Source organism: Balaenoptera ricei, chromosome 3 (assembly GCF_028023285.1).
Source record: "Balaenoptera ricei isolate mBalRic1 chromosome 3, mBalRic1.hap2, whole genome shotgun sequence".
NCBI classification, from domain to species: domain Eukaryota; kingdom Metazoa; phylum Chordata; class Mammalia; order Artiodactyla; family Balaenopteridae; genus Balaenoptera; species Balaenoptera ricei.
This window is the reverse complement of record NC_082641.1, coordinates 62,428,421-62,541,057: the sequence shown is the minus strand read 5'-3', so window position 1 is coordinate 62,541,057 and position 112,637 is coordinate 62,428,421. Positions and strand designations below refer to the sequence as shown.

General features: G+C 37.0%; 1 protein-coding gene across 4 annotated transcripts; it reads right to left on the bottom strand.

Moving 5' to 3' along the window:
- Window positions 1-2,378: 2,378 nt before the first annotated feature.
- On the bottom strand, window positions 2,379-107,517 carry SCAMP1 (secretory carrier membrane protein 1). 4 transcript variants are annotated; one of them, XM_059916617.1, is made up of 9 exons: window positions 107,316-107,517; window positions 82,763-82,840; window positions 62,753-62,851; window positions 61,106-61,214; window positions 58,786-58,914; window positions 54,368-54,527; window positions 28,182-28,283; window positions 24,707-24,824; window positions 2,384-6,264 (listed from the first exon to the last, which is right to left on the bottom strand). In XM_059916617.1, exons 1-9 carry the CDS (start codon window positions 107,370-107,372, stop codon window positions 6,100-6,102), a joined length of 1,017 nt encoding a protein of 338 aa, XP_059772600.1. In that variant the 5' UTR covers window positions 107,373-107,517; the 3' UTR covers window positions 2,384-6,099. The 4 variants fall into 4 exon arrangements, with proteins under 4 accessions (XP_059772601.1, XP_059772603.1, XP_059772600.1 ...); XM_059916618.1 differs by lacking the exon at window positions 82,763-82,840 and having other exon boundaries at window positions 2,379-6,264; XM_059916620.1 differs by lacking the exons at window positions 82,763-82,840; window positions 107,316-107,517 and adding an exon at window positions 79,596-79,739 and having other exon boundaries at window positions 2,379-6,264.
- Between the last annotated feature and the right edge of the window lie 5,120 nt (window positions 107,518-112,637).

Genomic DNA, 112,637 nt, shown 5'->3' with positions numbered 1-112,637 from the left:
CCATCATCTCTGGGAAACCAGAATGCTCAGAAAACCTCCTGATTATTTGTCAAACCTGTTGACGGCAAAGCCTTTTTAGAAAAGGAACAGCCAATCCTCGTAGAGTGTAAATAAAGAGGCCCTGCTCCTGCAGATGGAGGCACAAATTGGTACAATTTTCTGGAGAGCCATCTGGCAATGCACATCAAAGATCTTAAAATATATACTTACGCTTTGACCCAACAACTTGTCCAAGGAAAGAACAACAGCTTGGGCTCCAAGTTTAGCAACAATATATCCCTTGATAAATTATTTATAATAAAAAACAAATTCAGAACCTAAAGGAATAACAACAGGACTTTGAAAAATAATATATGATACATGTATATAAAGGTCGCTATACAGCTACTAATGTTACAGAAATAATTCATCAATGTGAAAAATTCCACATATTTATATCATCATTGAAAAAAAGATTACAAACCATTGTGTTAGTTAAAATTCTCTAGTAAAAAGTAATAGGAAACCAACTCAAGATAGCTCAAAGAGAAAAGAGTAAGAATTTTACTTGGAGAATGTAATATCCAAATAATGAAATATGGGTGAACAGTCAGTCAGGCCTCATACAGGAAATAGAAAGCTGTTAAGATCTTTTCTATGTCCTTCATCCTACTTGTTTTTGCATGTCTGCTTCATTCTTCACTTTCATTACAGATCAGCTTTCTAGTAACTCTTCTGAAGTCTTAGCAGAATATGGCTATCCACATGTCCCAATTCTGGAACAGTGTAATTCCAGACAAATCTACATTCAGAGTAAAAATGAGCCACGCATGACTCCACTATAGCTAGATGACATCCAGTACCAATGTGGTCTTCAGGGGCCCAAAGAAATGGGGCTTGTGAGAGCTAGATAGCCATCCCCAAAGGATCTATTACAAGGATGTAGAAGGAAATCTTATTTCTTAATATTAGGAAAAAAATTGTCTTTCTAGAAAATTAATAGAAAGATATGAACCAAATTTTAACAGTAGTTATTTATGGGTATAAAATTATAAGCAACTTTAGCTCCTTTTGCTGTAAATATTTTTTATAATTTATATGAAATGTAATTTTAATTTTATAAACTAAAGTTAATTTTAAAAGCTAAACTATCAGGTCATTATAATATAATGCTAAGTGAGGGAAAAACAGGATAAAAGTTCACATTGTTTATATCCCTTAACTGTATAAAATGTATGTATAGAAGAAAATGGAAAAAATGCAATAAACGTTAGCAGTGGTATCTCTAGATGATAAAATTACATAGTCTTTATTTTCTCATTTATCATTTTCCATATTTTTCAATATTTCTACAACAGATATTTTTCATACTGGAAAAAAAAAATTACTTGCAGGGATATGTATGCCCAGTAGGCTCAGTGTTTGTGTAGGAGACCGTAATATTGTAGGAACCACTGTCACCGCCAGATAAAAAAGTTACTCAGGGCATCTCTTTTCCTCACCCCCAAGCACCTGAAGAATACTATAAATTGCCAATAGTAACAACTACACACAACCATGATTTATCTTGAGAATCACTGGCCCACAAAATTTTTAAAGAGTTCTGGAGGAACTCTAGGATTACAGCTAAGTGCTAAAAACAAGAGTTAAAAAATAAAATTTGCAGGCTACGATTCTACAGATTCAACTGTTTAAATGTAGACAGGATAATATTCAGAGTAATCTTACACAAGTATATGAAACTCTACTAGGCACAAGAGGATTAACGACTTTCTGTCCCCAGTAGAGAAAAGATAAAATGGGTTTTAATGGCAGAAGGATTTTAACTACACCATCAGCCATGCCAAGCCCAGAAAGTTATAAGCTGAAAAATAAATCAAGATTTGGATAAACTTAAAATTTAACGCTTGCTGCATTGTTACATGCTGGCTCCCATGTCCCTTGCCATTTGAAAACATGAACAGTGCTAATGAAAATTCTCCAAGTCGAAGGCTTTGTCTTACCAAAACCACAAAGTTAAATTGTAAATATGAAACTTACAGGAAGGGTAAGAACACTAGAGGGGAGCCTTTCCCTATTTTCCTGGAATCTTCAAATTAAAGATATCTATATATCTAGGATAGATTAGTGGCAATGCCTGGCTGGCTTAGAAATTTTCTAGATTCCTGCCTATCTTTCTGTAGACTGTGACAAAACCTTAAAATAAGGTTTAAAAACACCCATCCTTACAAAAAGCATGCTGTTTTGTATAATGTACCCTAAAATTCTAGTAGAAATGCTTCACTTTCCATAATATTTAACCATTGAGATATAATCTTTTAGTTTAATAAATAAGTATTAAAAACAACTCTAGTGTTTTAAAACATATTATTCTACTCTAAATAAATTTATACTATGGTACTTGAAAATCTATCGAAGTGTAGATTTTAACCATCCTCAATTATTTTTACATTAACTGCTTTTATTTCCCCTCTAAAGTTCTTAACCACATGGAATCAACAAATTCCTCTAAACATTTACCTTAAAGATAAAATGGAAGGAGATAACAGTGAAATGGTGTCTGATGGCCACGGTCATTCTAATAAGGGAAAGTTGCACAAAAAAATGTAACAAATTCTGTATATAAACAGTCTAAACGTAGATTTTTACCAATACAGATATAAAATTAGATGCTAATGTCTGTTTTCAGAAAGAGATAAAGTAATAACTGTATAAGCATTATAGTACTACAAATGATTTACAGAAACTAAGAAACTTAAGTAAACATAAACTCCCTCTAAAATGCAAACTATACATTATCTCAACATGATTTATAGAAGGACTGTATCCAATGAAAATCCAAACTCACTTTTAGGTAACACCCAGAAAACTGAAAATGCTGTTCCTATTTTAATTTAACATGTATTTCTCAAATAAGATTCACCATGAACATTATTTTAGACTATATTTTTATATCCTCTTTAGATAGCCAAGTGAAAAATCCAACAATACACAAATTTGTACTTTCATCAGTACATAAAACAACAACAGGTAGTGAGGTTAGAAAACAGAACACAAGTTCAATCAAATCAATACAATACTAGTACAGAGGCATCCATGTTAACCTACATGGAAAAATCTGGGCCACAAAACAGGTTTTCCATTTTGAATCTCACTAACTGCTAGACAGTCTGTGTATATTTTGACCTTAAAGTGGTCAAAATATTTAATGAGTGAACCTCATGTTCTACTACCTACAAAGGTCTAAAGCAACAGAAAAATTGTCATTTTATGTTGCTGAGAGTTTTTAACTAAGTCTTTTATATTACTTATTTTGTTTAGTAGCACGTGATCGAATTATACACAAATTATTTTTTAAAAATTAAATGTGGTTATTTCTATATACATTAGGCCCTCAGCATAATTTCTGCCTCTGAAGTGCTAATACAGTATTTAAAACTATACAAACAAACATCCAGTAAACAGCATTTTATTTTATGACACTCTGTGTTAATACAATAAATATACAAAACTTCCAAACCACTGAAAACATGCAACATTAGAGGGACAGATGGAGGGCATTTATATAGAACCATGACAGTCACCGTAATGGCAGCGCAATATTACTCGTTGACAAAATATACAAACATCCCTAGATAAATAATCCAAGTCCCAAATTAAAAACCACTGAGCAATGATTTTCCAGTGTTCAAACTTTAGTTTGAAATAAAATAGCCAAAACTTAATATTACCAACTGAAAAATGACATGGATCCTTACAATGTGAAGACCATTTCATGATTGCGATATTGGGTAATGCTAATATTAAATATAAAACACTAACAAGTGCCAATCTTTTACTGAGTGCAAATGTGACTATTTACTAATAATTATTGTTAAGAGAATAGAGATTATAAGAATTAAAAACCCCTCTACCTTATTAAACTGTTACGCAGTGCCATCATTTTAATGCACATTTATGTTTTTAAAAAAACATTTTTCTCTTATAAGCTTGTATTAACCCAAATAACTGGAATTTAAAACAACATTTCCCCCATCCAAACAAAAAAAGGTACAGTTGGCTATAATTATTCTTTTGCTATTTAGCAATAGAGGATTTCTACAGAATAGAGAGAAGCATTCCTAATTCTTAAAGGAAAGTATCTCAGTATTTTTTGAAAGTATCTATGATAAAGTTTTCATTTTGCAGTTTAAAGAAAAACAAAAGGAACTTGAGAGATGAATTAATGACAGACATAAGTACTTTTGCTGTATTTTGTGGTTAATGTTTTGAATGTTTGTAAAATCCACACTCAACAAAGCATACTGATGAGACAGATTTTCAGTAAGATTATAGACTCTAAAAAACTTGAACTGGCTTATTTGGTTGAGAAAGTAGGTAGAGATTATCACTGATCAGAAATATTCATAAAAACAGCTTTAAATTCATACTCTGAATCCTACTTTCATCAGAATAAAAGAAATATCTTCCAAGTGTATTACTTCAACGAAGTCCCAAATAAATCAAATGTAAACACCATCTGGATGGATCCGTGCTATATCTAGTATCACACAAAGCTTCTTTCATAAATAGTGAGAACTCACCATCCTACCCCCAGCATGAAACTCATTTTAACTCCAGATTTGGGGCAAAGAATAAAGGTGATTTAACCATTTACACCCAGCCAATTTTTTAGTCTCAAATAATATAATCTAATAGAGTACCCTTACTTTTCAAAATCAAGTTGAATACTTATTATTCTGCAATCTTTTAGGTTAGCTAATGACTTCCAAAACAACAGTATCGTGACTTTACAAATGTCTTTAAGTCATTTAATCAGTTATTAAAAATGACTCAAAGTTTCAACCCAAGTATACTATAAGAATGAAGTCCTGTGCTGCATAGTAATAATTTTAACATGATTATATCCATAATTAATGCATTCAACTGTATATGTATTTTCTTGCTTGATGCAAGTTAAATGTTTTATTTTTTCTGTTGCTACAAATTTTAATGTATTCAGTCTGTCTCAAAAATTCAAAGACTGAGGTGCGTTAGGGATTCAAGTATATGTGAAGTGCCAAGGTCTTTTTATTTTTAATGCCAACTAGACATGAGAGGCTAAAAGAAAAATTTCTTAAATACTGTGATGTTCTTTTTGGACATGGAGTTAGGCTAGACTTTAATACCTCTGTTAAAAATTACACACACATACCCCAGAAAAGAGCTGCCACACACAATCTCAGTTCAATTAAAAAGAGTAGCCACAAGAATATACCAAAGTTTCCATACAGTAATATTTTACTATGATATGAATACTGAAAATTAAAAACAAAAAGGTATTATCATCACTACATTCTATTCCATCAATTATCTACCTTTTCTTTTGGATAATGCACTGCATATTATATTATATCCTTGTATTGCATCTCAGTGAATTTTTATTTAAAAGAAAGTATTACAGAAAATCATTTCTATGATTCTATAAACAACTCCCCAATCCTGCAACCATAAGCAGTGCATAACCCAAAATACTAATTCTTTTAAGAAACATGGTGACCATGCAAGATCAGAGCTTGATTATTAAAATATCAACTACTCTAAAAACAGAAAATAAAAAGATAAAATTTACATTATCTACCATGAAATGTACACAGGCTCTTCACTGGTGAGTGAAACTGCTAAAAAGCAAGCCAATTAAAAAATCCCTAAGTCTCTGATGTCCTATTTCTTTCAATATAAATAAGGAAAAGGAATGAAGCATTGCTTTACTGCTCCAATGTGTAATCCTTACGTCTGACTCTTGAAAGAATGACTGCAGCAAGTACTAAGTGCATTTTTAATCATAAGTGCCATGTTAATTTCAGTGTGTCACCACTGAAATAATTCGCTGAACATTCATCCCCCAAAAAATATGGAGAATATTTATTTCGCATGTAATTTTTTTTTTGCAAGGGGCACTGAAATATTAAGAAACTATCAGGTAAATAATAAGACAAGGAAGTTTTTCTGGTTTTAGCCCATGCACAAGTGATTAGGAAATATACGTGCTGTGTGTTTTGAACAAAAAAAATATTTATAGAATACAGTAACTGGAGAAAAAAGTACAGTCAGAAGGTAACAATGTATTGTTTGAAGACTCTAAATTTGGTTACCCTTGAAAGCATTCTGAGCTGCACTAGTTGCTGCGGTTGAAGCTGCATTTGCAGCTGCAGTCTGGACAGTTTTGTTGGACATCACACCTGTTGCAAACTCTTGTTGGGCCTTCTCAAAACTAGCACCTGTTGTGCGATACAGTCCATGTACCTACGGAGGCACAGAAAAGTGGGAGAAGATGAGTGGTAATCTACGCGTTCATTATCAATAGCTCTTCAATTAATCCCAACATGACTCAGAGATAAAAAGACTAGATTCTAGGCAGGATTCCTAAGAACAAGAACATCAGCCACACAGTGGCACACTGTGTGTATATTTTTCCCTTTTATCCCCAATGCAGAAGAGATAATTTATGCCTATGCCAAACCAAAAATAATATAAAAAACGACTTCTTAACCAAATGCAAAAAGCTATGTTTTCCACTGTACCTAATTAAGATATTACAGCCTTACAAAAGAATGGTTTAAACATAACAGGAGACATTCTGACTTAAATACATTAATTTACTACCCTAGACAATTCCAAAAAAAATAATACCTTACCTATTTCTATGTTGGTTACATATATACCACTGCCCCTATTGTATCAAATGGTATCGTTTTATCATTTAATGTAGCGAGCAATATGTGTGTCCTTAAAGATAATTCACTCTGAATACTATTTAAGTTTTTGTGTATGGTCAAGTCCTAAAGGATTTAAGAAGAAACACTTCTGAGCGCTATCTGTCCATACTGATTCATCACTCAAATCTTAGATTTTTACAAGCAGGGTTCAAAAATACTCTTTCTGTTAGCATCTCTCTCGAAGATGCATAAACTATGAAGGACATCAATCCGTAACATCAGCCACTCCATCTAATACAAATTTGAGAAAGGAAATAACAAGGCACATTAAGACAAATATTGATATTTATTTATTATGTACCTACAAACTTGGGGGTATGAAAGATGAGGAGAAAAGATGAGGAGGAAAGATGAGACAGAAAAGTGAACCTGTAATTACACTGCATTGTGATTAGGTCTAAATTAGAAGCCTGACTAGAATGTCATCAAAGCAGGTTTGGAGGATGGGGGCAGTACACCCAAGTCAGCCCTTTTCCCAAACCTAAATACGTAGGAACTAGTAACTGTGGAGTTAAGTGTGGAGTGAGGAAAAGTAGAAGGAGTCAAGTACTTTCAAGTCAAGTTTAGATACTGGGAAGTTGTTTCACAAAGAGAGAATACAGAGGATACGCTGGTTTGGGGGGAGAGTAGACGCTAAGTTCTAAACATTCATCCACTGCACAAATGTTTATTGAATACCTACTCTAAGCCTGCCCCAGCAGGCAGGTGAAAATTTGGTTTGGAGGTAGAGAGGAATGGGCTAGAGACATGGACTTGGAAACCAATGGCACATAATGGTAGCTACAACTCTGACGTAATGAAACTGTCCATGGAGAGATAACACATAAAGTAGAAAGAGAAGAAAATCAAGTACCAAAGCCTTAAGTTTAGACACCAATATTTAAGAGGTACCCATAGCAACAAGAAATTAAGAGAGGAATGAGTAAAACCAGGGACCTTTTCACAGATGCCAAGGGAAGAAAGCAGTTAAGGAATGAAGAGCTATCAGGGAAAATAAGGGGTCTAAGTCCCAAGTTCTTCTGATACACAGTAGCAAAAGCAAATGCCGTATTACTATGGATCAAAGTCTTAAAGGGTCAAGGAGAGGGACTTCCCTGGTGTTCCAATGGTTAAGACTCCATGCTCCCAATGCAGGGGTCCCAAGTTCAGTCCCTGGTCAGGGAATCAGATCCCACATGCCTCAACTAAAGATCCCACATGCCACAACTAAAAGATCCTGCATGCTGCAACTAAAGATCCTGCATGCCGCTACAAAGATCCTGCATGCTGCAACTAAAAGATCCACATGCCGCAACTAAAGATCCCACATGCCGCAACTAAAGATCCCGCCTGCCACAACTAAAAGATCCCACATGCCACAAGTAAAGATCTTGTGTGCCGCAACTAAAACCCGGTGCAGCCAAATAAATAAATAATTAAAAAAAAAAAAAAAGGGTCAGGGAGAGGGACTTCCCTGGTGGTGCAGTGGTTAAGAATCCATCTGCCAATGCAGGGGACACGGGTTCAAGCCCTGGTCCAGGAAGATCCCACAGGCCACGGAGCAGCTAAGCCCATGCACCACAACTACTGAGCCTGCTGTGCTCTAGAGACTGTGAACCACAACTACTGAGTCCACGTGCCACAACTACTAAAGCCTGTGTGCCTAGAGCCTGTGCTCCACAACAAAGAGAAGCCACCGCAATGAGATGCCCACGCACTGCAATGAAGAGTAGTCCCTGCTCACCACAACTAGAGAAAGCCCACGTGCAGCAACGAAGACCCAACACAGCCAAAAATTTAAAATAAATAAATAAATAAAGCACAAATTTAAAAAAAAAAAAAGGAGAAAAAAACGGTCAGGGAGAAAAAGAGAGCATTGACAAGTACATATACTGGTGAACCTTAAAATTCTTTTAGTACCACAGCACTACCAGAAGTATAAAATATTTTTATTCCCTTTCCAAACCAAGTTTTTAAAATAAAAAATTAAAGATACAAATAAATTACTACGCCTATGTTCAAGAAATTTATCTCACAATGAGTACATATGATTAGATCCTACAAATTAAGTGTATTATAGAAATCTAATAAACCTTCTTTACTTACTAGACCTAGTCACAGTGCAAAGTAATTACAGGTTAAATTGTCTGTCTCTCCCCCTTCCCCCCACCCCAATTTATGGGCATGTAATTAACAAACATCTGTTCTAATTTATTCCTTTTTTCAAATTTGTATTAAATTGGGTGGCTGATGTTATGTATTCATGAACTTCATGGTTTAATTACTTAAAATGTAATTCATAGCCCCACAGAACAGAGAGGTAAAATAAAGGTAGGAATAACACATTTCTCAATAGTCTGTGTCTATATAAACCCAGAGAGCCACCTAGAGGGAAAAGACTGCATATGTATTCAGTGCACAATGCTCAAATACTGCATTAGATCCACGATATCCATGTGAAAGGGGTGATTCTTCATTTCAGTGTCCCAGCAAGATGATGGGCTACTTACAAGGATCAACATCTCAAAAAGCTTACCATTTCCCTGTTATGTTTCAGTGATATCTGCTGATATCTATTGATAACACACTCCTTAAGAAATCAGGGAGATAGTTTTAAGATAAAACAGTGTAATTAAAAAGCAAAAACTAAACAACTTAAATACTTGCTATCTCTTCTACTTATGAGAATTGCACTAACCTACATATTTAGTCCTAGGAGCACCACAGAAAGGACACTAGATTTGGTACCTACTGATTCCACTACTTTCTGCAGGGCAGGACACCACTCAAAACCTCAAGTTTACTTCTCATACAACAAGAATATTTCTTGTCCTATTTGTCTCTCAGAGTTTTCCTGAGGATCAAATGAGAATTATGTAAATGTGTTAGACTAATAAAAATTAAAATTAACTTTAAAATACCTGCAAAAGGTCACAGCCAAGACACAACTCCAGAAAAGAATCCTGCTTCCTTAATGTATCTTCAAAAATATCTTAGTGTACAATGTGGTTGAATGACACACAAAATATTGTATACTATGGAAATTAAAAACTATGGTACTTTATTTAAACAAAATAATCCAAATGTATTGTTTCCATTAATGCTTCCAGAACACCATTATCAAGAAATCATGCTTTTGGATGGCAGAGTAGGAAGACCCTGAGCTCACCTCCTCCCACGGGCACCCAAACTTACAGCTATTTACAGAGCAACTATTGATGAGAAAGACCTGAAGACTAGCAGAAAAGATCTACTAAAACTGAAGTTATACAGAAGGAAGCACAATAAGACAGGTAGTAGGGGCAGAGATGCGGTACGGTCAAGGCCTAAACCCCTGGGTGGGTGATCCACAAACGGAAGGATAATTAGAATCACAGAGATTCTCCCTGAGAAGTGAGGTGTCCGAGCCCCACACTGGGCTCCTCCACTGGGAAGGTGCGCCCCCAGAATATCTGGCTTTGAAGACCAGCAAGGCTTGGTCAGAGGGCTGTAGGAAACAGAGACTTCACTTTTAAAGGGCGTGCACAAAATGCCACCTGCTCTGAGACACAGGGCAGAAGCAGTAATTTGAAAGAAGCCTGGGTCAGACCCACTTGAACAGCCTCCTGGAGACACAGGAGGCAACTGGAACTCACCTTGGGGACACAGATGCTGGTGGCAGCTAATTTGGGGAGCTCATGCCACCACAAGGGCACTGGTGATAGAAAGCGCCATTTTGGAATCCTTCTTACCAGGGCCGGGACCTGGTCCCACCCACCAACCTGTCAGCACCAGAACTGGGACACCTCAGGCGAAGCTACTAACAGGTGGACACAGCCTGACCCACCAGCAGACCAGCAGCCTTAGGATCCCCAGAGCCCCCAGCTAACCCAGGACCCAGCCCCACAAACCACTGGCCAACATCAATCCCCAGATCTCCAGGGCCATGCAGCCAGAGACCCCAGAACCTGGGTCCACCCACCAGTGAGCCAGCACTAGCCCTGGGACCCCTTGGGCCCCAATCACACCCAAAAGAAAGCCAACACCAGCTTCAACACACCATGGACATGGCAGACAGTTATGTCAGGAACTGGCCCCACCCACCAGTAGGCCAACATGGGATCTGGGACACCTAGCATACAAACCAGCCAACATGAGACCCAGCTCCACCCAGCAGTGGGCCAGAACTAGCCCTGGGACCCCCTGGGGCTCTGTAACCAGCCACCTCGTGACATGGCCTGGCCCATCAGTGGCTGGCAGCCTCTACACAAGGCAGGGCATAGCAACCAACCAGACTGGGGGCTAGCCATGCCTACCAGATTGCCCACAGTAGTCAGCATACCACAACAAAAGGGCCCATGCAACCTACCTATGGGGCAACCCCAGAGCATATAGCTCTGGTGACCAGAGGGGAGTGCACTACTGGGACACACAGGACATTTCCTACATAAGGCCACTTCTCCAAGATCAGGAAATGTAACAAGCTACCAAATACAGAAAAATGAAAACAGTGAATTAGCCAAAATGAGGTGACAGAAGAATATGTTCCAAACAAAGGAACAAGATAAAACCCCAAAGGAAGAACTAAGTGAAGTGGAAGTAGGCAATCTACACGATAAAGAATTTAAGGTAACGATGATAAGGATGCTTAAAGAACTCAGGAGAAGAATGGATGAACATAGTGAGAAGATGAACAAAGAGTCAGAAAATACAAAGAAGAACCAAACAGAGTTGAAGAATACAATAACTGAAATTAAAACCACACTAGAAGGAATCAACAGTAGGCTAAATGATACAGAGGAACAAATCAGAGAACAGGAAGAGAGAGCAGTGGAATCACTCAAACTGAACAGAAAAAAGAATTTTTTAAAATGAGGACAGTTTAAGAGACCTCCAAAACAACATCAAGTGTACTAACATTCACTTTATAGAGGTCCCAGAAGGAGAAGAGAGAAAAAGGGACAGAGAACGTATTTGAAGACATAATAGCTGAAAACGTCCCTAACCTGGGAAAGGAAATAGACATCCAGGTCAAGGAAGTACAGAGAGCTCCAAACAGGATCAACCCAAAGAGGACCACATTAAGACACACTGTAATTAAAATAGCAAAAGTTAAAGACAAAGAGAGAATATTAAAAGCAGCAAGGGAAAAGAAACAAGTTACACATAAGGAAACTCCCATAAGGCTATTACCTGACTTTTCAGGAGAAACTCTGCAGGCCAGAGGGAGTGGCACAATATATTTAAAGTGATGAATGGAAAAAAAACCTACAACCAAGAAGACTACTGAGCAAGGCTTTCCTTCCAGTTTGAAGGAAAGATCAAAAGTTTTACAGACATGCAAAAGCTAAAAGAGTTCAGCACCACAAAACCAGATTCATAAGAAATGTTAAAGAGACTTCTCAAATCAGAAAAGAAAAGGCTACTACTAGAAATATGAAAATTAAAAAAGGAAAAATCTCATTGGCAAAGGCAAACAAACAGTAAAGGTAGTAAATTAACCACTTATAAAGCTAGTAGAAAGCTTAAAAGACAAAAGTAGGAAAATGTGGACTTCACTGATGGCACAGTAGTTGGGACTCTGTGCTCCCAATCCAGGGGGCCTGGGTTCGATCCCTGGTTGGGGAACTAGATCCCACATGCATGCCACAACTAAGGAGCCGGTGAGCCACAACTAAGGAGCCGGCAAGCTGCAACTGGGGAGCCTGCCTGCCGCACTAAGGAGCCCACATGCCGCAACTAAAAGGAGCCGGCGAGCCGCAACTAGGCAGCCTGTGAGCCGCAACTAGGGAGCCTGCCTGCTGCAACTAAGACCTGGTGCAACCAAATAAATAAATATTTTTAAAATAATAATAATAGTAATAATAAAAGGTAGAAAAATTATCTATATCCACAATAAGTAGCTAAGGGATACTCAAAATAAGATGTAAAATATGATGTCAAAAACTGTAAATGTGGCAGGGTGGAGTAAAAATGCAGGGTTGTTAAAATGTGTTCAAACTTAAGAGATCAGCAACTTAAAATAATCATACACACACACACACACACACACACACACAGACTGCTATATATAAACCTCATGGTAACAACAAACCAAAAGTCTATAATTGATACACACACACAAAAGAAAGGAATCCAAACATAACACTAAAGATAGTCATCAAATCACAAGGGAGAGAGCAAAAGAAAGAAAAAAGAACTACAAAAATAACCCAAAAAACAATTAGCAAAATGCCAATAAATACATACCTAACAGTCATTACTTTAAATGTAAATGGACTAAATGCTCCAATCAAAAGACACAGAGTGGCTAAATGAATACAAAAACAAGACTCATATATATGCTGTCTACAAAAGACTCACTTTAGATCTGAAGTAACACACACGGACTGAAAGTGAGGGGATGGAAAAAGGTATTCCATGCAAACAGAAACAGAAAAGAAAGCTGGAGTAGCAATACCTATACCAGCCAGAATAGATGTTAAAACAAACAGTAACAAGAGACAAAGAAGGACATTAAATAATGATCAAGGGATCAATCCAGAAAAAGGTATAACAGTTGTAAATATATACGCACCCAACATAGGAGCACCTAAATATACAGACTACATACAGTAAGTCCCCTACATACAAACCTTCAAGTTGTGAACTTTCAAAGATGCGTTCCATCAATGTCAGGCATGAGTGAAACTGCAGCTTACCCTCCATCTCCTATTGCTGATGATCCGTCAGCTCTACCATCTCCCACCCCTTCTCCCTCCTCCAGTCAGTAACTCTTCTTGCCTGTTCACTTGATGCCAACCTCTGTATGCCAGCTATTGTACTGTACTGCTGTACTTTTCAAGGTACTGTACTATAAGATTAAAAATGTTTTCTTTATTTTTTGCATTTGTTTGTTTTTTTATGTATTATTTGTGTGAAAAGTATTATAAACCTATTACAGTACAGTACTATATAGCTGATTGTGTTAGTTGGGTACCTAGGCTAACTTTGTTGCACTTACAAACAAACTGGACTTACAAACACGCTCTTGGAATGGAACTCGTTTGTATGTAGGGGAATTACTATACTAACACACATAAAGGGAGAAACTGACAGAAACCCAATAATACTAGCACACTTTAACACCCTACTTACATCAATGGACAGATCATTCAGACAGAAAATCAATAAGGTAACACTGGCCTTAAATGACACAATAGACCAAATGAAGTTAATAGATAGAGAGCATTTCATCCAAAAGTAGCAGAATCACGTTCTTTCCAAATGCACTAGGAACATTCTCCAGGATAGATCACATGGCAGGCCACAAAACAAGTCACAGTAAACTTAAGAAAACTGGAATCATATCAAGCATCTTTTCTGACCACAACGCTGTGAGACTAGACATCAACTACAAGAAAAAGAATGTAAAAAACACAAACACATGGAGACTAAACAATATGCTACTAAACAAACAATGGGCCACTGAAGAAATCAGAGGAAATTAAAAAAATACTTGGAGAAAAAGGAAAACAAAAACACAATGATCCAAAATCTATGGGAAGCAGCAAAAGCAGTTTCTAAGAGTAAAGTTTAGAGTGATACAAGTCAACCTCAGGAAATGAAAAATCTCAAATAAACTACCGAACCTTACACCTAAAGTAACTGGAAAAAGAACAAACAAGACCCAAAGTTAACAGAAATCATAAAGAACAGAGTAGATATAAATGAAATAGAGACTAAAAAAATAGAAAAGTTCAATGAAACTAAGAGTTGGTTCTTTGAAAAGGTAAACAAAATTGATAGCCATTAGCCAGACTCATCAAGAAAAAAAGAAAGAGGGTCCACATCAGTAAAATCAGAAATGAAAAAGAAGTGATAACTGACACCACAGATATATAATGGATCGTAATAGATTGCTATGAACAATTATATGCCAATAAAATGGACAACCTAGAAGAAACAAATAAGTTCCTAGACATGTACAATCTCCAAAGACTAAATCAGGAAGAAATAGGAACAGACCAACTACCAAGAATTAAATTAAATCAGTAATTTAAAAAAATCTCACAGCAAACCAAAGTCCAGGACCAGATGGCTGCACAGGTGAATTCCACCAACATTTAAAGAAGAGTTAACACCAATCCCTCTCAGCTATTCCAAAAACTGCAGAGAAAAAATGTTTCTGAACTCATTCTATGAGGCCAGCATCACCCTGATACCAAAACCAGACAAAGATATCACAAAAAAATAAAATTACAGGCCAATATTACTGATGAACATAGATGCAAAAAACCTCAACGAAATATTAACAAACCAAATCCAACAATATATTAAAAGAATCATACACCATCATAATGTAGGATTTATCCCAGGGGTTTAAGTATGGTTCAATATCTGCAAATGAATCAACGTGACCATATTAACAAATTTTAGAAAAAAAATAATATGATCATCTCAATAGATGCAGAAAAAGCTTTTGATAAAATTCAACATCCATTTATAATAACAACTCTACAAAGTGGGTACAGAGGGAACATACCTCAACATAACAAAGGCCACAAATCACAAGCCCACAGTTAACATCAAACTCAGTGTTGAAAAGCTGAAAGCATTTCTTCTAAGAACAGGAACAAGACAAGATGCCCAGCCTCTCTACTTTTAGTCAACATAGTATTGGAAGCAATAAACATAGCAATCAGACAAGAAAAAGAAATAAAAGGAATCCAAATTAGAAACAAGTAAAACTGTCACTGTTTGCAGATGGCATGCTACTCTGCATAGAAAATCATAAAGATGCCACCAAAAAACTACTAGAACTCATCAATGAATTCAGTAAAGTTGCAGGATACAAAATTAATATACAAAAATCTATTGCATTTCTATATACTTATAATTAACTATCAGAAAGAGAAATTAAGGAAACAGTCCCACTTACAACTGCCTCAAAAAGAATAAAATATCTAGGAATATACCTACCTAAGGAGGTAAAACGTCTGTACTTGGAAAACTATAAGACGCTGATGAAAGAAACTGAAGACGACACAAACAGATGGAAACATATACTGTGTTCGTGTACTGGAACAATTAATATTGCTAAAATGACCATACTACCCAAGGCAATCTAAATATTCAATGCAATCCCTATCAAAATACCAATAGCATTTTTCACAGAACTAGAACAAGTAATTTAAAAATTTGTATGAAAACACAAAAGACCTCAAATAGCCAAAACAATTTTGAGAAAGAAGAACAGAACTGGAAGAATCACAGTCCCCAACTTCAGACTATACTACAAAGCTACAGTAATCAAAACACTATGGTACTGACACCAAAACAGACACATAGATCAATAGAACAGAATAGAGTCCAGAAATAAACCCATGTACTTATGGTCAATTAATCTATGACAAAGGAGGCAAGAACATACAATGGAGAAAAGACAGTCTCTTCAATAAGTGGTGCTGGGAAAACTGGACACCTACTAGTAAAAGAATGACATTAGAACATTCTCTAACACCATAAACAAAAATAAATGCAAAATGAATACCTAAATGTAAGACTGGAAACCACAAAACTCCTGAAAGAAAACATAGGCAGTACACTCTTTGACATCAATCTTAGCAATATTTTTTGGATATGTCTCCTCAGGCAGGGGAAACAAAAGCAAAAATGAACAAATGGGACTACATCAAACTAAAAAGCTTTTGCACAGTGAAGGAAACCATCAACAAAACAAAAAGGCAGCCTACTGTATGGGAGAAGATATTCCAAACAATATTATCTGACAAGAGGTTAATATCCAAAATATACAAAGAAGCCATACAATTCAACATCAAAAAAACAAACAACCTCACTTAAAAATGGGCAGAAGACCTAAATAGACATTTTCCAAAGAAAACAAACAAATGGCCAACAAGCACATGAATACATGCTCAGCATTACTCATCATCAGGGAAATGTAATTCAAAACCACAATGAGATGTCACCTCACACCTATCAGAATGGCTATTATCAAAAAGACAACAAATTACAAGTGTTGGCAAGGATGGGGAGAAAAGGAAACCCTTGTGCACTGTTTGTGGGAATATAAATTGAAGCAGCCACTATCAAAGACAGTATGGAGATTCCTCAAAAAATTAAAAAGAGAACTGCCAAAAGAGCCAGCAAACCCACTCCTAGGTATTTATCTGAAGAAAATGAAAACACTAATGTGAAAAGATATATATTCATTGCAGTATTATTTACAATAGCTAAGATATGGAAGCAACCTAAGTGCACATCAATAGATGAAGAAAGAAGATGTGGCATACACACACCCACACACTCACACACACACACACACATATGCACACACAATGGAATACTACTCAGCTATAAAAAAGAATGATATCTTGCCATTTGTGACAACGTGGATGGACCTAGAGGGTATTATTCTAAGTGAAATACTGTATGATTCCACTTACATGTGGAATCTAAGAAACAAAACGATTGAACAAACATAGCTGAACAGGAACAGAATCATAGATACAGAGAACAAACAGGTGGTTGCTAGAGGGGAGGGGGTGGAGGGAGGAGAGTAATAGCTGAGGAGATTAAGATTAGAAATTTCTAGTTGCAAAATGAATGAGTCATAGGTATGACATGTACAGTGTGGGGAATATAGTCAATAATTATGTAATATCTTTGTATGGTGACAGTTGGTAGCTAGACTTATTGTGGTGATCATTTTGAAATGTACAGAAATAGCAAATCACTATGTTGTATAACAGGAACTAACAGTGTTAGAGATCAATTATACTTCAAAAAGAAACAAATTCATAGACAAGGAGAACAGATTTGTGGTTATGAGAAACAGAGGGTGGAGGGAGGGGGAACTGGATGAAAGTAGGCACAAAAGGCACAAACTTCCAGTTATAAGACAAATAAGTACTAGGGATGCAATGTACAACATGATGAATATAAGTAACACTGCAGTATGTTATATACAAAAGTTCTTAAGAGAGTAAATCCTAAGACTTCTCATCACAAGGAAAAATATTTTTCTATTTCTTTCATTTCATATCTATATGAGATGACGGATGTTCACTAAACTCACTGTGATAATCATTTCATGACGTATGTAAGTCAAACCATTATGCTGTACACCTTAAACTTATACGGTGCTGTATGTCAATTATATCTCAATAAAACTGGAAGAAAAAAAAAGAAATCATGCTTTTAAGATCCCTGTCACACCAAAATGATTTCAACATTTTTTAAAGCTGGGAAAAATGAGTTTTTGAAAACTGTTTCATTCTCATTTTGAGCTTTTGAAAAAACTTCTGGACCTCGAAGCCTAATTTTTTCAATTAAACATTTCTTAGAAACTCTCTATGAACCCTCCTGCCCATAGATCTGGGTCAGATACCCTTTCTGTAACCTCTTTAACTACTACTCTAGATTCACACTATTGAAATTCCACTCATCCTTTGAGGTCTATCTTAAATATTGCTGTCCTCCTTCTGCCTGAACTAGCTGTGGCTCTCCCTTTTGCCAGCACTTCCAAGACTTTTAGGGATGTATATTGTGACTCTTCTTTTGCAGGGTTTATTCACATGTCTTATATTGTACATGCTTTTTAAGTTCCTTGAGGGGAAGTGGCAATTTCCACTCATAGTTATACCCCCAGAACACATAGTAACTTGTGGTAGAAGTCACTGAACAATTATTTGTTTCTATATCTCCTATGGATTAAACAAATGGCTCCAAATCATCCTCATTATTTAAAAAAAGTTACCAAATAAGTTCAGTACTACTCTAGCAGACTATACCTGTGTTACAACGTAAAATGCTTCTTAGTTTGCAATTACCTCAGCGGTTAATTGTTTTAAAAGTGAACATACTATTTGACACCTACTAGGATGGCTATAATCAGAAAATGGAAAATAAATGTTGGCGAGGATGTAGAGAAATTGGAACCATTGCACATTGCTGGCAGGAATGTAAAACAGTGCAGTCACTGCAGAAAACAGTTTGATGGCTCCTCAAAAAGCTAAACATAGAATTACCATATGACCACCAAGCAATTCCACTCCTAGGTATATACCCATAAGAACTGAAAGCAGAGACAAAGCAATACTTGTACACCAATATTCATAGTAGCACTACTATTCACAGTAGAAAAAAGGTGGAAACAATCTAAGTGTCCATCAACAAACTAATAAACACAATGTAGTATATACATAGAGTGGAATATTATTCAGTCACAAAAAAGAATGAAATTCTGACACATGCTACAACATGGATAAACCTTTATGTTAAGTGAAATGAGCCAGACACAAAAGGAAAATATTGAAAAAAAAATTATATGAAATATCTAGAATAGGCAAATTCATTGAGCCAGAAAATAGACTAGAGGTTATGAAGGGCTGGTGGCAGGGGGAATTGAAGAGTTACTGCTTAATGACCACAGAATTCCTGTTGGGGTGATGAAAAATGGAAATAGTGGTAATGGTTACACAACATTGTGAATGTAATTAATGCCACTAAATCGTACACTTAAAAATTATTAAAATAGCAAATTTTATGTTTTATGTAGAGCCACAATTTTTAAAAATAATGTAATATACCAAAAAGCATTGACTTACACAACTTAAATGGGTAAACTGCATGATATGTGAGTTACATCTCAGTAATAAAGCTCTTAAAATATGCATATAAAGATTATTTGGATGAAAATATCATATGTACAGCATTATAAACTAGCAGATCCACCGAATTTGAAGATGCCTAGGTAAAGATAATTCACAATAATTTAGTTATATTAACTGAGGTTTGGGATCTAATAAGTAACTAGCCTAGTATTTATAGAAAAGGATAACAAAATTAAGATTTCGGCAATCAAAAAAAAAAAGTGAACATACTAAGGATACCAACTGATGACAGATATAAACAACCTGCTCAGAGTGCCAATTTTTCCAGGGATTCAGAAGTATTACTGTACCTACTCTGTGTCCCCTGGATGAAGATAAGCAGCATGCGGACTAGCGTTTTAATAAGCAAAGTGAATCATCTGAAATTGATACCTAATCAGAAAAGACCTCAGTGTTGGACGATTCAGAGAGAGGAAGAGAGAGAAGCAGCATACCTGTTTGTGATAGTACAGAAACATATTAGAGTAAAATTATCAGCATTCTGTCCTAGATCCAAAATAAATCAGAAAGAAAAGGGGAGGGAGGGTAGTGAACAACTACAATGCTTTCAAAGAAAGAGAAATTCACTTTTAATCTAAGAAGACTATCACTTTATATACAGTAGGATAGCTTCACAAAGCATTTACTGTAAAACACCAATTTAACTAATAAATGAGACTTTTCATTATTGTGGATCATATACCCCAATTCTATACTCTCACACAAAATAAAAGATTATTTGCAAAACAGATATTTTGGTATAGAAAAAAATTTTTAAGTACTTTAAAAACTTGTTTTTTTAAAGAAGTGAAATAACTTTTTTCTAAAATTCTTCTGAAGTGCAAAAAAATCACTACTAACAATTATTTTATTAATGTGGACAAAGTCTATTAACAATTTTTTTAATTTCATAGAAAAATAACCATTCAAAACTAGGTCCCAAAGGAAATACAAATTATGTATTATCTATTTATCTCTACCATACTAAGTTATTCTAGCTCTTATATCAAATAAAGGATGGGGGAAATTTTGTATTCCCCTGATATATAATCTCCTATGACTCATTCATTTGTTATTTGACCCATTTATAATACCTCTCCCTTAGCCCAAAACTATTATTTAATTCTTTCTAATAGCTTACTATAAAAAGATGGCCCTGTAAAAAAATATTGTTTGGGAATAATCTAAAAGAAAATTTTAAAAATCTATCTGCGAAAGGTAAGGATTAAACTATTCCCTTATCTATGAAGAGGTACAAGAGACAGATATTCTTGCATTTCAATTATTTTAAATTTGGATTATAAGATGACACTATGGGGAAAACAAAGATACCATAGTGCTCATACTGGGCACTTTAGACACCAGTGATTAGCTAACTCCAAATTATGCAGGACTTCAGAATGTCAACAAAATTCTCAAAATTGTATTCATTGCCATCGAAATAAATATATACCACAGAGCACCGTTTAGCTGGTACTGGAGACACAGAATAGCCTAATAAAAAGCAACTATTCTAGAGCCAAAACAGTGTGCACAGATAACTTTTAGAGGGCATTAACTGCTTATGGAAAGCCTGACTCCTAATGGTTATAAACTATGGCTACATAGCCCCAAAGGACTTTTTTCTTTTAAAATGTACAGTGTGGGGAATACAGTCAATAATAGAATACCGTTATATGATGACAGATGGTAACTAGACTTACTGTGATGATCATTTTGAAACATACAGAAATATCAGATCACTATGTTGTGTACCAGAAACTAACACAGTGTTGTAGGTCAATTATACTTCAAAAACAAATAAACTCATAGAAAAAGAGATCAGATTTGTAGTTATGAGAGGCAGGGGGTGGGAGAAGGGGAATTGGATAAAGATAGTCAAAAAGGTACAAACTTCCAGTTACAAGATAAATAAGTACTAGAGATGTAATGCACAACATGATAAATATAATTAGCAGTGCTGTATGTTATATATGAAAATTGTTACGAGAGTAAATCCTAAGAGTTCTCGTCACAAGGAAAAACGTTTTAAAAATTTTAATTTTGTATCTATATGAGATGATGAATGTTTGCTATACTTATTAAAAATCATTTCATGACGTATGTAAGTCAAATCATTATGCTGTACACCTTAAACTTATACAGTGCTGTATGTCAATTATATCTCAATGAAATTGGAAGGGAAGAAAAAAACAGCAAGTTTTGAGCAAGTATGGAAAAGAAAATAAAAAGAAAAATCAGGTGTTTTCATTGGATCTCAATTTCTATCAAATTAAAAGAAATCCTTGCCGTTACAAATATGAAAGCTGGCTCAAACTACATTTTAGTTTATATTATCTCCATTTATTGTACTTCATAAAATCATCTCATCTAAATTCCTTATTTCACAGACAAAGAATATGAGACTGGAACTAGGTCTTGAAAGAGGACTTGTAAGTCTTCAACTGGCAGAGAAGATACAGTAACCCAGAGGTCAAGAAGCATACCATGAACAAAAACTGAGACAAAGGAATGTACGTGATGTATTTAAAGAAACCAAGCAGTAACTTTGAATGGAGTTTAAAGTCTGGATCCGGGAGTTGTGAAAGGTCACCACCAGCCCTACTACCACTACCACCACGATCCCATTCCCCAACCTGAAGTCCACTTCAAAAATCTTCAGGGCTTCCCTGGTGGCACAGTGGTTAAGAATCTGCCTGCCAATGCAGGGGACACGGGTTTGAGCCCTGTTCTGGGAGGATCCCACATGCCACGGAGCAACTAGGCCCGTGAGCCACAACTACTGAAGCCCGCGCACCTGGAGCCCCTGCTCCGCAACGGGAGAAGCCACTGCAATGAGAAGCCCGCGCACCGCAACGAAGAGTAGCCCCTGCTCACAGCAACTAGAGAAGGTCCGCACGCAGCAACAAAGACCCAATGCAGCCAAAAATAAATAAATTAAATAAATAAATTTAAAAAAAAAATCTTCAGAGTGCTGGGTTTGTTTGGGATTTTTTTTAGATTAAAATAGTAACTATACATAAAGTGAACTGAAAGAAGTGGGAGTGGGGTATGAGCGACCTGTAAACAGATCTCTGGGTTAGCTGAGGTTGGAAATGGAAAGGAAGAGAAAGATGAAACAGACACTAAGAAAGTATCTAGGAAAGTGAGTAAAAAAGTAATGGAAGCACTGACAAAGTACTGACAAGTTTTAAATGGAATCACATGAAAAAGTACTTAGAACCACTCATTTATAAAAGGTACTTAATAAATTTCCTTTTTAAAACACAGCTTCATTGAGATAAATGTTGTACACTATACAATTTACCCTTGTAAAGTGTACAATTCAATGGTTTTTAGTATATTCATAGACCTATTTTATCATCACCCCAAAAAAGAAATTCTATAACCATTTGCAGTCACCATCTACCCCACCTCTGGTTATAGGCAACCACGAATCTACTTTCTGTCTGTATAGATTTATCTATTTTGGACATTTCATATAAGTGGAATCATACAATATGTGGTGTTAATAAATGTTTCTTGAATATGAATCAGAACTTCTGGAAGCAGTGCTGGTTCTGAGAAAAGAATGAGTTTATGATGCATTACTGTGAGATGATGATACCAATCAACTGGAGATATAAACAGCCACCTGAAGATGCAACTAAATGTCTGTGTAAAGCATTGTCTTTCAACTCCAACATTCTAGTTCATGCATGTAGGGAAGAAACTGAAACAATGAGGGAGGTTGAAATTCCCAAGGTAAAAATACTGTAGAGCAAGCACAAAGAGCAGAGACCTGACTGCATTTAAGAAGACTTTTACTTAAGAGCTGAACAAAGAAATGAAGGAGAAAGACTAGCCTCAGAGGCAGGAGAATCAGAACATAACCACAAAGGCTGAGGAGGAGGGGCCACCTGTAGAATAGAAGGCTTCAGAGTCCAAGGAGGAGGAAAACGGAAAAAAAGGCTGGTATAGGATCTAGTAACTTTAGAAAGTGGAGTTTCAATAGTTATATATGGGTATTTCTAAAAAGAAGTAAAAGCTTTTAAGAGGGAAAATGAGTAGCAAAATATGGACAGAAAGAACATAGCCTAGGTTTCACAGAGTTTTAGGAAGGATTAAAGACAAATGTACAAGCAAAATATTTCAAGAACGCAGTTTTCTTAAATATAAGGTACAGTTATTTCTGTGCAATCCTTGTACATATTCTCAAGTTGCCATAGAGTAAAAAAAAAAAACAAAGAAAAAATGTTTTAAGGACTTATTTTCCTTAATGTGAGACCCACCAAAAAGTATTATTTTAAAACATAGGTGTTATTCACAGGGTCTCTATATTATGTTGGAACATGTGCAGAATATCAAAAACACATACCCAAGGCATGATAAAACTTTATATATAAAAAAACCTGACCTTTCTCCTACCCTATGGAATGATTTTCTTTAAGGCAGTGAAAACAGCCATGGGAATTCTACAGGAGGAGGTGCAGTCGTCTCTCAGCATCTGTGGGTATAGGTTCCATGATACCCTCATCCCCACGCCCATGGGTACCAAAATCTGAGGGTGTTCAAGTCCCTTATACAAAGTGGCGTAGTATTTGCAAATAACCTGCGCACATCCTCCCCACATCTGTCCCATACGTACACTTGAAATCATCTCTAGATTACTTATAAAACCTAATATAATGTAAATGTTATATAAATAGTTGTAAAAACAATGTAAATACTATGTAAATAGTTGCCATTGTGTGGCAAATTCAAGTTTTGCTTTTTGGAACTTCCTGGAATTTTTTTTTCCCCTAGTATTTTCAATCCACAGTTGCTCAAATTAGAGGATGTGGAACATGTGGATATAGAGGGCCAACTGTATAGCTAAGATAATTGGGCAGTTACTAAAAATAAAATTCAGTCCATAATCCAGCCTGAATCTGTTACCAGCTCACTTTATACTCTTAGATAAAATAATTTAGTGTCTTTAAATTTTAAGTACAAATAAAATGCACATACCACACAAGAGTTTTACTTCTATTTACTAATCGGTCTACTATGTTTCATATTCAAAAAAAGAAATCAGAATATATAAAAAGGTACAAATTTTAAAAATGAGATTGACTCTTCAATTGATAAAAGAAGCCTTCAGTTAACAGAATTTAAAAATATTCCCTATCTACAGGAAACATTAAATGTGATGCAATTCTCTAAAATTTATCTATGCATAACTTTTAATTGTAAAAAGTAATCCTCAGAGAGCAAACCTGCATAAGAACAACAACCAAATGGCTTGAGGTTACACTAAATAAAGAGCAAAATGGGAAAATGAGAACTGAATATCAGGTTCACTAAAAAAATTTACAGACATAAAATTTCACTTACCTTTTTAAACATAACTAGTGAGATGACTGCTGATGCTGTGAAAAGTGCTGCTATGATTATCATCATGATTCCAACAGGAATACTTTTGTTGAGACCAGTAAGGGATGAAATCCAACCGCTATGAAATTAAAAGAAGAAAACTAAAATTAGGCAAATAAGTTAATGCACAATTTTTAAAAACAGCATAATAACTAACACATTTTCAGCACTTATGATCCAGGCAACATCCAAGTTCTTTACGTGTATTAACTCATTTAATTCTCACAACAACCCGCTATGATATATGCTATTTTTAATCCCTATTTGAAGGATAAGAGACTGAGTCACCAAGATTATTCAGTAACTTGCCCAAGGTCACACAGCTAATAAAAACAGCACAGTCTGAATTCAAACCTAAACACCAAAATCCAGAGCCTTAAGTGTGTACCACGAGATTCTACATTTTTTAAGCCTATGATTTCATTATTATTTTTTAAAGTTCATTTTAAATTCTGCTGAATTATGTAAAATAATATTTGAGAACCACATATTCAACAAAGGGCTAGTATCCAAAATATATAAAGAAACTTCAAAGCTCAACAGTAAAAATAAATTCTTAAAATTAAAAAGTTTCAATTAGAAAATGGGCAAAGGACTTCCCTGGTGGTCAGTGGTTAAGAATCCACCTGCCAATGCAGGGGACACGGGTTCGATCCCTGGTCCGGGAAGATTCCACGTGCCGCAGGGCAACTAAGCCCTGCACCACAACGATTGAGCCTACATGCCACAACTACTGAAGCCCACGCACTCTAGAACCTGTGCACCACAACTACTGAAGCCCACGCACTCTGGGGCCCGAGTGCCGCAACTACTGAGCCTGCGTGCTGCAACTACTGAAGCCTGCGCACCTAGAGCCCGCGCTCCACAACAAGAGAAGCCACCACCACAACGAGAAGGCCGCGCACCGCAACGAAGAGTAACCCCCCACTTGCCGCAACTAGAGAAAAGCCCGTGCGCATCAATGAAGACCAGCGCAACCAAAAAAAAAAGAAAATGGGCAAAGACATGAAGAGACGTTTCACCAAGAGGATATATAGATGACAAATAAGCACGTGAAAAGATAAAACATCATGAGTCATTAAGGAAATAAATATTAAAACCACAGCGAGATACCACTACACACCTATCAGAACAACTTAAAAAAAAAGTACTGGCAACACCAGAGGCTGGTGAGGATGTGGAGGCTGAATCACTCATATGTTGTAGTTGGGACTGTAAAATGGTACAGCCATTCTGGAAAATACTGTCAGTTTTTTAAAAACACTGAACAGGGAATTCCCTAGCGGGCCCAGTGGTTAGGACTCCCTTGGCTCTCATTACCAAGGGCCCGGGTTCAATCCCTGGTCAGGGAACTAAGATCCCACAGGTTGTAGTGTGCAGCCAAAAAAAAAAAAATCATCTAAAAATAAATAAGTAAATAAATAAAAATTTAAAAACACTAAACATGCAACTTCCATATGAACCAACAATTACACTCTTCTCTTGGGTATTTATCACAGAGAAATGAAAACTTATGTTCACACAAAAACTTGTTCACGAATGTTTTTAGCAGAATAGCCCCAAACCAGGAACAGTCCAAGGTCCCTCAACTGGTGAATGGTTAAACAAACTGTGGTCCATCCATACCATGGATGCTGCTCAGGAATAAAAAGGGATGAACTACTGAGACACAACAACCTGGATGAATCTCCAGAGCACTATGCTTAGCGAAAAAAGCTAAAGTTTACAAACTGTATGATTCCATTTATATAACGTTCTTGAAATGACAAGCAGATTAGTGATTGCTGGGGTTCAGGAGGGAAGTGAGTGTGGCTATAAAGGGCAGCATAAAGGATCCTTTGGTGATGGGAATGTCCTGTGTCTTCACTGTATCAATGTCAAGATCCTGATTTTTATATTATACCATAGTTTTACAATACGTTACCACTGGGGAAAACTGGATAAAGGATACCTGGGATCTCTCTGCATTATTTCTTATAACTGTCTGTGACTCTACAATTACCTCAAAATAAAGAGTCTAATTTTTTAAAGTCTGCTAAATTACATGAGGTCTACCTTACAACAGGTCACCTTGTATGCACCCACATTAGCAGATTCCTGTGCTATTTAGTCACCTCACATGCTGCTGTGCTCAATTTTAACACTTTTTTCTAAGTCTGTTCTAAAAAGCAAAAGAAGGGCTTCCTTGGTGGCGCAGTGGTTCAGAATCCACCTGCCAATGCAGGGGACACGGGTTAGAGCCCTGGTCTGGGAAGATCCCACATGCCGCGGAGCAACTAAGCCTGTGCGCCACAAATACTGAGCCTGCGCTCTAGAGCCTGCAAGCCACAACTACTGAGCCCGCGTGCTACAACTACTGGAGCCCGTGCACCTAGAGCCTGTGCTCCACAACAAGAGAAGTCACCGCAATGAGAAGCCCGTGCACCAGAACGAAGAGCAGCCCCCACTCACCACAACTAGAGAAAGCCTGCGCACAGCAACAAAGACCCAATGCAGCCAAAAATAAATAAACTTATTTAAAAAAAAAAAAAAAGCAAAAGAAATTATTTACGTTTCATTAGAATACAAAAAGTGCTGTTAACATAAGCAGTGTATGTTTTAAATTAAACATTTAAAACATTTTCTTTCTCTCAAATGCTAAAGACTAAACACTTTTTAAAATCATAATGAATGCTACTCTTTCCTAGAACTGATTTAAAATACCCAAATAAATTCTCTGCATGTATATATGCCCGTTAGATCTGCAAAGCTATCAACAGTTGTCTGACTTCCAGTGACTACTCTAATTCAGTAGTAGCATACTAAATGTAAGTCTTCAAATACACTCTAGTTACATGATCATTTCAGTTTATGTATGTAGCGCAGCAAAGTTGCCTCGCACATGCTTTTAGCTTATAAAAATTCAACTGTTCGCAATGGTTGTAAGAGAAAGAAGAGAGGGAGGGATGATTTTATACATAGGTACTCTTCTATGCACCATTTCATTCAAGGAATGTTTGCTCCAGAGTGTCTGAAGAAAGATATAAATCTATGACCTTCTAACCTGTGTCCAAATAGTCTCAGTTTCTAAGGGTCCCCCACTGAGTGAGCATTTTGCCATGCTAAGAACGATTCTATTTGTTTAAAGATATATCCATATATGTGCATGCAGTGACTCCACTTTTCAAAGATGTGTGTGTATGTGTGCGCACACGCATTTGTGTGTGTATGAAAATATGTTTGTATACCTAAAATAGCGCTTTACACATAACAGGTACCCTTTTCTTAAATTCCTTCAAAGGTTATTCCTTAGGAAACTTTAAAATTGCATTTTTTATTATTTGTATACTTTTGCTAATCTGGTTTTTCTATGTCAAATATTTTTAGGAATCCAAAAATTATATTAAGATACTAGATGAACAGATTATAACTAGAGTAATTAAAGTAAATGACTTACCAGTTACCCCAATTATGAAATCCTGCAGCCTGGAGTACATGCACAGCAAACTGACAAATATAGACGAAAAAGAATACAAAGAATCTGAATGAACTGTCACTCCTGTTTTTAAAAAGAAAGAGAGTAGGGAGAAAAAGAAAGGGGAAAATGTCATTGTTCTCAATGCCTTTACATTCACTTGTAGACTGACATTCAAACATTAAAAAATATTTTTAAAAATATCAGTGGCAACTACCTGAGACTTGAAATTAAAATAATAACATAATAATGTATGTGAACCGTTTATCCAAATACTAGACAATGTTGTTATTATTATTCCAGCCTCACTTTGTCCTTTCAATTTCCAACTGCCCAACAAAACATCTTGGCAAAAGAAAAATTATTTTGTTTTCCTTTTATTTTTTATTAAATAGCTTCACTGAATTATAATTAACATACAATAAACTGCAAGTATTTAAAATATACAATTCGGTAAGGTTTGACATAAGTATATAACTATGAACCTTCTCTAATCAAAACAGTGAACATATTCCAAAATTTTCCTTGTGTTCCTGGTTAATCCCTCCCTCCCCACCCACTACTTTCAGTCACTACAGTTTCATATTTTAAGAGTTTTATTTAAATGGGATCATACAGTATACACTTTTTTCTTGTCTGCCTTCTTTCATTCAGCACATTTTCAGATTCACTCATGTTGCTACATGTAACAAAAGTCCATTCTTTTTCATTGCTGAGTAGTATTCCATTGTACAGTACACCACAGTTTGTTTATTCATTCACCTGTTGATGATCAGTTGGATTGTTTCTAGTTTTTTACTTCTATAAATAAAGCTGCCATGGACATTCATGCATATGTCTACATGTGAACATATATTTCTTTTTCTCCTGGGTAACTATCTAGAAGTGGAATGGCTAGAACACATAGGTATAAGTTTAACTTTTTTTTAAAAATTAATTAATTATATTTTTGGCTGTGTTGGGTCTTCGTTGCTGCGTGTGGGCTTTCTCTAGTTGCGGCGAGCGGGGGCTACTCTTCGTTGCAGTGCGTGGGATTCTCATTGCAGTGGCTTCTCTCGTTGCAGAGCACGGGCTCTAGGCTCATGGGCTTCAGTAGTTGTGGCATGTGGGCTTCAGTAGTTGTGGCACATGGGCTTTAGAGAGCAGGCTCAGTAGTTGTGGTGAGTGGGGCTTAGTTGCTCCGCAGCATGTGGGATCTTCCCGGACCAGGGCTCAAACCCGTGTCCCCTTCATTGGCAGGCAGATTCTTAACCACTGTGCCACCAGGGAAATCCCAAGAGTGTCTTTTAAAGAAGAAAAATTGGAGTTCATAAAAAGACAAAACTTATCAATTTGTTCTTTTATGGATCTTGATTTTATTGCTGTATCTAAGAAATCTGTGCCAAAGACAAGGACACAAAGTTCTTTTTCTTGTCTTTCTCCAGAAGTTTTATATTTTTTGGTTTTACATTTAAGTCTATGTCCCTTTTTTAGTTAATTTTTAAAATATAGTATGAGGTATGGATTAAAGTTCTTTTTTGCATACAGGTATGCAATTATTCCAGCATAATTTCTTAAAAAGACTGTCCTTTCTATACTGCCATTACTTTTGTACCTTTCTAAAAAATCAGTAATCTATATATGGGTGCATTTATTTCTGGACACTCTATTCTGTCTCACTGTTCTATATTTCAACATTTATGTCAATACAATTACCTGGGTTTTCTAATAAGTCTTCAAATTTGTAGTGTTAATCTTCCAAATTTGTTGTCCTTTTTCGCAGTTGTTTTGGCTATTCTAGACTATTACATTTCTATATACATTTTAGAATCACCTTGTTCATTTCTGTAAAACAACATGCAGGGATTTTTATTGGGATTGCATTGCATCTATAGATCCATTTTGAGAGAATTCACATCATCATAATGTTGAGTCTTCCAATCCATTAACAAGATATTATCTCTCCATTTATATTTTCTGCATAGATGATTATGTAATCTGTGAATAAAGACAGTTTTACTTTTTCCTTTCTAATTTGATGCCTGTTACTTGGTTTTCCAGCCTGTTTATACTGGCTAGAACTTCCATTTCAATTTGAATATAAGTGGTGAGAGTGAACATCCGTGTCTTGTTCTTGATCTTAAGCAGAAACCCCTTTCAGTCTTTCACCATTAAGTATGATGTTAGCTGTTACAGTTTTTTACAGATGCCCTTTATCAAGTTGAGAAAGCTACCTTTTATTCCCAGTTTATTGTTTTTATCATCAAAGTGATTGTTGTTAGATTTTGTCAAATGCTTTTTCTGCATCAATTAAGATGATCATATGGTTTTTCTATTTTAGTTTGTAATATGGTGAATTACAATAACTAATTTTCTAATATTAAACCAACCTTGAATTCCAAGAATAAGCTGCACCCACTTGATCATAACACAGTATCTTTAAACATACTGTTGAATTTGATTTGTTTGGCAAGATTTTCAAATGTCCTAAGTTTACTCCATTCCTGTTCATCCCAGTGACTATTCCAACCCCAAAACACATTTTTGGAAGTCTTCATTAGAGAAGATTTGTCCCTTCCACTTCATTTATTTATCATTTGTTTATATGAGCATGGTTCATAGATATTTTCTTTTTTCTTGTTAATTATTATCTTGCTTTATTATCTATGTACCAAGAAACCAGAATATCAGAATGGTTAAAATTATATATGTAATACATTCTCTGAATAAGGGCTTCATAAATAGACTAATTCTAAAGGCTTCACAACAGCTATTTCAGTTACCTAAGAGGGATCTTTCTACTTAGTTCCAAGCTCACAGATATAGTCTAGAAGCTGAAACTGCCTAATAACAACCTCTAAGAAATCTATTACAAGGTACAGAATATGTTTTAAAACTTAAGCTGTCCTACTAAAAAGGAACTGCTTCTAAAACATTGCTCTCAAATACAAATGGAGGAATGTAAGAATTGGTTCGCCTTCCTCTTTTATAGGTACAGTTAGTACCTATAAAAGCACAGCTAGTATACTAAGTTGATGAAATGGAAACCTCGGAGTCTTTAAAACTCATTTTTTCTACTTTTACTATTGAAGGAGGCTAAATATCTTTCTCAAAAGACTTTGTTTACCTCATTTTATCAACCAACTTTCCTGTTTCTGGACAAGGAGAGAGTAAAATTCATTTTGTGTACATTTACCATGCTAATATAAATGATTATTTTAAAAATACTTCAACTTTCTCTGAGATTTAAACTCTATGTGCCAGCACTTACTCAACTATCTGGACTCTTCCAAGAGTGCACAAATCTTCCTCTATCTAATCTGTCCAAATTATTACAAATGTAAAATCAAATTCAAATTTTTAAAAGGTTACTTTGTTTTTAACTACACAAGCAGTCACTGAAAATATAGTTCTTCACATCAAAACAATATAAAAAAGTGAATCTGACTCCCCTGTGAAAACGATTTTACAATACCGGGTTGCAATTCCCTGCCAAAAGCCTAAAATTTATTAAAGACATATGCAAAAAAACTGAGGTAGTCATAATGCTAGAAAGCACATTAAGTATAAATAATTTCCCATATACGAAATAGTAGAAAACTCTGTAAAATGTAAACTTAAACAATACAATCATCACATGAATTTCAAGTTCATTTGAGTTGCTTTAAGAGCCAGGTAAGGCTGTGAAGCTCTTACAGGGCCAGATAACCACTCCCCACCCCTCAAGTGGAGGGCTGTACCAGAGCCAGAATCAGAAAAGGTCCAGAAGAAAAAACATCATTGCGGGTGTAGACAATGTCTATTGGCATCCAAAAGCAAAGGCGATGGGTCTTGTATATAGAAAGAGGTTACGAAGCAGACTGTTTAAACAACCCAGCTTGTACACAGCCATTTTAATCCGAAGAAGAAAGAGTAGAACTACAGTTAGAAAAACACTATCAATTGATTTAAGCTAAGTAGTTTTAAATTGTAATCCACCTCAGTTTACAGTGAAGTACTTGTGGTATTTTGAATATTTATTCATAATAGATCCAACTATGTAACCAATTTCTTCATCAGAATAAATAACTAAATAATAAAAGCTTCCTATTGCTTGCCATCCTGGCTCTTCCAGATCAAAGCCTATTGGAAAACTTAATCTCAAATAAGCCAGTTGTTTTTGGTTTAATTGTCTTCAAATAACATACTGACAAGTTATAGTACACCTTTCATAAAAATGTCCTTCCCTAAATTATTATTAAAAATCTCAGAAAAACTGTATAAAGATCACATAAATCTTTTATTTCACAGTACATATCAATAACAGAGATTAATCACAACTACAGTTTGAGGAATCAGGGAAGACAAAGTATTTCATTATTTTAAAAGGGAGAACAGAAATTTTACACTTAACCACAATAAATGGGTACAACTTAAGTACTAAACGTTTTACCTTTGGTAACTCACCATAGTAGTTAAGAGCATGTAGCTTTAGAGAAAGATTTGAGTTTGAATCCTGACTCCTCCAGTTAAAGTTGTGTAACTTCAAAGAAAATTTAGGCCTAAATCTGAGATTTTCTATTTGCAAAATAGGAATAACAGTGGAATCTACCTTTATATGGATGAAATAATACATGTAAAGTGCTTAGTGGGGGATGTACAGGCACATAGGAAACAATCAATAAATGTTACTTGTTGATACCTCTCTTACACTAGTACAGTACTGCACTGCAAACAATTTTGCTCACAGAAGTAATATTCTGCTTACAGAAGTGACATTTGGCTTCTGATAAAATCTTGAAAATTTCTGGGACATGGTTGGTAACTTCATTACTACCAGAATCAAGTAATACATAAAATTCCTGATGATGCAGATGATGTAAAGGCAATAGAATAAAAAGGAACCTAAGAAATACAGCTGCTTTCCTTGTCTTAGTCACTTTGAGATGCAAGGCTATCTAAACCAGCCTCATTCTCCTCCTAATGCTTTTGTGCCAAAATCAATTCTTTCCCCAAGAACAGGGTTCCATAAGTAGGCTTTAAAAGGCAGCACCACGAACCCACCCAAATTTTGCATAATATTTTGCATGTTTGTATCTTTTTAGGAAGAGGAGTCACAAATTTTAGATTCACAGTGGAGTCTGTGATACAAAATCTATTAAGAACACTCACTAGCCTAAACTAAAATACATAGAACTAGGGTGGAAGGGACCCTAGACTTTGTCTTCTTTCCATCTGTGTTCTGCTAAAAGCAGGGGGCATAATATAAAGTTTGTATGTAATGAAATTTTAAACTTGGACAATTTTAAACCTAGTCCACAACCTGGGTTCAAGCTTTGGATCTTCTATACTTAGCTGATATTACAAAATAGGGAGTAAGTTAACATTTGTTCAACATTATGTGCCAGGAACCATGGCAAACACATGCATTACCCATTTAATGCTTACATTACCCCCATGAGGTAGACACTAATACTGACTCCATTTTACTGATGAATAAACAGATTTAGAGAGGTTAAATGATCCAAAAACAGAGCTAGTAACAGAAATGCTGAGACCTGTCTGTGTATCCTGATGTTTTTAACCATGTGATAAAACTATCTCTAGGATATTATCTTAATTCCATCTTGTCCAAGAAAGCTAATCATCAATCAATAGAATACCACTATTTACATTAAATTAATCCCAAATGCTCAGTCTTTCTTATATGAGAAGATTATAAATTTTTTCATTTGTAATAATTTAGGTTCTTTAAAATACTTCCTTTTAGAAAAAGTCAGAGAGGATACAATTGACAGAATAGTATTTTGCAGCTAATAAGAAAATAAGGACTAAAATTTACTAAAACTTTTACTTGATTAGTCAAACATTTTCTTGAGTGACAACTAAAATCTCACAGTTGAATTGCCATTCAATTTAGAAAGCATTAAACAGCTAAACTCAGCCAATAGCCAACCATTTTCAAATTACCTTTGAACAGCAAAACTAATTAATTTAAAGCAAAATAGAAGTCAAGTGAACATTGGTTAGACTCTAGGTCACAATTAAACTGTTTTCATCATATTACACAAGGTTATGCTCTTATCAAAGAGAAAACTTAAGAACATATATTTTTTTCCTACAAATATGCCTCTAAGACACTTCTGTCAACAAAGAACACAGAACAATAATACAGCTTGAGTTTTGAGGTATCTAGCACTATAAGAAATTTAAAATAACTATGATTAATATGTTCAAGACTCCAGTCAAAAAGGTAGATACCATGAATGAAGAGGACTCTCAGCATATAAGTAAGCTATAGAAAATAACCAAATGACTATGGTAGAAATGAAAACCATGGTAATAGACATGAAGAATACCTTGGACAAGCTCATCAATACACTCAGTACAGCTGAGGGTGAACTTGAAGATAGAAACTATACAAACTGAAATGCAAGGATAAAAAAAAAGAGTGGACAAAACAAGAACAGAGCATCTTAAGAGTTGAAGGACAATATCAAGCAGCCTGACATACGTATAACAGGAATTTCAGAAAAAAAAAAAAAAAAGAAAGAAAAAGTGGCAGAAGAATTACCTGAACAGATAATGACTGAGAATTTTCCAAAATTAACTAAATACTCCAAATGACAAATCCAAGAACATTAGAGAACACTAAAGATACACACCAAAACACACACAAATGAACACACAAACATGCACATCATAATCAAAATGCCCAAAATCAGAAATAAGGAAAAAAACTTGAAGGCAGAAAGAGAAAAAAATACTTTAAAAACAGAACAAGAATTATAGCAGACATCTCATCAAAACCTCTGCAAGCCAGAATACATCAAAGTGATGTGTTTAAAATACAGAAAGGAAAAAAAAAAAAAAAAAAACCTGAACTCAGAATTTTATACCCAATAAAAATATCTTTCAAAAATGAAAAACTAAAGGACTGGTTACCAGCAGACATGTACTAAAAGAAATATTTAACAAAATTCTTCTGGCAAAACAATTATGATATGAGACAGAAACATGGGTCTAAATAAGAAAATGAAAAGTGCTGAAATGGCTTTAATGAAGTCCATTATAAAATTCATTTCTCTCTATTTTTAATTTTTATAAGAGACAACTGTCTGAAGCAAAAGTAATTGCAATGCATTGTGTATTTCTAGTGTATGTAAAAATAAAATACCTAACAAAAATAGCACAAACAATTGGGGAAGAATATGGGAGTAATCTTTTGGGAGGTCCTTACAGTACACATGAATAGGAATATTATAATTTGGACACAGACCAAGATTAATTAAAAATGTATACTATAAAAACTCAGGCATCACTAAAAAAGATTTTGATAAGAGGCAGAAATAATGAAGTCATAGGAGAACATAAAATTATTTACAAATACTCAATTGATCCAGAAGAAGACAAAAAGGAATAAAAAAGAAACAACAGTTGGAACAAACAGAAAATAGTTTGTAAAAAGACAGATTCTAATCTAATCAGATCAATAAATGTAAATGGCATAAATGCACAATTAATATAGATAGACTGCCAACTTGGATGCAAAAGCAAGACCCAAATAAAGATTGCCTACCAAAAAACGTCACTATAAATATAAAAACATTAGTAGGTTAAAGGTAAAAGAATAGAAAAAGATATAATATGAAAACATAAATTAAAAGAAAGCTGGAATAGTTGTCATAATATCAGATAAAATAGATGACAAAAAAGGATTAGTATACCAGGGATAATGAGGGAAACTACATAATGATAAAGAATTCAAAGCGCAAAGAAAACATATCATAAATATATATCTACTTAACAAGAATGTCCAACTACATGAAGGTAAAACTAAAAGAAGAAAGAGAAAAATCCATAATTAAAGTTGGAAATTTCAACATTTTGTCAATTCTCAGGAACTGACAAAACAAGCAGACAAAAAATCAGTATGAATACAGAAGACCTGAACAACACTATCAACCATTTTGACCACACTGATATTAACAGAACATTTCATCCAACCAAAGTAGAATATATATTCTTTCAAGTGCACACAGAAGGAGGTGTCAGTTTCAGAGTTTTTAAATCCCCAGCACTGCTACATTCTCTATGGATTTTCATATCAGCTTCTGCCCTCAATCTATTATATATCATTATGGTTGAAAATTAAGAAAATCAGCTTTACACAGATATATAGTTAGAAAAGGGAGAACCTTAAGCTCTCTGAAAGGAGAATACCAAGGGTCTTTCCATCACACTAGAAAAACTATTATAAAATAAGCCACATGAAAATTAACAGGCCATTTTCCTTCTCCTCACTCTCAACACCCAGCTGGTACAGAACTTTGTAATGAATAGTAAGCTCTTAACTACTGTGGTTAAAGAACTATCCAAGAAATAAACATTGCCAGTAAATATAGCCGACCTTTGAACAACGGGTTAGGCGTACGGACCCCACCCCCACCCCAGTCGAAAATCCATATAGAACTTTACAGTCAGCCCTCTGTAACCATCGTTCCACATCCACAGATTCAACCAACTATGGACCATGTAGTACTGTAGTAGTATTTATTGAATAAAATCCACGTATAAGTGGACCCAAGCAGTTCAAACCCATTTGTTCAAGGTTCAACTGTATTCTAAGATTAATTAACCCACTGAACAGAGATCATTGAGTTACCTAGATTCTCTGCAAATTAAATAATAATGTAAACATAATAAAGTAGAAAGGAAAACAGGAGCCCTAAATTTCCAGTCTGAAGGCCTAGGTGAAAATCTCAGCAACTAATGATCCACTAGGAAGATTCTAAACATTAAACAATATAAAGTACTGAACAAGACTTGTAGACTCTAAAGCACTATATATTTATATACACATGTAAGAAACTAAACAGTAGGTTCCTCTTGCAGGTATAGAAAGAATATTATCCTTCCTTAAGATAAATTTAATTTGAGACTTCGCTTTGGAATCAAAAAAGAAAAATTCTCTTTTTCTGGTTATACAAACAGGATGAAATAGAGTCAAGTTAATTACAAAAGGCAGTATTTTAACTTACATTAAACTAACTTGAAAGACTATTTAAACAACATAAAAATGAACTAATATCAATTCCTGAGCTTTGAATGTTTTTACACTTAAAATCAAATATAAAGTATCTTTTTACAGAAAAAATTTGATTGACTTTCTGGTTCATACACTAGTATAACACTTTTCAAGATGTTAAAATAGTGTTATAGTTCAATTATATTTAATTTTTAATTTCAATTAGCAAAATATTCCAACATAAAAGGTGCAACATCCCTACGGATACTAAGTATGTTCTAAAGAAACAGGATCAAAAATATACTGTCTACTGCGCAGAGATAGCTTACTTTTAAAAAGTATACCTGAGGGACTTCCCTGGTGGTCCAGTGGTAAAGAATCCACCTTATAATGCAGGGGATGCAGGTTCGATCCCTGGGCAGGGAACTAAGATCCCACAATGCCACGGGAAAACTAAGCCCGCGTGCCACAACTACTGAGCTTGCACGCCTCAACTAGAGAGGCTGCACGCCACAAACTACAGAGCCCATGCGCTCGGGAGCCCACGCACCACAACTACAGAGCCCATGCGCTCTGGAGCCCATGCACCACAACTACAGAGCCCATGCGCTCTGGAGCCCACGCACCACAACTACAGAGCCCACGCGTCCTGGAGCCTGCACACCACAACTAGAGAGAAGCCTGCACACTGCAATGAAGAGCCTGCGCACCACAATGAAAGATCCTGCGTGCCGCAACTAAGAGACCCAACGCAACCAAAAATAAAATAAAATAAATAAATAAAAAATAAATCTTAAATACCTGGAAGAAGCTTAGAGGTAGCAAACCATCCTAACTACAAGTAAGAAGCTGAACAAACTGAAAAGTCAACAACTCTTCTTAGATCTGAAAGAGAAGTGAAGCCAGAGGGCAAACTGCAACCCCAAAACTGGGAGACAGATAGATGAATACAGAGAATCAAAAGTTATTAGAGCAAAAACCCATAAGCAGAAACCTCTGCAGCAACCATTGCCAGGGGAGGAATTCTGAACTGTAATTGACAAGAGGCTCAGAGTGGACAGCTCTGAAGAGTTAAAAACTCCAGGGAGACCTAGTCATACGGGGAATCCCACACATTTGTGAATTTTACCAACGACAGCTCAATCTGGTTCTCAGAGTGAATTCTTTAGAGGAAAAAATCCCCTCATGCTTCCGGGAGGAGGTGGGGAAATGGAACCATCTGCAAATACTCTAGACCACTCTGTTCTTAACAAGGACTGCCCTCAGGAGAAACTAACCAGAGCCCAACCTGCTGCGGTTTTATTAGAGCCTAACCTACATGAGGGAACAGAAATACCCAACTCCAGCCCACTGTAGGCCAGCCTGTCCCACCTGAGGAGAAGGAAGGACTGAGAAGCACTGGTGCAATTCACAGTCCAGAGGCTCAGGCTAACTAAAAGACCGAGACCTAATCACAGGCCTACAGAACGCTTCCCCTCCCCAACACCTTACCATCACATTACTAAAGGTCTATTTACAGCAGTTCCTTTTACCTAGTACATCATGTCCAGCTATCAAGTAAAAATTACAAGACATACTAAAATGCAAAAAACAGTCTGAAGAGATAGAACAAGCATCAGAACCACAGTCAGATATGACTAGGATGTTGGAATTACCAGATCAGGAATGTACAACTATGATTAATATGCTACGGGTTCTAATGGATAAACTAGACAGTATGCAAGAACAGATTAGCAATGTAAGCAGAGATGGAAATTCTAAGCACCAAATAAATTAATTTTATTTTTACGGTTCCAAATATGACAGAAAAGCTGGTGTCAAACACATCCCTACCAAGAGCAACTAGAACAGTAGGATAAAATGGGAAAAAAAAAAAAAAATCTGCTTATATCTGCTGAAGCATCCAGGAATAGAGAGACCATGATTCTGGAGTGGAAGAGAACTACAGAAATGTAAGCTGACTTTCTACGGCCTCAATTCATTTTTCCTGAATGCAAGACAATAAGTTGAAAATTCAGATTCTGCCTGCAGAGAGCGCTGCTGCCAGGGAACAGACAAACCAACTGAGATATGGCAGATTCACAGGACTCGCGACACAAAACTAAGCATGCACTGTAACAAAATACTGATGAGAAATGAGAAGTGAGAAGCATAAAACTGGCCCAAACATGCAGCCAACTTTTCTCTCAAAGCATGTACCAAATACAGAAGCTAAAGAGATAAGCAGAGCCTCTGAAAACAGAGTAGACTTTTCTGCAGTGTTCCCTAATGGGAAAAGGATTAGAACAGCAATTCTGAAACTTTTGGTCTCAGGACATCTTTATTATTGAGCATCTCAAGGAACATTTGCTTATGTGGGTTGTAGCTCTTGCTTTACCAAATGAGAAACTAAAATTGAGAAATATTTAAAGCATTTAACTAATTTTTTAGATAACAAATTACTTACAATAAAATAACATTTTCATGAAAACTGAAAAAAAAAAAAACAGCAAAAAGAGTAGCATTACTTTATATTTTTGCAAACCTCTTTAATGTCTGGTTTAATAGAAGATAGCTGCATTCTCTTTTCTGTTTCTACATTCAAACTCTTTGCAAGTCATGTAAGCCTCTGGAAAACTCCACTGTATACTTGTAAGAGAACAACATCTTAATGTCATTATGAAATAGTTTTCATGTCATGGACCCTCTAAAAGGATGTTGTCCTCCCTCCCTTCTCCCCTCTAGGGATCACAGGACTATACTGTGTGAGTCCAGGACTTGCTGAGGGAGGAGCCCAAGTGAACATATCAGGTTCTCAATTAAAAACCTCGAGGATTGGGCTTCCCTGGTGGCGCAGTGGTTGAGAATCTGCCTGCCAATGCAGGGGACACAGGTTCGAGCCCTGGTCTGGGAGGATCCCACATGCCGCGGAGCAACTGGGCCCGTGAGCCACAGCTGCTGAGCCTGCGCGTCTGGAGCCTGTGCTCCGCAACAGAAGAGGCCGCAATAGTGAGAGGCCCGCGCACCGTGATGAAGAGTGGCCCCCGCTTGCCGCAACTGGAGAAAGCCCTCGCACAGAGGCGAAGACCCAACACAGCCAAAAAAAAAAAAAAAACTAAATGAGTACTTCTGTATTAAAAAAAAAAACAAAAAAACAAAACCTAGAGGATTAACCTCTATGACTGGGGCAGAACCAGACACAGACAGAAATTAAACAAAACTGCAACTCAGCCTTAACTCAGCTTAGCCCCTGACTTATACTCTAGCTGACAAGCACGGCAAAGGTGAACTTGCTCTGAAACAACTGAACATCATCAGAAGCCTCCACAATTCTTTATTCACCATATCCAGATTCAATCAAGTCTTGTTAAGTATACCAAGAGATGCACCATATGATTAAATACCAAGAGAAAAATATGGACAACACAAAACAAATTCACAGAGCATTCTAGATACTGAAGTGTGCACACAAAGACATTAACAAAATTTCGTAAGAGAATAAAATCTTCAAAAAATGTTCAAGTACACATGGCAAAAGTGAAAGAAACTACTGAAATTAAGAATTCAATACATGAGTTTATACTGGGATAAATTCCTAGAAACATACAACCTGCCAAGTCTGAATCACGAGGAAATCGAAAATCTGAACAGATTGATTACTAGTAAGGAGACTGAATCGGTAACCAAAACCTCCCAAAAACAAAAGTCCAACACCACATGGCTTCATTGGTGAATTCTACCGAACATTTAAAGAAAAATTAATAACAATCTTTCTCAAACTCTTTCAAAAAACACAGAAGAGGAGGGAACACTTCTAAACTCATTTTACAAGGCCAGCATTACCCTGATGCCAAAACCAGACAAGTACACTACAAAAAAAGAGAATTACAAGCCATTGTTCCTAATGAACATACAGGCAAAAACCTTCAATAAAATATTAGCAAGCCAAATTCAACAACACATGAAAAGGATCATAAAACACAATTAAGTGGGATTTATTCCAGGGATGCAAGGACGGTTCCACATCCACAAATCAATCAATATGATACACCACATTAACAAAATAAATGAAGGATGAGTATCATATGATCATCTCAACAGATGCATAAAAAGCATTTGCAAAAATTCAACATCGATTTATGATAAAAACTCTGAACAAAGAGGATATACAGGGAACATACCTCAACATAATAAAGGTCATATATGACAAGCCCACAGCTAACATCATACTCAATGGTGAGAAGCTAAAAGCTTTTCCTCTAAGATCATGAATAAGACAGGGATGCCCTCTCTCACCACTCTTATTCAACATAGTATTGGAAGTCCTACCCAGAGCAATTAGGCAAGGAAAAAAAAAAATCCAAATCAGAAAGGAAGAAGTGAAATAGTCACTATTTGCAGATGAAATGATATTTACATAGAAAACCCTAAAGACTCCACCAAAAAACTGTTAGGACGAATAAACAAATTCTGTAAAGTTAGAGGGCACAAAACCAATATACAAATATCTGTTATGTTTCTATACACAAAAAATGAACTAATAGAAAGAGAAATTAAGAAAAAAATCTCATTTACAATTGCACCAAAAAGAGAATAATAATAAAATGCCTAGGAAAAAATTTAGCCAAGGAGGTAAAAGACCTACACAATGAAAACTATAAGACACTGATGAAACAAACCGAAGACATAAATAAATGGAAAGATATTCCACACTCACGGATTTGAAGAATTAGTATTGTAAAGTGACCATACTACCCAAGACAATCTACAGATTCAATGCAATTCCTAACAAAATACCAATAGCATTTTTCAGATTCACAGAAATAGAACAAACAATTATAAAATCTGTATGAAACTTAAACAGATCCTGAGTAGCCAAAGCAACTTTGAGAAAGAAGAACAAAGCTGGAGGAATCCTGCTCCCTGACTTCAAACTATATTTCAGAGCTATAGTAATCAAAACAGTATGGTACTGGCACAAAGACACACACATAGATCAATGGAACAGAATAGAGAGCCCAGAAATAAACCCACACATATATGGTTAATTAACATTCTACAAAGGAACCAAGAATATATAATGGGGGAAAGGACAGTCTCTTCCATAAATGGTGTTGGGGAAACTGGACAGCCACATACAAAAGAATGAAATTGGACCACTATTTTAAACCATACACAAAAATTAACTCAAAATGGATTAAAAACATGACCATAAGACCTGAAACCATAAAACGCCTAGAAGAAAACACAGGTGGTAAGCTCCTCAACATCAGTCTTGGCAATGATTTTTTGGACTTGACACCAAAAGCAAAAATCAACAAGTAGAACTACATCAAATAAAAAATCTTCTCGGGACTTCCTTGGTGAGGCAGTGGTTAAGAATCTGCCTGCCAATGCAGGGGACACAGGTTCAATCCCTGGTCCAGGAAGATCCCACATACCATGGAGCAACTAAGCCCGTGCGCCACAACTACTGAGCCTAAACTCTAGAGCCTGCAAGCTACAACTACTGAGCCCAAGTGCCACAACTACTGAAGCCCGTGCACCTACAGCCCATGCTCAACAAGAGAAGCCACCGCAAGGAGAAGCTCGCACACTGCAAATGAAGTGTAGCCCCCGCTCACCGCAACTAGAGAGCCCACGCGCAGCAATGAAGACCCAACACAGCCAAAAATAAGTAAATAAATAAAAGACCTGACCTTTAAAAGAAATCTTAAAAAAAAAAAAAGTTCTGTACAGCACAAGAAATCGTCAACAAAATGAAATCTACCAAATGGGAGAAAATATTTGCAAATCATATAATAATATGGGGTTAATATCCAAAATATATTAAAAAACTCAATAGCAGAAAAACCCCTAACAATCCAATTAAAAAGTGGGCAGAAAATCTGAATAGATATTTCTCAAACGAAGACACACAGATGGCCAACAGATACACAAAAAGATGCTTAACATCGCTAATCATCAGATAAAAGCAAATCAAAACCACAATGAGATATCACCTCATGTCTGTTAGAACGGCTATTATCAAAAAGACAAGAAATAAGAAGTGTTGGTGAGGAAGATGAGAAAAGGGAACGCCTGGGCACTGTTGATGGAAATGTAAACTGGTGCAGCCACTGTGGAAAAGGGTATGGAGGTTCTTCAAAAAATTAAAAATAGAACTACCATATGATCCAGCAATTCCACTTCTGGGTATTTATCTGAAGGAAATGAAATCATTATCTGGAAGAGATATTTGTAATCCCATTTTCATTGCAGCATTCTTCATAATAGCCAAGGTATGGAAACAACCTAAGGGTCCACTGATGCAAGAATGGATAAAGGAAATGTAGTGTGTGTGTGTGTGTGTGTATGTGTGTATAGTGTGTATATATATAAAACGGAATATTATTCAGCCTTAATAAAAGAAGGAAATCCTGCCATTTCCAACAACATGAATGAACCTGAGGGCACTACACTAAGTGAAGTAAGCCAGACAGAGAAAGATAAATAGTGCATGGTATCACTTATATGCAGAATTTTTAAAAAACACAGTAGAACTCATAGAAACACAGAGTAGAATGGTGATTACCAGGGGCTGGAGTGAATGGGGAGAAGTTGGTAAAAGGATACAAACTTTTAAGATGAATAAGGTCTAAGTATCTAATGCAGAACCTAGTGACTATAGTAGATAATACTGTATTGTATAATTGAAATTTGCTAGAAGAGTACATTGTAAGGAAAGAAAAGGTAAATAATGTGAAGAGATGGATGTGTTAACTCAATTGTGGTAATGCTCTCACAATGTGTATGAATATCAAAGCACCATGTTGCATACCTTATATATATTACAATTTTGTCAGTTATACCTCAATAAAGCTAAAAAATGAAGGTGAAATGAAAACGTTTTCAAACAAAATTTGAGGGAATTCATTGTCTGTAGACCTATAATAAAAGAGAAAATGATAAAAAGAATATATGAAAAATAGAATAATACTTTATTAATCTAAAAGGTAAAGAAAGAAAAAGGTATTTAACAGATATGCTTTATATATGGTAAGTAGTAGCTATAAATATTAGATATAAATCCATGTACATCATTAAAGATAAACAAAAATGTAACTAAATTACATATAATTTTAATGTAATTACATAAGTGTAATTACATCAAACATAAATAGACAAAAAACTCCACTTAAAAGACTAGATTATCAGACTTTTTTTTTTACAACTCCCTTTATTAGCTGTATTTTTGTATATTTCTTCCCATTGATCACATGCACATAACCATGTACAGAAATGCAAATATCATTTCAGTCAACTTTTTTTTTAATATAGCAGGTTCTTGTTAGTCATCAATTTTATACACATCAGTGTATACATGTCAATCCCAATCGCCCAATTCATCACACCACCACTACCATCCCCTGCCGCTTTCCCCCCTTGGTATCCATACGTTTGTTCTCTACAACTGTGTCTCAAGTTCTGCCCTGCAAACCGGTTCATCTGTACCATTTTTCTAGGTTCCACATATATGCATTAACATACAATATTTGTTCTTCTCTTTCTGACTTACTTCACTCTGTATGACACTCTCTAGATCCATGCACATCTCAAAAAATGACCCAATTTCGTTCCTTTTCATGGCTGAGTAATACTCCATTGTATATATGTACCACATCTTCTTTATACATTCATCTGTCGATGGGCATTTAGGTTGCTTCCATGACCCGGCTATTGTAAATACTGCTGCAGTGAACATTGGGGTGCATGTGTCTTTTTGAATTATGGTTTTCTCTGGGTATATGCCCAGTAGTGGGACTGCTGGGTCTTATGGTAATTCTATTTTTAGTTTTTTAAGGAACCTCCATACTGTTCTCCATAGTGGCTGTATCAATTTACATTCCCACCAACAGTGCAAAAGAGTTCCCTTTTCTCCACACCCTCTCTAGCATTTGTTGTTTGCAGATTTTCTGATGATGCCCATTCTAACTGGTGTGAGGTGATACCTCATTGTAGTTTTCATTTGCATTTCTCTAATAAATAGTGATGTTGAGCAGCTTTTCATGTGCTTCTTGGCCATCTGTATGTCTTCTTTGGAGAAATGTCTATTTAGGTGTTCTGCCCATTTTTGGATTGGGTTGTTTGTTTTTTAATACTGAGCCGCATGAGCTGTTTATATATTTTGGAGATTAATCCTTTGTCTGTTGATTCGTTTGCAAATATTTTCTCCCATTCTGAGGGTTGTCTTTTCATCTTGTTTATGGTTTCCTTTGCTATGCAAAAGCTTTGAAGTTTCATTACGTCCCATCTGTTTATTTTTGTTTTTATTTCCATTACTCTACGAGGTGGATCAAAAAAGATCTTGCTGTGATTTAGGTCAAAGAGTGTTCTTCCTAAGTTTTCCTCTAAGAGTTTTATAGTGTCCGGTCTTACATTTAGGTCTCTAATCCATTTTGAGTTTATTTTTGTGTATGGTGTTAGGGAGTGTTCTAATTTCATTCTTTTCATGTAGCTGCCCAGTTTTCCCAGCAACACTTATTGAAGAGACTGTCTTATCTCCATTGTATATCCTTGCCTCCTTTGTCATAGATTAGTTGACCATAGGTGCGTGGTTTCATCTCTGGGCTTTCTATCTTGTTCCATTGATCTATGTTTCTGTTTTTGTGCCAGTACCATATTGTCTTGATTACTGTAGCTTTGTAGTAGAGTCTGAAGTCAGGGAGTCTGATTCCTCCAGCTCCATTTTTCCCCTCAAGACTGCTTTCGGGGTCTTTTGTGTCTCCATACAAATATTAAGATTTTTTGTTCTAGTTCCGTAAAAAATGCCATTGGTAATTTGATAGGGATTGCATTGAATCTGTAGATTGCTTTGGGTAGTACAGTCATTTTCACAATATTGATTCTTCCAATCCAAGAACATGGTATATCTCTCCATCTGTTGGTATCATCTTTAATTTCTTTCATCAGTGTCTTATAGTTTTCTACATACTGGTCTTTTGTCTCCCTAGGTAGGTTTATTCCTAGGTATTTTATTCTTTTTGTTGCACTGGTAAATGGGAGTGTTTCCTTAATTTCTCTTTCAGATTTTTCATCATTAGTGTATAGGAATGCAAGAGATTTCTGTGCCTTAATTTTGTATCCCGCAACTTTACCAAATTCATTGATTAGCTCTAGTAGTTTGCTGGTGGCATCTTTAGGATTCTCTGTGTATAGTATCATGTCATCTGCAAACAGTGACAGTTTTACCTCTTCTTTTCCAATTGGTATTCCTTTTCTTTTTCTTCTCTGACTGCCATGGCTAGGACTTCCAAAACTATGTTGAATAATAGTGGTGAGAGAGGATATCCTCGTCTTGTTCCTGATCTTAGAGGAAGTGCTTTCAGTTTTTCACCATTGAGAATGATGTTTGCTGTGGGTTTGTCGTATATGGCCTTTATTATGTTGAGGTAAGTTCCCTCTAGGCCCACTTTCTGGAGAGTTTTTATCATAAATGGGTGTTGAATTTTGTCAAAATCTTTTTCTGCATCTTGAGATGATCATATGGTTTTTATTCTTCAATTTGTTAATATGGTGTATCACATTGATCTGAGTGTATTGAAGAATCCTTGCATCCCTGGGATAAATCCCACTTCATCATGGTGTATGATCCTTTTACTGTGTTGTTGGATTCTGTTTGCTAGTATTTTGTTGAGGATTTTTGCATCTATATTCATCAGTGATATTGGTCTGTAATTTTCTATTTTTGTAGTATCTTTGTCTGGTTTTGCTATCAAGGTGATGTTGGCCTCATAGAATGAGTTTCGGAGTGTTCCTTCCTCCACAACTTTTTGGAAGAGTTTGAGAAGGATGGGTGTTAGCTCTTCCCTAAATGTTTGATAGAATTCACCTGTGAAGTCATCTGGTCCTGGACTTTTGTTTGTTGGAAGATTTTTAATCACAGTTTCATTACTTGTGATTGGTCTGCTCATATTTTCTATTTCTTCCTGGTTCAGTCTTGGAAGGTTATACCTTTCTAAGAATGTGTCCATTTCTTCCAGGTTGTCCATTTTATTGGCATAGAGTTGCTTGTAGTAGTCTCTTAGGATGGTTTGTATTTCTGCAGTGTCTCTTGTAACTTCTCCTTTTTCACTTCTAATTTTATTGATTTGAGTCCTCTCCCTCTTTTTCTTGATGAGTCTGGCTAAAGGCCTATCAATTTTGTTTATTCTCAAAGAACCAGCTTTTAGTTTTATTGATCTTTGTTATGGTTTTCTTTGTTTCTATTTCATTTATTTCTGTTCTGATCTTTATGATTTCTTTTCTTCTGTTAACTTTGGGTTTTGTTTGTTCTTCTTTCTCTAGTTCCTTTAGGTGTAATGTTAGATTTTTCTTGTTTCTTGATGTAGGCTTGTATAGCTATAAACTTCCCTCCTAGAACTGCTTTTGTTGCATCCCATAGGTTTTGGATCATCGTGTTTTCATTGTCATTTGTCTCTAGGTATTTTCTGACTTCCCCTTTGATTGCTTCAGTGATCTCTTGGTTATTTAGTAACGTATTGTTTAGCCTCCATGTGTTTGTGTTTTTTATGTTTTTCCCCTGTAACTGATTTCTAATATCATAGTGTTGTGGTCAGAAAAGATGCTTGATATGATTTCAGTTTTCTTAAATTTACTGAGGCTTGATTTGTGACCCAAGATGCAATCTATCCTGGAGAATGTTCCATGCACTTGAGAAGTGTAATCTGCTGTTTTTGGATGCAATGTCCTATAAATATCAATTAAATCTATCTGGTCTATTGTGTCATTTAAAGCTTGTGTTTCCTTATTAATTTTCTGTTTGGATGTTCTGTCCACTGGTGTAAGTGAGGTGTTAAAGTCCCCCACTATTATTGTGTTACTGTCGATTTCCTCTTTTATAGCTGTTAGCAGTTGCCTTATGTATTGAGGTGCTCCTATGCTGGGTACATATATATTTATAACTGTTACATCTTCTTCTTGGATTGATCCCTTGATCATTATGTAGTGTCCTTCCCTGTCTCTTGTAACATTTTTTATTTTAAAGTCTATTTTATGCATGGAATATCTTTTTCCATCCCCTCACTTTCAGTCTGTATGTGTCCCTAGGTCTGAAGTGGGTCTCTTGTAGACAGCATATATATGGGTCTTGTTTTTGTGTCCATTCAGCAAGCCTGTGTCTTTTGGTTGGAGCATTTAATCCATTCACGTTTAAGGTAATTATCGATATGTATGTTCCTATGACCAGTTTCTTAATTGTTTTGGGTTTGTTTTTGCAGGTCCTTTCCTTCTCTTGTGTTTCCCACTTAGAGAAGTTCCTTTAGCATTTGTTGTAGAGCTGGTTTGGTGGTGCTGAATTCTCTTAGCTTTTGCTTGTCTGTAAAGCTTTTGATTTCTCCATCAAATCTAAATGAGATCGTTGTCGGGTACAGTAATCTTGACTGTAGGTTCTTCCCTTTCATCACTTTAAGTATATCGTGCCACTCCCTTCTGGCTTGTAGAGCTTCTGCTGAGAAATCAGCTGTTAACCTTATGGGAGTTCCCTTGTATGTTATTTGTCATTTTTCCCTTGCTGCTTTCAATTTTTCTTTGTCTTTAACTTTTGCCAGTTTGATTACTATGTGTCTCAGCGTGTTTCTCCTTGGGTTTATCCTGTATGGGACTCTCCGCGCTTCCTGGACTTGGGTGGCTATTTCCTTTCCCATGTTAGGGAAGTTTTCGACTATAGTCTCTTCAAATATTTTCTCGGGTCCTTTCTCTCTCTCTTCTCCTTCTGGGACCCCTATAATGCAAATGTTGTTGCATTTAATGTTGTCCCAGAGGTCTCTTAGGCTGTCTTCATTTCTTTTCATTCTTTTTTCTTTAGTCTGTTCCACAGCAGTGAATTCCACCATTCTGTCTTCCAGGTCACTTATCCGTTCTTCTGCCTCAGTTATTCTGCTACTGATTCCTTCTAGTGTAGTTTTCATTTCAGTTACTCTATTGTTCATCTCTGTTTGTTTGTTCTTTAATTCTTCTAGGTCTTTGTTAAACATTTCTTGCATCTTCTCGATCTTTGCCTCCATTCTTTTTCCGAGGTCCTGGATCACCTTCACTATCATTATTCTGAATTCTTTTTCTGGAAGGTTGCCTATCTCCACTTCATTTAGTTGTTTTTCTGGGGTTTTATCTTGTTCCTTCATCTGGTACATAGCCCTCTCCCTTTTTATCTCGTCTATCTTTCTGTGAATGTGGTTTTTGTTCCACAGGCTGCAGGACTGTAGTTTTTCTTGCTTCTGCTCCAGACAACATTTTTTAAAGTTTATTTTTATCAAGCAATACAAAGAACCTACATACACTTTAGTGTACATTATGATTTCCTCCAGGTTAGACTGGGGTACCAAAGAACAATGAACTAAAAGCAACAAAAAATAACATAACAAGTAACAGTTTTATGGATCATCAAAAGTAAATGATAAAACCTAAAACAAAAAAATAAAACATTCCAGCTACCAATTGTTGACCACCTTTAAAGACAAATATTTTGCACATATTATCTCTAATCTTCTTATCAACTCTGCAAATGTTATGCCCAATTTACACTCAAAAATCTGAGGCACTGAGAGGTTTTACTGCATTTTCATAACAGCATACAGCTTTTAAGTGGGGAAGCCAGAATTCTAACCCTTTCTCAGTCTGTTTCCAATAAGCATACTTTTTCAACAAAACACTGCTTCATTAGTAATTACCTAATATTTTAAAGTATTTACATAAGGCTTGGTGATTTGTGGAAGCATAAAATTAAGAACAAAGTTAGTCTTTTTAAAAATATGTAAATGACAAAATGACAACTCTACGTTTAATTCTGATACCTAATAAACCTAACTTTTAAAAGCACATATGCTTGAAACTTCTCTATAAAATTCTCCTTCAGATTCAGGCAATGGGATTAATTCAGGGAGGTCAAAGTCCTTTGCATATATCAGTAAAAGGAGCTTCTTGGTTGAAAACTAATGTAACTGAGCAGGACCCTATGGGGCCTTCCTGGGACAGACCATTCATTCCCTCATATCTTCCACTATAGCTCCTCTCTGAAGTACCTAGATAATAATATCTGATGCACACTTCTGGGGTTGTTTTATAGATGCTAAAACTACCGCCAAATAGAAGAAATTAACTACTTGACAAGCATGAGCATGTAGGCCCCAGACCTACTGGCGCCTAAGGATTGATAACGTTAACCCCTGTTATGTCACCAACAACCAGTCAGAGAATTGTGTATGAGCTGATCACATACCCTGGGACATCCTTCCCTCACCTGGCCTTTCAAAATGTTTTGCTGAAACACTTCAGGGAGTTCAGAGGTTTTTGAGCATGAGCCACCCATTCTCCTTGTATGGTACCTTTACAATAAATGCTGCACTTTCCTTCACCACAACCCGGTGTCAGTAGATTGGCTTTACTGCACACAGGTGAGTGGACCCAAGTTTGGTTTAGTAACACTAAGAGAAGTCATTCATATAGGACAGTATTTTATACAGTTTAAAACTCATCTTTTTCATGGACATTCTGATATTTCAATGGTTCTAGTAAAAACAAGGTTTTTGGGTTTTTTTTTTTCTGATTTCAGAGAAGAATGTTTATTAAAAACTAAGTCCTCAAAAAGATAATCCAAGAAGACTCACTTGAAAATAACTAATCTTCTATTTAGAGATATATCACAGGTATGATGTCAGTATTAAATTACTCTGTATTTCAAATTTTGGGGGTGTTTGAATATTACTCTGTTTTAATGTATAAATTCTACTAGCCAAAGTTTCAGTAATGCCTACTTTTAAACTCATTTATATATTATATATTTCTACAGGGCAAGTACCATGTCTTCTTTGTATCTCCAGCCTAATATATACTGTCTGTATTCAGTGAGTGATTAATTTAACCTTAGGTACTTATTTTCTAACTGCTTTGCAATCATAAGTTATTTATCTTAACATCTCCCTAAGAGCATCAAGTGAACTCAATAACAAACTTGCAAATGAAATACTGAAACAGAAACTCAGATGACACTGGAAAACCAACTTCTCATGCATGATAACTAATTTTAAAATGATTATTCCTAAAGAGAATCAACCTTTATCACATTTTAAAATCATTAAATGTAATTATCAGTATGATTTAGTATATGAGATTATTGATTATAATCACTTACATGAAGCTTTAAATTTTTTCAGTAGGCTCTAAAGCTATTAGCAAATACTTTAACTCAATCTAAAGGCATTTTATAATTCAGTTAAAACAATTATATTTTTCTTCCCAGCTTAAGAGTTAATATACAAAGAAGGTTTACTCAGCCATCATGTTATTAAGCAAACTACAACAAATTCTTGATAACAAAGTTAACTATTAACCTTTAAAAAGGATTTACTTTTAGACTATGGGTCAACAGGGAGGCAAAGAAGGAGATAAACTATATATGGCAATTAAAAATGCAACTTCAACTGACTAAGGGACAAAGAACAAAGAACTGATCATTCTAGAATAAAGACTTCCTAATATGCCCTCTAGTTATTTTCAGCACCCCACGACAAAGCTAACAGCTACTCTAGAAACTTGGAATTACCACCTATCTACAAGGAGGGGAAAAAAAAATTCACCGGACAACTAAAAAAAAAATCTGATCACATTCTCAGATCTAATGTCCCTCTAACTTGTATGCTTGCAATGACTGGTTTATTCTAAAATCAATCCCTGCCATGTTTTTCTTATTGCTTACCATTCTTTTTCTTCACTTCTAGGGAAACCTGAAGAAATCAAGTTCACAGTAGGTATTTAAATATGGCAATAGAGGCAAATACATCATTAGCCAGAGAAGAATAAAACTTGAAAAACTTTCAAAAAGCACTTTAGTTTCACTCCAGAGTCTGATTAATAAAAACTAAATGCTTTCAATAACAACTTCTTTTAAGAAATACGTGAATCTGGCCTAAAAGATTTTAGTTACCCATTTTCTACTGACTTACGTAATATGTTCAGATGCTTGTGTTTCATTTCTTAATCATCAGTCTTGAAACAGAATATGAAACACTTGCACATCCTGTGACTCTGCCCCTTCTCAAAAGGCAGTAATCCCTGTCAAAATCGATCTCAAATAAAGCACTTATGTGAATACGTAAAGTCTATTTAAAACCCTGTATTTAATATAAATAGTCATATCCAATGTATCTGGTTTAAGATCTCCATATTTAAGGGAGAAATCTGTCATCAGTAAATGTTTAAAAAACTTTACCAGATATTTCAGAAGAAACCACTGGCAATCTGGGTGAAGAAAATGCCAAAGTTATACACTGAGAAGGTATATTAATTAATGATTTAAAATACTTTCAACTTTCCCCTAAAAAAACTATTCCTCTCAGTTCTGCTCCAAACAGTAAAGCCCAGATAATTAACATATTCGTGATACATATACTCTAAAGGGTTGAGATGCAGCTAAGAATTTAGCCCAGGGGTTAATAATGCCAGAAGTAAAAATGTTCCACAAAGCATTTTTATTTCCACTGGCAAAGAAAGGGAATAAAAGGAACCAAGTGACTTCAAGTAATAAATGGCAGAAAACTGGCTTTTTATAGTTTGTTCTGGCTACATTTGTCACAGAAGGCTTAAAATTCAAAGTCTCTAGTTTCAGGTCATTTTCAAAGTCTCAAAGACATCCCCATTCCCACCCACAAGCATCATTACAGATACACTGGTAACATGATGGAAGTAGGCAAGCAGAGGCCACATGTCAAAAAATTAAAAATTAAAAAACTTTGTGAGCCAGACTTAGATAACAAGGAAAAGAGCAGCAGTAACTCTCCTGTTCACGCAAGGAGTAAATAGGTCTCTTTTATTCTTCTCCAACCTACATCTATAGGGGTGCTCCTCCCCATTCCTTGACAACCAACCTCTCACGTTCCATTAGATCCAAAAATTTTCCTCCCTTTCCCTCCTCCCATCTATTTTCTTCCCTTCATTCCATTTCTAACCAATTTAGTTTTCTGTTGAATGACATCTTTTTTCTCCAAATTCCCTAATCTTCCCCCTTTTCCTTCTATTTTGTTTTCTGTTTACATATCTGCGTTTCTCATTTCATTTGGCAGGGCTTTGGGAGATGGGGGTGGTGATACACATTCTGAATAATCAAAGAAATTTTTTGTTCAAATAGAAAAAAGAAAGTTAAACAACTGAACGTGGCCCTCTAATTTCCCTAATATATCATCTGCACAATACATGCCTATTTCCTAGTAATGCTGCTCCTCATACACGAGAGTTGAAAGAGGTTTGTTATTCATAAATGAGTTTACTCAAATAAGTTGATAAACAATTGAATACATGGACTCATCTAGGGCTATCATCTAAATCAGCATTTCCCAATGTTTATTTCCTAAAGCAAGAGTCCAACAAGGTACTCAACACACACGCACAAATAATGGTTTCATGGTCATATCACAAAGCACACAAGGCTCTTAAAGAAGTCTAAGAAATTCTGAAATGAAGAACCTTATTATTTAATTTTATTATCCCCACTGTTCCCAGACTTAAGCTAATGAACTTTTTTTTCTACAACACCTAGTAATACCCCACAGAACATGCATTTAAGAAATGTTAATCCTAACCATTGATTAAAATATACCATGCAAAGTAGTATAGTTAATCTTATAGTCTAAACAGTTTTAAAACGTTACTGAATTTTGAAAAACCAAAAATGAATTTACACAGAAAATAATTACCAAGTTGCTAGGTGAAAAGTGACTCACTTTAAATATCACATGTATATTCACCCTTACCTAGGCTACCTAGGTTCATTTAAAAATTAGGCTGTAATCACCACTTCCGATTTTTTCTGAAGGGGAGAATAAAAAGTAAAATTTTCTTTAAAGTCAAGTGTATCATATGGAATAGAATCTTTTACAAATATTAAGACCTAAGATTGTTCTCATTTTTCCCTCATTCATTTTCATGTTTGATCTTTTTCTCAAGTGGGAGAAAAGAATGGGATATTATTTGTTACAAAGTCAAATGAATACACGAGCATGTTATATACAGACTTAATACACAGAGATGTTATATATGGACTTTTCTGAAGGTATATTATACAATAATAAAAAATCTGAAAAATGAAAATATGTCACTTTTCCCTTTAAGGTGTACTACAAATTGTTTACTTCACAGGTTTTAAAGAGCATATTTTAAAGTACACACATTTTACCTGAAAGCTCCGTAAAGTGGTCTGTACCAACAGACAAATGAACAAGGAGTAAAAAGCAAGAACCACAGGATACTCAATCCAAAATCAACCCCTCTTGGAGGATCAACACAAAACCAAGCCAAGCATCCGAAGATATTTAGAAACAGTGTTACAGCATGGACTGTGGAATCAAAAAACAAAATAGAAAAGAAATGTTTACATTCAATTTATGTGTTCATTCAACAAGAATTATAAATGAAAAAATACTTCCTAAGAGCAAGTGTATTCTACCTCATGTTTCCATTTAGTATTTTTCAAAACATTGTTGCTATTTCTTACACATTTGATTTGAAAACAGAGTATTCACAGGTAGAAGAGTCCTAATACATGCACTGTTTGGCAAAAATTCTTTTGGCCCTCCCCTAATGGGCAATTACACAGCTAAACCAGAGACGCACAACCTTAAGGGATTCTCCCCTGGGAAGGAAACATGTGATGACATGTGTCGTGTCTCTTGATTCAAGGCCCAAGCAGAAAAATAGTGGCTGCCAGGAAAAGAACCAGGACTTAGAGGAAAAAGATCCTACACTCAGGACTATAATTTTTACAGAATGGGGCTGCAGGCTCCTCGCAGTGTGAACTACACAAGAGAAGAGAAAATAGAGAAGTGCCCTGCACAATCTCACTGTAACATTTTTAAGCAACAAAATTAATTAGAATCATTGGACTAAACATACTAACACAGCAGAAACTTCCAGTGACTATACAGTCAATCTATAAAGATTATTAACTCATCTTCATAAAGCTGTCCACTATTTAAGGTCCTGGGATTAAAAACAATGTTCTGGTAGAGGATTACACTTACTTAAAAAAAAAAAAAGTTTACTATGATGCTCTTTACCTGCTGTGGCAGATCTTTCTTTTCGTTAACACAAATAGATCTTGGCAAATTCTTCCTATATTGTTAGTAATTACTTTCCCTGACAGACTAAAACCCAAAAATCTGAGTAACATCTAAGGACACTATGATCCTAAAGAACAACATTTACCCATTATAATTAATAACTTTTTAAAGAATTTTTTTTAATTTATTCACAGGCTGAATTTATTACAAGAAATAAATTATTTCAAAAGTTAAAATACTGTTTAATGTAAACTACCGATACAATAAAAATATACCAACAAGCTACTACTTTAATTAAAAATAACAAAGGGAAAACCTAGTGAATGTAAATTTTAAAAATCAACATACATTAAAAAAACCTTTAAAATCTCTTTAAATTATTAATCAAATAAAATTAATACTTAATGAAACAAGGTATAAACACATTCTAGGATGCCTCTAAATTTGCTCTCATCTAACAACCAGATAAACACACAAACTCCACAGAAAGAGAAAGAGCTCCAGAGGAGGAATGAAAACACCTGGGTTATAGTGACATAATATCGAGCTAATCAACCTCTGTGCATTTCAATTTTTCAACGGGAGAAATGCAGGAGCTCTTCCAGCTTTAAAATTCCACCCCATTCTACTACACAGGAAAGACTCTTACTTATTCCCATTAGGATTTCTAACTCATGAAAGCTAGCTTACTAATAAATTTACTCAAAATCCTTTGCCTAGAAATAAAAGTAGTTCTGTTAAGCGCTTAAAAACAGAATTCAAGAGATTGTGAGATATTATTCTGTAATATTAAATGGCATCCAATTGCCTAAAAATGTTTTAAATGTTCAGAACATTCTAACTCAAATTTCAACCTCCAAAGAAATAACTTTTCAAGGTTTATCTCCTAATCTGCTTAAGAAAAAAAAGACAGACTATATCGGTATGTGTATTTTAAAGTTCACAAAAATTCTTCCACGTATAGATAAAAATATCAATTAAATTTTGTGTAATCTATTAAAATTTTTTCTACATGTGTTTTCATAGTAACCAACAACCATGATCAATAATAGGTCATTTATTTGTACCCCAATGAAGAGTAAACGTCTAGGGTTACTTACTAAACAATCAGTCCACTTACACAGAGATCAAAAAACACACAGAAAGGCAAGGTAATATGAAATGCATGATTCTACGTTGCTAATTTCAATCCAATTCCAATCCACTTGGTGGATTCCAAGTGTAGGTAAAACACTAAAGAAAATTTTAGGCCATTTCGTTTACATGATTTCCAAGTTGAATGAACCTCCTTCTTATAAAATTTCAATTTGCTTTATTAAGCACTCAAATCTGGTATTAGCAGACCTAAATTTCCAACTATCACTAGAATCTAAATTTGCAACTATCACTCTTCTTGCTAAGTTCTGCATTACAATATAGATACCTAAAATAAACAAATTTAGGACAATATATTATCTTCCTCACTAAGTGGTCTTTAATGTAGCTGGATTTTTTTTTCTTTCTCTTTAAATTCAAGAGTATACTCAAAGAGGTTGAGATTCATTTCATAGCAGTATTTCTAATTGCTTCAGTTCCTTTAGAGTAAAAATTATTTGCTTCAGGTAAGGTACCTTTGAAACCATATATTTGGGTTTAAAATGTAAATTACTTCTTTATTTTGGTACTTTGTAGGTGGTATAACATGGAAATCTAGACTCTGGGATCTAGAGTCAAGCTATCCAACCCCAACCTTACTTGCTGTGTAATCTTGGACAAGTTACTTCAAATTCTCTAAGCTTTAGTTTCCCAATCTATAAAACTAGATAATATAGTAGCTGCTTCATAACATGGTTAAGATTTAATAACATAATGTATATAAAGTGATTAGATCTGTGCCTGATACAAAGTATTGATAAATCCTCCATAAATGTTATCTCTTGTTATAATTATTAGTACAATGTGAAAGCATTAGTCAACTCCAAAATCAGTAACAAGATGACACTTCTTGAAAATAATTTATTAAAACAACCTATATTTTATGAAATTTAGAGATAGTTCTGAACTAGCACTAGATCTTACTTTATTCCAGGTAATGCTTCTTCAAATTGGAACCTTAACTGGATGGAATCTTGAGCCCTCTTTGAATACAGTTAACAGATCTGCCAACTGAATAGGGCTAGGAAAAACTATAGGCAATTATATTATTTCTAAGAACCTCAGAAAGTTATATATTTCTAAGACAAAACAGACCTATTTTGAAACAATCAGCATTGGTAAAGCAGTTAGCCATTCAGTTCAAATTAATCATCTTCCCCATTCAATCTCTATTTACTAAATTCCTTATAGAATTTTCTTCCAACACCCATCTCCCCCATTTAAAATATGTTTTTTCACTAAAGTCAAAGAACTTATACTTAAAATGTGAGGCCAATTTCTGCTCATTAAGAAATTAATTATTTTATAAGCTGCTGATATTTTATGATATATTGATTAAATAAAATACGAGTTGTTTAGTATGGACATATATGGAATCAAAACCTTTAAAAATAAAAATATGTAATACTACTGACACTCAGGATTAACCAAAGAAATCAGATTAACAACATAACTCAAAAGAAACTAAGAGTTAAAAATGTACTATCCATAAGGAATCACTTCTCATTTTCCAAAGCAGCTTCACAAATGTGAAGAATACTCCTAAAAGATTTTGAGGAAAATGATCTCATATACTTGGTGGAGGGAGGCTCCCTAATCATACAGTAAGAACACACAAATTTCCTCCAACGAGAGTTTACTCCACGATGTGTCCATTAACCCAGCAACTGTGCAGATGAGAAGTCATGACAGCTACCTCTCCTACGGACACAGTGACGTTAAATGGGGCTGAGACTGCTGTTTGGAATAAAAATGCAACAGAATAAGTGGGAATTCTGCGTACATACAAAAAACTGGTAACAGCTGGACATTTAGTTTTAATATTCCATGTGTCATAATTATATTCAAAGCAATGTGAACATCACAGCCTAAAATGTATGTCCTAACTTTCTATTTAATGAAACATCCTATATTAATTAGGCACTTTCAGTAATAAAAGTATTCCTCACCACTCGAAAATGAAAAGTAAATTGTGCTCAAAGCTCTAAGAAAAATAGTTTATAATATTTCAATATGTTATGCCCCCTTTTAAAAAGTCATAATGCTTTAATAGCCTTCATTTGCATAAAAATCATATGAGTAATTTTTTCAAAGCAAATATTGCCTTGATAACATTTTGCAGGGAGAAAGGATCATTGAAAATTCTACTGTATGATAGGGAAGTCCCTTCCTCAAAAGAATACCAGTTCTCAATATATAGGTCTTCCTCAGCTAAGAACTTAGATTGTCACATAGTATACAATTTTGACATACCTAAATATGACATGATTCACTCAAAATTAAAATATCTATAGGAAAAGACCAATTTATGATACTACCCTTACATGAGTTTTAAAAAAGTGGATTTTGAAAATAAAATATAAACTTTTTCAAATAAATATATAATTTGTTCTATACTCACACATCCATAAGTAGTACATAATCTTTACTGTCTTTTGGAATTCTACAGGAATGTCTACAGAAAAATCCTGATAGAAACAAGGTCCCACAGGAAAATTGTCAGGAAGAGGTGGCCAATTGTTTTTTCTGCCTGCAAATAAAAAAACAAAGTTATTTATATAAGGACAAATATGTGCTATTCTTTTTACATGTAATTATTTGTTTCATAATAAAGAAGAATATTATCTATTCTTTTAATAGGTGTTTCAAAAACATAACACTGTATCTCTACATTCCTACAACTCTGAAAACCAAGATTTTTATTTTTAAAAATTTTCCCAGAATATCAAGTTAGAACTCATTACATGGTAAAATAATTTTCCAGTGTCATACCACTTATGTAAGTTGAAACAAGAAAAGAAAAAAGAGCACAGGGACGTATCCTGTGACTCTGCCCTAAAAAGAGATTTATTTCAAAGTCCCAAGACTCTGGCTCTCACATGAAGGCCATGAAGTTTTTAAGTCTCTAAAAATTTCCTCCTCCAAGTCTTCAATCTTTAAATATAACTCCTAACGCATGTGGAGAGGGAAGACCAGCTTCTGAATCTTTCAAGTTTTCTCCTGTTAACTCCATAAAGAGACATAAGATAACCAGTACCAAAGAATCAAATTTGGAAATCTCCAAGTCTGAAAAAAATAACGTCCAAAAGACACATGTAAGGAAAGCATAAAACTATGTGAAAACACAAAACAGTCATGAGAAAGAAGCTGAGGAATTATAGCACCTTCAAAAACCTAGAGAAAAAACAAATTCCAACTGTAAGGAGAGAAAATGTGTCTATTTAAAGAAACTAGACTGAAAATAAGGCTTGGGAAGTGGTGTGGGGAAATAAAAAAATAAGTTAAAGAAGAAGTCAAAACATTGAAAACAGAGAGTAAAAATAGCACCTAAAGGCCATTTTCTCATTTTAGATATTATATCCCACACTTTCAAAGATTAGATTTTACATACTTTTTCATAGGCCAGGAAATTCTTCATAGTGGGAAAAAAGCGTCCTCTATTTCTGATTCTTCCCAACATGTCTCCACTGTTTTATCATTCTTTTCAAACTACATGTTGTTCTTTCATTTCTCATACAAGTCTCATACTACTCGAGAAGCAGAGAAGAGTAGTAAAGAACAAAGGCTCTGAAACTATCAATAGAAGCACCTAGACACTTACTGGCTAGGAGGCCTTGGGCAACTTATTCAACCTGCTGTAGACTTTGCTTCCACATCTGTAAAGTGAGAAGAACTCACCACCCTTACAGAATTGTACTGAGGATGAAATGAGCTAACAGATGAAAAGTACTTAAGTGTATAACATACGGCAAGTCTCCTAATTTACCACACTTCATAACTACTTCATTTACTAAAACATCTCTCACAGAAGTAATTTGTATTAGTCAAAGCTAAGGGAACAGGACAGATTTTCGTTACACGTATTTTAGAAACATTGATCTCAATTAAACCTCTAGTTTCTCCTTTCACAGATGCTGTCTCTGATGTTGCAAGCAAGAAAATGGCCCAGGATAAATGTGTCCTCATGAGGCCCTAGACTTACACATTCCAGGATAAGGAAGAAATAGTTCAGTATCACTGAATGTTATCACTGTCCTAACATTGTCACTCCATCACTATCCAGACATACTCACAATGACTTACCTAGTTCTCTCATCCCTTCTTACCCAGAGACTTGCTAGCTTTCCCTAAGCTACTCCCTTGAAGTGACCTTTGATAGTCACAGCGTGAATGAATTTCATAGGACATAATCAAAACTCACCACTTACTTATTTCTTTGGCATCATCAGAATACCCCAGGCTTCCTAGAGTCACCTCACCACAGATGCTTTTTGTTTTTTTGTTTTTTTTTTTAACATGGTTTGACATATACGGATATACTTGTGAGGACAGGGGCAGATTAATTTGAAGCTGGTCTGAATAAACCAGAAGTTAAGAGTTAAATGCAGTCAAACATAGGGCACACTCCCACGTACTCATAAAGCTTTAACAGACCGAGGTAAAGGCCCAAGAGCAGAATCAAAGACTCCTCACCTTACAATAAACCAAAATCACCATATTTGCATTCAGAGGCTAACACTGTTCTAATCTATCAAAACACTTTGTAAATCAGTCAAGATCAGAGAGCCACAGAACATCAGGTAGGAAATCTGCCATGTCTGACCTCCTTGCTAGAATAACAGGGCAGAGTTTTATCCACAAACCAAATGATCTAGAGCTAGTGCAGGCCTATTTTAAAGAATTTTAAAGTTATTTTTATTTGAAACTTCTTTGGATATTACCGTGTTGACTGAGATTTTGCATTTCTCGTTCTCGACGATCTAATTCTGCTGCTTTTCTTTCTAGTTCTTCCTGGCGTTTAAGAAGTTCAGCTTGGGCCAAGGCATGCTCCTAAACAAAAAAATAAGGGAATACGTTGTCAGCAGTATAAAATACAGTAACATTTCTACTTCTACTTCTACTATACTCCTACTTCTCTACTATGCTAGAAACCTAATTCAAATGCTCTTTCCACAATATAGGAATTCACTAAAGATTACAGTTTCAGAAAATACTATGGAAATATCTGGCCCATTTTGGCCTTTTGGTTATGAAAACCCACAGTAGAAATGTTGGGCCCATTAGGACAAGAAAAAATTCTCTCAGTAAAAGCAGTTAAAATCCTAAGGTAGAAACGTAAAATAGATAGCTAGTGGGAAGCAGCCGCATAGCCCAGGGAGATCAGCTCGGTGCTTTGTGACCACCTAGAGGGGTGGGATAGGGAGGGTGGGAGGGAGGGAGATGCAAGAGGGAAGAGATATGGGAACATATGTATAACTGATTCACTTTGTTATAAAGCATAAACTAACACACCATTGTAAAGCAATTATACTCCAATGAAGATGTTAAAAAAAAAAAAAAAGAATAATTGGGTGAGAAAAAAAAAAAAATCCTAAGGTAGGACTTGAGGACACAGGGAGGTGGAAGGGTAAGCTGGGATGAAGTGAGAGAGTGTCATGGACATATATACACTACCAAATGTAAAATCGATAGCTACTGGGAAGCAGCCGCATAGCACAGGGAGATCAGCTTGGTGCTTTGTGACCACCTAGAGGGGTGGGATAGGGAGGGTGGGAGGGAGACGCAAGAGGGAGGAGATATGGGGATATATGTATATGTATAGCTGATTCACTTTGTTATACAGCAGAAACTAACACACCATTGTAAAGCAATTATACTCCAATAAAGATGTTAAAAAAAAAATTGTAAGGTAATTGGGAAAATGAAATTAAGGTGAACTCTGTGCCTAAACGAGAGTGAGGGACTGAGACAAAGAGAACAGCTGAGGAAAAGAGACAGATGGAGAAAAGGGCAACTGAATTGGCTCTTATGAACTGGGTTAAATGGTACATAAGGTTCCCACTGCAGGAATATTATATAATATCTTATATTTCATAAGATAATGAAGTGAGAGGAGGATATGGTTAAGAAATTCTGGTTTATAACTCCATCTGACTTCATGTAATACCAGGCATCCTATTCACCTCCTTTTTTCTTGGTATGTCTGCCACCTCCTACTTCCTACCACTGTGCTTTGCTTAGCCATCATAACTCTCTTCCAATAATATCTATTGATATATCATTGTTACTTTAATGAAATTGTGCGTTAAAACGTGAGACCAAAAGCAATAAAAATTTCTCCACACAAATTATACATCAAGATGATGTATGAATTCAATAACTGCTAATAATGGAGTAAAGCAAATGCTATAAGCTGAAAAAGAGGTATGAGTATTATAGGATTGAGAAGCTAGCTAACCCAGACTCAAAAGTGAGTTAAAAATTAAACAATGAGGAATGCACTATACAAAGAATTATTTTGCTCTGAAAGCAAATGTTATTGATATTGTAATTTCCAATATGAATTTACACATGTAACATGAACTAACCTTTGCAATCTGTGTATAAGCCGGATGTTCCTCTGTTGGTTTCATTATTGCTGGTTGTGTACTGGGTACGTTAGGCATTTTCACATTGCCCGGTGGAGGCTAGGAAGATTAAGAAAAGGACAAATTACGTAACATAGAAATCCAACTTCAACTTCTTTCCAAAAGTGTAACACCAATAAAGACCAAAATGGCAAGAACTGCCTCACTTCCTCCCCTGAATTCTCATAATCCAGTGTGTGGTAAAGAGCTAGTGAAGCTCACCATCTCCATTTTCTCAAGCTCACGCATTTCTTAACTCTTCAATGTGGCTGCTACCTCTAACACGGCACTGGTAGCACTCTCCTCCGGAACACTACGCATTCAAAACAAAACACAACGAAAACAAAAAACCTTCAAGTATGTTTTTTAGTAAAATACAGATAGCACCAAACTGAAGAATTTACACCAAGGTTAACTGTCAACTAGGCTGTCAACTCTTCCCACCTAACAAAGCTATGTGTCAGTGCCCTTAAAAAGTAAATAGGAGAGGTCCTGGGCAGAACCCCACTAATACTCCTTGAAAAGAATAAGAGGGGAGACATTAGGGAGATGGAAAATAAACTGCACAACCTCCACTTTGCCAGTGACGATCAACAGTACGTGAAAGTAGCTGCAAGTGCAAAAAGTAGGTAGATATCTACAAATCCATCAAAGGGGAACTGGTTAAATTACTATATATACATACAATGCAGTCATCAAAAGGAATTAGTTAGTTCTACAGGAGAATGCCCTTTTAAATACTAAATGAAATAAAGCCAACTACAGAACAGCACACATATGACCAAATTTTTTTCTTTTATGAACACACATTTGTATATGTCCAGAAAAATATCTGGGATGTCTTAGCAAACTATCAAAGGGATTTGCACCTTTTGCTTTATACACTTCTCTATTAATTGCCTTCTCTCCCCATTATACTACTTTTTTTCAGTTAGAAAATAATTGTAAGCATTCTTTAAAATGGCCATAAGAAAGAGAGGACAAGAAGAAAGGGAAAGGAAAAGAAAAGAAAAAAAAAAAAAAGAGAAAACATACAAGCAAGCAGCTGCAAAGGGAAGTTCAAAGATCAGAAGAACTATTAAAGTCAGAAGACACCACCAATGCAGCTTGATTTTATTCTGACACAGCAAACAGCAGCCCTGAAAAGGAAGCCAAACACAACCAAAGATATAAATGGAGTACAGCTGATTCTAAAATTCATATGGAAATGCCAAGAGCTAAGAATAGGTCAAACAATTCTGAAGAAGAGTAAATAAGGTAGGCAGACCTATAATATCAAGACTTAATATAGTAATAAACAGTGTGGTACAGATGCCAAAGATAAGAAATACACCAATAAACAGTAGGGAGACAGAAACAAACCCCCAAAAACTTGATACCCAACAGAGGTCACACCACAAAACAGTGGAGAAATAATGTATTAGTCAATAAATGGTTCTGAGATAACCGGTTAACCAGATGGAACAATTAAACTAGATTTCCTACTTGACATTACATACAAAAATAAATTCCAGGTGGATGAATGACTTAAAAGTGAAAAAGCAAAATTTAAGCACTTTTAGGAAAAAAATATACATGAATATTTTCATGAACTCAGGGTACACAGAGCTTCTCAAATATAAGCTATAGAAATCTTTGTGTATCCTATCTATGATGTATCCCAAGTACCTAAAACAGTGCCTGGAACACAGTAAATGATCAATAAGTATTTGTAAAATTAAGGTTAGCAAGCACATAAACCATAAAGTTAAGATTGTTATTAAATTTCAGTATAGTTGAATTTGTCAAAGTGAAAAGTCAAATCACAGACTGGGAAAAATTGGTTATAATAGATTTAACCAAAAAAATTGCTACTCAGAGTACAGGAAGAACTGTTACAAATCCATAAAAATACAAACTACTAATAGGAAAATGGGCAAAATATCTGAACAGGCAAAACAAAGAAGAGAAAACAGGAATGGCCAATAAACATATGAACTAATGGTTCAACCTCACTAGTAATCAAGAAATATAAAAAAACAGTGACATATCACTCATCACTGTATATACACAATGATGATGTATATAAAAATTAAAGCATATGATCAAGATAGTTTTTCAAATCAGTGGGAAAAGAAAAGATATCAATAAATGGTGCTGAGACAATTATTTAAATGTTTGGGAGAAAAAAAAAATCAGATCCCATATCTTATCAGAATAAATTCCAAATGGATTAAAGTTCAATGCAAAAAGAAAAAAACAAGGAAACTATAAAGATATTAGAAATAATACAGTACATAGAATATAGACGACTGGACTTCCCTGGTGGGGCAGTGGTTAAGAATCCACCTGCCAATGCAGGGGACATGGGTTCGAGCCCTGGTCCAGGAAGATCCCACATGCCGCGGAGCAACTAAGCCCATGCGCCACAACTACTGAGCCTGCACTCTAGAGCCTGTGAGCCACAAATACTGAGCCTGCATGCCACAACTACTGAAGCCCGCGCGCCTAGAGCCCGTGCTCCGCAACAAGAGAAGCCACCTCAATGAGAAGCCCGCACACCGCAACGAAGAGTAGCCCCCGCTCACCGCAACTAGAAGAAAGCCCACACACAGCAACGAAGACCCAACGCAGACAAAAATAAATTAATTAATAAAAAAATTTATAAAAACAAAAAATATATTCAAAATGTCAACCTCACCAGTAATCAAAGAAATGCAACTTTCACCTAATTTATTTTTTAAATGATTATTACCATAAGACTACTACCACATTTTGGGAAAGATGTGGTAAAATGGGTATTTCTCACACACTGATAATGGGAATATAAACTAGTTCATATAATAATCCTGGAGCACAATTTGACATCGTGTTTAAGAGCCATTTAAGTATTTATACACTATGACCCATAAATAGCTACTCTTCTCTTTTTTTTAATAAATATATATATATATATTTTTTTTTTTGGCTGCATTGGGTTCATTGCTGTGTGTGGGCTTTCTCTAGTTGCAGCAAGCGGGGGCTACTCTTCGTTGCTGTGCACGGGCTTCTCATTGCATTGGCTTCTCTTGTTGTGGAGCACGGGCTCTGGACATGCGGGCTTCAGTAGTTGTGGCACATGGGCTCAGTAGTTGTGGCTCGCGGGCTCTAGATCACAGGCTCAGTAGTTGTGGCGCACGGGCTTAGTTGCTCCACAGTGTGTGGGATCTTCCCAGACCAGGGCTCGAACCCGTGTCCCCTGCATTGGCAGGTGGATTCTTAACCACTGTGCCACCAGGGAAGCCCCATAAATAGCTACTCTTAAAAAATATACAGAAATAATCCAAGGTATGCACAAATGTGTGTATGCCAAAATACTCCCTACAGCATTATTTGTAAAAGCAAAAAAAAGTTAGAAATACCCCCAAATGTCCAAGAGTAGATAAAATATAGACAAATTGATAAATTATGATCCACCCATAAGAGACTATATTATGCAGCTATTTAAAAGTTTTGAAAGAATATGAAATGGGGAAAGCTTGTATCAGTTATAAGTTATGGGACTTCCCTGGTGGTCCAGTGATTAAGAATCTGCCTTCCAATGCAGGGGATGCGGGTTCGATCCCTGGTCGGGGAACTAAGATCCCACATGCCGTGGGGCAACTAAGCCCACATGCCGCAACTACTAAGCATGCGAGCCACACCTAGAGAGCCCACATGCCACAACTACAGAGCCCATGCACTCCGGAGCCCGCACACCACAACTAGAGAGCCCACGTGCCGCAACTACTGAGCACAACTACTGAGCCCGCGTGCCACAACTAGAGAGAAGCTGCGCACCACAACAAAAGATCCCGCATGCCACAACCAAGACCCCATGCAGCCAAAAATAAAATAAATACATTAAAAAATTATAAGTTATAAAACAAAACTGTATATACGGTATAATCCCAATTTTTTATTTTAAAATGTATCAATATGTTAACAGTGATTGTTGCTGAATAGTGGGATGTAAAGCTTTTTCTTGTATTTTTATCTCCACTATAATTTTTATCACCGAAAGAACTGTAAATTCTCTATTCCAATTGCCTGTTCCCCCACTCCAATATTTCATATCAATAGGCAGAAAAACTGAAGCTGATCAATCCTAACTATTCTCCAACTAGAAAATTATGGCCCTAAAGTATCACTCCCTTGGTTTAGATAAGTAGCAACAACAAAACAATGACCGAATAAAATGCCTGGCAAAGTTAGTCTGGCAGCACACTTCAGGAAAAGCACACAGAAATTACTCAAGAATTCACCCAGTTGAAACCATACTATAAATTCTTTACTGCTTTAAGTAACAAATGAAGTATTAAGTATAAAGAATTACCAGATAAGAATGAAGGCTAGTTTAGAGCTAGTATTTGATATATTCGAGGTAATAGTTGCTTGTGGTATAGCAATGATGAGAATTATTGGAGAAGCACAAATCTCTAATACCAGTGATATTAACCTGACAGCTGACAATTTCTTCAAATTTGTCAATGCAAGCTAAATCTTTGTCCAGCTCTGGAACCCAGTATTTTCATCAGCCACAACATGCTTGATTAGCCACCTCAAGCCAAGTATAGCTCTTGTCATAATTATGAAAGACCTATTCTAATGATGGCTCCAAATTCTTTTCCAACTTTTCACTTCTGCACATATGAACAAAAAGAAAATTAAAACAATCCACTAAACACTTCCATGTATGGCAACACAGCAGACCACACATCTGTAGTGACACCCCTGATACGCAGTACCTAAAAATGCTGAATCAAATTTCATTTAAATAATATTGTAAATACATGACTAAGCTGATAGGAAATCCTGAGAGGGCAGAAAGTAGGAAAAGCCACAAATCCAAAGAAGAGCCTTGATGCCATGCCATTAACAAAATCACCAGGATTCAATAAGCTGGAGACAAAGCTTGGGAGTCCGTATAAGGTAAAATCAATCTGTGATCACCCCATAAAGCCAGGACTTCCTAAAAAGCAACATTCTCAGTGGATAAGCAGAAAAGCAGCTTCACAGAAAGAAACAGTATGAATACTTGCCTGTCTTGCCCTTGACTCTGGATAAGGAAGGAGAAAAAAAAAAAAAAAAATAGAAATCTTCCCTGAGAACTCCTAATCATAAACCTACCACCTTGCAGACTTGGGGCCAGGTTTCACACTAAAAATACAGACAAAATATTCCAAGTTGAAATTTTCATTTCCAGATATCCCAGGTTGGTAGTGACCTCAAGTACCTGGCAAAAGTAGAGGAACACACTTTAAAACCAGGCTTCAGGGCTTCCCTGGTGGCGCAGTGGTTAGGAATCCGCCTGCCAATGCAGGGGACATGGGTTCGAGCCCTGGTCCGGGAAGATCCCACATGCCGCGGAGCAACTAAGCCTGTGTGCCACAACTACTGAGCCTGCACTCTAGAGCCCATGAGCCATAACTACTGAGCCCACGCGCCGCATCTACTGAAGCCCGTGTACTCTAGAGCCCATGTTCCGCAACAAGGGAAGCCACTGCAATGAGAAGCCCGCGCACCGCAACGAAGGGTAGCCCCCGCTCGCCGCAACTAGAGAAAGCCTCTGCGCAGCAACGAAGACCCAACGCAGCCAAAAATAATAAATAAAAATTAAAAAAAAAAAAACAGGCTTCAAAGAATTTTCACAGCTCAAGTTCCAAGTAACATTGGCTCATGACTTAAACACAGAAGGAAGCAAGCCACCATGAGCAAGGATCCACAGACATACAAACTACAAAGTAAGATCAGAGATACTGGAATTATCAGATGCAAAATATAAAATAGATATGCTTAATAAAGAAATAAAAGAAGGTAATAAAAGCATGACTAAGCAACAAGAGACTATAAGAATTGACCAAATATCTTTTAAAATGATACAAATGGAACTTACAGAAATGAAAACTATAATAATTAGAATTATAAATTTAATAGACAAGTGTGAAACAGAAGACTACACAAAGATGAAGAGATAATTAGGGAAACAGAAGTGAGTCTAAAGAAACCGCACAGGTTGTAGAGAACGTACCTGAGGACACGGGGGGGAAGGGGAGGCTGGGAAGAAGTGAGAGAGTAGCAGTGACATATATACACTACCATGTGTAAAACAGATAGCTAGTGGGAAGCTGCTGCATAGCACAGGGAGATTAGCTCAGTGCTTTGCGACCCCCTAAAGAGGTGGGATGGGGAGAGTGGGAGGGAGGTTCAGGAAGGAGGGGATATATGTATACATGAGGCTGATTCACTCTGTTGTACAGCAGAGACTAGCGTGACATTGTGGGGCCGTTATAATCCAATAAAGATGTAAAAAAAAAAAAAAGGAGAAAAAAAAAAAGAAACTGCACAGAATGTAGCAGAAAGACGAAAAAAAAGGAAAATATGAGAGCTTAAGAGAAATGAGAATAGAGTGAGAAGGTACAATTGAGAGTTCCACAGGAAGCAAACAGAGAGAATGAGGGAGAGTCAGTGTTCAAAGGGAACGTGAGGACACTAATTCTCAGACTCCAAACTCCAAAACCCAAACCAGATGTTTTAAAAGTTAACACCTAGACACACGATAGTGAAAGAGCAAATCCTAAGTATAAGAGATCTTAAAACCATCAAGAGAAAGGGGGTGTGACCAAGATGGGAGAGTAGGAAGACCTTCAGCTCACCTCCTCCTATGAGCTTCACCAAAATTACAACTATTTACAGAGCAGATATTGATGAAATGACCTGAAGACCAGCAAAGAAGATCTTCTGCAACTGAAGATATAAAGAAGGAGGCACAGCAAGACATGGGGCACGGGCGGAGTTGCAGTATAGTCAAGACCCACACCCCTGTGTAGGCAACCCACAAACGGGAGGATAATCACAGTGCAGAGGTTCTCCCCGAGCAGTGAGGTGTCCAAGCCCCACCTCAGGCTCCCTACCCTGGGAGTCCTGCACTGGGAGGACGAGCCCCCTAGAACACTTGGCTTTGAAGGCCAACAGGGCTTGCTTTCAGGAGAGACAGAGCACTGTAGGAAACGGAGACCCCTCTCTCAAAGGGCTCACACGAAATGTCACCTGCTCTGAGACCCAGGGCAAAAGCAGTCATTGAAAGGAGCCTGGGTCGACCCACTTACTTCTTGAAGAGCCTCCCAGAGAGGGAGGAGGCAGCTGGGACTCACTCTGGGGACATATCAATAGACGCTGGTGGCAGCCGTTTTGGGGAGCTCATTCTGTCACGAGGACACTGGTGCTGGCAAGCACCATTCTGGAATCTTCTCTCTAGCTTATTAGTGCCAGGACCTGGCCCTGCCCACCAGTAGGCCAGCTCCCATGGGACACAGCCCAGCCCACCAGAAGGCCCAGAACCATCAACAGACGAATGGATAGAGAAGATGCAGTACATATATAGAATGGAATATTACTCAGCCATAAAAAAGAATGAAATCTAGCCATTTGTGACAATGGACGGACCTAGAGGCTGGCATGCTAAGTGAAATAAGTCAGACAGAGGAAGACAAATACAGTATGAGTTCATTTATATGTGGAATCTAGAGAACAAAACAAATGAACAAACATAATAAAATAGAAACAGACTCATGAATACAGAGGACAAACAGGCAGTTGCCAGAGGGGAGGGGGGAGGGGGGGAAAACAGAAAAAGGTCAGGGAGATTAAGAGGTCCAAACTTCCAGCTACAAAATATATGAGTCAGGGTATGAAATGTACAGTGTGGGGAATATAATCAATAACTATGTAATATCTTTACGTGGTGACAGATGGTAACTAGACTTATTGTGGTGATCATTTAATACTGAATCACTATGTTGCATAACAGGAACTAAAATAGTGTTGTAGGTCAATTATACTTCAAAAACAAACACACAGAAAAAGAGATCAGGTTTGTGGTTACCAGAGGCAGGGGGTGGGGGACGGGGAATTGGATCAAAGTAGTCAAAAGGTACAAACTCCCAGTTGTAAGATAAATAAGCACTAGGGCTGTTATGCACAACATGATGAATATAATTAACACTGCTGTATGCTATATATGAAAGTTGTTGAGAGTAAATCCTAAGAGTTCCTCATCACAAGGAAAAAATTTGTTTCTATTTATTTCATTTTGTATCTATATGAGATGAATATTCACTAAACTTGATGTGCTAATCAATGCATGATGTAAGTCAATTTTTTTTTTTTTTTGGCCACACCGCATGCGGGATCTTAGTTCCCTGACCAGGGATTGAACCTATGCCCCCTACATTGGAAGTGCAATGTCCTAACCACTGGACCACCAGGGAATTCAAATTATGTAAGTCAAATTATGCTGCACACCTTAAATTTATACAGTGGCGTATGTCAATTATATCTCAATAAAACTGGAAGAAAAAGGAAAAAAAAAAAAAAAAAAAGAAAGAAAGACACAATACCTATACAAAGGAATGCCAGTAAGACTGACAGCTATTTTCTCTACAGCAACAATGGGATCCCAAGTAGAATGTGCCAAACTGATGAGAGAAAGTAACTGTCAATGCTGACCTCTGAATCCAGTGAAATTAGCTTTTGAGAACTAAGGTGAAATAATAAATATTTATAAATATTAAAAGAGTTACTACCAACAGACCCTCACTAAAGGAACTTCTACTTTAGGAACAGGAAAACTAGTACCAGAAGAAATATTTGAGATGTAAGAAGTGGTATCTTTCTGCCTCATTGGACACTCCTGAGTATATCATCTTCATTTTACACTCATCAAAACTGCAGATACAGAAGGAAAGTCAACCTATCTGTAGAAAAAAAGAGTACTCTAGTGCACCTAGATGTACTAGAGTAAGATAGACTCTTCTCCTGACAATCCTGAAACTGTGTCTGTCACTGCTATGGCAGCCCCTGGGAAAAACTTAAAGTATTTAGAAAAGTACAGAAGGTGCAAAGATGGAGACAGAGAAAAAACTTTAGAGGAGCCAGGAGAATAGGAGAGTGACCTCGGGGGCAGAGCTCCGGCCAGAGCAAGGCTGTACGTCCTTCTCCCATGGCAGATGAAATTTCACAAGTTAGGAACAGACTACATTTCTTAAATCTCTGTAAAAGTTATTCTTTTATACTTTACATGGTTATAATTATTTATATTTTAACACAAATTACATTACTATGTTTGCCTATCTGTGTGGCTTTGGAGAACTCAACCAGGATCAACAGATTAAAAATTATAGTAAGATATATTTTCACTCAATAGAATTAAGAACATTATAACAATCAAAGAAATACAACTATGGAGAGACTTTTCTGTTATATAGTGAGCTCTCTGCATTGAAGTTCTAAAGGTGTTTCATTATTGAATAAATGAGCATATAAGATCCCTTCAAGGAATGAGACGTCCACAAGTTGTCTTTCTCACGTATACAACAAATATGTTCTCCTTCCTGGTTTTCTTCCATATTCGAAACACCTCTTCAAGAAAACTTCTCCTTGCTTTTCCTGGCTCTTTCTCTTCCATCTGTGAACCCATAATGTTTCTAAGTATACTCAGGTCTAAAGCAATGTTTCTTAATGTGTTCATAGATCTCCTGCATCAGAAAGCCCTGGTGCTTACTGAAAATGCAAACTCTACGCCCCACTGTGGACATACTGATTCAAAAACTCAGGGGTTGAAGAGAAGGGGTTTGCATTTTCAAGATGGTCACATTTTAAATAAGCTCTCCAGGGTGATTCTTATACACCCTGAAATTTGAGAACTCCCCTCTGAGGCAACAAAGTTTACAGTTTCTATAAACTGTCTATTCTTTCACCTAATGGAGAGACTGCCAAAAGAAACCTTAAACTTTTTGCAGCTTCCACTGACCTTATCAGTCTCTGATAGAGCAGACAGAACTGATTTTGGCTCTGCCTAACACAGATTCCCTTGTTATTAAGGGTGGTGAAAATTAAACATACTAATGTCAGAATCAGGACAAGTAGAAATAATTTTATCTGAATAGATGACCATTTCAAAACAAGGCTTTTAAAGATTAGAGTAACTGGGGGAGGAGGTACGTAATAGGAGGAAAGAAGGGATATACAAGAATGGGAGTTCCCAAATAGAGAAAGGCACATGAAGGAAGAGAGGTGCAGCCAGACATATTTATTCATACGTTCAAACATTCATTGATCAACTGCAATGTGCCACAAACAATTACAGAAATTTGGGAGACATTAATGAACACAACAGGCAAACATCCCTACTCTCATGGAGCTTACAATCTAGCAATGGAAGATAAACAATACATATAATAAATACATTATAGAGTATCTTAGAAGGCAGTAAATTTTATGGAACAAAAAAAATGAACACGGTAAACGGGTCGTGAGTATAAGCTGAGTAGGGATAATTTTACAAAGGTGGTTAAGAAAGCAAATATTTCAGCAAAAACTTTATGGAAGTGAACAAGTCAGCTTTGCAGATATCTGGGGGAAGACCATTTAAGGCAGAAGGAATAGCCAATACAAAGTCAGGAGAATGCCTGGCCTAAGGAAGACCAGGGTGCTGGGAAAGAATACACAAAGAAGGAGTGAGGAGATAAGAGTGAGAGATATTAGAGACCAGATTATATGCTATTTTAAGGACTCTTGGTTTTACTGTGGAAAAAAATCAAAAGCTAGTGAAGAGTTCTAAGCAGGAGACTGAAATGATCAACTTTTTTTTTCAAGGTATCACTCTGGCTACTGAGCTGAAAATAGATTAAAGGTGGAAAGAGAGAGAGTAGTCAGGAAACCACCACTGCAGTAATCCAGGCAAGGGATGATGGCAGCTCAAGCCAAGTGCTGGCTATGGAGATAGGGCATCAGATCTGTATGTATTTGTAAGGGAGAGCCAAGAGGATTCCCCGACAGAAATGTGATGTGTAAGGAAATGGAAATAATGAAATACCACCAAGGTTTTGGCCTAAGCAACTAACAGGAGAGAAATAAGAAAGATTGAAAACGGGCAGGTTTCTAAGGAGGGGGCTCAGTTCAGTACTGGACAAGCTGAATTTGCAGTTTCTAAGACATCCAAGGTAGACTTACCTAGCAGGCAGCTGAATACATGAGTGTGGTGTTCAGAGCAGAGTTCTGTGCTGGAGATGTAAATTTGGGAGTCACCAGCACGTAGATGATATCTAAAGCTGGAAGACTGGATGAAATAACCATTTGAGTGGCCATAGATAGAGAAGAGAAGCAAAGCCTAACTCCTGGCACACTCCAATACTGGGACTGAAGGGGCAGGGAAAGGAGAGAAATCAGCAAAGGAGACGGAGAAGGAAAAACTTAAGTGCTCTGAAAGCCACATGAAAAAAGTTTTCTAAGAATGAGATAGTGATCAACTGTCAGTGCTGTTGATAGATGGAGTAAGACTGCAATTTTACCACTGGATTTAGCAACGTGGAAGTCACTGGCTACCTTGAAGAGTGTGTTTTGGTGGAGTGTTGGGAGCAAAAGACTTACTGAAATACCTTTCAGGAGAAAGGGCTGAGGGGAAAGAGAAGTAGACAGCTCTTCAGAGGAGCTCTGCAGCAACTGGGAGCAGAGAAAGTTTTTCAATGACAGAGATGTGAGAATTAGACTCGAAAGGGAAACAAGGTTAACATAAGGTTTTGTTACAAAGTTACAGTAATCAGGACAGTGTGAGACTGGCATAGGGATAGACACAGATCAACAGAGTAGAATTTAGAGTCCAAAAATACACCCTTACATTAACCATTAATTGATTTTCATCAAGAGTGCCAAAATAATCCAACGCGGAAGAGTCTTTTCAATAAATGGTGCTAGAACTAGTGGATATCCACATGCAAAAGAAAGAAGCTGTAAACCTATCTCATACCATTCATGAAAATTAATTCAAAATGGATCATAAACCTAAATGTAAGCACTAAAACTATACAACTCTTAGAAGAAAACTTAGGAGTAAATCTTTATGACCTTGAGTTAGGCAATGGCTTCTTACATATGACACCAAAAACAGAAGCAACCAAAGAAAAAATAGATAAATATGACACCAAAATTTAAAACTTCTGTGTGTCAAAGCACACTATCAGGAAAGTGAAAAGACACCCCACAGAATCGGAGAAAATACTTGAATAATGCAAGGGTTAGGCACTGATCCTCCGCACAGCTAGAAATTCACGTATAACTTTAGAGCCGGCCCTACATATCCGAGGTTCTGCATCGGGGATTCAATTAACCACTGATTGTGTAGTACTGTACTATTTAGTGAAAGGAATTCACATGTATGTGGACCCCCATAGTTCAAACCTGCATTGTCCAAGGGTTAACTGTATAAGCAAATCACTTATTTCATAAGTGACCTGTATCCAATATCACATATTCAATATCAAAAAGAAAATCCAATTTTAAAATGAGCAAAGAATCTGGACACTTCTCCAAAGATAACATACGAATGGCCAATAAGCACATGAAAAAAAAATGTTCAACATCATTAGCCATCAGGGAAATGCAAACCAAAACCACAAGGATATATCACTGCACATCCGCTAAGATGGCTGTAAGCAAAAAGTGAGACAATAACAAATTTGGCAAGGATGTGGAGATATTGGAACCCTTCTACACTGCTGATTAGATTATAAAGTGGTGCAGCCACTTTGTTAAACAGCCTGGTAGTTCCTCAAAAAGTTAAACATATTATTACCATATGACCCTACCATTCCACTCCTATGTATATATCCAAGAGAAATGAAAACATATGTCCACACAAAAACTAGTACACAAAGGTTCAGAGCAGCCAAAAGTTGGAAACAATGTAACTGCCCATCAACTGATGAATGCATAAATAAAATGTGGTATAAAAACCCATAAAAAAGGAATGAAGTACTGATATATGCCACAACACAGTTGAACCTTGAAAACATTATGCTAAGTAAAAGGACCAGTTGCACAAGACCACACATTTTACGATTCCATTTATATGAAATGTCCAGAATAGGCAAATCTATAGAGACAGAAAGTAAATAATACTTGCCTATGGCTGGAGAGGGAGGGGGGAATGTGAAGTAACTGATAAAGGATGCAGGGTTTCTTTCAGGGGTAGAAGAGACAAAAATATTCTAAAATTAGAATGTGGTAATGGTTGTACAACTCTATTACTACACTAAAAACATTTAATTGTACACTTTAAATGGGTGTATGGTATATTAATTATCTAATAAAGCTGTTAAATGAATAATAAATTTTTGTGATTTTTTTTTTTTCCCTAACATAGAAGAAAACATGTTTTTATGATGATGTGAATGATCCAGTAGAAAGTGATAAAACTAGTGATGTTGGAGAGGAGCAATTCAGCAAAGTTCTTAAGTGAAAGTACATGGAATCTACTGCACAAATAGAGGGAATGGCTTTAGATAGAAGCACAGACAGTTCATCTATAAGCAAAAGGCAGGAAAACAGAACACATGGGTATAAACGCTGGTAGGTAGGTAGACGTGATGGGGGAAGTCTGTGGATGTTCTCTACTGGTTGCTTCAATTTTCTCAGTGAAATAAGAAGTAAGGTCATCAACTGAGAATGAGGATAGGAGGACAGATTTTAAAGATGAGGAGAGAGAAGAAGAGAGTGGACAATTAAATAACTAGGACATTCAGTACAACTTAAGAGCTGGTTATGAACTAAAAATGAGGCCATTCAGTATGTTTACATGTGTTTCTCCATATTTAGCTGCAAGGTAAGGGCAGAGAGTATACAGAGTTGTCTTTAACCAGGGCTTGGCTTCTAGCCAAAAGATTATGTCAAAGTAAGGGGGAGAGGGGAAGGCAAGGGAGTTGAGAGTACATGCAGAGTGATTATGACAACTGGATGTGGAATTTAGGCTGAGAGAAGAGAGTAAGATGTAGATAAAGGGCAGTGACATAGTAGGATCAACAAACCAGAGGTCCTGGTGGAATTGAAAGATGTGTTGAAATTGAGGAACTAGAAGAGTAACCGAAAAGATATAAGAAATGGGAGTGAGTGACTTGAGATAACATGGAATGCAAAAATCAATGGAAGAGATGAGGTCAAGGCAATGACAGGCAGGGTGTTGGAAAGATCATCACTAAGAATTCAAAATAGGACAGTGGGGACTTCCTTGGCAGTCCAGTGGTTAAAACTCCACGCTTCCACTGCAGGGGGCATGGGTTCGACCTCTGGTCAGGGAACTAAGATTCCACATGCTGCGTGGTGTGGCCAAAAAAAAAAAAAAAATTATGACATTCAGGAGGAGTTCCCTGGTGACCTAGTGGTTAGGATTCCGAGCTTTCACTGCCATGGCCCAGCTTCAATCCCTGGTCAGGGAACTGAGATCCAACAAGCCGTGCAGCGCAGCCAAAAAAAAGAAAAAGAAATACATAATGGTGGATGGGGAAAATAGAGTAGGGAAAAGATGTTTTTAAAAATTACAAAATAGGAATAGTGTTGGAAAGAGTAATAGTGAACCAAGAACTAAAATTAAGAAATGAAAACAAAGAGAAATAAGGTGTAGTAATTCAGAGATCAGTAGATGACAGCCACAATGAGACCTGGGACCCAATTATAATCTGATGACATGAGATTCAAATGATGACATGGGATTTTTTTTAGACAGGAAGGAGGAAGACTGTCTAGAAGCAGCAACTAGAAACAAAGACAATACCTACCCCAATTTTATGCCCAGTTGTCTGAGAACTGTGAGAGAAAAAGCAGCTAGTTTTGGAGAAGGTTACAGGGGAAGCAGTGTCCTCACAGAAAGGCCAGTTTCCACAGAGCAAAGGATAAAACATTCAGAGAAAAAGATAAAGATATAGGGGATTTTGATGAAGTTGGACTCTGACTTCCAGAAAGCACAAGTTTCAGGAATTAAGGAAATAGAAGGGCTCAGAATAAGAAATGTGCAGATGCATCATGAGGATTAAAATCCAGGAGATGAGGAGGAGTCTGGGGCTTCTCGTAGAGAATGGCATAAACAGGAATCGAAGGCATAATGAGATTAGTCCTGATAAACTTAGGGCAGTCAAGTGTTGACGGTAGGGAGGGATAAGTGTTCTGCAGGCTCCACTTTGATCCTTTTAAATGGGCATGAAGAGATATGAAGTTATACAGTCCTAACCATAATGTGCCATCTTATTCCCAGTGTGGCATACAAACCCTAAGGTGAATCTCAATGATTCTACCCTCCTGGTGTTCACGTCTTAATATAATACCCTCTCCTTGAGTGTATGCAGGACCTGTGACATGCTTCTAATCGACAGAATTCGGTTAACAGTGATGGGATATCATTCCCTTGATTACATTATGTAACATAGGGACTCCATCTTAGTAGCAAAGTGTGAGAGACTCTCTGCAGACTCTCTGAAATAAGTGGCCATGATGTTGAAGCCTGTGTGGCAAGAAACCATGCAGCCTCTAGGAACTGTAGACAGCATCAATGACCTGAAGGTGGCCTCCAGCTGATAGCTGGCCAAAAGCTGGGGCCCCCAGTCATACAATCACAAGGGTATTAATTCTGGCAACAACCTGAATGAGCTTGGAAACAGATTCTTCCCCAGTCCAGCCTCTGGATGAGAATGCAGCCCAGATCACACCTTGATCACAACCTTGTGAAACCCTGAACAAATGACCCAGTTAAGCTGTGTCCAAACTCCTGACCTACAGAAATGATAAAATAATAAATGTGTGCTTTTTCAAGCTGCTAAATTTTTAGTAATTTGTTACACAGCAATAGAAAATGAATATACCTAGTATGAGAGGTTCATCTTGGCCCATTAAAGGAGGTAAGGATAACCTAGGGAAGCCAGGCATTATGACCACACACAGTGTCTCTTTACTCCATTCAATGACCAATAAATGCCCTAAGGGAGGTGGTCTCAATGGGGTTGTGGGTTAGAAAGTAGATGACTTTAGCTGGAGCAAATGGCACCTTAGACGATAAGATTAAACAGACAGTCTGGGGAAGAAGTCTATGGAGACTCTCTACTTTCTGCTCAATTTTTCTGTAAACCTCAAACTGCTCTAAAAAATAAAGACTACAAAAAATTAAAAATAAAAAAAGATAGTCTTAAGTCAAATCATGGAGGCCCCACATGGCACACTACTATGTAGGCAATGCATAATCAATACACACATTTCTAAGGAGAAAGGACCTAATCTGAACTTTGCCTTAATTCTAGTCATAGTGCAAAAAACTAATTTGAAGAAGAGAAACTGGAGACAGGTAAGTAGACAGGTCATTGTATTACCTCACATGAGTACCTGAATTAGGACAGTTTAGTAGGAATGAAAAGGACAGACAGGTAATATCTCCTGGAGGTATAAATGACAGGATGTGGCTACTGATTAGATGTAGGAAAAGAAGCTGTTTGAGCCAAAGATGACTCAAGTACTTCCAGGCAATGACACTAGAAGAACAGAAGGCAATAGTTATCATTAAATGAGACAAGAAACAAAGAAGACTGGTTTCGGAAGGGACTGATAATGAGCTCCAAGAAAGACGAGAAGCAAAGGAGAAAGAAAAAAGGAAATGCGTGCCAAGGGAAAAGAAAGACAGATATTACAGTACAGGAATTGCTTTTGTGGTATTAAAAATAGGCAAGCTACTATGTACTATCCAGTCAGTGCCTGGAGCTAAAAGTTTTATCCATTTTCAAAACAAAAGCTGACATCAGAAATTATTTAACTCAACATCTTCCTCTCTGCCTCCACTGCTACACATTGAAAAAAAAAGATGCCCAGAGAGGTCAGATGGCTTGTCTAAAGTACCAGCTAATTAGTGGCGAGGCCTGGATTAGAATCCGGGTCTTATGACTCTCAGTCTACTCCATGTCCTGAATTAACTTAGTCAGAGGCAGTTCTTACTTACATAAATCATTTATCTATGTCCTTTATGGTCAGAAATGACCACTTGAGCGTGCCAGTACTTGGAATTTTCTTCTCTTGGTTCTTCTGCACATCTTGCTGCTTTATATGACAGAAATCATATATGTCAACAACTAGCAGAACAGAAAAGGAATCAAGCAACCTATTCCTGAAGAAAAAAAAATATGACAGTAAACTAGGCCCTGAGAGACATCACTAAGGATTTTATCAACAGCACCACACTTCCCCCCCCAGCACACATAGGTCTCCCTATCCCTGTACTTCAACACCCGCCAGAAGACATCCTGTCTGAAGCCGTGAATGCCATCACCAGTGGCTGAAATGAGTGAGAATCAAGCCGCAGTAGGCATTTTAAACTGTTGCCTAATTTAAAAGGAAAACATTCCCCCTAAATACATAACAGTTCTCAAGGATGAGCTAATCCTTCTAGTAATTTATGCATTAAGCTTTAGAGGGCAGGCCAGGGAAGCTACCCACCAAGCTCAACATAATTCCAGTGGTAAAATGCATTTTGAGTTCAAACAGAAAAAAATTATTTCATAACCAAAGACTACCCTCCATTTTATAGCACATCTCAATTCAGACCACCACATTTCGACTGCTGAATAGCTTTCCAGTGTACTACCAACAGACTAAGTCTAAACTATGTGGTGTTTTATGAGGATTCCTTTCTCTGAATTTATAATACAGAATGAATTAATATGTAAATTATTAAAATTATTTAAATATTTAATTGTTACTTTCCTTAAAGTTTCCATTCAAACAGAAAACTAAATATAAAAGGAAACCTAATAAAAAAATTAAAAAGACAGGAACTTTCTAAAATCTTAAGTTTATATGCTCATTCTGCTGAAGGATCTTCCTACTTGACCTCAAGTAGCTCACCACACCCTTCTGCAACAATCTAGAAGCTTCATTTTCACAAATACTTTTCTAAGACAAATATGGATAACAACAATCAACTAAAATAGTATCTGGACTGAGTTCTGACATATCACTTACATCAATTATCCAAGTACGTCTGCTCTTAGAAAATAGTCACAGCTGCAAAAACAGGCGGGGAGGGGGGAGTGGTGGGACAAATTTCTAAAATCATACATACAGGAAACAAAAGAATTTTGAATTTTTAAATTATTCCATCTGTATTTTCCATCATGTAAAAAGTTCAGTGGAAAATGCCTAAGTGCTCTTGTAACAATATTTTTCCTGGTTCTGACACTATCTTACTCATCAAATCTAAGAGAAGTGTTTCGTTGTAAGCTGGCTTTTCATTATTGCCTAGCTACTCTCTTTCAGAAAACCTTTCCTTGACTGTAAAGTCTCAACATTTAGAACCATAATTTACATTTTTGTTTTATTCTTCCTGGATATATCTAATTCGTGTAATTTTTTAAAATCCCAATTAGGTGAGAAATTTTCCATAGACCGGGACATTATCTTCTATTTCTTAGGCATCTGTCTCTAAAGAGCACTAACAAAATGGAAAAGGCAAAAGCTTTACAGAAAAAAGATGAGCTACATAAACCAGTTCTGCCACTTACTAGCTGGATGACTTGTGTCTAAGATTCTTTATCAGTAAAAGGAAACAAAAAATATCCATTTTGAATGCTGTTATAAGAATTCGATAAGATAATACAGGTAAAGCACATAGCACAGAGCAGACAACTTGTTGAAGAACATTACTACTTCTAAAAAGAATATCTAAAGCTGCTACTGTAAAAAGGTTAAACATTTTTTGCTAGTAAAATCTTCCAAAAATATATATAAAAACCTCCCTTTGTTCTTTACCAACAAACTTTAACAGTCCTGTTCCCATCTCCACCCCCCGAGAAATTATCAAACTACATATAGTGGAATAAAATATACCGGGCTTTTCTTTTTCTCCCTTTCAACTCCTACCAAGTTGCAATCTCATACATTTTCACAGTTACTATAAGGTTGAGCCATACGACACTGCCATCTTTACATGTCAAAACTGGTCAACTTATTGGCCATTTCACAGGGTTCAATCTGAAACTGACATGCTCAAAGAACACCTGATGATCCCAGTTTGGGTTGCAGCTGCTACACATAAACAGAGGCTGTTAAAATAAATGAGGGCTTTGAAATAAAGTGAAATTTTAAAGTTCACTCTTATTTTAGTGCTTTTACTTTGTACAAAGCTCTTCTTAAAACTAAAAAGTTAATACATCTTGAAGAAATTTCCAAGCAAAAGCCTACACGATCTTCTAGAATTATTTTCTAGACTATGAAAAACATGCATCAGGAAGAGATGATCAAGTAAGGATCCTTATAATGACATGTAAATCCAAGCACATAACTGAAGAACTTTAATAATCTTTAAGAGGATGACTAACAGTTCACGAGCCAACAATGTTTAAAATTAGGTGCCTCATGAGTGGGATATTTGAGCTAAAAACTCAAATACAGGAGACAAAATTATTTGCCAGAGAAATTTTGAGGGAGAATTCTCAACAGAACCTACCTTCAGTAGTCCTCAAAACTGGCTCACAATAAAATCATCAAAAGCGCTATAGCAAAAACAAAAAACAAAACCGCCCTGTGAGAGATTAGAGCCCTAACAGATACTGTAATAAAGTTCTCCAGGTGCTTCTAATATGCACTCAGGGTAGCGAACCCTATCCTTTAAGGGTTTTTTCCATACTCCTTCATTTTATAAACCAAGACTACATTTTGAGAAGAATATGCTCCTAGGCCAGGTTCCAGAGGTTCTAGTCTACCAGAGTAGAAAGGTAGTCCTATTCAGAATCACCTAATTCAAATGACAATCATACAAATATTCATGGTACAGTTCCAGACGAACATCTCTCTTTGTAAGAAAACATCACCCTGTATTACCATGAAACTAACATGTATACCAAAAAACCTCTCCTGTTTAAAGAACTGTAGTAATTTTAACATATTAGAGGGGTTATTAGCAATTTAATTTGTAGAACCATCATGGTAATTTTCAATTACTAGAAATATTCCTTCCTGTTTTAATAAACTTGCTAAATTCTAAATAAAACACTAACAGCTTATTTTATATAAGTTTAACCAATCAACTAAAAAGAAACCACAATTGAAATATAAATCCTATTTAATTTCCATTTTAATATTTAAAAGTAGTCCAATTAAGAATAGTCTTACTGTTCTAGAATCCGAGAATGGATTGTATTCATCAAGTCCTGGTGGGACATTTCTTGTCACTTGTGTAACTGATGGGTCCTGGAATAAAATTCGAAGGAGAAAAAAAGATTACTTATCCTTTAAGATAGAATTATGATATTTACAAAGCATTTGCTTTATCTGTCCTTTTGGTCACCCAGCAAAGCTAACAGAGGAAAATAAAGATTATCAGATTTACTCAGTCCCACTTCCAGAAAGTTGAAATTTAAACCCACAGCCCTCACACTCTCAAAGAAAAACAAATGAAAACTGGGTTAGATGCAAATCAGCTGCTAGCTATTATTTAAAGAATGAAAATAGACCACCTCATAACAGCTGTGTGGAACCGATTGCACAGGGCATCTCAGCAAATCTTGAGTAAACCCATCCTTTCCTCTGGGCTCCACAAAGAGTTCATGTTCCCCTTTTTTAAAAAATAATATCTTCACTTTTCCCCACTGCAGATTTAAGTACCACGATACAAATCAATGTCATGTGCAGGCAACATCTAGAGCATTCAAGATTAAGCACCTCTTACTTGTTTTATTCTACTACAGTACTTCCCCATGACTGTATTTATTGTTCCACATGATCCTAGACTGTCTCCCTCTTCCAAGTATAATATATTACCACATTATCCCAGCTTCTCAAATCTTAATACTAGGCTTTCGTATAAGTAACTAAATCACAAAATCCTAGTTATTCTATTTCTCTTTGACTGTGAAAGTAAGACACAAATATAATGATCATCTCAACAAAATCAACTACATAATTAATGTGAAAGGCATTTGCAAACCATAATATACAGCCTCATTAGCCTTCATATCCCTAGTCTCAAACTTTCACATTCACCAGAATCAAATGAAAACACAGATTGCTGCACCCCACTCCCAGAGTTTCTGATTCAGTAGGTCCGGGGTGGGACCTGAGAATCTGTATTTCTAACAAGTTCCCAGGTGATGCTGCTGGTCTGGGGACCATTGCCCCCTTGTCTACACTGTACACTGTCCAATCCATCTTCCTCAACACAGTCATCAAAGTTACCTTTCAAAAATGTAAAGCTAATCTTGTCATTCCCCTCCTCCAATCCCTCTCCTCTGCCCCTTATCCATTTCAGATTTCTAGAGACTCAACTATAAAATACACATTCCTCAAAATGAGACACAAAGTTTCCGACTAGCCCCTGCCTACCTTTCCAGCCTTATCAACTCTCTTATAACCACCCTCACACCTTGCCAGTCCTTTCCCTTAAGCGAACAAAACAAGCTACTGGGCTTCCCTGGTGGCTCAGTGGATAAGAATCTGCCTGCCAATGAGGGGACATGGGTTCGAGCCCTAGTCCAGGAAGATCCCACATGCCACAGAGTAACTAAGCCCGTGCGCCGCAACTACTGAACCTGCACTCTAGAGCCCATGAGCCACAACTACTGAGCTCACAGGCCACAACTACTGAAGCCCACGTGCCTAGAGCCCTTGCTCCGCAACAAAAGAAGCCACCACAATGAGAAGGCCGCGCACCGCAACGAAAAGTAGCCCCGGCTCCCACAACTAGTGAAAGCCCACGTGCAGCAACAAAGACCCAATGCAGCCAAAAATTAATTAATTAATTTAAAAAAACAACAAGCTACTATATAAGGAGCCTCGAACTTGGCAATAAGCAAGCAGTAAGTATAAATCAAAAGTACAGCAGAGATGAAAAATAAAGTCTTTAGGCTTGCTCAACAATAAAATGGGAAGCGGGCAAAGAAATCACTCTACCTCCTCTCAGGGTTACCCTTCCCAGTTTATACAAAAATGAGTAGAAAGATTATCAAGAGGGGATGTATGCTTCAGGGGGAAAATTAAGAAAATAGAAACATGAATATTTTAATCAAATTTTTAATCAAGTTGGCATTGTTGTGCTTAAATTTAGAAGTGGGCTCAGGGTCAAGAAGTGGAGACCTAGCAAATCCAGATGGTCCAGCTGCAGTCACGTCACAACGCCCAGCCCACCACAACCCACCACAAAACCAGGTGACCTGTAAATGCTCAGACACCACATTCTTCCTTGGCATTGCTTCCTCTGGCAGTAATACTCTTCCAGGCAGGATCAGCCTAGAAATCTCCTCCTCTTCCTTAAAGACTCAACCCAAAGACTACCTCATATGCTAACCAATAATCTTCCTGATACCTTCCTGATATCCAAGTCACTCCATCCCAATCTCAATGCTCCCACAGAACTTGGTATTTATCTCCATCAGCATTTATTTCACTGAACCATGATGATCTTCATGCAAGTCTTTTTTCCGAAATTAGATTGTGACATCTCTGAATACAAGAAATATGTAAATAGGTCTTTTTTATTTAATCATACGTGCGAGGTAACACTGTTTCTTGAGTGATTATTATTACGACCTCTGGGGGGGAAAATCCAGAATAATTATTCGCAACAGTAGCAGCAGTAATAACCAAGAAATACTTCCTTAAAAAAAAACATAAATATGAAGTTAATTCAAAAAGTTTAAGTGAAAAGCTGTTTAATTAATGTTTACTCTCACTCATAAGAAGAGAAACACTAATTAAAACTACGGCTGACCCTTCAACAACACAGGGGTTAGGGGCACCAACCCTCGGCTCAGTCAAAACTCCTTGTATAAGTATAGTTGGCCCTCCCTATACTCCACATCCATGGTTCTGCATTCACAGATTCAAGCAAGAACAGATCGTGTAGTACTGTAAAATTTACTATTGAAAAAAATCCACATATAAGTGGACCCACAATGTTCAAACCTGTGTTGTTCAAGAGTCAACTGGATGCTGATGTAATCATTTCTCACGTATCAGATTAGCAAAACTCCAAAAGTCTGACATACTCTGTTGACAAAGCTGTAAGGAAATAAGGATTCTCACACATTCCTAATGGGAACAGAAACTGTTACAAACCTCTATGGAGGGAAAGTTGGCAACTGCTAGCAAAATTACATCTGCATTTAAACTATGACCCACAATCTCATTTCTAGGAACTTATTCCAAAGATATACTGCAAAATACTATTTGTAATAGCAAAGAATGGAAGCAAACTAAATGTCTATCAACAGAAGATGGTTGAATAAACTACAATACATCTATATGACAAAGTACTATGCAGCTGAGTATTATGCAGTTGTAAAGTGGTATAAGATCTACACGCTACAGAATAGTGAAAAAAGTAAAGTGCAGAACAGTGTAAATATAATGTTGCCTTTTATCCACAAAGGAAGATAAAAATGAATGTGTTTATTTTTAAAAAAGAATAAACCAAAAACAAACAAAAATGATTGCCTATAGGGAGAGGAAGAGAACAGTTAGCAGACAGCATAAACTTGGAAGCTAGACTTCTCTGAATGTACCGTCTTTTATAGTTTTTCCTTTGGAACCATAAAAATGTTTTCCACAATTACAGAAGAAAATTAATTCAAAAAGAAAAAAGGGGGGGCGGCAAAATGTAGGGTCGGAAAGATGGATCCTGCTTAGCCAACATTCATCCCATCAGTGTCATTCTCTCAGCGCTACTTAAGTACAATGAGTTCCAACTTTCATTCTACAAATACGTATATCCAATTATCAAGTGTCCTAAAATTCAAATTCACATTAAATTCTTTTTTTTTAATCCTACATAAGGTATAACTTAGTTCTAAAGAGGCCTAGAATGAAATCATTCTTCCAATTTTCTACTCGTGACTACAATAATTTAAATGATCTTGTTTCCTTTTAGATTCTAGAAAAGTTTAATCCAGGCTGAAAGTTAACTGGCAGTTTGCCAAAATCACGGTCCCAAGTGAACTGAGTTCAATTCTAGTTGGTCTGGAATTTCCCCTAACATAGTATTAGGTGACCAAGCAGTAGACTATATGCCAAGAATGATCTAGCCAAGGATGATTTAGGAAGATAAAGAACTGATATCTCTGAATTAACATTTCAAATTATTTTTTAATAAATGTAAACAGTGTTGAGGGAGCTATAGTCTCTAAACTGGGAGAAAAACAACAAAGCTGATGATTTAAGTAATAATGAATGGTCTTTCAATGCCTATTAAGTATTGAGCACTTGTTTACATTATTTCCAACCCTTTCTATGATCCTCCCTGGTGGATGGTATTGTCCCATTTTTCAGAAGCAGCAGCTATGGCCTTAAAAAAGAAACTTCCTCAAGGTTAATTAGCATATATCTGAGATAAACTATGAAGCCAGGACTTCCAATGCCTATATATACTCTTTCCATCAGATATATGAAAAACAGTTTACCACAATCGTAACTTTATCCAGAGAAGACACTAGTTGAGCTCGTTGTTTATTGATTCTAAAACTTTAGCAGGAAAATATCTCACTTCTTCTCCAACACAATCAAAATGAAATTGTTTTAACTGTTAAGTTGGTTGCTTCTATGACAGTGGTTCTCAAACTTCGCAAGCACTGGAATCACCTGGAGCGCTTGTTAAAACCCAAACTGCTGAGGCCCGCTCTGAACGTATCTTGATGTGCAGGATGGTGGCTGAGAATCTGCATTTCTACCAAGGAAAACATTCTGAGCTGGTCTTATTTTATTGACTTAGAGGAATGTACTAGGCTTCTGTATTTTACTAACTTTCAAGAGTCAAGACATTCTTTAGAGTTTAAATATCCTTTTTGGACCTGACTATCCATAAAGTTATGTCATTTAGTCAAGCCGGGGCTATTCTGCTAACCCTTTAGTAAGCAACTTAACTCCATGGTCATGTTTCATTAAAAACCAAGATGCATTACAAAAGTAAACGCTTTTTCAAAGAAGGGAATAAGTAAATATTTTACATCTAGCATAATTAGCTCTTTTCTATCTTTAATCCAAGTTTCTTTACCAAACCCTCCAGGGTTGTGCACCTTCACTGTATTTCAATTGATTTCCTCCATCATGCTTTATGTTGGACTTTCTCAATCACTGCCACATATAACCTCACAGGAAGATTCCAACCTGGCAAGAAAGTACTTTCACCTTCAGCTAGACATGAGGACGTTAATTCAATAATAGTTTCTGCAGGGAACTAAGATCCCGAATGCCGCCTAGCTCAGCCAAAAATAATAATAATAAGTTTCTTCAATAAATATTTCTTGTGAATAATCAACTCCAGTCTCTTCTCTGTATATATATACCATCCTCAAGCTAAAGAGTAAGCTAAAAAAAAAAAAGCCTACATGGATGATTGTGTACAACCATACATTATGTATCCACTTACTGTATCTGCTAACACTTAATAGGTTTGGGTTTCAAGATTAACATTCAAAACTTTGTGTCTTAGGTACTCGTTCTAAAGCAGAAAGAGGACTAGTCTAGGAATTAGAAACTCTGGGTTCGCTGGAAATGACTGGCCTCTGCAACCTTAAGCAAGTCACCTAAACTCTCAATTGTCTCACATGTAAAATAGGAGAAATATGACAGATGATTGCCCTGGTCAGTTGCAGCTCTGAAATGTTATGCTATAGACTATAAGTCTTTTACTGTTTGGAAAGGTGACTGCCTGTATTCAACCCTCCCCACCCCACTAATGAAAAGCTGTAAACGTTGAACAGGCACTTCATATTTCAGCGTGACTCAATTTTTTCATCAGTAAAATGCATCACATAGCTCATGAGCTACTACATGTAAAATGCTTAATACAGCTCCTGCACAAGGAAAACACTTGAGTGATAGCCAAGGCTGTTATCATTATTACCAACAAAATAGGATCAAACAAAAAAAAGCTGTCCATTTTTGATTAGCTGAGGTATCAAGAACGTATAGAGCATCCTATGTAATGAATAGGCCAAAAAACAACCACAGCCACCTTCTGAGGGAAGCAATCCAAGGAAGTTCTGAGGGAATCTGAGGGAAGTTCTCCACCCAGCCTTGTGTCATGTGACCCCAATAGCTTAGCTACATGGGAAAGGATGAAGAATGGGCCTCTGTGCCAACGGCAGCCATTTTTAGAACTGAACATGAGGGAGCCTAGCAGACCCCAAGAGAAGTGACTCTATATTGGATAATCACTAATCAATCCAATTAGAGCCTATTTGTTGAGGCACTTGAATATGAGGCATAAAGACTGTACTATAATCAGTAGCAGCAGCAGAAGATGACACTAGTTCATGGTATAAAGACAGACAAATAGAAGCTAAGTCATAAGAAGGTGACCAGAAAAGCGGCAGGAGGTTCAGCACCTGAGGGGAATGGCATTTACTAGAGTTGCCAGTGAGTCACCAAAGCAAAAAGAGGGCCAAGAGAGCTACTGCTCTTCTAGCTGATGAGGAATGACTGGTGTTACAGGAGTTTACACATGTTCCTATAGATCCTCAGAAGGGCCTCGGGAAGAAGGGAAAAGGAGAAGGAAGTGTCAGAGGGGCAGAAGAGGGGGAAAAGGCTGGCAGAGATCGGCCCCCTAACCTTCACTTGAATCAGTGAAGCTCAATTTTTATGTTTTATAAATATTGATTTCCCCTGAAAATGGTTTCCACTGCTTGGCAGGAGGGAGGTAAAGGGCAGGGGCTATGGATTGAGGAAACACCTTGTTAGCTCTCAGAAACTGTTTCATCACAACTGCAGAGATCGACTGTGTTGGGCTTCCTTCCCTCCCCAAGAATCCAAAACAAAAAAACCTCCATCACCTGAGGTAACAAGAGTGCATCTCCATGCCTTAAAACCAGAACAGGTGGAACCAATGTTCTTTGCCATTTTGTATTCCATTAACACTTTATGGAAAAACAGTTTACTGCCATTAACTATATTTAAATAAAATCTTCTGGGTGAGAAAGATTTTAATAAGTATAAATATTTACTGATGCCTAGTATACATACTGATCTCAAACATACTTATTGATCCAAAACTGCTGCTAAATCACTTTTGTTTTACTCAAGTATAGTTGATTTACAATGTGTCAATTTCTGTACAGCAAAGTGATCTAGTTACCCATATATATATATATATATATACATTCTTTTTTTAATATTCTTTTCCATTATGATTTAGCATAGGATACTGAATATAGTTCTCTGTGCTATACAGTAGGACCTTGTTTTTTATCCATTCCATATATAATAGCTTACATCTGCTAATCCCAAACTCCCACTCCATCCCTCTCCCAACCCCCTCCCCCTTTGCAACCACAAGTCTGTTCTCTATCACTTCTTAATTTAACTCTAATTTCACCTTCTCGCTCCCTTCCAATTTAAAAGAGAGGGAGGAGAGTACAACTCTAATTTAGCCTTTATTTTTCTTAGTGATAGATATTCCCCACAGTTCTAAAGTTTAAGCCAACTTGACAAAACCTATTTAAAAAAAACAACAAACCTCTCTTTATATACAAGTTTCATCTCTTCCCATCTTTTCTCAGGATTACCCTATCAGTTACCCTTTTCTCTCATATGTTCATCTGCTTCCTCTCAACAGGATGCCTCATATCTACATTTCAAGTCTCAATCATCTTTAAAATGCACACAAGCAAAGAAAAACAAAAGCATTCCTTCAGTCACTCTCAAGCTACTATCAGCCCCCTTCTTTCTTTCCACTTCTCCAACTCCCACCCCACACTCCCTTCCCATTAGCTGCCAGTATTTCTCACATGTAAACTGCAATGGCCTTCTTACTGTTCCCCCCCCATCTTCTGACCCCTTCCCCAACGTATTCTTCACAGTGATCCAGGATGAGCTTCTCAAAATACAATCTTGCCCATGTCACACCTACAGATTTGATGAATGTGAAGAGAACAAACATATATTAAGTTTGGTTTATGCTCTCAATAATCGAAGAGCATATTTTGGGCCTATGAAACTTTACAAATCTTTGGGAATGGACAATGAATAACTAGTAAAATCACTTATGGGATAGAGATTGCAAAGATGGGTAAATTCTTACCATCCACATGAGTGACTGCTAAGGCATGAAGACAAGCTTTAAACCAGTGATAACCATTGACATTTTTATCACACACAGCTAAAGCCCACTACTGCTGTAATACTATATTTTACTCACATAGACCTTTGCTATATAATGTAGTGGCCACTAGCCACATGTAGCTCTTGAAATATATCTAGTCTAAATTGAAATGTGCTGAAAGTATAAAACATACCATGTTTTTGACTTCAAAGCACAAAACAATGTAAAATATCAATAACTGTTATGTTGATTATGTGTTGAAAGATATTTTGTATATACGGGGTTAAATATATTATTAAAATTAATTTCACCTGATTTTTTTCCATATGGCTACTGCAAAATTTTAAATTACATGTGGCACAAATATTTGCATTCAACAGTGCTGATCTAGTCATTATAATTTATTCAAGAATGGCTAATAATTTCACTTTCATCCATTTGGGCAAATTCAGTATGTTACAAAAAGGAAAACAAACTCAGACTTAAAGCTAAATTCCCTCGAAGTTTTTCAAAATTACAAAAGATGACAAGAGACCTGATCAGAAGTTTTCCAAGCCAACGTTTTTATACAACACAGTAGCAGACTTTCACCATACTTTTTCACTTTCCTCACACTTTTTCACGAGATACCAGAAGACAATAATTTAAATATTTTTAAAAATTTAGAAAAAAAATGAATATTTACAATTCTATCAAGGAAACCTATGGGAAATTGAAGACAGCTAAAGCAAAGACAGACTGAAGGAGAAAGAATTCATCTAGTTTAGCACAATACTAGATTTTTTAATTATCTCATATAATCCTCAGAGCACCCCTATGACTTAGATTCTATATCCTTTCTTTCACTGCTGAGAATACTAGCTCAGAGATATTTAAGTAATTTGCCCAAAGTCATATAGTTAACAAGTGACATGGTCAAGATTCAATTTCAAATCTGATTCCAAAGACCAAGTTTTTAGAAGAAAATCTGATAAAGAATACAAATTTATGTTTCAAACAATATGTCTTCAAAAGATAAAGGCTGAATTAAACGCTGCATTGCTCCACAAAACTTAATTAAAATACTCAATAGCTCTGCTTAATCCAATCAATACTACACACTAGACTAGGCAACTTGATTAAACGAGAAAAGTCCCAAACTAGGGGCTATGAGAAGTGCTACCTTCAGAGAATAAAATTTTTTTCCTACTCTATACTTCTCAAAGCTATTGTAATCATATGAATTTAAAAGACACTAAGAATTTCAAGGGGGGAGGGGGAACTACTACAAGAAGCCATTAAAAATCTCAGCAAGATTCTAAAACAACATTTAGCAAAACTTCTATAACTCATTATAAGGAGTGCTTAATAATCACTAGGAATTATTCAATAAATCATGATGTTGAAAAATTGATATTCATTTTCACTGCAAGTCATGACAATCTTAACTCAAACCTGAAAGAGACTCAAAACTAATTTTTTATGGACCAAATCGCTCCTTAGTAAATTAGAAACAACTGAAGCAAACACACCCAAGCAGATTTACCTCATAAGTGCAACTTAAAAGTTAACAAACCACACCTTAAATTGCAATTTTTGTCCATGTTAACACCAGCATTAAGTGCCAAAAAAAAATATTATTTCACTACCTAGCCCCTCTACATTCTAAAGGAAGAATTCTTTGGAAACAAAACCTAATTTCTGAACATTAATATAATTTGGTGAAAATTTCACCCAGATAATTAATGATCTATGGAAGGGACTTAAATAATATAGAAAGCAAGAAACTCTAGTTTCTTAGCCCACAGTCAAAATGAAAGTAAGAGACCTGGTGTTTTCTATTCTATATTATACTGTGTATATATATGTTCTATTTTATATTGCCAACAGCACTCTGAACAGTTGCTTTAAGAAATCCTCTATCCTTATTAAAACCATTCATGAAATAGTTTTCGTCCAAGTTCTGTAATTCCTGACTAAACTTAGAACTATTAACCTCTGTGTCTGAATGTTCCCACCTATAAAATGAGGGAGGCAAACTATAACAACACCTAAGCTTTCTGCCTCCGACTCTGCATTCAGGGGAACTGAGGCTATAATACTGACCAATTCTTCTTTCTCCTTCAAAGCACTTAATCGCACATTATGTCTCCCAACTCAAGTGTGGATCCTTAACATAAGGGACTTCTTCATCTCTCTATTCCTAGTGACTATCACAGTGTCTGATTCACTTTCAGTGCTCCATAAATTTTTGGCTAAATAAATAACCTACTCTTGTTCCATCTTCAATGATAATAACCTCTTGAAGACAACTGAATTTGAAACTGTTTAATCTCTAATACGATCACAGCAATTACACAAAAACTTTAACTATAAAGACCTTATCAAACTGGAAAATACTACAGTTTAAATATAATGGTGATAAAGACTGAGACTATGCTTGACTTGTTTTTCAAATTATGCCACTGGATCCACATTAACCATCTAACCAAAATAACAGAAAACAGTCCACTGGCAAAAGAATTAGCAAATGCCTTAAGATATCACTAAAGTAAAGGGGTCCTACAATTCCAAATTGCATATTTATTATGTGGCACCATTTTTGAGCTACATGAACTACATGAAAGCCAGACAAAAAAAGACAATATGTCTAAAGATAGAGCAGTGGCTAGAAACCTGAACAAATGACTTCTTAAACCAACAGGGTAAAGAACTGAACATTAAGATAGTATCAAAGTGTCCTACATTTATAATAAATCCTTAAGAAAGATTTTAAAAGTTAAGTAACTTTGAATAGAGAACTGACACCTCTGACCATATACAAAAATTAACTCAAAATGAATCAAAGCCCAAAATACATGCACTAAAATTATAAAACTCTTAGAAGAAAACACAGGAGTAACTCTTCATGACCTTGGGTTAGACAATGTCTTCTTAGATATAACACCAAAAGCACAAGCAACAGAAGAAAAAACAGATAATTGGACTTCATCAAAATTTAAAACTTTCCTGCTATAAAGTACACCATCAAGAAAGTAAAAAGAGGGCTTCCCTGGCGGCACAGTGGATAAGAATCTGCCTGCCAATGCAGGGGACACAGGTTCGTTCCCTGGTCCAGGAAGATCCCACATGCCGGGAGCAATTAAGCCCGTATGCCACAACTATTGAGCCTGCGCTCTAGAGCCTGCACGCCACAACTGCTGAGCCTGTGCACCTAGAGCCCGTACTCCACAACAAGAGAAGCCACCGCAATGAGAAGCCTGTGCACCCTGATGAAGAGTAACGCCCACTCGCCGCAACTAGAGAAAGCCCGCACGCAGCAACTAAGACCCAACGCAGCCAAAAATAAATAAATAAATTTTTTTTTTAAAAAGTAAAAAGACAACCTACAAAATTGGAGAAAATTTTCACATATATTTGATAAGTGACCTGTATCTAGAATATATATAAAATACCTTCATCTCAGTAGTAAAAAGACAACAATTTTTAAATGGGCAAAGGATCTGAATAGACATTTCTCTAAAGAAAATGTACAAATGGCCACTAAGCACATGAAAAGACACTCAGCATCACTAGCTATCAGGGAAATGCAAATCAAAACCATAATGAGATACCACTTCACACTACTAGAATAGCTATAATAAAAAAGACAGTATTGGCAAGGATGTCAAAAAACTAGAATCCTTATACTCTGCTGGTAAGAATGTAAAATGGTACAGCCATTTTGGAAAATACTTTGGCAATTACCAAATGACCTAGCAATTCCACTCCTAGGTATATATCCATATGTCCACTTGTAAAAAAAACTTGTACAAATATTCATAGCAGCATGTTTCCTAACAGCCAAAAGTTGGAAACAACCCAAATTTATATCAACTGACAAATGCACAAATAAAATGTAGTATATCCATGCAATGGAATTATAATTTGACAATAAAAAGAAATGAAGTCCTGATACATGCTGTAATATGGATGAACCTTAAACACATGATGCTATATGAAAGCTACCAGTCATAAAGACTACATACTGTATGATTCCATTTGTATGAAATGTCCAGAAAGAATATTAGTGGCTGCCTAGTGCTGGAGAAGTTGGGAGGGAAATGGGGAATGGCTGCTATAGGGTATGGGGTTTCTTTTTGGGGTGATGAAAATGTTCAAAAATTGATAGTAGTAATGACTGCACAACTGTGAAAATACTAAAAATCACTAAACTGTACCCGTTAAATTGGTGAACTGTATGGTATATAAATTATATCTCAAAGTTGTGTTTTAAAAAGATAATCAGATGTAACATTTCTTGGAAGAAATGTTGCCAACCAGCTATAAATCCATATGTCTTCAAAATCTAAGTACCAAATCACTCACTGCCCTCATTAAATAGAGAAACGCTCATTAGGAAAGTAAAAAGGGATGGGGTAGGGGGATTGGCAAACGGAGACTACACTGACACCAGAGTTTGAATACTTACAAACTGGATACTTTATTTTAGCATTCTATTATATGGAATCATGAAAATTTCTTCTGAAATTTGAGAAATTGGGTAGCTAAAAGAGCTAGGTGCCCCAATACTAATGCACAGACATAAAAAGAAAAAGGCTGATCACAAAGAACAGGAAAATATTGGTCATATGTCTGTTCAACTGACTGCCAAGCTCAAATGACCACTAATGAATGAGCCACTGAACTGATATCCTAAGGATGGGAGGACATCCTTTATTTCCAATAAACTCTCAAGAGATTTTTGCAACAAAAAGTTTGTTTTATCATACATAGTGGTTCTCCACCAAGATTAATGAGTTTTCTGTCATTCATATTAAATACTGAAATAGCAAAACAATTACCGCTAAATGTGGCAAGCAAAGACCTGTGAAAAAATTTTAGACGTCTCAGTATTTTGGTCATATTAAAGGCAGTCAACTTTTTTTTTTTAACATCTTTATTGGAGTATATTTGCTTTACAATGGTGTGTTAGTTTCTGCTGCATAACAAAGTGAATCAGCTATACATATACATATGTCCCCATATCTCCTCCCTCTTGCGTCTTCCTCCCACCCTCCCTATCCCACCCCTCTAGGTGGACACAAAGCACCGAGCTGATCTCCCTGTGCTATGCAGCTGCTTCCCACTATCTATTTTACATTTGGTAGTGTATATATGTCCATGCCACTCTCTCACTTCATCCCAGCTTACCCTTACCCTTCCCCGTTTCCTCAAGTCCATTCTCTACATCTGCATCTTTATTCCTGTCCTGCCCCTAGCTTCTTCAGAACTTTTTTTTTTTTTTTTAGATTCCATATATATGCATTAGCATACAGTATTTGTTTTTCTCTGACTTACTTCACTCTGTATGACAGACTCTAGGTCCATCCACCTCACTACAAATAACTCAATTTCATTTCTTTTTATGGCTGAGTAATATTCCATTGTATATATGTGCCACATCTTCTTTATCCATTCATCTGTCGATGGACACTTAGGTTGCTTCTATGTCCTGGCTACTGCAAACAGAGCTGCAGTGAATACTGTGGTACATGACTCTTTTTGAATTATGGTTTTCTCAGGGTATATGCCCAGTAGTGAGATTGCTGGGTCATATGGTAGTTCTATTTTTAGTTTTTTAAGGAACCTCCATACTGTTCTCCATAGTGGTTGTATCAATTTACATTCCCACCAGCAGTGCAAGAGGGTTCCCTTTTCTCCACACCCTCTCCAGCATTTATTGTTTGTAGATTTTTTGATGATAGCCATTCTGACGGGTATGAGGTGATACGTCATTGTAGTTTTGATTTGCATTTCTCTAATGATTAGTGATGTTGAGCATCCTTTCATGTGTTTGTTGCCAATACAATACATTTTGGAGAAATGTCTATTTAAGTCTTCTGCCCATTTTTGGACTGCGTTGTTTGTTTTTTTGATATTGAGCTGCATGAGCTGCGGCAGTCAACTTTTAAATGTAGTGTGCACGGGCTTTCTCTAGTTGCAGAGAGTGGGGGCTACTCTTCATCACGGTGCACAGGCTTCTCATTGCAGTGGCTTCTCTTGTTGCATGGGCTCTAGGCGCGGGCTTCAGTGGTTGTGGCTCGTGGGCTCCGGAGCACAGGCTCAGTAGTTGTGGCACACGGGCTTAGTTGCTCCATGGCATGTGGGATCTTCCCGGACCAAGGCTCGAACCCATGTCCCCTGCACTGACAGGCAGATTCTTAACCACTGCACCACCAGGGAAGCCCCCAGAACATTTTCTTATGAAATGAATTCTGGCTAAATGACCTACTCTTGTTAACTTAGTGGTTAAGCTCTTCAGACCAGTACTTAAAATCATACCACCAAATCCAAATCTACAACAATATATCCATGAGGAGAAAATGTTCAGAGTTCCAACTGTGACACCAGGGATTCATCTCCTGCTAGCTTCCCATGATGTCAAAAAGTAATCATAATCACAACTTTAAAAAATATTAGACTCAAATATAATAAAAAGAACACTAGATATCCTTTTCAAAAATCATCAACATTAAACAACCAAGTGTACAACTTTCCAACATTTAAACAAAGTTTACATCACAAGGTGATTTGTCATAAAAATAAAATGAGCTCTCATTATTATTACCCTCAGTTCAAGTTGTGATATATAATAGCTTCTAAAATCCCCACACTTTGTAAGACAACCAGTAATTTCTATGTTTTGTTTTTGTTGCTATTTCTGTTAATAGCAAAAGTTTAAAAGTTAATAAAAATTAGAGTCTGCCTTAGGAAACATAGGCAATTTAGGAATAAAATAAACGAGAAGAATAAATAATCACATGTTGCAACCAAAGATAATCTTGCACCATAATTTATTTCCTTTATCTGTTATTTTAAGAGCTTCCCATCTTTGTCTTAATTCAAAAGCTAAACTTCTGGAACTATAAGAAATGTAAAAAAATAAAAAAATAAATACTGAAAGCAGAAAAATTAAGCAATTTGCCTAAGGTCACCTAGCTAGGAGGCGGACAAGTAAATCTAGGCTGCCTGGTTCCAAAGCCACCCTTTTACCAACTCCCCGGGGCCACCTCTGTAAACTTCATTAACTTCTTCCTCTAAGTCCCCAGCACCAGGCTAAGAACACAGGAATGTTTGTCTGCAATATATATAGCTCATAGAATATTTTCTTATGGACTGAACTGTAAATGGTGGTTAAGTTCCCCTGAGATTCAAATATAAACATTTCCATAAAATTTTTTTTAATCAAGTAGAAAAAGCATACTTCTTTGAAGCTTAGGGAATACATTAATTTACATTTTTATAATATGCCACTTACTTGTAACCAATTCACTAAAATTTATGACTATTTGAGATGCCAAAAATTAGGTATGCTAGGCCATAAATAAAACCACAAGACTGGCTAAATCAACCCAAAAGAAGCATCAACAGCTTCAGGAAAACTGCTAAATGGTAGTAAAATTACACTAGTACACCAGCCCCTGCCGTGACTGGCCCATATTCTTGATGCTTTTTTCCTATCACCGACCACCTTCCACATATATTCCACATCACTATATGAGAATTCTAACCACCATTGGAGGGTTCCCACAGATAAAATGACTGCCAGTAGCATATATACAACTCTGCCTTTGCTTATTTCTCTTGAACAAAGTGGAAACATCCAGTATTTGTTGTGTATATATTGTTTTTTCTATGATATGCATTGTTTTGGCTGTGTTTGATAAGAAAAAATCTTTAATAGCTACATATACTAAATCACTTGCATTCAAATGTCTGATTTATTTTTCTTCTATTAACAATAAATTTAGAATTATAATGCATACCTATCACAAATCCTTTCTTCCTAGTTTGATCTCACCAATACTCAAAATGCACTACACCTTATAATATACACTTATTCCTTGCTTTATTCTTTTAAGAGGTTCCAACAGTTCTGCTGATATGCAAAAAAAAATTCAGTAATTCATCTGTACTCTGTAAAATAAATGGAAGTGTTTCTTTTAAAGAAAAAGAAAAGTATCAAGTTGGTAATATTGATGTATTTAGAATTACATTCTAAAAACAAGTATAAAACCCACTATTACACTTTTTTTTTTTTTTAAGTTTTGAAACAAGCAGAGATTAGAAGGAGTTGCAACACTAGCTCTGGCAATTTGGGAAGCTGGGAAAGCTAATAAATATACTCAAGGGACTTCAGCAGGTATTTGGGAGCCATTCTGCATGAAATACGAAGGGCTTTTTTAACTAAAATATTTCATTTCTTTTGCAAGAACACAGATTAAGAATAGAGATTTTTCAACGAGGGTGCCAAGATCATTCAAAGGAGAAAGAACAGTCTGTTCAACAAATGGTGTTGGAACAACTGGATATCCACATTCAAAAGAATGAAGTTCGACCTTACTTCACACCCTATACAAAAATTAACTCAAAATGAATCATAAAGCTAAACGTAAGAGCTAAAACTATAAAGCTCTTGGAAGAAAACACAGGGATAAATGTTCATTACCTCAGGTTTGGCAAAGGATTCTTAGATACAATATCAAAACAAAAGCCACTAAATATAGATAATTTGAACTTAATCAGAATTTAGAACTTTTGTGCTTCAAAGGACATTAACAAGAAAGTAAAAAGGTAATCGACAAAATGGGAGCAAATATTTGTAAATCGTATATCTGAATAAAGGACTTATATCCAAAATATATTAAAAAAATCACTTACAACTCAATAATAAAAAGACAAATAACCCAATTTTAAAATGGGCAAAGGATCTGAATAGACATCTCTCCAAAGATGATATACAAATGGCCAATAAGCACATAAAATATGTTCAACATCATACAGTCATCAGGGGAATGCAAATCAAAACCAAAATTAGATACTTCACACTCACTAGGATGGCTAGAATTATTAACAGGTAACAACAAATGTTGACTAGGATGTAGAGAAAGCGGAACCCTCATACACTGCTGGCGGGAATATAAAATGGTGCGGCCACTTTGGAAAACTGTCTGGCAGTTCCTCAAATGATTCAACATTGTTACCAGAAGACCCAGAGATTCTACTCCTAGGTATATACCCAACAGAAATTAAAACAAGTGTTCAAACAAAAACTTGTATACAGATGTTTATAGCACCATTATTCATAATAGTCAAAAGGTGGAAACAATCCAAATGTCCATCAACTGATGAACTGGCATTACTAATTCTTATAAGCACCCCATGCCAAACGCCAGGGAGAAGGAGATTATTGAGATTGCTATCTGCATACACACTTAAAAGGATTTCTTGTGGCATTTCTTGCACAGGGAAGAAACTTGGTACAAAGTCAAATCCAACCAACCTCCACATCACATCGTTTTTTGTGCCCATACCTATTAAAAGTTGGGAAATTTCCTTCTTGTGATTTAAAAACATCCCATAGCGTTTGGACTTTCATTACCACCAAAAACTAAGTACAACTTTAATTATATCATGTAGAGCTCTTCTATCATTTTTATCTGTATTCGGTCTAAATACAGGTTTTTTTCTTTTTTCATAAATTTATTTATTTATTTTTGGCTGCGTTGGGTCTTCGTTGCTGCGCGCAGGCCTTCTCTAGTTGCAGTGAGCAGGGGCTACTCTTCGTTGCGGTGCGCAGACTTCTCGTGGTGGCTTGTCTTTGATGTGGAGCACGGGCTCTAGGCGCACAGACTTCAGTAGTTGTGGCACGTGGGTTCAGTAGTTGTGGCTCGCGGGCTCTAGAGCACAGGCTCAGTAGTTGTGGCGCCCGGACTTAGTTGCACTGTGGCATGTGGGATCTTCCCGGACCAGGGCTCAAACTCGTGTCCCCTGCATTGGCAGGTGGATTCTTAACCACTGCACCACCAGGGAATTCCCTAAATACAGGTTTGATTCTTTTTTTTTTTGGCTGCATTGGGTCTTCATTGCTGTGCGCAGCTTTCTCTAGTTGTGGCGAGCGGGAGCTACTCTGCTGCACAGGCTTCTCAGTGCGGTGGCTTCTCTTGTTGTGGAGCACGGGCTCTAGGTGCGCGGGCTTCAGTAGTTATGGCTCGTGGGCTCTAGAGCGCAGGCTCAGTAGTTGTGGTGCATGGACACAGTTGCTCCACGGCATGTGGGATCTTCGCCGACCACAGATCGAACCCATATCCCCCGCACTGGCAGGCAGATTCTTAACCACTGAGCCACCAGGGAAGTCCCTGCAGGTTTGATTCTATCACTATTTGGGCAAGAAGATATTACTTTGCATTTACCTTTAGGCAATTCTGGTTGAAAGAAACAGACTCTGCACACAGAAAGAAGGATGCCAGGTTTCACAGAGGCTGGAATTCTTCAAAACATGGCAATATCTCTTGTAGTTCAAGAGCAGCTCGAATAAGGGACTGGAATTCTATAAAATGACCTCAGAAGCCCTGGTCAGACGATTCCTACTCCAGTGCTTCATGATTTGCATGATAGATAATTTGGCTCTTTCCTCATGTCTTTCCGTGGTTATTCCCACTACAACTACCTGACTTTTTCTCTGTGCTCTCAGTTCACGTTCCTGAGAAAGATAGCTCAGTTAACTATCACTGTTCTTGTTGGGGCAAAGTTTTTGGACCAAGCGATCTTATCTGCTCCTGATCAGCTCAAAGACTGGCTTCTGCTTGATAAGATCAGTCAGCTAAGCCCAGCATGGCAAGCATCACACGGTAAAGGACATGATCGCCTATGTGTAAGTAATCACTTCAGGCTGCTCCCTCAATAGATGCTGGGGCTCAGAGCATAGCGTCCTAGAACATAAACCCTCTTCCCTGAGATGATCAGACTCAATTCCAATATCCAGTAGATTAAAACATGAGAGAATTTATGCATTCACAAAATGGTCCATAAGGGTACAAAAATGTAACAATTAGAGAGTTTTAAAGTAGAAAAAAAACTTGAGACACAAATCTCTGCCTTAGCATCTGTGACAGGTCATTGAAATTCTGTTTGAATTCCTTCAAGTACTGGGGAACTCCATACCAAAAGAGCATTGTCAGGCTATTCTAATAGATTTTTTAAAATCTTTATGTTAGGACAAAATCTATTTTCACATAAACTCTGCCAATTGGCCTTTTTTTCCTGAAGCAAGAACAAATTTATTCATTCAACCAACTAAGAACCCTTCAAGCATCTGTATATCTCAAACTTCCCTTTAGCCTTCTGTAGACTAAACCCATTGAGTAAACTTAATTTTCCTAGGACTTGATTCCAGACCCATGGTCATTCTGTCTTCTTCTTGGGAACAACCTATCTTGTTCAAACCAGTCCTTAAATATGCACTTGGAACTGAAGACAATATTCACTGGATGGACAAGAACAGAATACTGTAGATTCATTTTTAAGAACTGGTCACTAACTTCATTAATCCAATATATATTTTCAGGAACTACATAACACTGTGATTCATATTAAGAAAATATCCAGTAAGTTTCCTGGATCTGCATTCGACACTAGTAAATATTAACTGCACTCCAAAAAACCTTTGGTGGTGGGGGTGGGCATCAGCAAAAGAACAGTTTATATTCAAAATTTTCACACTCACCATCATTTCTGCTACAATTATTGTTAAAGCCAAGGACCTAAATAAAACATGCTCAAACACTAGTTTTGTTTGTCATTTAGCATTTGTGAGAGGTACCCCGCCCACACTAGCAGCCTCCCATTGTACCTGCCTGGGAGCTTACACTGCCGTAGGAGATACTCAATCTAGACAAAAGGTTTTCACATATCTTAAGAGCATTGATCCACAGCACCCTGACACTATACCCTAAATAAAGAAGAGTGTCTCAAAAAGAATTACAGATGTGTTTTAAGCGATAGTGTGAACCCAGATAAGATTAACAAATTGTTAAGAGAGTTGTATCAGCCTGGACTAAAAGAAACAGAGACATTTCAAATTGAAAAGAGGTTTCTGGACTCCCAATTTTCAATGGGAAGGAAGCAGACTGAAAATACTACTCAGTTACAAACTGGGGTCATTTACAGAAAAGAAGGACTTCTCAGAGGGTAGAGCCAAAAGCAGAAGAAAATAAGATTAGAAAAAGACTTCCAAGGCAGTAGAACTGGGGCCTAATCAAAGAACTCTCATTGCCCCCCAAAGCAGGGGACCCTGACTAATGAGGCTGGCTGGATTTCAGACCTGCTATTTGCACCAGCGACTGCTACGTGCCTCCCACTCCTCCTCCATTTGATGGGAGTTCTACTGAGCTTATCCTGTACCTGTCTCACCATTTTACACTGGGTTTATCTTTTCAGTTCCTAGGTCTATATCAAGAGGGACAGAGTTCCTTTCATCAAGATGTGAAGTCTAATCCTCCCACTCCTTTTCTGAATCTGGGCTGGTTTTGTGGCTTGTTTCGACAAAAAGAATGTAGCAGAAGTGAACTGACTCAAGAAGCCTTGTGGCTTTCACTCTTGTCCTCTTGGAACACTGCCGCTACCACGTAAAAAGACCAGGCTATTCCTAGGAAAGGCCACATGAAAGAGCACCAATCGCTGCCCCTACTGACAGCCCCAGGTAACTGCCAGGTACTTGAGCAAGGACATCTTAAACCATCCCACCCTAGTCAAGCTGCCGGATGACTGAAGCCACATGAGTGACTCTAGACAATAACATTTAAAAACAAACTGTCCAGCTAAATGTAGCTCAAATAACAAAATACTGAGCAAATAATTTTTGTTTCAAGCCACTACATTTTGGGATTACAGTCAATCGTCCCTTGTTATAAGCAGGGTATTGGTTCCAGGAGCCCCCTTGGATACCAAAATCCTCAGATGCTTAAGTCCCTTATATAAACTGGTGTAATGCAGTCGGCCTCCGTATCTGCGGATTTTGCATGTATTTGTTACACACCAATAGATAACTCGGAGGTAAATTAAATAATGATGCATCTTAATTTGATGAAATATAATCAGCAGCTCAATGGACTCCTTTTTAAAATATCGACCTGAGGAAAAGAGAGTGGGAACTCATGCAGTTCACATGAACATAAAATACCATAGACCATAAATTACTACCACTATGCTCCAGATTAATGCTGAAAGATAAAGAAAAAAATCCTTTCCTGTTGCTATCCAATCTCCAGTCTTAAAATTTTAAATGGCTAAGGGAAGAGTGGCATCCACTTTATTGTAAATGAAAACAAAATGGGTAGCATCCTTGAATTATGGGTCTCTTTTTTTTTTTTGGCTGCGTTGGGTCTTCGTTGCTGCGCGCGGGCTTTCTCTAGTTGCAGCGAGTGGGGGCCACTCTTCGTTGCGGTGCGCAGGCTTCTCATTGCGGTGGCTTCTCTTGTTGCAGAGCACGGACTATAGGCCTGCGGGCTTCAGTAGTTGTGGCTTGCAGGCTCTAGAGCACAGGCTCAGTAGTTGTGTGCACAGGCTTAGTTGCTCCGTGGCATGTGGGATCTTCCCAGACCAGGGCTCGAACCCGTGTCCCCTGCATTGGCAGGTGGATTGTTAACCAGTGCACCACCAGGGAAGCCCATGGGTCTCTTTTTAAGACAAAGTTTTCAATTTTCAACTTCAACTAAACTCTTAGGATACCACTGATATTACTGCAACTAAAAAGATAAATAAGAACACTGAATTGTACGCCATTTTAAATAGATTATTTCAATAGAGTAGAAATAACTTTTGAGGCCAAAATAAAATGGACAGTTGCTCAATTTTAATATAGAGTTCTTTTATTAGGGAGGAAGCATGTGAAGTGACAAAGCACTAGGATTCAGACAACCTGGGTCTACTCTTAGTAGGGTGACCTAGGCAAACCACTTAATTATTTTTAGCCTTGATTCCTCAACTATGACCCGCCAAACAGCTATTAGCACTCTAGAAGATTCAAAGGTAACATGAACTTCACCAAATTAATAAGCTAAGAACAATATCGTCAACTATAATTAAATACAGTTCCTTGAATTCCTATTAATACTACCTATTGTTATCTAATTAAAGGCACCATGCACTGAGCACTGATAACACACTAAATGTATGTTCACCTAATCCTATTAACAATCCTATGGAGAAGGTACTATTGATATTATTCTATTCTACATAATAGTAAACTAAAGGTATAGAGGGGCTAAGTAACTTTCCAAGGTTTCACAGCTGGTCAGTGACAAAGCCAAGATTAAATGCAGTTTGGGGTTTTTTGTTTGTTTGTTTGTTTTTTAACTCTTGAGCCAAAACTTTTAAATACTACATGAGAGCCTCAAGTCCAAGCTCCAAACACAAAACAAGAATTTTGGTGAAATAAATGCAAACAGAGAGAATATATAGTGCCATCAGCAACTGACTAGGAATCAGGTGATCTAAATTCCAATGCCAATTCTGCACTACCTACACTTCGATGTAAGACAATGGGCAAGTTAGCAAGTTAGCAATGGAAATCAAATAGTTTTTAATCAAGAAGAAATTAGGATGGTTGCCAAATGTGAAATATATATTTTGAAAATATGAACTTTACTTTTGAATACTGAAATATTTCAAATATTGAAAATAAGAACAGATTTGAAAAGAAAGATGACAATAAGGTAACACAAAGATGCACCTGGGAACTTTTTATATTTAAGTAGAGAGGACCAGAAATGCTATTTCAAAAATCACATTTACATAGAAGGAAACCAACAGTAGAAAGAAGAAAGACTATGCTATAAATGTAAAGCTTTACTTTGAGAGGAGGAAGGGCAGCTGAATTTAAGTAGAAAAAGGTCAGATACACAATGCTCTGACAGTCACCAAAAATAGGGAAAGATCATAAACAGAAACGTGTACAACGAAGTCTTCTTTAGGCCTAAATTATCCATCCTTTGAGGCATTTTATGAACCTAAATAATCACTGTCCTCTGAATGCACCCACTTATAAAGAACAAAAAAGTTTATAACTTTATGCCACAATGAATGAATATTTAAAGCTACTTTTGGGTTTAGAATTATTACAGCAACCATATGTACAGCAGAAGAGGAAAGTGTCATGGCAACATTACATGTCACAAAAAAGCGGTCTGGGCTGAGAAGCCGACAATGTCTTGCCCTAACAAGAGAACTAGCTATGTAAATTAAGCCAGGAAATGGAATGACAGAACAGAAAATAGCCAAACTGTCAGATGCTGAATAAACAGCATCAATGAATTATTCGAATTAGGAAGAGCTAACAGGTTCTTAATGTTATACCTCAAAATATTCTAAAATAAAACCCATTTGGCAAGTTATGAGATGTCTCTTTAGAATGTTTATGATTTAAGAATAATCCGATTTTCCACAACATGGGATGATGGAATACTAAATATTAAACTTCTGAGAGGAAAAAAATTCTACTCAAAGTATAACCATATCATGTTTAAAACCTGAAAGTTTCAGGCCAGGTGTAGAGAATTTTCTTAAGTGATATTAGAGGCAAAGCAATAGTTGACTGAGTCTATTCTACATTTCTACAGTGAGTCAAGCTATCAATAATAATCAGAATCATTTAGTTAAGATAATCCTCCATGAAATTAACAGGCGAACAATCAGAAGAGGGATGTTTTTCCTTTTCTAGAACTCTTAATAAGAGATAAAACCAGGAGTAAAAAGAAGAGATGTAAACTCAACAAGCCAGAAGTGACCCTTGTATGACCACAAATTAAAGTTACTATTGTACATAACCAGGGGAAATTAACCAACTTCGAGCACTAGAAACAAATTACACGTGCTAAACAACAGCACTCATTAAGAAACCTGGAGTGGTACTTTTTAAGATATTTATATAGACGTTGCATTAATTTAGGCGCAGATAATGAACACCTTAGCCGTCTTCCTTTGCCGGTTTCTATGCCAAGCCCTCTCGAAGCTGGGATCCAAAAGGTAGACTCCAAGAAAGAAAGAAGCTCATGTGGGAAATGGTATCCTCATACAGCCCAGAGAACAGCTGACGCACAAGGAGCTTGGAAAATATCCCGTCGTTTACCTTACTAAGAGCGGTTAGGAAGGAAGATGATCGTCCACGTGCACTATTGTTTCCAGGTGTGTTTATTTATATTTAACTTATGCTTTGATATCAGTACCCTCAACCTCAGGGAAATGGCGGGGAGGAGGGATGGCAGCGCCGCTGGTGGCACCTGGGCGCAACACAAGTTTAAAAAATAAAAACAAAAACCTTTTATTTTTAATTGCAGCGTACTCGGTGCCCTCACCTCTCCTCCACATCTCTGCCATCACCCACGCAGCTCCTCTCAGCGCCGCCTCGGGTCCCCATGACAACCCCTCCCGAGGGTGAGCCCCCCTCCGCCGCGTCCCGGCCCCCGCCCCTGCCCGGCCAGCCACACTTACCTGACAGGTGACAACTCCACCTGCTCTAAGCTCTCACTCTCCCCGCTCCCGAGAGGCGGGCCGGGAACCCCGAAGCCCTGGGAACCCTCACTCCCGGGCCAGGGCACGACCCTCTCCAGTCGGGGACGCGGGGAGGGCCGGCCGTATGGGGAGCTTGGTAGGTTCCACTCCGACCCCAAAACGAGTGACGCGTGGGCCCTAGCGCAACCCCCCAGAGGGGTGCGGCGGCCCCGAGCCCCTGTCTAAGGGGCTGAAGGGGGCCGAGTGGCGGGCGCGAAGGAACTTGTCGGTTTAAACAAACAACGACGCGTCACGGTGGCGGGAAATGCTGGGGACGACGCTCACCTTGAAAGGGTTGTTGAGATCCGGGTCTGCAAACGGGTTACTATCAAAATCCGACATCTCGCGCTCGGCGTCACCCACTCGACCCAGGCGCAGAGAGAGAGAGAGAGAGAGAGAGAGGAGGCGAGGCCGCCGCCCCCCTGCGCGCTCACGTCGCCGCAGCCGCCGCCGAGCAGATCCGGTTGCAGCTCGCGAGGCCACCCAGCCGGCCGTGCCACTGAGCATGCCCGGTGCGACGGGCTGCCGGACGCCGGCGCCGCTCCTAGTTCGCCATCCCGTTCCTCCGGGCCGTACTCCAGCACTCCGGGTTTTAAGTACGACCGAGTAGGAACTAGGGGCGGAGGAAGCTGGGAACGGTGGGAGGAGCGCGGATGTGTTCTGTGCTAAGCGCATTTTGAAGAGCGGAGCGTCTGGCTGGACTTGGTTGTGTTATCGATTTAAAATCGGCGCCGTGTGGCCGAGCATGACTTAGGGGAGAGGTGGCACTTTGTGGGCAAGAAAGACGTACACTGAGACCACTTCCCCAGGTTGGGAAGGCAGCTTGGGACGCAGGCTGCACACCTGGGGAAGGAGTGGCAGCTTAACTGGGCTCAGAGGCGCGGAGACCTAGAGAAGCTCCGCACCTGTATCCACAGATAACGCCCGCTGGGGCCTTGTTCTCACTAATGAATTTCGCACACCCCTGATTCCACCTGGGAATCCCTGCCTCCCGTCTTCCGGTTTTTTCCGACTCTAGGTTGCTGCTAAATCACGGAGACCAGCCTTGGTGCTACCGATTCGGACTGGCTCCGCAGACGTTTGGGAAAGAGAGATTCAGTACCAGGGTCCGGCCCTTGGTACCATTCTCCAGAATCTGCAAAATGGCTACTTCTCCAGAAATGATCGCGGGGTGGCACAGGTCTAAAGATCAAGGCCCTTAAGTTAATGTTAGTGGATGACAAAAAGATGCCGTTTTTGTTTTCTTTCAAGCATTCAGGCGCAAAATATACACTTCTGATTTTTTCCTATCCACTACCCAACACCAGAGATTACCAAAAAATGAGTATGTGTGTGGAATTTATTTGTACCATTCATTGCCCCCCCCCTTGAACTTAATGAGGGGGCATCTCTTTCCCCCCACTACCCCCCCCCCCCGCCACCTTCCTTTTGCTCTAACAGCAAAACACTTAGCAGGTAAAGCTATAAAAAGCCAGAATTATTTTCACTTGATAGGTACCTAAGAATTGGAAGGAACTAGAGTTAGTCTTCTTGGTCTTCTTGCACTATTCAAAATTATCTGGGAAATAGTTTCTCCCCACTGTGAAAACACTAGCTAGTGACGATAGACAAAAAAGCACATTTGCTGTAATCTCTCTTTGGCGGGATCCAGGTTGGGATATATGACAAAGAAGCTGCTTCTAGGCAGCCGACTAGGACTGTCAACTAATAAGTGACAACAGACTGGAATGATCGTGGCCGAGCTGCAAGATTGTGGACATGAAAAAGAGCAAACCATCTATTGTGCTTGCCCTCCTATCCTCAGCAGCTGCCAGGAGTCTAGTTTATAGCTGAGTGCTCAAAATATGCGTGGGGTTCAAATCCCACTTTTGATACTAGTTGTGCTACCCACGTCACCTCTCTGAGTTTGTAAAGGGTTATTTAAGAATTAAATGAAATAAGAGAGAGAAAAGTGTCCTGCATGTATATAGTGCCTAACAAATACTGTTGAATGTTTGAAAATGCCAAGGGAGCCCAGTCCATTGTTCTTATGTGTTTTTCCTCATGGCTCCTGAGCTTGACCTTGCCCAGCTGATCGACTTCTCCCACCACTTTGGCCCTCACTCCCTCCACCTGTCCTCCAAATGACTCAAATAATCAACAGCTATTTATTATGCATCTACTATGTTCCAAGACAATGAAGATCAGCTGAGCCTGCATTGCAGGATGGAAATTTCCAACCATGCTGTGTTTACAGCTAATGACATTAGCACTTAATGCAAAGATTTACAGATTTCATTGTTACAGAATCACTTGGAATATTTGTTAATGATGCACCTCTCCATATCTCCTATCCCTGAGATTTGACTTTACAGTAGGGGCCATGGATCTGCACTTTTTATTCTATTTTTAAATGTCTTTATATATGAATATATTCTTTTACATAAATGCATAAATGGGTTCATAGCATACACACTAGTGTTTTCACCTTTTTAAAAATCTTTTTATTTTTTGTCCTCCTTCTTCTCTTCCCTATGTTAACAACCCAGTATGTTCCTTTCAATATTCTTATAATACTGTATATCTACAAGCACATAACATAACTCACATAATCATATACAAACATATAATACATATTCATGCAGACATGCTTATACATAGTCATACAGAATTTTGGTATTGTCTTGAAAAAAAAGGGATCATTTTTCTTTTTTTGCAACTTGTTTTTCTCACTCAGTGGCAGTTTCTCAGTGAGAGGGGAATTGACAAAGAGACAGTCTAAAGTTTCTTACCCCAGTACACCACGTAAATATTATCACTTTTTATGTGTTCCATTACTATAAAGGTGGAAACTGTTAGGAAGCATAGCTTAATGGAAATCCCTCCAAATCAACAACTACGTGTCTAATTTATTCTTTTTAACAATTACAAAATCAGCATAGTTAAAGGACCCCAGGTGATTCTGATAGAGGTGATGCAATGACCACGCTTCAAGGACACTGATATAAAGATATTCAGACATACAGTCCACAGGTGAGCTTATTAGAACCTTTCATGAAATTTAGAATCACAGGACAGGAGAACTGAAAGAACCTTTAGCCCCTCTCACGACCAAAAAAGAAACTGAGTTTGAACAGGTTAAGTCATTTGCCTCAGTTACAAAGGAAGTGAATGGAGGAACTAGGAACAGAACTCGAGTCTCTCAACTCACATTTCAGACATTAAATTGATATATTTGGTTGGTAATAGTTCATATAGGAAGAAGAAATGCTATGTGCAAGGTAGAGAGAAAGCATACAGGAGGCTTCATTGGTTGGAGTAGTTCATTTTTTAGGAGCTGCCTCCTAAATTTGATAGAGCAAAGAATGAAGAGTCAAAACTACTTGCTAGATCCAGCTCTACCATAAACCAGCTGAGTGACCTTGATCATATCAGTTCACCTCTCTGACCTGAGTTTCCGCACTAGTCAGTCAACAAGTATTTACTGAGCACCTACAAAGTGGTGAACATTGTTTTAAGTGTTGGGGATAAAGCAGTGAACAAGCTGTAAGGGGAGGCTCTGTTCCCAAGAAACTTCCTAAAAGGCCCAGAACATAGCTAAATGGTATCTCGGGTCCTTTAAACAGCTAGAACATTCTGTTAATCTGTGCCAGTGACCCACCCCTCCCTAACTCTGTTTCTTTTTCTCCTTAGGGTGTGCCTCACCCCACCATCATGCTGCTTCTCCCTCAGTCTGACAAATTTAATTTGTGAATCCTTTGGGCAAGGGCTGTAATCTGAATTCTATGTTTTCTATACTGACAGCCGGTGAGTATTGAGAAAACGTCAAGTTAGAAAGTTATATTTCTTACCTCAAAAGTTGCACTGGACTCTGGGTTCACTAATGGGTTAAAACTGAAATCCATCATCTCTTGCAGAAGACGGTCTCCAGCCATGCTGCTGTGACTGCTGCCACTGATACCCACCACACACTAACAGGAACATATGTGGCCCTCTGTTCTGCCACTGGCTACACTTCCATGAGTTATCCAAGCAGCTGAAGGCACTGTGTGGTAGGCCTAATAATGATCCCCCAAAGATGTTGACACTCTACTCTCTGGTACCTGTGAATATGTCACCTTACATGGCAAAAGGGACTTTACGATTAAGGTTAAGGACTTTGAGATGGGGAGATTACCCCGGATTATCCAGGTAAGCCCAGTGGAATCACATGAGTCCTTAAACGTGGAAGGGGAAGGAAGAAGAGTTGCTGGTTTTGCATGTGGAGGAAGGTGTTCATGAGCCAAGACATGTGAGTGGCCTTTAGAAGCTGGGGACAACCCTCAACTGACAGCCAACAAGGAAATGGAGACATCAGTCCTAAAATCATGAGGACTAATTCTGCCAACAACCTAAATGAGCAAGGAAACAATTCTCCCTGAGAGTGTCCAAAAAGGAACCCAGCCCCGCTGACACCTTGATTATAGCCTCATGAGACCCATAAACATATTCACAGCGCCACCCATTATCCAGCTCACTGCCTTCCAAACTCACCACCTAAGCTAAACCCAGCCCAACCAGCTCGCTCTTACCACCTTTTCCCCTGTGATTATACGCTGTTGAAGAGGCTGATGGTCTGAGTATCCTTCAGATAATTATTTCATAGTGGCATTCTTTTATGATTCATTGGATAAAAGTATTGTGTCGTATGGAAACACAAAACACTTACCAAAAATAAATGTATGTTTTGAGTCTCAGTTTACCTATGACTATACATGCACATACAGTCCCTGCTCTGAAGAATGTCCTTCTCCCACTCAGTTCTCACTTGTCAAAGTCCAATCAATCATTCATGGCCAATTTCAAATAACATGCCTTGAATAAATCCTTACTGGCTATCCCTAATCCAGACTTGTCTCTCCTTTCCCATAGTATCTAAACAATTCTGTATCTTTGTTAAAGAACTCACAATGTACCATCTCCTATGGGTATAAAGTTGTTAGTACATGCCCAGCACGTACGGTAGCTCTCAATATTTGGAGTGAATGAATGTATCTGTCTCTCTCCATGATGTGAGCTTCTAAAGGCAGGGAGAAATTTCATCTTTGTATTATTTACAGAGCCTAGCACAGCATCTTGTTCAAAGGAGGTACTCAAGAGATAATTGTGTTTACTGTTAAAATGTCTTAGCTTATAAAAGAGATTGCCACTTAACATCTTTGATCAGAGTAAGTTCAAATATAAAATTAAGAGTAAGCATTTTAGTAGTCAATACAAACAGAATTGTGCAGCTACTGTGATAAAATCTTCTGGTCTGAAAATCTAAACAATGACTTCATAGAAAGACCGTGAAACATTTCAAATGGTATGGACCAATGAGATGTAAGAACTAACTGTGAAGCTCATTTTATTACCTAGAATATTCTGCATAAGAACATTATGGTGAAATTATCCTCATTTTGCAAGACAGAAAGACATTATTGCACATACATATACATTATGTAACACACAACATGTATACGTATACCTAAATATTAAGGAGGCATTTACCAATAATCATATTTAAAATACTATTTTTAAAAAAGCAAAATAGTATTATAGTGAAATATATAAATTATATAGTAAATTGTATGGTATACAATGTATACT

What these genes read in the sequence shown, in the direction of transcription:
- SCAMP1 (XM_059916617.1), bottom strand. Translation starts at nt 107,372, where the DNA reads ATGTCGGATTTTGATAGTAACCCGTTTGCAGACCCGGATCTCAACAAC. An exon ending in CATTCTCGGATTCTAGAACA is followed by an intron (nt 62,852 to 82,762) that starts GTAAGACTATTC and finishes TAATCTTCCTAG; the next exon opens with CCTCCACCGGGCAATGTGAA. An exon ending in GCAAAATCTCAGTCAACACG is followed by an intron (nt 58,915 to 61,105) that starts GTAATATCCAAA and finishes TTTTATTTGCAG; the next exon opens with GCAGAAAAAACAATTGGCCA.